The following is a 144,179-nucleotide window of genomic DNA, read 5'->3' as shown; positions in this document are numbered from 1 at the left end:
TACATTGTGGATAAGGGTGGATAGCCCCCATTGTTCTGTGTGTCAAGATGAAAGACAGCCCACACACCTATCAATCATCAAACCGTGGGGTCTTATTTCATTACGTGTTGATTGTAGATGTAGTACTACAGCAAAATTATTCTCCGTGGGGACTTCCTGCAACAACACCACGCCGTTATCTTGATTCTGAGTGGCCAGAAGACATTATCAAAGATGTTCTATTGAGAAGACGATCACTATGTGACAAAAGTTTTCAAACCCGTTTCTAGTCTTCGGTATTTTTGTTTTTGGCGTGAGAATAGTTTGTGCAGCGTGAGAGCGTGAGATTGAGAGTGAAAGCGTGTGTCACACGCCAGATGCGTGAGAGTTGGCAACCCTGTCGGCAGGCATGGTTGTCACAATATGCACCCCCTTGCTATTTTACAACATAAAAGAGTCGCATACATGACACTTGCTCCATTTATTGGTACTAGTCCTACAACTATACCTTCAAAAATGCTTGAGGGTGGGATTAGTAGAAACATATTTTTTGGAGGGGTGCTTTTTACGGCAGGCCTGGTTGTCACAATATGAACCCCCTTGCTATTTTACAAAATAAAAGGGTCACTACATGAAACTTGCTCCATTTATTGGTAGCCTACTAGTCCTACAACTATACCCTAAAAAATGCTTGAGTGGGATTAATAGAAACATCTTTTTGGGGGGGTGCTTTTTACGACAGGCCTGGTTGCCACGATATGCACCCCCTTGCTATCTCTGACAATAAACGTGTCACATACATGAAACGTGCTCCATTTATTGGTACTAGTCCTTACCATTAAAAAAAAAAAACCTGGACGTTTACTTTTCGTTTTAAGCATCGTTTTAAGAGACAAATACATTATAAACATTCTAAGAGACTCTGACAACAAAAGGTAGACTCAAAGGCTCTTGATGACATCAATGAGCAGTCCCAATAGATGCTGTTGTATACAAATAAATAGAATAGGTCCAGATTTCTTCTATTTTGTATTGGATGATTTGTTTTATTGATTGCTGATGGATGTTAAGATGTGTTTTACAATTATAACAAAAAGATGATTGTAATTGGAATCAAAAAGATTGCAAATCATAGTTAAAATAAATTCACTAGCAATATAGGGTTTATTCAACAGTGGTGAAGCATTGCTAAATCAACGTACACTGAACTGTAAAACAACTTACCACTATTTAGGAAAGGCTCTGATCAGAAGGGTTGACTAGTAGGACAGCAAAGAGGTGGAGGAGGTCTATGTCATGTACAACCATTGTTGTGATGTTACACCTGAAATTAATACCATAAATAACTGGGTACCAAAGTGCTTTACCTGATAGAACACGTTCCACAGAGCAGCAACCATCCGGCTGGGCCTTTTGCTGCATATCATCTCCTCTCGCTACACTGTTTCCAGTAGATCTTACTATCCAATAAAACTGAAATTCAACACCGAGGATGCACATGTGCATCCTCGAAATTTCCTTGGTAAGGCAAGGCAAGGCAAGTTTATTTATATAGCACTTTTCAACACAAGGCAATTCAAAGTGCTTTACAAAAAATGAAAGACATTAAGAAAATGGCATTTAAAATCAGTCATTAAAAAGAAAAGCTAATAAAATAAACATTAAAAGAAAAAATACATGGATAAAAGTTACAGTGCAGTCTAAGATATGAATAGTTCAATTAAACATTAAAAGAAAAAGTACATGGATAAAAGTTACAGTGCAGTCTAAGATATGAATAGTTCAATTAAAAGCAGCGACAAAAATAAAAGTCTTCAGCCTGGATTTAAAAGTAGTCAGAGTTGCAGCGGACCTGCAGGTTTCTGGGAGTTTGTTCCAGATATTTGGAGCATAATAACTGAACGCTGCTTTACCATGTTTAGTTCTGACTCTGGGGACAGAAAGCTGACCAGTCCCTGAAGACCTGAGAGATCTGTATGGTTCATAATTTAGCAGGAGGTCAGAAATGTATTTTGGGCCTAAACCATTCAGTGCTTTATAAACCAGCAGCAGTATTTTTGAAATCTATTCTTTGACACACAGGAAGCCAGTGTAAAGACTTCAGAACAGGAGTGATGTGATCCACTTTCTTAGAGTTAGTGAGGACTCGAGCAGCGGCGTTCTGAATCAGCTGCAGCTTCCTAATAGATTTTTTAGTGAGACCTGTGAAGACACCATTGCAGTAATCGAGTCTACTGAAGATAAAAGCATGGACAAGTTTTTCCAAATCCTGCTGTGACATTAGTCTTTTAATCCTAGATATATTCTTTAGGTGATAGTAGGCTGATTTAGTAACTGTTTTAATGTGACTGTTGAAACTCAGGTCAGAGTCCATGACTACACCTAGATTTCTGGCTTTATCTGTTGTTTTGAACAATGCAGACTGAAGCTCAGCGCTAACTTTTATCCGTTCTGACTTGGCTCCAAAAACCATTACCTCAGTTTTATCTTTGTTTAATTGGAGAAAGTTCTGACACATCCAGTCATTGATTTGTTCAATGCACTTACTCAGTGTTTGAATTGGAGCATAGTCTCCTGGTGAAATTGTTACGTAAATGTGTGTGTCATCTGCATAGCTATGGTAACTTATTTTGTTGTTTTTCATTATCTGAGCCAGTGGTAGCATGTATATGTTAAAGAGAAGAGGCCCCAAGATGGAGCCTTGAGGAACCCCACATGTCATATTTGTCAACTCAGATGTGTATTTACCTATAGAAACAAAGTTGTTTCTGTCCTTTAAGTAGGATTCAAACCAATTTAGAACTGTTTCCGAAAGTCCCACCCAGTTTTCCAGTCGGTCTAGTAATATGCTGTGGTCAACAGTGTCAAACGCAGCACTGAGATCTAATAATACTAACACTGAAGTTCTGCCACTGTCTGTGTTTAAGTGGATGTCATTAAAGACCTTTACAAGAGCAGTCTCAGTGCTGTGGTTTGGACGAAAGCCTGACTGGAACACATCCAAACAGCTATTTAAATGCAAGAAATTACTCAACTGTTGAAAACAACTTTTTCAATGATTTTACCTAGAAATGGGAGGTTTGATATGGGCCTGTAATTGTTCATTACTGAAGCATCTAGATTATTCTTTTTTAAGAGCGGTTTAATGACTGCAGTTTTCAGGGCCTGTGGAAAAATACCTGAGTGAAGAGATTTGTTTACTATATGAAGTAGATCTGAGGCCATGCAAGGCAAAACATCTTTAAAAAATCCTGTTGGAATAATATCAAGGCAGCAAGAGGAGGATTTCAGAAGTTGTATAATGTCCTCTAGGTTTTTATCATTAATCTGATGGAATTGTGTCATGGTGTTTGAATTGATATTAGGTGGACACAGAGACAACACATTTGCTGTTCCTGATGCAGAGGCACTGACTGCTTGTCTGATTTTCTGAATTTTGTCAGTGAAAAAGGAGGCAAAATCATTGCACGCCCTGGTGGATAGAAATTCAGAGGCTACTGACACTGGGGGGTTAGTTAGTCTGTCGACGGTAGCAAACAAGGCACGTGCGTTGTTTTTGTTTTTGGTAATGATGTCAGAGAAGGACGATTGTCGTGCGTTTTTCAATTCCAAATTATAAAGGCCAAGTCTCTCTTTATAGATTTCAAAGTGAACCTGGAGATTTGTTTTTCGCCACCTGGGTTCAGCTTTTCGACATTCTCTTTTTTCTGTTTTCACGGTCATGGCCTTTCTCCATGGAGATATTTTCTTGCCAGACACTTCCTTTACCTTAGTTGGAGCAATGGCATCTATAACATTTTAAATTTTTGAATTAAAATGATCTACTAGCTCATTTACTGAGATGTTAGGGGCAAGTGTGGAAGAAAGATTCTGAGTAAACATTTCCCTAGTATTTTCAGTTAAATATCGCTTTGTGGTTACCTCTTTTTGAACATTTTTGTGAACAGAAATAGAGCTCTCAAAGAAAACACAGGAATGGTCAGAGAGTGCAACATCATTCACCACAACCTTAGAGATATTCAGACCCTTTGAGATAATTAAGTCCGGAGTGTGCCCCTTATTGTGCGTGGGCTCCGTCACATGCTGAGTCAGTCTATAGCTATCAAGAACACAAGAACACAGGACATGTCCTTCCGAGTCAGGTCCTTTAGAGGCAGGCAAGAATCCTTCCTAGCATCGGAGAACGAATAATTGAACAGGCTAGCAAGTGTGCAAGTGTGCGTCATATGCAAGGCCCTGCCTTAAATTGAGCGTGATTTGTTTGAAGACTCATAACTGATTTGCGAAGATGTACTTGAGTAACTGTATTTTGTAAAATGATCATCTCTCCAGGACAGAACCACTAAACTAACATAAAACGTTCTCCTTCTGTTTGCAGCCTTGAAAAAGTCCTGGAGGATAAGCAGCCATAAGAAAATCATAAAATCACCATCACCAATCAATAATAAAATGTGTATTTCATTTCATTTTTCATTCCCATCTTTATTTTGAACAGATAACAAAAACAAATAACAAATGTTAAAAACAGAATACCGTATTGTTAGAATACAGTATTTATCAATATTCATAATAATATTTATATATTCAACAAAAATATTCATAATAATAATAAATCATATGTGTCCAAAAGGGAGCAGGAGGAAGCAAATGCGTATAACATTTCCCACCCCTTACTTACTGCTGATCAATGATTATCCTTTAAATCATTTCTGCAAGTTATTACATATTTACATTTATACATACATTTACATTAATTTCCCATCTTCAATCACCTTTCTTAATTCTCATAGTGTACATCCTTTCCATTCATATATCATACTTGATGTCTGCAAAACTCAAACGGACCATAAACTTTAAACACAAGTCATGTGCACATTTATTACGCCACTGAACTTACATTTAAATGTGTACTGCGTCGCTTCAGCCATTTTCCGCCAAAGATTTTGGAAATTGGTCCGTGCGCAAAGCATTGTGTGTATTTTAAGACCGCGGAGGATACACATGTGCATCCTCGAAATTTCCCGCAAAGAAGGACTCAGTCCTCGGCAGCGGGATTCGATGACGTAGCATCCTTAAAATAGTGGCTCTGAAGGATCCTTCCTCGACATTGAGAAACACCCCCACTGTCAGTGTGTGTGTGTGGGGGGGATGTGGGTGTGTTTGTGTGTGTGTGCTTCTGCTTTCGTGCGTGCGTGTATATAAACAACACCAGGTGCTATAAGCATCCTACATGAAAGTCACACCTCCCGTTGATTTGCACATTTTTTGTCGTTTAAATGCATCATGTTTTCTCAAAAAAACATTGTTTCTATGTTAGCAACTGTCATTGCTTAGTATGTCTTTGCAACTGTAGAATCCATTAAAACAATGTAATTATTGGTATTAAAAGTATTGAACTGTATACCAATTCATCTTTTAAAGGCAACTGTTGTACATATTATTTTATCAGTACAATTCAGTTTTAACAATGACTGCTGTTATATTACATTGTACTGTACCTGTTAAGCCTCACAGGGGCCCCCCCCCAACGTTTTTTTTCGAGACTGTGTCTCAGGGCTTCTAACATTTATGAAACTATTAATGTGTAGCACCAGATTAATGGGAATAATCTCAGCTAACTGAAGATATGAACCATTTTTACCAAAACAAAACACAAGTCTCATAAGAAGCGTCTAAATGATCCCTGAGCAAAAAAATGCAAACTGACTTTGGCACAGAATTCAAGATAAAGATACACTTATTACTTATCGTAACTGCACATACAATATATCCGATTAAAACTGAGATTCCACAGATTATATAGGTATAGTATCATCACTGAGCGATCCAAACTCGCGACAGGGGAAGCAAACACAGACATCACAACACGTACCTTTATGGAGCTTTTACGGGAGATCGTCTCACCGTAGCTGTCAATCTGATCAAAAGACGTGTTTAATGGCATTAAAACGAGAAAAAATACAGGGTACTTATTATATGTTGTACTTTGGATTCCTAAAGCTTTTAGTCTACTAACCCATCATCCAAGGGTAGTTTTCACTATAAGTAAAACAAAATTTTTGGATGGACACTATAATTTACAGTTTTTTTACTATGTTCAATCTGAATTTTCTTTAAAATAAAAAACATCTATATTGATTCTGACTTTTCTACATCCAACTCACTCAAAGATTATTAATTTAACCCTTTTAGAAGGGAAGATTTGGTCATTTGTTCTGGGAATGTCATTTTCGAGCCTGAGACCTGAAAAACAGGCTCAGGGTGGAACAGGTTAATGATAAACATAGGGATTGACTTCTAGTATTTCAAGTCTCACACATAGAAATGAAGAACAAAGACATGCTTTAAAAAATATCTTTATTTACATCATTTTGGTCACTTTCCTCTTTTCTGTCAACAACAACGTCCGTTCACAGAAGTCTTTGTCATTGGCCTTCTTAAGCAGGTGTTATTCTGTGTATGTGTGTGTAGGACTTCATGAGTGTCACACTGCCATGGTGCGACACTCCCATAGGTAAAACACACTCCTCTGTTAACACCCCTCGACCAACGTCCCAGCACATCACTGTGGAGATGACTTGGTTCTTGTTATCCCGTCCCCCGGTGATGAAGAGTTTGTTGTTGCAGGCAGCGATGGCGCAGCTCGCCCTCTCCCCCAGACGGGTCACAAGGGACCAGGAGTCGGACAGAGGTGAATAGCAGTACATGGCATGCATGGCTCCACCTGGAAGCAAATAAAGACACCATATTAAAGATATACATACGCGCACATTAATGTCTCACCAATAAACCTGACAAAAACCTAATTATTGAAAAACAATTAAACTGCTCTTCTATACTTTAATAATAACATACTATAAACATTACACACTAAACATAAACTTAAATAACATGATGAAACACACTAAATTTAAAGCCAGTGGTGGAGGAAATATTTCAATCTTTTAATCACGTAAAGATAGTGATATTTCAAAACAAAAATAGTCTGGTAGAAATAAACACCTGCTCTGAAAATGCCATTTAAGGAAAAGCATATACAATTTATTTTAAAATGTGTTGAGAATTTCAAAAACAAAAATCCCTAAAATGTTATACTAATAAATTTAATTGGATTATTATGAATGTTAAATGCATGTGTACTGTAATTAGCATTACATTGTTTTAGCTAAAGTTAATATTTACTTTTGGATGTATTGGTATTTCATGAATATATTTAAATGCATCATATTTAACATGCAAACAAAAATATTGGAGATAAAAGTAAAATATATTATCAAATCAGTTTAGAATAAGCTTGTTGTGAAAAGATCCATGTCAAGTACATGTATTTAGTTACTATCCACTTACCAACTATATAGATGCATTTTTTGAATGTGACTGCATTAGTGCATTTGGTTTCGATGGGGATGGGTGCCCGCAGCTCCCAGCTGTCTGTCCCTGGTTCCCAGCACTGAACCTTATCAGTTGCCAACTTTCCATTGGGCCCGCCACCAATCACATAGATCCATCTGTCAAAGCTCGAAGCCGCGAAGGAGCTCACACCTACAGCAAGAGGTGTCACCTGCAAGCAGAACCAAACAGACACATATAAATAAATGTGTGAGGAATAAATAGTGTAAAATATGTAAATCATTTAACACCTTATGCATATAATAATAATAATAATAATAATAATAACGGTTATCATTTAGATCTAATGTTTTCAATATTTATTTAATAAATAAATGAATTCATATTAATGATAAAGATAAAGACATGATCTAATTGTGGTAATAATATACAGAAACATTGATAATTAAAACATGTATTTAAAAAATGCTCTTTTTAGAGTGTGTTTTTGTTTTATTATATTATGTTCCAAATTATACTTTTTCTCAAATTCTATACTTGCAAGTTCAGGAGCTGCAACCAGACCTAGAGAATCAGCATCTGTTAGCTTGAACAGCCCAAAGTCATTCTGTATTCACTTTCCAGCTGCTGATTACAAAATGCGACTCTACATAAAGGCCATTTGAGATCTGCTTAAAGGAACAGTTGCTGTAATTTTACACAAAAACACCCCTTTTATAGAAGTCCTGTATGTTTACCTGTGTCCAGCGATTGTGAAAGGGATCATAAGCCTCTACACTATCAAGTCTCTGAACTCCTTCGAATCCCCCCAGTGCATAAACCTTCCCTCCATGAACGGCCATCTTGTGTCTCCAGCGCCCTGTGGTCAGGGGCTCGATCTGGATCCACTTGTCCAGGGCGCCATTATATTTCCAAACATCATTTTGTGTCTCTTTACCTCCTGCAATTGGAAACATTAGAGACAACTGTCATAAAACATTGATGTTTCGCTGAATTATGACTCTAAATGTGCCTTATTGGACCACACACCTTTCACACTGATCTAAAATGCCGTGACCTAGTCTGAACTCAGAATCACAGTGTACAAGTTTCTGAACGGTTAAAATTACCCCGGCTGGGGTGTCAGTTCCTGAGTTTGGAAACACCTCAACCTTCTACAACTGTAACGGCAGATTAAACCACATCCTCCAGTTTTTCTGTTCAGCTGTACTTTTCTCACTGACTTAGCCATCAGATTCTTTGAATAACAGAAGCCTAGCACCATTCACAACAAACTGTTAACACAATGAAGATGCAAAAGAGAATAACACTTTAGGTTTTAGTTATAACATTTTTAAAAGAAAACATAACTTGGCACATCAATTCTCAGTAGAGGGAGAACATTTTCACTTTCATCTGCACTGAAGGGAATTTCCTACACATGTCACAGTAACTAAGCCTTTCCATATAAATAACAATAAATGTAACATGCGACCTCTCTCACCAGATATGTACACTTCATTGCGAAAGGTGATGCATGCAAACTCCACCCATTTCTTGTTTTGTGATTCGTCCTCCATCTCTGTGATTGGCAACTTGGCTACCTCCAGCCTGCTGCGCCTGAGGGGGTCCAGACAGGTGACCGTCGAAATAAAGCGTTCATCTTTAGTGCAGCCTCCAATGATCAGGAACACCTCGGACAGATAGTGCTGCACACGAGGTTTGGTTCGTTCAGAGACCACCTAAGATGTCAAACATGTAAAAAGCACATTAAACTATAAAACAATGAAACAAAGCAGTAGTTATTTTATCACAAAATGATTGTTTCTCTCAGTGTTAGTATTTGACAGCTCCAGAATCTTGCACTAATGTACATTCCCAAAGATATTGAAGTGACTGTTATTTTGTATATTGATTTTTGTGTTTTTATCTTAATGTGTGCATATGTATAAATGTGTCTGTCGATTGTGTATAGGATATACATATTTTATACATATTTGTATATATATTTGTATTTTTGTAAAATACATTGTGGGAAACGGTATTTCGATCTCTGTCTGTAGTACACACAAACTGAAATATTGACAATACAGTTGACTTTGATTTTTTGACTTTGACTCTTCTCACTGGTGGACAAAGTGATGTTCCTAAAAAGGCCTAGCCCTACTAGCATTGTATTAAGAAATGATGACTCAACAACACATTTGTGGTCCTTCCTATGTACTGACCTCACTGCCAGAGAGGTGATAGATGCGGGCCTCTTGCAGCAAAGGAAAAGCCTCACTGCAGCGGCGAATCAGTTCATCTGACTCAACTTTTTCTACAAAGTAAGCAGGCTCCAACAGAGGCAGTCGCACATGTGAGAGCAACCTGACCAGTGAAGGATAGCGTTCATCCTGCCGGGCTCTCACCCAGTGCATGAGAGCTTCAAAAACACACTCCTCACACTTCACGTCAAGGTCATCCCTCTGCAGGACAGCCTCCAGCGAATCAGCTGGCAGCTCCAGGAAGTCCTGCTGCTGGACTACCTGGGAGAACTGAGTGGTGATGAAGTCCTGAGCACTCGTCTTCAAGGCCGGCAAGGCATGGCTATCAGCAAGATTCAGGATCCCAATGCAACTCTCCAGGTGCAGGGACTTGCTCAGAAAGCCAGCACAGGCCTCCACAACTCGTAGGAACTAAAAATGACAGCGTAGGCGTTAGTAGAACTTTTAAGATGGATCTTTTGAAATGACTGATGTACACGTTCAGTGTTTCTAAAAGATGTCAGCGATAAAAAGATTAAACCACATTTCAAAGAATTATGAGCCACACCAGAATTTCAAAAGAGTTGTGCAAAAGGAAACATGACAACAGGAACATGGTCTTAGAAACCTAAAAGTTGACGAGGGCCATAACATAACAACAACTAACTCAAGATTAAAAATGCTATGTGCGCCTCAATGTTGCAATATTTTATTTATTTTGAAATCTACTTTTTTGTTGTTGTAATCTAATAATTTTAACATTTTACTGTGTTGGATTTACCAATAATAACATTGTTACCCAATTTTTAAAAAGTGCTTCATAAAGTTATTATTATCACATGCATATCGCCAAATGTATCCTAAATGTTAATTTAATTCTAAACTAAATACATTGTAACCCTAAAATAAACAAAACATGCAAGTAACAACAAGATTGCTTTTTTAAAATTATTTCCAAAAATTCAAATTACTCGCCACAAAAATAGAAGTATAGAAACACAAACATGTGCCTCCCCCCTCTGAGTGGCACAGCTGTGTGGTTAATTTAAGCTTGTATGGAAAACTGATCCAAAGTGTAAACAACAGTGCAACTTTCACTTCCCTCTTTCTCTCAATTCTTACTTAGTCAGATGTTTGTTCCACTGAATGGGGGAAAGGGTGAGGTGATGAAAACCATTTGAGGAATATATATATGTCGTTCTGCTTGCGTTCTGCGTCTTTTTCTAGTCTCAGTCTTTCTGAATGTAAATAAATGTGCTTTCTGCATCACTTGTGTACCATTGTTTGACACAATAATAGTGGCATCTATATTGTGTTAAAAGTAAACTGTTGGGTTTGAACTTTGAATACTGGTAATTTTAGTTTTTGCTTCCAGTGAAGAAAAGCATTATCATGCGTGTGATCAATGTGACATAAATGAGAAAGTGTTACTCATCTGATAAAACTTCTTCACACCAAATTGGCCGTCAAAAATGTGTCAAGATTAAAAGGAAATGTTTTTCATAGCAGGTTTATTTATGTTGTGAGGATATGTTTATCATCTCATATCTTTATAGGTTAAGAAGATTTGGAAGTCAATGCATTTACGTAAAGGCATGTCATTATCTTATAAAGTAAGTAATTGTTTCACCTGAAATTGACTGGCAGCCTCTAGTATTCTCTGGACATTGGAGTGTGTGAGGAGGGCCCGGCTGGTGTAGGTATACTCCAGGAGAGAGTGCATCGTCCCACTGTCCAAACCCTTTATTTCCACACACTCCTCATGGCTCTCTTTTAGACCATTGCAAAACATAGCCCTACAGAAATAAAACATGAATTCAGTCACACTAGCAGTGCCGTCACAGTGGAGTTAGACAGTACTGGTTTTATTTTTACCTGAAGTAATGACTGGCAGCAGCAAGTATGGCTCTATGACTAGGGAAGTCATGTCCCTGAACACGCAGCACCACATCGGTCAGTTCTCTGTTCACTCGTAGGGTCTCCATCCCTCTCTGCAGCTCCACAGGTAGACCGCCATCTTCCCAACGTAATTCAGTTGAGCCCGTCTGACTGTTTTCCTCCTGGACTCGGCTGGACTCATCTCCAACAAGTGGCAAAGGACAGTCTGTAGTCCTTTCCAGTGTCTCATTCATCTTGTATACCAGAAGCCCCTCAGAAACTCAGAAGAACAGCTACTTTAGTATTTGCAAGACCTCTACGGTTTACAGTTGAAACAGTTGTGTCACTGTGGATCTGTTTTTTCCTGTACTCTTCATACTTCCTATTTCTGTTCTGTGAGAAACATACACAACGCATGTTTCTAGACACTTCCTCTTCTTGCGCTGAGCACATTTCCCCTAAGTTACACAATTTTGTACTCAGAAGGCACAGACGCCAGGTCTCTTCCAAAGGATTGCACCGAATATAGATTACTGCAAATAACACTCAGCGTCTTAACCGAAGGGAATAAACTGTCATTGCAGCATGACATAGTTTATAAAGTTTCTTAGTTTTGACTGAAGTTATAAACCAGTCAGAATATAGGTCTTGGAAAAAGGTTCAAATCTGTTGAATCAGGTAAAAAAAAAAAAAAAATGTGTTAATTGCATGCATATGTATTATATTAAAGAGGGCTATACAACAAATATACTCTAATGCAGTGGTTCTCAAATGGGGGTACGCGGACCCCTAGGGGTACGTTGGAGTACTGGTGGGGGTACGTGAGATTTATTTGTATGTTAATGGAAAAAAAAAACATAAGTAATGCATTTAAACAAACTACTAATAGTAGATTAACAACTTTATTCAAAGGTTTACAGTAATTCTGGATAATAAAATGGGAAAAATAAACGTGGTGCTCTCTTTTCCTCTCCCTCTCCTGACAGCCCGTCAGTCTCGTGCAGCTCGCTGAACCTGTAATAAGTGACCCGACAGTAAAGAATACATATATTTATAACTAGTTTAGCTAGTTCCAGAGTAGATAAACTAGCTAAGTGTGTTAGGTCTAACTCTTAGTGTATTTTTGCTCAGCTCAACGGTCCGTCACAGGGGCGGAGCTGTGATCATGCAGAGCTGCGTGTTCTCCGTCAGCAGCAGCTGATCTGATCTCTCTCTCGAGTCCGGTTATACTTCACTCGCGTTTATGTCCAAATCTATCAGATCTAGATAGTTCTAGTTAATTATTTGACTGCCTGCTAATCAAAGGACACCTAAACAATAAGCGTTGCTTGGCAACGGCGTGTGGCCGCAAAGTATAGCGCAGCATTATGCATGTTATATGAGGGGTCAAAATCCCATGCTCATATATTTTGTTCTCTTCGTTCCCCACGCCCCAAAATAAATAAATAAATATACCAATTTTAGGAAAAGTAACGAAGTTTGAGCAGTGTGGGTTTTATATTAACAGAGTTACACATATTTCAAAGTGCGAAGTGTAATAACTGCAGTTTGCCTCCCTGTCAGAATGACAAAGATCCTCAGTGAAGCACAAGCCCATGTTTCTCACTACATTTTAAGTACAACTTATTAAAAAGATCAGTTCAATGCAACTAATGTCGTCTTAGTGTTATTGCATGATGTTAAAATTGGTTTGCCATGAATTTAGTGATGGATTGTAAACATTTGAAATGTAGCATTTAAGTGTTTCTCAGTTACAATGTTGTTGTTTTAATAAATCAGACACTGATGGTGCAGCGATGTACTGTACCTCTTTATATAGGCTTTTTTTCCTTAACAAATTGTTTTTGCGCTGATCAGGGGGTACGTGGCTGAATTTTTTTTTTCAAAGGGGGTACATTATTGAAAAAAGTTTGAGAACCACTGCTCTAATGTATTGGCTACTGCACCGGCACTGCTGTATTTCTAATGCACACATAGTTCCACAGTTCTATGAAATGCAAGTTATACTAGCTGAGCACCCTTTATTATACATTGGGTTTTATACATTTTGTATGCCATAACTGTAACTTATAGCTTCTTCATCTGTTTTCCTTTCCTCTAAGCCTGTCTCTGTGCTGCTGACTCCTCTCAGATCAATAAAGGACTCTAGTATAATATCTTTACCTCCTATGAACCGATAGTCTACACAGCATTTGTAGACACTATCAAAGCAATAGCTCAGACTAGATGGTGAAATTAGAATATGGCTGACAGCTCTGCAGCAGAAATGCAGGATTTCATCTTCTCCACTAAGTGGCACTATTGCCTCGTTGGTCTGCAGTACCACTCAAACACAATCTGAAGTTATTTCATGTTTAAATGTTTGGCGAAATAGGCCAAACTTGGATCCAAGCTGTTTCCTAGCAACGCAAATTCAACAATTTACCCTTTATCTTCCACAATGTTTGATGATCGGATTATCATATTGTTAATCATGTAAATTCATAATTTGGAAACCGTATATTTTATTCTGAAATATGTATTTACATTTGTTTTGCTGTAGCTCGTTCTTAGCCCTAAAACTTGAGACATGGAGGGGTGTCGATGTCTGCAGACAGAGTGAATCACCTGCCGTCACATGTTTCACTTCCCATTATTTGCGGTAAGAATAAGGTCAAATTGGCGCTCACCGTGATTTCTCTCAGTCTGTTTGACGTATTTTTGTCCAATTGGTTTTGTAGCCAAGCAAATTTGATGCTGGTGTCAAACTGTGATGTAGCCTACATGAGCCCAAACGAGGACAATGTGCTTTTTCAAATGAGTGTGTAACCCACATTAAATCCTGAGTAGATCTAGGACGAAACAAAGCTAATTTGTGGGGGTGTGCTTTTTATTTGTTTGTTTTTAAACACTCCACCACTTATATTGTCACTAATAGATCTACAAGAACATCTGCAACGCAACTGTGTGCAGGAAATATGTCAGACTTCCTCTTAGTGTACCTTCAGTACAGGAAGCATCAACCACTTGTCTCAGTACAAACGCATGTATTCTCACACGAGAGACTGACTGACTCAGGGCTCATGGTGTGAACACTGTGTTACAACTGAGGCAGATTCAGGATGAAGTGTTCCCAGAAAACTTGTTTGAGGGCCAATGACTTGCTCTTGTGTCTGGGACTACTTCTGCACTGTGGTAAGTAGGCTAGTACATTGAATACCTGCAGTTGGATTTCATTCTGGACAGTGATCATGATGTGTGAAATGATGGTAGTCTAACAGTAATAAAACAGAAAATAAAATAAATAGTCATTTAAAGAAAGAAGCCTATGTCCATTTTGAGTAAAAATGTTGTGTGGCTGAACTCAATTACTCATAATTGTTAAATAACTTTTCTTATATCTGTCTATTCATATACATTTATTGAAGCAGGCAAATACATTACTATCAAATCACTTGAGTCTGGAAAAGCGGCAACAATTACTTCCTTTATTATAGTTACAAATAAATGTCCTTTAAGAGTAGGTGTCCACTATTTGCAGGCATTGCAAGTTCAATGATTATTATAACCTACTTTACACGAAAAGGTTTGACTTCCTGCAATGTGGAAAGCAACTTAAAGGCTACAATGTGTTTCTTCACATACCTATGCAATACGAAAAACAAAGGTTGGGAAGCTAATAAAGTTGGAGTTGAAAATAAAACATTGGTTTATGAGAGTATTGTAATGTTATGATATTATTTTTTATGATGATTATTATTAAATAGGGTCTGATAGTGCTCCGGTTGTTAATATCATCTTTATGTAGGACTGAGAATTATAGAATTATACCATAATTTGGCAGTACCTAAGTAATGTTGACATGATAGCCTTCCTGCACCTGTCTATTCATTTATGTATTTCTTTTTTCCTTGTTCTTTTTTGTTAGTATTGTTTTGATTCATTTTGATGGTGTTCTTTGTGCTCTTGCCTCTTTTGAAAAGCAATATAAAATGTCATTACAAATAATAAAAGGTTAGACCCTGTAACGTAGCACACTTATAAAACAGACTGACACTGTAAGTGGCAGTAACTAAAATCTGTATCTGTGTTTTGTCTGTGCATCAAACAGGGGAAGCACAAGTGAACACCGAAGTGCAGGCTGGGCCTCTGTATCGTGTGGTGGGCTCTGAACTCTCCATCTCTTGCAATGTGAGTGGCTTCAGAAGTGAGAACATTACTAAAGAAATTCAATTCCGTGTGAAGAAGCCTGCAAAAGCAACGGAAATCAACATCATCAGCACCGGAGACCCAGATTTCAGCTATTCGGTGTATAAATCACGTGTGAGGAGCGACGAAATTACTCTGAAACATGAAAATCCAAACTCAGTATTCTTTAAGATACAACGACTAGTGAAAGGTGATGAAGGGGAATATGACTGCTCTGTAGTCAACCATGAATCTAATTATGATGGAACATACAGTGTTAAGACAACAGTGAAAGGTAAGTGGACTTTTGAATGTAAGAATCTTACTACAGCGCAGTAAACTAAGATGGCAAAAGTATATGACTTTCCTTTCTTTCTCTCTGCTTCTGATGTGGTCCCATAGTGATTGACAACTCCCTTAGTGTTTCATCACCTGCCTCCCCCCCCACACTGAGCTATAATGAGGGTGATGCTCTCACTTTAACATGCCAGGCATCCAGCAACACCATCCAGCACACGCATCTGTCTTTTGCCTGGTATCTCCACAAAGACGGTGAGGATCGTAAGCCTATCATTTCTCTGGGTAGAGATTTCACACTGAGCCCAGGTTCGGGTTTTGAAGGGCGCTACCAAGCTGGACACATAAGGTTAGATAAATTGGGGGAGGCCACATACCAGCTAAACATGGCTCAGCTCGAGCTATCAGACCAAGGCAGGATCTACTGCCAAGCTCAGGAGTGGATTCAAGATCCTGACCAATCCTGGTATTCCATCACAGAGAAAGCTGCAAAGGAAACTACCCTGAATGTCAAAGCCAGAGGTAAGAGTCATGAAAATTAAATAGCCGATCTTGATTTGGGTTGACGTATTCACTATACTCTTCCTCTTTTCAGTCATTGTGGCATCATGGCAGGATGTTTTTTTGACTGTGGTTGTCTCACTCTGCTTAATATTCTTTGCTTCCGTTAGAAGTCCTGCCAGACACGTCGTCTCTGGCGGTGAGCATTTCTGCACAGGCGGTGACTCTGCAAAAGGGGGAAGAGCTGTCACTGTCCTGCAATGTTGACATGCAGAACCTCAAGGAAAGGTTCTTCTCTGTAGCCTGGCTCAGAGGAAATGTTGAGCTGGTCTGCATTGGCCCTACAGGCATTCAGTCTGTGGGGCCCCAGTACAGTGGGAGAATGAAAGAAGGAGAGCTCAGAGCATCTCGGATAGGGGACAGAGATTACCATCTCAAATTGCAGCCCGTCAGAACCGAGGACCAAGGCCAGTATATCTGCAGAGCATGGCTCCAGGACAGAGGTCCAGATGGTGCCTTTACACAGGGAGCTCCCCAGGACTCCAGCTCTCAGGAGATCAGCATCTTAACCACAGGTCAGTCAACTAAGACACACATACACATAGACTTTACTTGGGCGGGTCGCCCAGGTATATTAACGTCCGCCAAAGTATATTACGCGACCCATTTAGGTCCGCAAGCACGACGCCATCTGCGATCGATTAACTAGTGGACAATGATCCCTCGCTCTACCTCTCCTGTACCTGTTCGTTCTGCTATCGCGTGAAGGGCCTGCTTTATGTGCTCCTCAGTAACCCCGCTGTGAGGCTCTGACGAACAGTTCGTGAGCATGCTCCACTAGCACCCCCACAAACATTTATATACACAAACATTTATATACACAGAGTTTAATTTTATTCAGGATGTACCTTGGATTTTAAGTTATATAATCTTCATTTTATCTTGCAAGTTATTATTACTATTAATGAGATAACACATGATTATTTTAATAATAAAGTTGCTGTTTTCTTATTATCTTCTTCAACACACTCACTAACTATCTTTTGCTTTACCTTATCACAGAAAGTGGGCTCTCAGTTGAGATGGAAAACACCGTGGGTGTTAACGAAGGTTATGGGCTGATGCTCACCTGTAAAGTGCATGGGGTCAAAGGTCAACTCTCTGTCACCTGGCAGCGCAAATCGACATCCACATCAGCGGCCATTTTCACCAAAGTCATTAGTCTAAGTCAGGAGGGTGTTGTGGAAAAAGCGGAGTTCATGAGTCACAAAGTAAATGCAACGCGTACTGCGGCTGGCACCTTCATCCTTGAGCTTGATGAGGTCAGACCTTCTGATGCAGGAGTCTACGAGTGTGCTGTGTCTGAGTGGGAAAGCAACAGCAAGACCAACAGCCAATCACAGACGACCACTGTGACAGTGGTTCCTTCGGGTAAGATGTGGCTCTCTTTCTGTGGTGCAAATTATTCAAGAAAAATGTATGATGAAACCGTTATATTGACACTCCAGGTTCCTCTTATGACATAGATTGTCTGATTAGCTGTTTAAAAACATAATCAGTGATTTTCAACAAACCTGGATTACCTTCTAACCAACAGTTCAGTTATGAGTCCTATAATCTTTCTCATCTCTTTCAGAAGTATGTTCAGCCCAGCATCTTTCGCATGCAAGAAATATCAATGTCATTTGAAGAAATGTACTGAGCACAATCTTGCTCCACATAACACTATCCCTTTTGCAATGTCTTCCTATTGCGTCACCTCAGGAAACATTTTCACATACCTTGACATTTGCGAAGTCATGAGGAAAACTGTTTAAGGTTTTAAACAGAACACACTGTGCACTTTAACCCCACTACAAGTAGCTGCCTAAGAAAAGAAAACACGTGGATATTTTATGTTCTGCTTAACACATGTGTGCTCTAGGATGTAATAAATATAGCAGGTTTCACTTCCAGCGCTTTAACATGCATTTGCTGAGTATAGACTTTAAAGTACCTCACTGCATACCGTATTTGCATATAATATGCATTTTTGTTTTAGAACTGAAAATGATACCATATTGTTGTGCGAATTACAATAACTGAACGAGACAGACAGTATGTTGGAAATGTCATCTACACACACCTCTTGTTTACTTTAAACTCTCATGACAATTGTATGATCATCAACTTTTGCTTTTTTATTTTCCAACGTTACAGAATCTTTTGTGAAAGTGTCACTGATAAGTCGCAACAACAATGTGACTGTGGGAGAAAATGTGGAGTTGATGTGCCGGGTCAAAGGGCCACCTGTACCAATGACACTGGCTTGGAGCCTGCAGCGTGATGCCTCAACCCTAGATAACATCCTGACAATGTACTATGATGGTGCCATCAGCTGGTCTGGAGACCAGAGCCGCTACCAGCTGAAAGTTGAGAAACAAAAGAATGGAGTCTTTCACTATTTGCTCATCAACGGTGTGAGCCAAAGTGAGGTGGGAATCTACCAGTGTAGAGTTTCTGTTTTCCTGGATAATGTATATAAGAAGCTGCCTCTATCCAACCCGGTGGCTATTTCGGTGCTGAACCCAAGTAAGCTGACATTTTGTATGCTACATATTAAGGGCTATTTTTGGATTAAAGCTGCATTGTGCATTTCATTTATTTAAGTTTCTAACCATGTATGACTTATATTTCCCTCTTTGTCCTAGCGAGCAAACTTGATCTGACGCCAACCCCTGCCTTGACAAGAAACATCAACACTGACATCAAAATAAAATGCTCAGTTAACTCAAAACCCTCTGCTCCCACTCACTATGCGGTCACCTGGCTACTGCAGCAGCAGGCAGAAAGTACGATGATTATGAAATCAGACAGGGATGCTCTAGTTACATTCGGACCAAATGTACAACCGAGCCACAGTCAGCGAATCAGCATGAAGCGCACTCAAGGCCCCAGTTTTGAGTTAAATATTCGGCAAGCTCGAATTTCAGACAATGGTTCATATGTCTGTGAGGTGGTGGAGTGGCTTCAAGATCCTCATGGTGACTGGTATCAGCTCTCACCAGTTTCCAAAACCACAGAGCTCACAGTTATTGAGCCTGGTAAGTTTGTATTCACATACATGAAGTCCTTACAATTTGCACATCATAATGCGACTAGTAGTATCTTTAAGCAAATTCCATTGTTTGGAAATCATGGTAAGTCATGCATTACGTGGATGCAAGTAACGTTTTTTATTTTGTCCACTTCTTTGCAGAAGTCGTTAAAGCCATCTCCGAGCCAAAATGCAAGTCTGATATCTGGATGGGGATGCTCATAGTTACTGTCATCTGCTCAATGTTGGTCATAGTCCTACTGGTGCTGAAGATATGCCGGAGCAAGGTCTCAGGAGGAAATAAGTCTGGCGAAAATCTGTGGGCTGAGCAACACCCTCTTAACACCAAACCCATTGCAGACGATTGAAGCTCAAAGATCAGAGGAGAAAAAGAGAGAAAAAACAGCATGCACTGATATTCTTATGTAATGTAATACATGCAATGTTTTATAAGTCAAACATTTTCACCGTATTTACAGCATTTTTTATTATGTTTTATTCAATAATTAAATTAAATTAGTTAAATAATTATTTTTGATAATAGTCAATACACGTTTTTTGAAATGTTCTTACTGCCTTTATGAATTCATGATAATTAATAAGGCACTTTTCCTTTTGCAGCTAAAACATCTTTGCATAATCACCAGCTTCTGACTGCCTGCAATGGACACTTGAGCTTCTGTAGGCAGGAGATCAACTTTGTGGCTTTACACCTACAAAGCAACATACCGTGAATGACAGATTCCTTTTTATGTAACATCGTTCAGGCAGCTTGATACTATGTCTTTGATGGGGAGAAGTCAGAGCATAGCATGTCTAAGGGAGCAGCTAAGCAGACGAAATGTTTTTTTTCTGAAAGCATGACGGGCAATGACAGTGATCTGTGGTTCTGCAAAAGCACAGGATGCCTCTGTGGTCTGAGAAACTGCTGAGAGTCAAGTGTGACAGGATTTGGGCAGACAAGTCACAGTTTGAGGTTAATTTCATGCAATTGAAGTGCAAATCAGCCATACAACATTTACATGTGATTCTGAATGCACAATATAACTTATAGATGAGACGTGGAAGTTGTGTGTTTTGACTGTGTTTCAAGGAGTCTGCGCTTCCTGAATATGTGTTTGTGTGTAGAGTCTGTGCAAACAGCGCTTATTCATTTTTGTTTGTTTTGGCTGGCTCAATCACATTGGATTTGTAATTAAACATTTACTATGAGATGAAAAATCTGACTTTCAAGAATGTGTCAAGGTTTTTCACATCTGTAATGGTTGAGCAAAATATGAATTGTGCCTTTTCTCATGGTTCCACAATGTAGGACAACGCGGCAGATCAAACATTTTAAATATATAACCCGAGCATTTCACCTAAAAGGTCTAGTCTTGATTGGCCATGTAACTATAGTAACATCATCTTAGCATTTCTTAATTATAGAAGACCAGACTGAAGGTAAACGTCACCTAAACAGGCAAGGTGTAGTTAAGCATTTTTCCTACATAGTATGTATTATGGTAAGTACAATACATGCTAAAGAATACATTAAAGTCAGCACTACATAAAATCATGTCTCACTGTCTAACTACTCACAAGCTGGATTGTACTTTTTTATGTTTGCACATGAATGCCTGTCAGTTTTAGAATATCTGCAGTTGCTGCATTTGAACAGATGTCCCTACTCCACAAAATTGGATGCTGAAGAGTAATCAAATCAAAACTAACGGAGAGGAAAGTAGAGTCTCTCGGTTTTGCTCTGTCTCTCTTTCTCCCTGCATCAGCCCTATCAATGTTTAACACCCCATCTGTGTGAGAGACAAGAATAGGATACATTCCTTGCTATTACTTTTGTGGAAACAGGCAAAGATACCATATTTCCTAAGACATTTAGGGTTCAGTGATTCCCACAGCATGTTAATATTTTGGGGGGCCCCCAAAGTATAATGGCTCCCCCCAAAGTATAATTTGTGTGTTTTTTGACTCAGTGAGCACTCATTTGCATTTGCATTGGTGGCAATGAGTGCTCAGTGAGTAAAAAAAACTTTAAAAACCATAAATTATACTTTGGGGGGAGCCACCCATAAATTATACTTTGGGGGGAGCTATTATACTTTTTTTGACAAGCCGCGACGGATCCACTGCTCAAACAGGCTGTGCCGTCTGTGCAACCATTAAGTTTGTTGCTCATTTCATTCACCAGTTTGTATATAGTTAAAATAAAGTTATCCGGTGATTGACGATCAGATACCAGTGTGGAGTTTTCTGTCTTAAATTTGATATAGATCATGTTCTTTGTTGGTATGTGAGGATGTTCATACACACTTGGTAAGATGTGTGTGTGAAAGAAGACTACAAAAAACAGCAGTGACTGCTCTCAGCTGTTTAACACTTAAAGACCTAGACACCATCACCAGTTGTAGATTGTCTGAAGTGCAGTGTTACTATGAAAATTCACTAGAATGCAGGAATTGAGAAAAAAAATCTCAACATTTTTCACGCCCCGAGTCGTTCCCCCAAAGTATATTTCATTTCTGCGGGAATCACTGCGGTTGTTATGTAGGCCTACAATGTAAGGTTAAACTAACAGTGTTTTTCTAAAAGATGTGAAAGACAAAAAGTACAAGAGGACCTTCAAGAAAAGCTGTAGACGTCTCAGCCCTACAGAGATGATGTAGCTTTGACTTTAGTCTGAAATTATACCAGTCCTTCACAGTCTGGTGGACTGGCTCCTTCTTACATCCTCTCTCTTAACTTTACTGTAATTCCACTGCCTTGTGTTTCCATGGCAATGCCTGTCAGAGAAAACGAAGAAACATTGAATTTGAGAGGCAAATCAATGCTTGTATCTATGCAACACAGAGTATATTTAACAGGGACAAACTTCACTGCACAATGGCAGCCAGGCTAGAACTCCCTTGTCTTTATAAAGTGTTGTAGTGCCGTGAAAAGAGAGTCGGAGGCGGTGTATTAAGAATGGAGTTCCAATCTTTATTATCCATTACTTTCAGAGAGGTTAACACATGCACTGCTCTGCCTGATGAGCTAGCAGGAATGGCAGCTAAATCTAGGATAGGAATCCCCACTAAAGGGTCCGTGTGGCAACACAATAAGCAAGGTGAATTATGTCCAATAACGTGTCACCACACAAGCCCCCCCTGAATTCACACATAAACAAAATCAGCATGGCGGGGAGGAACGACACGCCGACCCCCACGACTCCTGAGCACGGGAGTCGGAAAAGTGACTCCCGCCTGTGCGGCCCCCGGAAGGGAAGGGACCGGAACAACAGGTCTTAAATCCGTGACAGGGGACGAGGCCGGGGGGCGGCCCCGTCGCGGAGGTCGAGCCAGCACCACAGGCTGGTCCAAGTCCAGGTGAGCAGCCTTCACCCGGTCCACCGAGACGTGCTCGGCCTTGCCACCCAGGTCGACCACCAGGTGCTTGTCCCCGTGCTCCAAGACCCGGAAAGGCCCATCATAAGGGGGCTGCAGGGGGCCTCTGTGCGCATCGTGCCGGATGAACACGTGCTCCGCCGAGCGGAGCTCTGCGGGAACCTGGGACACCTGAGTACCGTGCTGAGTAGTAGGGATCGGAACAAAGGCCTCAGCGGCGTCACGCAGGAAAACCCGCTGGGCCGACGCCGACCAGGGAGCCGATGCATTTGGGAGGAAATCCCCCGGAACTCTCAGCGGCTGACCGTAGACCATCTCCGCTGTAGAACACTGCAGATCTTCCTTAGGTGCGGTCCTCAGGCCCAGCATCACCCAGGGCAGCTTGTCGACCCAGTTACCGTCCGTAAGGCCGGCCTTGAGGGCCGCCTTCATGGAGCGATGAAAGCGCTCGCAGAGACCGTTAGCCTGAGGGTGGTAAGCGGTAGTCCTGCGCAGCTTAACCCCCAAACCGCCTGCCACAGCGTTCCAGAGCTCGGACGTGAACTGAGAGCCCCTGTCTGAGGAAATGTCTGACGGGGTGCCAAAACGACACACCCACGTTGCAATGAAGGCCCGGGCAACGTCTGCGGCTGATGTCGAAACGAGCGGAACCGCCTCCGGCCAACGGGTCGTCCTGTCCACCATGGTGAGGAGGTAGGAAAACCCCTGAGAGGAAGGCAACGGACCAACCAGGTCAATGTTGACGTGATCAAACCTCCTCTCAGGCACCAGGAAACGCTCCAACGGGGCCTTCGTGTGGCGGTGCACCTTAGCGCGTTGACAAGCCACGCACTCCCTGGCCCAAGTCCTCACGTCCCTTTTCAGTCCTTGCCAAACGAACTTCGCCGCTACCAAACGGACCGAAGGTTTAACGCCGGGGTGTGACAGGCCGTGCACAGCCTCGAACACAGGACGCCTCCAGCTGGCAGGGACGACAGGCCGCGCCAGGCCCGTAGAGACGTCACACAGGAGAGTAATGCCCGCGTCGCCGAACACCACGTCCTCCAAGCGCAGCCCCGCGCTCTCCACCTTCAGGGCCTGGACGCCGGGATCTGTGACCTGGTCTGCCGCCATGCGAGTATAGTCCAGGCCCAACTGGACGGCACCGATGACGACCCTGGAGAGGCAATCAGCAACCAGGTTCGACTTGCCAGCCACGTGCTTAATGTCCGTAGTGAACTCCGATATGTAGGACAGCTGCCGCTGCTGACGTGCCGACCAAGGCTCCGCCACTTTTGACATGGCAAAGGTGAGCGGCTTGTGGTCGACAAACGCCGTAAATTCACGGCCTTCCAGCATGAAACGGAAGTGCCGCACGGCCAAATAAAGTCCGAGGAGCTCCCGGTCAAAGGCGCTGTATTTGCGTTCTCTAGGCGTCAGCTGGCGGCTGAAAAAGGCGAGCGGCTGCCAAGCGCCCTCCACCCACTGCTCGTGCACTGTGCCGACCGCGTAGTCTGACGCGTCCGTGGTGATGGAGATGGGAGCCGTAGATGATGGGTGTGCCAGCAAAGCCGCCTGAGCCAACGCGGTCTTGACCTCAGCAAAAGCGCCGTCCGCCTCTGCTGTCCAGTCGATCTCCTGGACGGGGGTCTTGCCTTTCAACGCTTCATACAGCGGCCGCATGATGTGTGCGGCCCGAGCGATGAAACGGTGGTAGAAAGTCACCATCCCCAGAAACTCACGGAGCGACCGGGCTGTGAGCGGGCGAGGAAACGCCGCAACAGCCTCCACCTTCGCTGGCAGAGGTGTCGCACCGCCCTTGGTGACGCGGTGCCCCAGGAAATCGATGTCCGACACCCCGAACTGGCACTTTGCAGGATTGATGATTAATCCGTGTTCGTTGAGCCGTGTGAAAAGGGCTCGGAGGTGGGACAGGTGCTCCTGCACTGAAGCGCTGGCGACGAGTATGTCGTCGAGGTAAACAAACACAAACGGCAGGTCCCGCAGCACCGAATCCATCAGGCGCTGGAACGTCTGAGCGGCATTCTTGAGTCCAAAAGGCATCCGCAGGAACTCAAAAAGTCCAAAAGGCGTTATCACTGCTGTCTTGGGAATGTCCAGGGGGTGCATGGGCACCTGGTGGTATCCACGCACCAAGTCCACCTTGGAAAACACCCCCGTACCGGCCAGATGCGCCGAAAAGTCCTGAATGTGCGGCACCGGATAGCGGTCAGGCGTAGTGGCGTCGTTGAGTCGGCGGTAATCCCCGCACGGCGGAACCCGCCGTTCGATTTGGGAACGACGTGCAGGGGGGAAGCCCAAGGACTGTCGGAGCGGCGGACAATGCCCAGGCGCTCCATGGTTGCGAACTCCGCCCTCGCTACAGCCAGCTTAGAAGGGTTCAACCGCCGGGCCCTGGCATAGACAGGAGGCCCTCCGGTAGTGACGTGGTGTTCCACGCCATGCTTAGTGGTAAGCGCAGAGAAGGTGGGTAGCGACAGGTCTGGAAACTCGGCCAACAGTCTGAGAAACGTGTCTGCACCTGACAGCGAGCCTGACAGCCCGTCGTACGCTGCGCTGCCAAGTGTGCACACGAGGGAAGAAAACGTTAAGGCATCAACCAAACGCCTATTTTTAACGTCCACTAAGAGTCCATGAGCACACAAAAAATCCGCTCCGAGGAGGGGAAAAGAAATGTCCGCTGTCACAAAATCCCAGCTGAAACGCTGTCCTCCGATGCACAAACACATAGGCCTCACGCCGTACGTGCGAATGGGACTGCCGTTAGCCGTCGTCAATCGCGGTCCGTGCCCCCCACGGGCGACGTCTTCACTCGACGCTGGAACTACGCTCCGTTGAGCGCCCGTGTCACACAGAAACAGGCTCCCCGAAACGCTGTCGCTGACGAAGAGGAGCCTGCACGTGCTGTTGACGCTCAGAGCCACTACTGAGCGCCGGCCCCTCCGTTTCCCGGGGGTTTGTAGCTGCACGGAGCGATGCATCTCTTCGCCCTTGTCCCAAAACGTGCGTGGTAAACGCACTCTCCGGCGTCTCCACGCCGGCTAGCCACAGCCGTGTCCGGCCTCCGCCACGCTTTCTTGACTGCCGGTGGGCCGCTGAGCGTCGCGGCTAACGTCTCTGCCCCGGGCTGTTGCGTAGCCAGGAAAAAACGATCCGCTTCCTCAGCCAAAGCACGGGGCTCCGTGACAGGCGTGTTGGCCAGCGCCGTCTGTACCCGGGGAGGCAAGTGACGCAGGAAAATCTCCGTGAATAAAATACGGGGATCTTCCCCCCCTAGCAGATTTAGCATTTTCTCCATTAGCTGGGATGGCTTGCTGTCTCCTAGGCCTTGAATGTCAAGTATCTGGCGGGCCCTCTCCTTAGCAGATAAGCTAAATGTCTTAAGGAGAAGGGCCATATTTGCCATGATGTGGGGGGGCTGCGATGAATCCCACCAACCTGGACGACGTGGAGCTCCCCAGCGCTGCTACCACATGGTAGTATTTTAGGTCCCCGTCACGGACCTGTCGGCAGGCGAAATGTGCCTCCACGTGTGCGAACCATGCCTCCGCGGTGTGCTCCCAGAATTCCGGCAGCTTTATGAAAACATCGCGCTCAGCCATGTTCGTTAATTTTCCGGAAACTTTCTCGGAAAAGTCAGGGTCACCAGTGTAGTGCCGTGAAAAGAGAGTCGGAGGCGGTGTATTAAGAATGGAGTTCCAATCTTTATTATCCATTACTTTCAGAGAGGTTAACACATGCACTGCTCTGCCTGATGAGCTAGCAGGAATGGCAGCTAAAGCTACAGGTGTTCCCCACTAAAGGGTCCGTGTGGCAACACAATAAGCAAGGTGAATTATGTCCAATAACGTGTCACCACAGTGTGAACTTTAACGTATTCTACAGTGATTCTTGTTTTGACTTTAGATACAATGCATTAAGAGCAGTGTTGTGCTAGTTACTGAAAACCAGTAACTAGTTACCATTACTAGTTACTTCATTCACAAAGTAACGCAGTTACTTTACTGATTACTTAAAAAAATTGTGCGTTACTGTGGAAAAAGTTTTCCGTCCCATATGCCGTGTGCCGCCCGGACATGCTATCATGCTATCATGCTAACTAGCTCTCTGAAAGCGGGTGACTCCACTGTAGCAATAGCCTGCATGTGTTCTACAACATACCGTGCAATGGCTTTATCGACTTTTCCCTGGCTAGCAGTCCCTTGGTTACAATCCAGCCGCTGTTGCTTAGGTGGAGGTGGAGTGGCGTTGGATGAGTCTGGGTCTGTGCCGGTCTTAGTTACTAGCTACGTCCCAGCCATAGGGTCCCAACATGTTGTTTTTGCAGATGTTTTAAGAGATTTGAATGACTGGTTTGGGCAGTAGATAGGATATTTGACCCGCCAGGAAACAACTTACATTTAACAGAAACTCTCTCTTTGTGCTCGACAAAAGTGAAATAGTGAGAATATCTCCAGGTGGAGAAACTAGACTTGAGCTCCGCTGCCGCCATGATAGTCTTGTTAGTAAACAACACAAACACGCCCACAGCCCGTCTCAGCATGTGACACAGGAAGTATCTAAGTACATGTACTCAAGTACTCTGTTCGCCTGGATGTTGACTATATAAAAAAACTAACGCAGGAACGGAGTAACGCACCATGTAGTAACGGTAACTGAGTTACTGAATTTAAAAAGTAATGCGTTAGAGTACTAGTTACTGCCAAAATAACGGCGTTACAGTAACGCGTTATCCAACACTGATTGGGAGCAATTCAAAATGTATAATCCCTCTATTTCCCAATATCCCAAACTTATAGCTGCTAAAAGATTATGGTTCCCAGTTTGCCAGCATGGATATGTGAGCCGGATATCTCTTTTGCTATGATCTCATTCCAGATCTGATTTGGCATCAACTTTATGCTTTGTCCTTCATGTTCAATGAATGGACTAGATTTACAGAAATCATGTAGCAATTGTTCCATAACAAATTGAGCTACAGGGGCATTTCATTACAAGTGCATACACTTAAACAGTGGTGTACCTACTTCTCAAGGGAAAACTGTATCCCTGACTTTTAAATGTGTTAAAACTACTCCTATAGAAGGTATACCATCTTGAATGCAATATTACAGTTATCTGGAGTATGAAGGTCACTAATCCAAAAGCGAATTAAACTTCAATTGGTATTTGCGTTGACTCATTCCATTAGGGTTTTCAGTGCCAGGACCCAGGCATAAGCATAGTGTATCTATTTTATTGTGGCAAGGTGCCTTCCTTAAGGTCTTTAGTTTCAACTGTCGATTAGTGATCCTCAAACTTTTCTTTTTGTACCACCGGATAAAGACATTTAGCTTTGAATTAAAGCTTCTGGGCAACTTCTGGATGAATTGCCAAAATATTTGGTCATGAAATTCTTTAGGCACAGAGGATGAATAAACAATGACTATTACGATCCCCAGACTGGCACTACGAGCTGGTTAAATCCCTCTCTTATTGAGTGAAACATTTCAACATTTATTTTACTCACAACCTTACGTACATAAAATTAAGGTTCCCTGGATATAAATCCTAACAACTTTCATGAGCCCCTGGCTTTTCCTCTAGTGCCAACATGAGGATAATAATATTGGGATAACTACAGAATTGAATGGTTTGCTCTGAAATAAGGTACAGAAATGTTCCCTTCAAAAAACTTTTGTTAAATCCTATGACTGTTTATGTAGTACTATCTAGTCAACATTTTATTATCAACGAATTTCTTTGGCTTGATAACTCAAGGAAAAAATATGTTAGCATGCGGCTAACAAAAACCAAGATGATCAATATAGTTATGGATGCTAGCTTTGACTGCTGTCGGCTTTGTGCATGTATGTTCACAAACACACACAGACAGCTCAACTTTAGCCCTGTTCCCTCCTGAAAAAGAGGATAATGTGTCCTGGCAGGGTTTGGGTTGACATGAGGGGAGAGACACACTCCAACCACCATCTGCACAAATTACGCAACGTCTCTCTTGAATTCTAAAAGTCTTTTCTGAAGCACTTTTTGCCTCCACTCACCTCAGCTCACTGAATCTCTCTTCAACTCCTCTCTCTCGTGACCCTGTTTTGCCTTTGATATTCCCCTTTCTCACAAGCTGAGGATACTGGCCTGACAGAAGTGCCTTCTTTTATTTGCTTGAATCAAGAGCTACATGCTTTTATTCTCTCTCTTGTCTCTCCACATCAGTCTTATAAAATCCGCCACCACTAGAGGGAGCTATGGTCCCCCAAGAGGGCAGAGGCCTTTAGCAGTCAACAGGTTACCAAAAACGGTGAGTCAATGTGCTTGTCATGGCAGCACCCACTATGATAATCTGAGATTTGGAAATTGTATATGTCTTTCTCTGCCTTCATTTGCTCAGATCAAGTTTTTGAATGTAAATGTGAATATGACACACAGTTTGACATCCAGGTGGAGCGGCTGGAAGTCATCTTGATGTCTCAGAGGTCGTGAAGGTGAGAGGGTGACACCCAAGACTACACATTGTCAACCTGAATATAGCAGCATTTTGGAAAAGTCGAAGCCAACCGAGAACAAGTGACAGCCACTGCCTCTTGATGCAAACACAAAGAGAGAATTACCTCATTTATCCAAGCACCCGAACACACACATAGACACACAAACTGTATACAACTCTCTTAGCTGTCTGCCTTTTTTGTTGAAGGCTGATTGTTATCCCCTGAGACAGTGTTGGATGGTAGAAGGAGCTTGAGAGTCCAAAATAAAAACAGCTTAAATGGTGCAATATGAAGTAATAGCCTGTTCTGCGCCCTGTCAAGGGAGCTCTCAACAAACTCAGAGCTATTCTCTTTTTTCTTTCACTGCTGTTCTCTCACACCCTGGAACTGCACAGATGAAAACCCTGCTTTGTCTGTGTTATGATAATTGTACTTAAAGATACGTATGTATGTTTCTTTCATGTTTGTGTGATATGTGTGCGTTTTTTATGCTGTCGCTGCTACCTTTTAATCATATTTGTTTTGTTTCTGCACTGGCAGAAGATAGACACAAAACTGAAAGGATGATGTCAAGTTCATGTTTCAAAATGAAATCAATTCTGCTTTTTGTTGTTTTGTTTTGATAATATTGCGCGGTCAGGCACATGAATAAAACAATGAATCTTAACTATCACTTGATGGAGCGTATTTCTCCTTTGTCATTCCAGCTCTTAATTCTCTACAGACCACTTTAACAAGACAGCAAATACATTTCCATCCCACTGACAACCAATAAATAGATTCTTCGTTTGGGGATTAAATTCAACATACTTTCTATGCTGATAAAATAATAAACAAACAACATTGATGCTTCTTTACAAGACCGCAGGGGCTTTTACATTGAGACTGCTGCTTTCCTGTGGTGTAAGCCCTGCAGCTACTCCTGGCCATTATCATAACTGTCATCATTTCTCGCTAGAGTCATTCAAAAATCCTCTTTAATAAATCATCAGCCATTTGTATGGAGGAGACAGTGACAGCAACATGTGCCAAATATGAATAACTGATGACATATACAACTAACACAGTGGGAGTTGCCATGCATCTATCTGGCTTGCAGTTGTCATGCTGGCAAGGGCAATCTGATTCAAGCGTCACCAAGGAGACAGAAGTCACATGGCGTATGAGATGTCAGATTTTTTTTAATTAAGTACAACTGCGAGTTCTGACTGGAGCTGTTCATGTGAACTTTCCTGGGTGAGAAAAAGGGACAGCAACAAGCTGGTTCAATAGTGTGTGTGTGTGTGTGTGTGTGTGTGTGTGTGTGTGTGTGTGTGTGTGTGTGTGTGTGTTCGTGTGTGTGTGTGTGTGTGTGTGTGTGTGTGTGTGTGTGTGTGTGTGTGTGTGTGTCTGTGTGTGTGTTAGTTTGACTTTATCTGATTTTGATACAGACAAAGCTGCTGCAATGAAGAGGCATCTTGGCTGAGGAATGAGATCGGACGAAAATGTCAGCTGCTTCCAAAACATTCAATCACCAGTATTTTAGAGGTCAACAAACATAGCTCTGCAGCTATCAGAGAACTCTATCAGCAGAAACCACACAAACTTTTAATCAGACAAAATATCAGCCCCTGGCACTGAAGGCTTTCCTCATACCCAGTGCACATCAGGGTCATGCATCAAAAAATGTTTTCTTAAAGGTGAAGAGGGAAGAAATGTCACGGTCAGTTTAACTTGGGCCGCACTACAACTTGTTATTACATATTTTGTGAGAGATGTGCGACCAAGAAAGAGATTGCTGCCACAGTTTTGCTGTTAGCTACTTGGAAAATACATCTGTAGCGTCTGTAGCATCCTCCTCCACATTTAATTTGCAGCTTGTCATGACTTACATTCATCTAATTATCTTCTATACCACTTATTATATCTTCATATTACCTTCTTGTTTCAAGTTCTTGTTTTCTAGCGTAGAGAACTTTTCTAAACTCACATATGATCTTTTTTAATAATGTTCACATTTTCAATGGTGTCAACATAACCAAAGTAGGAGCAACCTGGAATAAAATCAAGTAAAATCTTTCAGCTGCCTTTAAGTCACTTTATTCCAGACTTTGTGGATTAGTGAATTTGTCTGTGTACTCGAAGAAGCTGGCACATACAGTAAGAAATCAGATGGATCAATCAAGCAAACACAGCCAATCTGATTGTATTTGCGTGTTTCTTTAGTTTAGTTCTGCATATTTGATATGCATTTCCACCATGGACACCAGCATCCCTACTGGAGTGAGATAATTGTGTGTTCACAGACTCAAATATTTGTTTTCTGTTCACTGGCAAGTGTACATCTGAAGATTCTTCTGCACTGTCTGAGCAATATCCTCACGCCATAATGCCAGTTTTGACAGCTGCCTAGTCTGTGACTAAGATATGGCTATACGAGTGAGCTGATGTCTTCATTAGCAGTGGTTTGGATGCCGTCACCCCCCCCCCCCCCCCCCTTCCTCAGTCACCAGTAACGACGCTCTGCTGCGCCCATCAGCTCCCATCAGCTTTTCTCTGCGTGTGAGACGCTCCCCAACTGCTGTCGCACTAACTCATGTTGCTAATTAGCTGACAAACACTGTACAGTCAACCAAGGGCCTGGCTCATTTACAGCACTACAATGTTTGTATACATCCATACATCCGCAACCACACACACACACACACACACACACACACAACACACACACACACACACACACACACACACACACACACACACACACACACACACACACACACACACACACACACACACACACATACACATACACACACACACACACACACACACACACACACACACACACACACACACACACACACACACATACAAACATTTTCTTCTACACAAATCAGTATTTGTATGGCCACAATAAAAGGTACACACATTGACAAATATTTCTCCTCAATGAGTCATGATTTACTTACTGAGCCCATGAGCAATACATTCGTTTACATTTTATAATCTCTCATAACAACTTTAAATACTGTCAAAATATTAAGTAAATGCCATGTATGTTTTGCAGGATACTCCTACATACATATTTATTTATATACATAGGACTTTATTGATGCTTCCAGTGTAACCAAAATAGAGATCTAATTACCATCCCCCTTTCAGATCCCTGCGGCTACCATGGTAACCAACACCTTGAGAGTATTCTGAGTCTTACTGTAAAATAAATAATCGTGAATGAACCAGTGATGACTGAAAATTATCTCTGTTATATCTTAATGCATGATCCGTATTAATGAATTTTTCCAGAATCAGTTCCATCATGACAGGTATATGAGGAAATATAAAGCTAAAGGAATTTGAGTCTGTATCTGTCAGAGTGTCTTTCACTCTCATGTGCAGCTTCTCTCTTTCCAGGCAGCTGGTTGATGTGACACTGAGGTAGGCAGGCCTGTCACACATTATCAGACTCTTACAGTGTGACACCAAAGACCTTCAGGGCACAGTAATGGTCTGCTCCATGTCTATGGGGATGTATATCAATTATTTCTACTCCAGAGCACAGGCAGATTCAAAGTCTTGATGGAGGTAATGAGAGGTCCCATGATGCTTTTATGCGACGTTTTCTTTTATTCATCATCTGGCAGTCTCGGCCTAATTACATAGAGTACAGATGCAGCCATCACAGAAGCTGCTCTTTTTATATCATTTATAGTTTGCAACCTTGAATGATCAAATGTACCTGCAGGCAAAAGCACAATATGCCTTTTTGGTGCTGTTTTGCAGCATTTTAATTGCATGCTTCAGACGGGTGTTGATGGGGTGACTTTATCCTGTAATACATTATTGTGAATGCTATTGTGTCATAGACTTTTTTCTTTTTATATTGCTTTCTAGTCCAAGATAAACATCCTCACTGATTCAATAGGGAAGAAAATGGCTGGTGCCATGAAAGTTACTTACCATCTCCATCCACACTGCAATCAGAAAAGTGAAAGCATGTGATTTGCTTTTTTGCATCTGATTCAAAACATTGCTGATTGTGGTGAAGGTGTTTGACAGCTTCACCCACATTTCTGAAGCAGTTTTCTGTGCTGATTTACCTTTTGATATTTATTCTTTTAGTACCAGATTGCCCCGGAAAATTGTCCTATACAATTTCCTACACTGATATAAATGATGTCATCTTTTAAATATTTTTCTCTCACTAATTAGAGTCTTAAAATGGAAAACATTCCACACTTACTGAATGTGCTGCTAGGTTATTTGTTATGCTCCTAATGACATACATATTTTCTTTGCATTTAATAAGCTGTTTACAGCAGAGATAGTCAAATGTGCTGCCGTCACAGATAACATGAAAAGCAAACCCCTTGTGAACCTCAAGCAGGAGATATGCGTGTAGCCCGCCAGCATGTTTGTCACGCTTGTTTTCTCTTTTCTGTGGGAAAAAGTAGTTGCTTGTGTAAGTTTAGATCATGGTTTACGGTCACTCAACATCAGATGCTCCCCTGTTAATAAACTATACAATATAGTGTTCACTGTATAAGAGCTAAACAAGGAAAGCTATTACATAATCTAACCATCTACTGTCAACACAACGTCGCAAACTCTATACTGGTATTGGCTGAGTGAAGATTTTTACTGTAACTGAACCAGTCTTTCATCCTGAGCGTCTCTCTGCCACAGCAGGCCCATTAGGCTTCATGATGCAGTATGCAGTGATTGGTATTTCTGTTGAGCAGCTTCTCCATCCCGGAGCTGAGCCTCCTGCTGTGCTGGAGACAGCCTGATATCAGAGTAGAAAACACATGAATGAACCTGTACAGTGAGCGAAGCATAACTCCGATAAACACCTCTGAGGATGAACAAAATCCAATACTTGGCGGACAAAATTTAATCATGCATTTTTAGGGGGAGATTTGGTTTGGTTTTTCCACCGCATCCTGCTATGATGTACTCCCCTTCAACCCCTTTGTATATGATTAGCATGAAATAGACTACAATCCCTCCCCCTAAGGATAATGGCTGTTGCATATCCCGAGCATACTCAATAAGATGACCTTAACACAGCTAAAGGGAAGTTCATAAATTAACTTTTTTTTTAAATGCTCCGTGTCATCAAAACTGGCGGCTGGGTTTGCACAAATGGCGAGAGGGTGGTTGCCCCTTTGATGTGGTAATAAGCTGTTTTGATTTCTGTGTGTCAAGCATGTTTTAACGGTGAGAGGCATTCCCAACAGCTACTACTTCAAAATCAATTAAAACTCCTTTGCCCTGCTTGGTTCGGAAGAACGTAAACTAATTCTCCCACCACCCCTCTCCCACTTATACACTCACACTCATTTGAAGAATGTGGTCCAAGGAGAGCAGATATGATGCCTGGGGATGTGAGAGTTAGTCCTGGATGGGGATAGCTTGGCTGCTTTCGAACATTGTCTTTACTGCATGTGTGCTCCTCACAACTGGCTTGCAGTACAGCCTATGCATGGGACATGGGCCAACTTGGCCAAAGTGGTTTTGCAGATGTATTCAATGTAGAAAATTGATTGCATGTAGAATGCAAATATGTTTCTCTGACAAAAAGCAAAAAGAGGAAAAGTGTTTTTTTATTATATAAGGGCTGTATTTGATTGTTTTGAATTCCGGTGCAGCTAATGCTCATCAGCCAAAGCCAAGCCAAATCTATCAACAACAATCTGATTAACTATTTCCCTGAACTTCCTGTCACCTGGAGCGAACATATAGCTCTGGGTACCTCTGTCTTTGAATGCCCAAGGACATGCAAAGCCCACATGAATGTTGGTGTAAAAAGCAAAGAAGGCTCAAAGGCATGTCAGGAAAAGTGTTTGGCATTGGACTGCAAGCATGAGATATAATTTGTTTCACTGGCTTAGTTTTCTATAGGAGGTTTATATGTGCTTTACTGCTGTGTGTGCGCTTGTGTCTCTTTGTGCGTGTCTACTCGGTGCAAATGATTATGCAAGTGTGTTTGTTTAAGAAAGTGAAGTGCATGACTCAGCCCGAGGTAGGCAGCTCATGTTTCTTCTGTTTGGCAGGTGGCAGAGATTAGATAAGGCTGACCTAATCATTTAATAAGCTCTCGGTTTTACCTCTCTTTAACTCTCATCTCCCATCTCAATGGTTTGATTAAGTATCTCTGCACATATTGCTTTGATCCACAACTAAATAATAGAATATCATCTTCCATTGTCAAATACATTTTTCATGTTAGAGGTCAGTTAAAACAAGCATTCAGATAGAACGATAGATAGATAAGAGGTCGTTATATGACTCATTTGATGCTCACCAAATGTATTGTGTGAATTATTGTGTGTCATGGCCATCAAAGTGTAACCTTAAACCGGCATACTCAGATGTCCCGTCTCAGATTTCACCCCCAGAGATGATGTCACCTAGTTTTTGTTCAGCACTGTTGCAGCGACACAAACAAACTAATTCATGACCGTGGCATTTTTGTTATGTGATCTTCAGAGGTTAAGGAGTTTGCTGAAGTACATCATGACAGACATTATTGCAGATTAAGTAACCACAATACTCCTTTCTGGCAACTTAGGTAACATATTGCATTACAGAGTTTAAATACATTGTTTTAATGAATGCAACAATGCAACAGCAGTTTCAGCTTTTGCAGTTAGAAGTTCAGGCCAGAACATCTCCAGTACCAGATTCTCTGTCCGCAGACCCTGATCCATCAGAGGTGGAAGTCTTACCATCCACCAGCAACCATCCTCAGATGCAAGCTGAGCCTTTTACCATGGCTGCCTATCCAAACCTTGCAGGTCAGTCTCGCACACACCATGAGCCCAGAATGGAAAGATTAATGGACAATGATGACATTGAACACTTTCTGATTACATTTGAACGGATTGTTATAGCATGCCGGTAGCAGAAAGCAGATTGGGTTTTTCACTTGTTACCATTGCTTACTGGCAAAGCTAGAGGTGCTTATGTGCATATGGACATTGATGATTCTCTTGACTATGACCAAGTAAAATCTGCTATTCTTTCTAAGTATGACATCAACCCTGAGACCTACAGGCAAATATTTAGTTCCTTGGAGTTTAACCCTGACGAGAGCCCCAAGGAGTTAAGACTAAGACTCAAGACTCAAGGTAAGACTCAAGGAACTTTATGGGAAATGGATCCAACCAAAAGGTAAAGCCATACATAAAATTGGTGAAATAATCCTACTAGAGCAATATTTGAGAATGTTGTCCCCTGAGCTTCAAGTCTGGATCCGAGAGCGAGACCCAGGATCGGCGATGGAGGCTGCTGGACTGGCTGATGTCTTTGTTGCTGCCCGTAATAAAGAACAACAATGGAGCTATAACTCATGGAGTTCAAAGGATCGACACAAACCAGCTCGACAGTACGATCAGGAGGCACCCTCTGGTGTGGGTAAGCCTCCCATGTGGGAAAAGCAATCAGCTAGCGGCCCATTTAAACCTCTTGGAAAAAAGCCAATTTGTTATCTCTGTGGAATAGAAGGCCATATAAAACCTATCTGCCCCCAAAATACAGCCAAAATGACACAAATGTGCTTTGTGCCTTGCCCTCATATTGAGCATGTGCGTAAGGATGACCAGTCTATTAAGATGACACTCATAGAAGTTAATGGACAGATTATCAAGGCCTTGCTGGATTCTGGGAGTAGTCAGACTCTTGTACACCGGAAGTTTGTACCACCCAACATTATTAGCACAAGAGACACAATCCCAATCTGTTGTATGCATAGAGATGAAAAAAAGCTATTCAACAGCTGACATGTACATAAAAGTAGAGGGTCAAACTTACCTCTTGAACATTGGGGTTGTTGATAACTTGCAAGCCAAACATGTAATGTTGTAGTTACTAGAGCACAGGCAAAATCACCAAATGAGCACTCTGAGACTCTTAGTGCTTTACCTTTTTTCAATCAGGAGCTTGACACAACATCCGGGAGACCTCAGAAAACTCGCAGACAGAGGAGGCAGGAAAAGTTCCAACACACAGTTGTGAACCCACCATCCAGCACTGAGCCAGATTTAACCTTACAGTTTCAAATGCCAGCCAATATCATGGAAATGCAGAAAGCTGATCTATCCCTAGTTTCTCTTTTTCAGACGGCAAAGGAAAAAGAGCCAGGGGCTGAGCTGGACTTCAACGAAGACGAGTATGTTCTGCAAAATGGCATTCTCTACCGTCAGCAGGGGTCATCAGACAACCGCCATCCAGTGGCCTACATCAGCCGGAAACTGTTCCCCAGGGAGGTCAGGTATTCAACCGTGGAAAAGGAGGCACTGGCTATCAAATGGGCCCTCGACTCTCTCCGGTATTACCTCCTGGGTAGAGAATTCACTCTGGAGACTGATCATAAAGCGCTTCAGTGGATGGGAAGGATGAAGGATACCAATGGAAGGATTACCCGGTAGTCCCTGGCACTGCAACCATTCCGCTTCAACATTCAGCACATCCTAGGCAAGGACAACGTCACAGCCAACTACCTCTTGAAATGTGGGGAGTGTGTGATGGCCACAGCCACACAGGGTAAACCAACTACACTGCATCCTCATCTTCAGTAGTTTTGCTTCAGTGCAGCTACAATAAAACATGCCAATTAACACCACACATTTGCTTTAAATGGTAAACTCTTTATTTGATTGTAATCTGACATTACTTCAAACATTTTAGCACAGCTAACGCAAGTTTTTGTTTGTATTAATTACTTTCTTTGTCTCTTGAGTTACCATGTCCATTGGGGGAGGTTACTTCCTGGTTCAGCAAAGGGCGTGGCTGAGGACTCATAAATACTACAAGGAGCCAATTGGGACAGATTGGGACAAACCACCTGCTTCCATGTCAAAGGGGAGATTTGGGTTTTGTCAGTGTCCTTTGTGTATGATGTGACTATTAATTATCCTTTGGGTTCAACTTGGATTGGCCAAGCCACTATAGGTTCCTTGGTTTATCATTGTGGGAGGTCAGTTTTGTTGAGTTAATAATACCTGTTATGTTTCTTTGAGGTATTTTCTGTTGACCTCTTTTATAGGCCTAGTTATTGTATGATGTTTTTTGTGGACTTTTGGGTAAATAAAAACCCTAGTTTATTTAAACCACTGTGTCCGGTTGCCTTACTGCTTGGTCCCTGACACTCCCCAATGTATGTTGCAAAGGATGAACCATCTTGTGACACTGATCAAGTGTTAGGCCAGTGGAGAAAACATAAACAAACTTCCTTTAAGATTCAGTCACAATTATTTTATATTAAATAACTGCCACTGAATGCCCATTTTCTCATATGAAATCTTTCTCACTATATATTTATTTCACACACAAACCCCATGTCTGTACAGGTTTGACCTTTTCACTAATTAGACTGCTACTCATGGGTTAACAGTCTAATGACCACCATTGTTCAATAAAGGCTGGACCTTCAGTTGGTTATTGTCACACTGTTACAAACAAGGCTCGCTTGATAGGATTTTTGTTGTTACTGTGTCTTATTCATTGAGATTCTTTGGTGAATTCTACTCATAATAAATGTTAAGCGAGCACGCTCATTATGGTGTGTAGAGCACAAGAATGTCCTAGAAAAAATACCCTTGAGGGTTAAAGCAAGTAAAAGCATATAGGGATTAATATAAGTACCGTTGAATGCCTTTCATACGATGTTAAGCAGTGTCAGACTTGTGTTTAGCATGTGTCAGCAGCATTGGGAACCCAGCTTGGATAATAACTGTTGTTTGAGTGTTAGTATAAAAGGGGAGTATCAAAAACCTCTGAAATCTCTTTAACTACTGCATTTAAACTACCCTATCATTTCTCTACACTTCGCTGCCACCTCAGTAAAATGAACCTGTACTGCAACCGACTAAAATAATGTCATCTTCTTCAGTTTATTAGTTCAATTAATCAAAATTTCTAGTGACACAATGTAAAAGTAACAGATGTAAGGGATTAATACTATCTATAGTAAGATGTATACAATTTGACAAGCAGTTCCCATATTTGTTTACATGTTGAGGAAATGCTAAGATTCAGAAATCCGGTGTTTTGTCTGTGCCTCCAAATGCTTATTTCTGCCTACATACTTCCTCTACATTTTTACAGGGGTGTGTGGTGAGAATTTTTTTCCTTGTTCTGCGTGAAAACACAAAGCAAAAGCTTCAGTAAGTGTGACCATGAAAAGCAAATGATGTTCCAGTCTGTAGTTGATAGATAGCATCTGCTTTGTAGTTGTTACCCAGCAGCAAAAAAGGACAAGCCTGTACCTGCGAGGGATGATGATGAAATGTGCATGTTGTGTAATGTAGTTTGTGTTTTTGGGCCTAAAGTTGAACAATGTTCACAGTGTCTCTAAGCTCACCTTGATACCCCTTGCCTGCGAATACAGTGTCCGCATGTGTGCTTCTGCATGCTTTTGCATTTCACTTTGTCCAGTACATGACAGATGAATAATGTATGACATTCAGCTGTGTTTGCAGGTTGGCAACACCCATATAATCACAATGAGAAAGAAAGACAAAGACAGACAGGGGAGATTTATGCAACACAATTGTGTGAACCTTGCTAAAATTGTTTTTAATGAAGATCCAAGATAATTAGTTCTGCCTCATGCAACGAAAGAACAAGTGCACACAGCTGTCGTTCTTCATGACACAGGAGGATTTTATCCACACCGCTGCCAAAAACAAGCTATAGTTGTATCTGACTTGTTTTGTTATTCAGTGTGGCCTGGTGGCTTTGCTGCTGACACTGTCTGTATATTAACAACTAAAGTAATACAGTGTTATAATAGTTAAGCCTACCCAGGCTGGGCAAAAGGATTTAATGTAGCTCAGATGTTCACACGCTTGTTCACTGCATTGAAAAGCCTTTAATTGTCACATTCATCCAAAGTACTCATTTACAAGAACTAAATATATAGGATATATCTTAAAACCACATGCCAGCTAATGATAACACACATTGCATGTGGTGCTTTGTGTGGTTGTTCCAATGTCAGCTTTGCTATAATTTGAGAACAAAGAGAGATTTAAATAAACATAATTCAGTGTTGGCACAACCACCTGCATAGGTAGAAGGAGAGAGGAGGACCATTTTGCTAAAGTGTAGTAATTACTGCAGAACTTGTTTGCTATTGGAATCTTCTGCCCCTGTTTACATGCATGTAAACTAGGGGTCTACTGCAAAGTTATTCTTAAACAATGAATAATAAAACATTACAATGCAAACACATGTGTGCACTTTCAAAAATGAACATCTATTCAGATTCAGACAAACACTTATGTACTGGTACATATAATTATAAAGCAATCATTGCAAACAGAGCTCTCATGTGGAGCGAAAAGAAGTCTGAGTGCAGGAAGCACAGAAATGACAAAGAGATAGAAAAGGGCTATCATAAGTGAAGGATGGAAAAGGACACTGACAGATAAAAGGTACAAAAAAAAGTCATTTCATATTAATACTCTGCATTAAGAGCCCATAGATGAATAATTAATCTGTTAAAAAATATAGCGATTTGTGCTGCTGGCAGGCTAATGCAATGTAAAAGCTCTGACTGCGGGTATGAATGTGTACACCATAAGTTTTGGTACGCAGGGCTGTACGTTTGAATAACTGATTTTTAGCTTTAAATACAATTGTAACACTTGTAACGTAAAGTCAAAATTACATCTCTGACTGCATCAGCCTCAGCTGTACTCAAAGGTTGTCTGACAATGCAGTGTGTAATCATCTGAGCCAATGTGAAGTGTGGTGTGAAAAATTGGAGAGTATTACTTTGACTGTGCAGTGACTCAGCTCACATTAAATCCTAGATAGAAGGGTTGCACTCTTAAATCTGGTTGGTCCCAGCTGGAGAGTTGCCTTCTGCCTGCTGTCTGCCAGTCTGCTGACTGTCAAAACCCACAGCATACAGTATAAGGTATGACAATATGTCAGGCTGGTACCTGTGACCATACCCATACACTCTGCATGCAGCCATGGCCCTCTAGCAGAAGCATACCTGCCACATGTGTTTGTATTAGGAGAAACGTTAGGATTGTGAATGTGTCCATACTTGTTGATGGATTGCAAGTAGTGGTTCTCCGCATAAGCAATGCCCACACCTTTCTACGTTCTACCTTACAACCTGTACCTATGTTTTATTCAGGTCAAGCACATATTGCAACATTATATTTGTTTTACGCTGTTATTTGCTTATCTTCACCCATCTAGATTATTTCCCAATCCCTCTCTGCCTTTTGTTGTCCCAATAGTTTGAGGGAAGCCTCTTAGGATAAATATTACCAGAAGGAATTTGAAAAAAAAAATGTTATACTGCTTTTTGACTCTATCAGAACAAAAAGCTTTTGTTTACTTATTTATAGTTTCTATTTTGTTTCAGAGACGATTTGTGTAACAGGGCACATTGTGTTCTCTGTGCAGCTAAACTCTGTTGTGATTCTTCAACAAAGCAGGTTCCACGTGATGTTTGCTTGGTACATATGTTTTCACTTGCACATTTCATGTCTAGTTTGATGTGACACTGCCATGTGGGCAGATTTGCATTAACGTATGCATTTGAATATGAATGTGTGTATGCTTGTCTATGAACTGCCTCCACATACTCCAGTGTAAACGGACATGTGAGAGTGGAGAGAAATGAACAGATATATCAAATCCATAATTCATATACATTGGGGACATACTATGAAAATGTGTGTATGATGAATTAAGTGAACAAATCTCTCTCTTTCTCCTTAACCTTTCTCTTTAACATTGCTGACATGAGCTCATCAGGACTTGTGCTGTTAGGGTACTGAAATATTAAGATTTATTAGATTTTTTATGAATAAGTGGCCCTTAAAAAGTGTCGTACAATGACGAAAGAATAAGAAAACGGCTTTCGCTATCAAAACCTTTGATGGACACTGTTATGGAGTCACACAGTGCAGACTTCTCTGTTTCCATGGAGACCTATTGTGATCCCCAGCACCCACTATACTTGCAAACATTCCTATAAAGCATTTTCTCCTCCAAGCAAACAACCTTATGAATAGTTGCCAAAACTGGCGTGAGGGGTCAAAGGTGATCTCCTCTTCAGTGATATCATGATGCTGCGCTCAAACAACATTACAGTTGTCTTTTAGCTGCCTGCCTGTGCAAACTGTGCCATCTCTCGTCCAGGTGATAAGGAATCTATGGAGGACTGAGCTACATTTAGGTGCAGCAATATGTAGACCAGGTGTAATGCACATGGCCTACCTAGCCTGCTCTGTATTAATTCAGCTGCGTTGGACCTGAATAGACCTTTAGAGAAGATTAAACAAAAGCCCACGTGCTTCATACAAGTGAATAATATCCTTCTGACTTACATTTGGTTGGCAGCAATGTCTGCTAGAGCCTTTTCTGTATACAAACATGCTAAAAGTGGCCTCTCTTATCTGTTAATATAATACAGAAAAAAACAAAGCAAGGGTTATAATAGATCTTTATTTCATTTAACAGTTTGTTCAACTGTTTTTCAGATGTGAGCTTACAGTTCAATAACATACCATATTGTGTAAATATCTTTCTAAGTGCTTTATGGCTCAGACACATTTCACCAAGTTTTATCCAAGCTAAAGTCCATCAGCACAATAGAGGGGGAAAGGTAATTTGACTGCTTCCAAAAAAGGTTTTTCATGCTGTATTCAGGCAGTGCTCGAAACGATTCACAGTTGATAAAGACAATGCCAGATGGGTCCATTGCAATTACTTTTTTGTATGCACATGCAAAAGCCTGCTAATTTATTTATATAATACAAAAAGGGAGCTTTGGGTTGTAGTCTATATTTCTGGCTTTACCAACACTCTTACATTCACTTCAACTTCCCACCAAACCAGTATTTTCTCAATGTGCTACTTTATTTTCCCCTTCAAACTTCCTACACCCTGTCTATTTTGAGATACTCCTAATATTGCAGCAGAGTCGTGCTAATCAATAAATAAACTGCATATTCCAAAGTAATGCTTGGTTTGGCTTATGATTTCAATCAAAGAGGGATTGATTTTCTAATTTGCATTCTCTGAAAGGTGAACTAGTGTTGAATGTGAAAAAAAAAGTTTGTGCGGATATTCCCTACAGTTACCAAGCAGCAGTGTGGCACCTTATTATGCTGATTGCCAGTTGTGTGTGTGTGTATATGTGTGTGTGTGTGTGTGTGTGTGTGTGTGTGAGATGGAAATTGTTTGTCCATAACACACTTCTGGGTTAATTATGCATGAGAAGGGGATATTGGTGATCAGCATAAAAAAAGTAAACACCATAAATGATTTATAAAATGGATGTGTTTATATTTAATTTGCAAGACCCAATCATTATGCCATTTTTATGTGGAGAATAGCGCCATTGTGCCATCAAGTCAAACGCTGGTTAAACTTTACCCGGCAGAATAAAACGATGAGAAAATTGGTATCTTTAGAGGCTAAATTACAATCCACTTCGCTTAACCTATTCAAACCACCAACGACCTGGCCTAGAATTTAAATTCAGAAATGCAAATGTGGCTTCTCCCCTATGCCTCTCTCCCACAGCGGACGGTGTCCCACACGGCCGGGGCGTGGTCTTTGAAAGGGGGTGGGGACAGACAGCACGCTGCTAAGTTTTCAAACTGCCCAGGCAAACAAAAATGATTTGCCAAGCCGGAAGCAGGGAAATAACCTTGGAAGAAGAAAACACAGTGGACTGTTTCTGCCTGGGACCAGATCACAGCATTTGTCAGACAGATTATAATTAGTGTTGGAACTCACGAGGAAAGCAGCTTTTTTATGGCTGTTAAGACATCTTGCAATTTTTTTGCGCATTTTCGTGCTTTGAATTAGGACACACTGGCTCAGGTGTATTGGTAGTACAATTAAGAACCCAGTGTTAGGGTTTAGAGTGCGCATTGATTAATCTCATGTATTGTGTCAGAGCACAAAGCCTTGTCTGATTCATCTAGAGCGCCCGCCCATTGGGCTTTCTGCGGAGCGATAGTGGGAGATTGATTATAGTCTCCGGGATTTGCCGTGGAGAAAGCCAGAGCCTGATAGGACTGAAATTTGCTCTCCCATCAACGAAGGGGAGGGAAATCATAGCAAGGACTTATTCCAGCTTGCCTCCACACCGGCAGCACTCTCTCAGATCCCCTGTACACGTTTTAGCCTCTTGTCTAGTCAGGTTGTGCAAATACGCACAAGTCACTCACGCTGGACTTTCGTCTTTTATTTCCGAGGGGGCTGCGCGTGTGAATCGCCTCCGCAGTCTCGGATGCGTAGTAAACCGGGAGTGGGTTGGGTCGCCCAGGCGCCTGCCATACGCACAAGTCGTCAGTGATAAAAAGGAAGATAGGTGAGGGGGAAGCTTCACCCTAGGTTTTTTTTCCCTTTAAATCAGGAGGACACCGGAGAGGTGAGTCGGACGCTGACAACCCGACGGACTAACTGGATGTGGATGTGACTCTCAGGACAAGCCCCAGCCGTGTTTGTCATCCGGGATTCGTAGATCTTATTTACGATTCAGGACCAGCGGTTAACCACATTGTCAAACCCGACCAGACACCCCCTTCCTCATCTGAAGGGAATATTACAAGTGGATCTGCGGGGCAACAAACAATGGCAACCGGTGCGCTCCTTTTTGCCTGTGCGCTGCTTGGTAAGTAATCTAAAGAAGCTTTCAGTCTTCATCTCTACTGTGAATTTCCACTCTCTGCTAGATAAAAGAGGCACACCTGTATGACACATGTAGGCTACTGTTCTATTCAGTTGGGGGGATCAACTAACCTACTAGTCATCATCGTGAGTCAGGTGGAAGTAGGCTACATCGATAATCACTGCAATAATGGCAGATGCCTGTGAACAGCTGTGTGTGTGTGTTGAACTAGGTTAATGTGATATTTGGACTTCCAGTCACACAGATTAACCTTATACAGTCTGACCTCCTGTGTTCATGATCTGTTCTTGTTGACAACCTGCTATTGCCTGTAGTGAAATAGCAGTCATCCACGCATAAAGTGTATTCACACACCTCCAATACTGATGATGTACTCGCATCATAGACACTCCTGGGTCACACATAACCAATACCCCAGGCTATGAAGTCATCCAGTGGGTGTGAAGACACTCAGTACTAGTTATTGTTCAGTAATCCCTCGGGGTAAATCCACTGTGTGTTCTGTTCTCACACATTTGTAACTCACCTGCAATTTATTGGCTTTCACAGACAAATGCGAGTTCAAGCATGTTGCCCACAGCCTATTACACACACATAAACACTCATACAGGCATGATTGCTGACACACTCATAAGCACAGTACATCCTGCCTGTGAACTGTCCCAAACAAACACCAGATGGCCTTTCTGTTCCTGGATGGGGAGGCCTGTCAGTGCTGACGGGGGACAGAGAAGGGGGGCGTGAGTGGGAGTGGAAGTCAGCCCACTGGAGGCCCCCACTTGGCCAAGAGGATTACCAGTCTGCGTCTTGCCTCACGTCCCCTTTCCCCACATCATTCACTCTCACTGGGACCGGGGGCTACAAATGTGTTTTCCCGAATAAAACGTGAGGTGCATTGTTCCATGTACAGTAGATAAGAGTGCACACACTAACAATTCAGACCTAATCTCCGTGTAGGCTGGAAAACTGAGGGTTTTCATATTACATAATAACCATGAGTCATGTGGTTAAACGGGATGCAGTTTGAGGTGGTGAAGGACATTTCATGTGTTAGAAAAGAGTGGATTTATGTGTGGATCACTGGCACAAACCACAAGAGGACTCAGGATACTTTCTAATGCTGTTATGACATAGCATTATTGGTGATACATTAGGCTAGTTGGCAATTCTCCTTTATGTGATATGCTGCAAAGGAATCCTCCAGAGCCGACAAATTAGTGGATTGACAGAAAATATATTGGCAATTTCTTTGATAATGAAGTCGTTATGGAAGGCAAGATGACAACATTTTCTGGCTCTGTGGCTTCCCAAATCAAGTCTCTCATGGTAGTTCACTGACTTTGCTTGGGGCTGGACTGTTGCTCAGACAGAACAAGACTTCTGAAGACATCACGTTGTGCTCGGGGACCATGTTATGGATGTTACGCATACAGCAGAATGTCCATTTGCCATCAACACACCAAAACCATTCAATCACAATGGCAAAAGGCTGATCTGACTAGATAGCATTTACAGATTTAAAGTGTCTTATGGAAGGACACATAATCCAATAATGCATATCAATTGTTTATCCCACTCTTAGTGTTTACGTACAAGCAGCTGTGTCAATGACATGTGCTTGGGTCTTTCATTTGTCAGATTCTGCCTCATGAATCGGCTGGCACATGCATTTGTTCAGAAGGAAGAATAAAATAAGGGTTGATGACTGCTGTATCAGTCATTGTTAAACCCAGAGGTGCTTTGTTTTTTGGCAGGCAAATCCTATATTGGGGTTATATCTGCTGCTGACTTTGCAACCAGGTGTTAGTGGGTGCGCGTGCATGCTTATTTGTGGCACCGGGGTATATGATATAAAGAATATAAAAGAGTTGCCTGAAGGAAGGAATGTTTATAGCCACCCCCACCCCCCGCAGAGTGAAAAATATGCTTGTGTGGTGCTTTTTGGGGGGATTGCTACTGTTTTTGTAATAGTGAGTTTGAAACGGGGTGCCAATCTAAAGTACCCAAGACGTCCCAGTTTATATAACTAAATTGAAATGTAATATGTGCAAGGATGGCTGGTTTAACTGTGAAATGCCTCAGTGGTTTCCATTTACTGGGCTGACAGGAGAGTAGCCTCCAGGTGCCTAGGTTCAGATGAGCTGCCACTGGTCCGGTTTATAAGCTGGTCTCAGAGCAGATTTGTACAGAGAAGATTTTAAAGCTTATGGCTAACAAGATGCACATTCTGCCACCCTCAGTTATTTTCGTATTTGTCATGATGTCATGTTTTATATACATCTCGATTTTATCTGCCTACTAAGTAAACCAGGTGCTGTTTTCACCCTGTTCCCACATATCTGAACTCGTTATGAATGCATTTGCGAAACCTTTGTCAGATGGTTGGTTGTGAGTATAGGAAAGATGTTATAAATAATTCATGCAGGGTGGCAAAACTGGGGTGTGTCCTTTGTATTCAAAGCAGTGAGCACATCTAATATATAACCATTAACCAATATACACAGAATCATGCTGACAGTTTCATCTTCATGTCATAATTCAGCTTAAAATCAAACCCCTCTGTAACCGTAAAAGACAAATACTTTTTTCTTCCATGCATTACTTTTCATTATTTTTTGTAGCGTATGAAAATATTTCGGCAGGTTTTAAACATGCATCTTGCCAGCATTCATTTTTGTGTTATTTATTATTGTGATCATCACAGCAGACTTTTCAAATCAATCTGCGTTTCCACACAATAATAATAATATAAATGTATTGGAATAAAAAGAATACACTGCTAGCTTGCACAGTTTGATGTTATACACAGTTCAAGACTCCATACAGAAATAGATGAAGACTAATGTTTTAATCACTTTTGAAAGCACCTTATTTCTCCCTCATGCTCCTTCATTATATGTCTGTCTCCCTATGCTTTCAGTCACCCTTATCTTATAGTGACATGATTGAAGATATTTTTGCTCAGTTGTTTCAAGTCAGAAGAGGCGCTGAAACAATAGCCTGTTATCCTGGCTCATTACAGTGCTATTGAGTGGAAAGTTTTAAGAAGCTGAAGTAACACCATCAAACTTCAAAACATCTGTCCCTCTATAATTCCCAATCAAACAACTTGAAGGTAAGAATTCATGTCCTTTATAGGCGTAACTATGGTGGATTCATCTTTCCAAACGTTTGTGCTGTAGAAAAAAGGGTAGCACTTATAGCCACTCAAGTATGAATTTGATTGTCCATGTAGTGCTGTGACAATTCACACACTTGAAAGTGGTTAGAGAGACCCATTTTATTTTTCCGAGTTTCTCATGGAAATGTGTGCATTTAGTATTGTGAAGTCTATAATCAACAGCGAAAGAAAACTGGGACATGGAAGAGCCAATGAAATGAACCTCACTTATTTCTGTCTAGTCTTTGGTTACCATGTTAAAGGAAGCTTCCTTGTTTGCATATAGATACAAGTAACTATCTACTTAAAGCTGAACAGGATAACATATTATCTTTATATGGTCATGGGAAAGCTGAGGTCATCTCACAGGGATTTTAAACTTTGCTGGGATTCAAAGTTTGCATTGCCACACCCCAGCCTCTCCACTGTCCAAAATAGGAATGACAGCTGGAGGCTCCCACCCAGAAATGACAGGGATTTTAGCTTGTGTGGTCGAGCTAATGCGTCTTCTTGCTCTGCATCTTCACTCAGCTGTTGCTACATTAGGAATGCTTTCCATGTGTTGTATCTCTCAGCTGACATAACAGCAAGTGCGGTCTAGACAGTGATGAAAAGTGCCATAACTCACTGCCTATCTGTTTGTATAGCTGATGGAGTGCTATTTATATATATATATATATATCCTACAGAAAAGTTTGGCGTGCGATTGTCCCAAGTTTTGTCACTCATTATTTTAGTCTGTTGTTACATCCTGAAACAGAGCACCTACTTCTCTCTGTCAGGGAAAACACAGGTTTATGCAGCTGTCTGATTGCAGTGCTGTTAGTGCTACATTTTTGTAGTTGCATGCAAGCTTGTTTGCATCAGAAGCACTTCTATAACCACGTACTTGTGTATACTCATGACAAGATGCCTTTTGTGCTATTGTTTTTTCATATCACAACATTGTTGACTCAACTGACAGAAAAAAAAGGATAGAGAATCAGAAACAAGACTGTCAGCGTGGCTATCATCCACCAACTGTGGTAGGTTTCAGTAAATATTTGTTTAGAGGATGGGTAATAAAAACGCAGGCCAGTGTAAGGACTGACATGTCCAATGGATCAATACAACTGAATGATGAGTATGCGCTTGCACTTGTGGACTTTGTAGCATCAGGTGCCCCCAAAGTAAAGTCAAATACTTGTAACTAGTGTCTACTATTCACAGGACAAGTAATTGCCTTGTCGTTCAGACTTCACAGTCTGCTACAGAAATTCACACCCAACTACCACTGCAGTTTTACTCCAACCCACTTGCTGTTATCAGGTTTCCTCCTTTTTCTGGGCTCGTAAATGTGAAAAGTTAGTTTAAAAAATAAAGTAACCTTTCCTCCAATGGAGCTTTCATAAGAGATCAAGGACACTTTAAGATTGTAATGACTTTATTGCTAGCAGAGCAATAAATCAGAATCTCAGAAAGTTAGTTTTGAATAATCACCGCTAGTCTTCTCATGCGGTGTCTTGGTTTTTTAATGATGATCCTCCCCCGTGACCCAGATCTCTCTCCGATCCACATGGGTTAGGGTTGGGTTAGAGTGACTGTAAAGTGCTACAAACTTCTCGGGGGAGACTTCCTGCCTGCCACAATGAATCAGGAAAGTTGGAGCAGAGGCAGCGTCTGATTTGGACTCTGCAGCAGCACTTCTGGTTTACTGCTGGACTGTCCCACATCACAACTACCTGGGATATAGTGGCTGTTTCTTCACACTTGGTCACGCCTGAGATCGTATCTCATGTTTTGTGATAACAACCAAACAACAACCCTTTAGCCATTCAGTTTGTAACCCGTTTGTGTTCTCTTGGGCTGATTTGCATGTAACTATGCCTCTCACTCAAACAGTGCTCCGGCTACCTCCTCCCTGAATAGTCCCTGACCCCCCTCCCCCACTATCTTCTAAACAATGCTATGCCCATCCCACCTCCTCTTCAAAGAGCTTTAATTAGAAACGGCCTAAAGCGTGATCCAAACCAGATATTTTCATCGTCATTACAGTGTCGGATGAAGAATCTCTGTTTAGCAGCCACATCTACCTTGGGCTGTTTACGAGCACCTTCTTTGCCCAGTTAAAAGACAAACCCACCCCCATTCCCCTTGGGATTTAGTCTGCTCCTCCCCCCCTCTGCTGTTCTGTGCAGAGAGTGATGATGACTGGCCGGCGAGAGAATTCCACTTTACTCCTCCAAACACACTCACGCACACACTCTCACACACACACACGCACATGAGCACCCTCAGCGCTCTGAGCTGCTATCCTGCGGTGAAGCCACAGACCCCTAGCCTCCACCAGAAGAGATCCTATGCTGCTGAGAAACACAGTGTAACTATGGTGACCGCTCCCACAACGCTGATCCATATTCAGTGGCACGCGCTCAGCTTGATGTGCACGTGCAAATGTGTCAGTGCACATAAATACATTTTATTTAATTTCTAAATGCATGTCCCCCCACTTAAAAAAGAAAAGAAAAAGAAAGTACATAATAAATCTCATTAAGAGCACTTCACTTACTTTGTCATTTTGTTCTGGTAATGTGCTTCTTTTCTACTTAACACCTAAGACCAAAGAGATGCATACGTGTGTTTGTGCTTGATTGCTTATGCATAAATGCATGAATTTACAAGCGCATGTTTTTTACTGCCTGAGAGGCACAATGAGTGACAATGGCAGAAAAAGTCTGTTTGAAGAAGACTAATTAATAGTTAATTAGTTTCCTTTCCAATCTGCAGCTTAATGTGCAAACGTGGGAACTGATGAAAGCTGCCAGTCATACAAAAAGTAACCACTGGATATAAAATAGATGCAGCTTTTATGCACTCACGTTCTTTTTATAACAATTAACACAAACAATCAGACTGTGCTGTAACAGTTGAAAGGATATGTGAGGGAACTTTCATTTTTTGTGTCGGGAGATTTGAAACACAAACGCTTTGTCATGCAGACAGGGTGGGGGATATGGGTGGGTGGGTGTGTGTGTGTGTGTGTGTGTGAGGGCCAGGTTTGGGATGGGCTGGGCAGATGAGGTTAATGGGGTAGCAGGTGTCCATACAGTTAATGGAGTTGGCAAAGGGAGTAGATTGAGCCACTCAAAGAGATGTGTGTGCGTGTGTGTGCGTGTCTGTCTGTGTGTGTGTGTGTGTGTGTGTGTGTGTGTGTGATAATATGAATGAACCACATTGACAACTTGCCTCTGTCCCCTGTCTTGACTCCATTGTCTCCCACACTGTTATAAACTGAAGGAAACAGTAGGTGGGATAATGGTGTTTTGCTTTATGAAAGAATGATTGGCACTTCTAACTACTAACCTCAACGCTTCTCTGTGTCTCACACAGACGGTCCTGCCACATCTTATAAGCATCACATCTACTAATTGTAACCATCTGTCACCCTAAATGTTTAGCAAGCTTCTAATGACCCACTGAATTGTAGCTTTAAAAATAAAGTATGCAAAATACATAGTTAAAAATGATAAATAATATATTCTTCCTTTTAATGAGATGATATGGAACGCAGGTTTGAGAAGTTGTCAATGCCTTCAATTCACTCATTATATTCAGGGATCTATTGACGTTGATGATTCGATGATGGAAAGTGTGATTACCTCCTACATGTTGTACTTTTTTCTTTTTGAGGAGCTGTTGATTGATTGCTCACTTTGTTACTGCTGTGTTGAGAGACATCATACTGTATAGTATAGCAAGCCTTATTTTTAGTATAACTAATAGTTTATTTGTGTTTGTGTGTCTGTTTCCGACCTGCTATTGCTCAGCCTTATGACTGTAAGTGCAAACATGAGTTGATCTAAAAAACAATATGTAATACTGTGTTTTTTTTGGACAGATGCAAAATAAAAGCAAGAGAGACTTTGCTAAATCGCTGCGGTTTATCATAGTCTTGCTAGCTGCTTCTGTGTTTTGAATTATTTATTAATAATAGCGTTGGTAAGAAGTGTCTTCAAGTAAACACATTTTTTACGCTTTCATTTTATTCATATGTCGCTGTCGTTATGTAGGGGTTATTTAGTTATTCTCCGCTCAGGCTGTTGCCTCTGCTGTTGACTCTTGCCGCACTGATGCAAAGTAGTCATGTAATCATTCTCTAATAACGTTTAAAGGTAATCATGTTAATGTTCCCTCACCTACACGTTGTGAGACAGAGATATAGCATTTTAATAAACAGTATATTTAATGGATGAAGTATGTAGTTGCGCGTCACTGATGAGTTATTTCATTGAAATTGCTTGAAAAGGTTATTTAAAAGGTTATGCTGATTATGTGTTTGAAATCATCAGAGATTAAACAATAAAACTTGAGAGCTGTTTTCCTGCGTGGTCAAACAGGAAGGCAAAGCCGCTGAGGGTGTAGGAGGGAGGATGAAGAGGCAGCTGTTCAACAGAAAGAATGGATCATTATCTGCTCCTTGTTGTTGACACTATCGACATGCACTACCGGCATAGAAAACGGATAGGAGAAAATATGAATCAGCCCACAATGAAAAATCCCATTTCTGCTAGACAAGCATCATCCCTCTTACTTACATTTCAAATGTGGTGGCCACAGACACCTGCGGTGTACGTTAACACATTAAAACAGATGTAGGATTTAGCATTAAAACCCCCTATTGCTTTTATCCTGGTTTCACCAGCTGTTATGAGCAAAAGCGCAGGTGGGGTCATGACTGTTGTAGCCCAGGGGGCCAATAAATTAAGACTAGTTAGCATAGTCGAGCAAAAGACAGCATGACCCAGGTGTGAAAGAGCAGGAATCGCTGTTAAGAGCTGTAGACATTGATATGAATCACCAAAATGACAAGTTGATAGACATATTAAATGGCACAGGACTGAAAGCAAAAAACGTCCATTTCTCATGTTTTCTCATCTCATTTGTCACTGTAAGGTTGCCAGGCAAACAGCACAGCAGAGACATCAGAAAGTTACTGCTCGAAGCCAAGAAAAAGTCCAGCAAATAAGCACACACACACACACACACACACACACAGTGGGATAAGTCTTCTCTTCTAACTCTCGGCAAGAAAGAGAATAAGTGGATTTCCCAAACTAGCGAACTATGTAAAAACACCTCTGTCCCAGTTCCCGAAAAAGAGGGAGAGAACAGAACTATGCAACATAAAGCATTTGCATGTAAACTCTTTGCAATCCAGTTGAGAGGTTTTCTCTGAGACAGAGCATAAATGTGTAGCACATTCCTGTACCATACATGAGTAGTTCTGTTTTTTATTCTCTCTTTGCCCTCTGGCTGCTTTCTAAAGCTATGAAATGTATGATGAGTAGTCCTCTCTCATACTGCTGGCTTATAAAAACTCTCGTAGCGATTTTTCCCTCCATGGAACGGTTCTTATCTGGTAAGCCCTGCATATACCCGTAACATCACCTGGCTCTCTGTACTTGAGCTATAAAAATATAAAATAGTGACAGTATATCTACTTCATCTTCCCACTCTCTGAACGCTCCTGCACTCTCTTGTTCTTAGAGCTGTGCGGATGTAATGGGCAGTTGTTGTAAATGTTTGTCAGCTGTTAGCTCGGCCTGGCTGCCGGCCTGTCTGTCTGGCTCTCTAATGGAAGTTAGAACACTCTCGTTCTCGCTGTGTTGCTCCATGTCAGACCCTCAAACACAGAGCATCACACCTGTTTCCCCGCTGACAGGCTTCCAGCAGCTAACATATTTTCCCCTGCCTTGAACAGTGAAATCATTTAGCTTTTTCTTCAGCACCAAAAAAAAAAAAAAAAAGCACACTCAATCATTTGTCTTTAAAACAGCTCACTTAATAACTCGACAGTGAATATGGAAGTTGTTGAAGTATTTGAAGCCGGCTAAAGGGTCAGAGTTTGTTAATGACCGCCCCTGCTACACTGATTTCTACATTCTGACGCAGACGATGATTATCCCCGCGGGAAGGAAAAGGAGGGGAAAAAGAAAAGAGAGAATGAGGCCTGAATTGTAATTTTTGGCCAGAGCCCATTTCTCAAAGTTCCAAGCATAAATAAAAAATGGTGAGAAGAAAGAGTAGGAATTCTCATCACTCCATTACATGGTTTAAGATGTACAATGAGTGAGTTGCCAAATATTCTGTTTATTGCTCAAGGATAAAGTGTGTTTATTCACAGCATCAGCACACATTCTCTGTTACATTTGAAATGAAAGAAAAGGCAATTATAATCTAGCAAGGTCCAATATAATGTAGCACAATACAGGTTTATTTTTTGCACGATTTCAGGCAACATTCCTATTGCACCCGGTTTCATCTTTCTCCCTCCAGTTTTCCTTCATCTTGGAATCTCCCCGTCTCCCTCATACTCGTGCTTTCTCTGGTAATGATGTTAACAGGGTCAAATGCTTTTGGGGGCCTAGAGGGAGAAAAAAAAAGAGTGATTTTGGAGAATGGTTAACCAGGGCCTAGATGTGCGGAGAGGGAAATACTCTTTTGTATTTCATCTTCCTCCAGCATTTAGCTTTCTCAGTCCAACATGTATGTACATCATATAAGTCAGTGGCTTCTATATTCACTTAGTTCTGTGCATTTTAGTAGTGTAGCCCCCTGGCGCCAGCTGTCGTTTTCTCTTAAGCTTCCTTCTTGTTCCTCTCTTTCCTCTCTTCTCACCATGCAATCCTTTCCTTTGCTCATCACCACCTCGCAGAATAGAAATCTTCACAAGATGTCTGATCTGTGGGATGGGCCTGAACTTCCTTTGGGGAGATAGGACATTGACTGAGTCCATTTTTTTTTTTAATGTCTAGCAAGCATGTTCATAATTAATTCATATTTCACTTGCTGGAGTTGCTTCAGCTGACCCGCTCTTAAACCTTCCCCTAAAAAGTTTTTGTATAAAGGTTTGAGGGAGAGGACTTGCTTTTAAACATTATGTTTTATTTTTAAGCCCCTAAAAATGTGGTTTCCAAATGGTTGACCTGCCAACCATTTGACATCACACCAACCAAAATCTTGATTGGAAGATGCATGGCGTTGCCTTTTTCAAAAAGTGTGCCCGGTTCAAACCAGTGAGAACAACCCAGAATAAATCACATAGGCTACATTAATGCGAAATAATCCAAACTATTTTCACTTAAGTAGTGACAGTTGTTTTATGCACACCAAAGCACTTGCAGTGAGAAGATGATTGCAAAACAATTCTTTATAGCTTTTTAAAGGAGACGTGTGTTTTAGCACAAGGCAGAGCAGTGCCATGATTTCTGAGGAGATGAGATCAGTAATTGGCCACTTCTGTAAATGTTGATTCTACCAAATAATTTGCCAAACATAAATCAATGCTTTTATTCTCTTTTAATGACTAGTCAATATGCATGTAAAATACGTCTAGGTAATGCTTTTCTTTCATTCAGTGCGATTGTGTTTGTGAACGAGCTGCAGACACAAACCAGCAGGAGTAATCTAAAGGATCACATTTTCTTCTTATCCTGTTTTTACCAATATCAGAATGCAAATACTTACTTTTAGTACTGATATTTGAGGACTTAAAACCTTATGAAGGTGCTCTTCGCTGGTAGGAAATCCTTGGTGTCTTCTGTACTTGCCTGGACATGTACAGTATGTGTGTGTAATTAGAAATCAGAGCAAAGTGAGAAGAGATGATTGACAGCCTCACTATTCACATTAACACATTTCCACACTGCTGTGAAGGTCTTCCTATACTTAAACCCAGAAGTGGTTTTATTACACACCTTTCTTGGTGTGTAATTATTATGTCTCACAGGAGAGTGATGTTGTGACTAGTAGTCCTGAAGACTAGTGGCCTTCCTGCTGTTTCCACGGAGAATAAGACACTGGCCACAAATGATTGGATTAGCATTTAACCCCCCTTCCACGTAGCATAATCCTCTTTCCAGCTTTTTGTGTGTGTGTCTGTATGAGCGTGTGTGTTTGGAGTCATCTACTCCCATAGCTCCGGATGCTCCAGCAGACAAACAGCAAGGTCAGTTATAGAGTTGTTCCGTAGTCATTCACCATTATGTGACATTGGACGTCTCCTGTGTCCAGTCAATGAGCTGTGTGGGAAGGGACTGGCAGCATGAGATGAGACACCTAAGAGGTAAGCCAGAGTAGGGGGGGGGGGGGGCGCGTGAGGAGGAGTGGGCTAGAAAGACATCCGTGGTATGCAGAGATGGAGATGAGGGTTAATAATAGAAAATCCAAGGCCTTGTTGAGCAAATATGGGCACTCTACGATTGAGGCAGCGCAGCCAGAGGTGAAGAAGTGGGGGAAGTTGCGGGCACAGGATTATTTTGGAAGGGTTGGTGGAATAGAGCGATCAGTTGAAGGTCTGCAGGGTTTGGTATGTCATTGTCAGCCTTTCTAAACAGCCTGCAGAGCGATGGGCACTTTGAAGTTTCACAGAGCTGCTTAAATCCTGCCTGAAAAGATGCAGAGAACTGTGAGGCAAAGAGAAGAGACAGGAATATACAGAGAGGATTGATGATCGGTGAAACATGCAGGAAGGCAGTGAGAGTAATCAGAAGCGAGGAGGCAGCTTGTTTCAGGAGGATGACAGCACACAGACATGGGGAGGAAAGCTTTTAATGCACCAACACAGTATGAGTATGGTATTTTTGAGATTGTATGAGTAATATTTTTTCCAGCAATTCCATATGAGTAGCTGCAACCTGAGAAGCACTGATGCAGCGGTACAGCTCCGAGCTGGATGTGGGTAGACCGGGCGCCGCCAGATTAGCACACTGACATCACAGTGAAGAAAGTCTGAGTCAGAATACAGATTTCGTCAGCACACTTTGCCACAGACTTTGTCAATTTCAGTTTTTAAGTCCAGATAATTTTGTTCCTTGCCCCCTGTAGAAGGATTTCCTATGTTAACTGACTTATAAATCTCTTAGACCATAGGTTTTGCAGGTAAAAAAACTAAACAAATTGATTTAAACAATACAAATGTCTAAAATAGTTGTGTAAAAGGCATCAGGATATGTTTTGTATAATTTAATGAAACTAGGAAATGGATTTAACAAGTACATAATTATTCAATACTAATTCAGATCATTCTTATCTTTGTCTATCATTTCAAACTTCATTTCGAGTTCCTATTAATTTTTTATATGCAAATTCCGTCGCAGTTTAGAGAAACATTACACTAAAACATTATCACAATATCTCTGCTGTAACTCAAATGAAGCCTTTTTACATTTTCTCTTAAAATCAACGTTGTATCTAAATGTTGACATTGCAGCATTTTTTAAATTTACAATTTTTTGTATCCTGGTTAATCCTGTGGGGGTCTATTAGGAGAAATCAAGCCATAGAGAATGATTACTTTAATGAGTTTCACTTTGGGATGGTACTGTGAATTTTATCGGCGTAAGAGCGGAATGTGTCTAAAAAAAGCAAGATATACACCAAGGACTTTAAATACAGGAAGGAAATAAAAGGCATGATCCACAGACACTCAGTTATGTCTGATTATGCATAGACTCACACATATAGGCTTATGTGGACGCATAGTGAAAAAAGTGAATAAAGGGGGGGTTTGTGTAAGAGAATGTAACTTATTAAAGGAGAGAGGCTGTTGAAGTTAAAAAGCTGTTCCGGTGAATTATTAATGCCAACTATTTTGCCCTCAGACACAGAATCACACAGACTTTCTCTCAAACACACACACAAACTCATGCACACACACAAAAACACAGCTGCAATCCCCAGTTGCCTCTGCAGACAGGAAACGCCGCGCTTGTCGCTCTGTCTGGTTTTGGGGGGGGTATGTGTAAGTGCTCTGTTGTCTCTGGCCCCAATGAGAGAGATGTTTGTAGTTGTTCTCTGAATGGAGAATAGTGTGTGGGTGTTTGGTGTGTGTTAATACAAGGGGTAGAAGCAAGATTCACATATGCTGTCAACCTAAATATAGGCTACAAAGCATCATAAAGCAGAGTAATCATCACCAGGGGTTTGCCTTTTGAGTTAGCTCTTAGTTTCATACAACCCTCACTACTTGTCTCATGTTTCACTCCAATAACTTAATGCTTTGTAGATGAGAACATGTGAGGACAACCAGATATTTAATTTGTATTCCTCTTAAGCATAACATCTGCAAAAACAAAATGTTGAATGTTATCCTTTTGTTATCCTAGATTCTTATGCTCTTAGTTTTTTATTGGCGAAATGCAAATAATACAAATAAATCCCTGTTGTTAAAAAGAGATCCTCATAAATCCCCATCCTCATAATCCTAAGAGTAACAAATGCTTCCAGGGAGCAAATGAAGGTATTTGGAAAGTGAGGTATTTTAATAATAAGCGTGTACATTTTTTTTGGGTAGCAGTTTTGACATCTGACAAAGCAGCATTCATTTATATAATTGAACTGCACTTGGCGATCGTTCTTGGTTAAAAAAAGAATGTCTAGATTTAATTGATGACATTTTTTATTACGATCTTTTATAGAATTGTGCTCGCTGCTGGATAGACCAATGAATGTAATGGAAATTATATAATTCACTGTTGGCATTTTTGTTAAGACATTTACACGGATACCTATATCGGTCACAGTGTTATTATTCATAATTATCCATGCATCAGACAAAACCGTAATTACTATCTACTTCAAAAAATGCATGTCCTTGGTGAAGCTAGACACACTCAACATGCCGTGCTGACTTGCGTTTCTGCCGCTCACACTGACCTCTCTTCTCGCTCCCAGATGGCCGCCTCTCACCTCGAGTGTAATGTAGCAGCAGTGTTGTCCGTGAGGTGAAGGGTTAACGTGTGAGTGCGTGTAATAGCATTGATTGTGATTGGATGACAGCTGTTTAAGAGCTGCTGTGAATATTTAAAGGCTACTTGTGTTCAAAAAACGTGTGCATTCATGTGATTGTGTATCTGTGCACACCTCCACCTCAGTGAGTGCTCTCCAGAATGCTCAGCTGCACCCGTCACGCTGTTTCTGTGTTTCCTGGGAGATGTAAGGTGCATAAAGTCGGCAAATGTTAAATATTTAAACTACAGTTTTGTAACCATTGTTCTCTCTCTTCTTTTTTCCCTCCTCTCACATCACCTCCATCTGCAGCTGGTGTTGCCGTGGCTCAGAGAGTTGTAACGGTGCAAAGTGGACCGCTGGTACGGACCGAGGGCTCTTACGTGACCATCTTGTGCAACGTGACGGGCTACAAAGAGGGAATGGAGCAGGACTTTGAGTGGTCCATGTACCTGCCATCAGTAGCAGACAGGGAGATCCGCATCGTAAGCACGGCTCAGCCAAACTATGCCTACGCCGTGTATGCCCAGAGGGTCAACAGTAAAGAGATCACTGTGGAGAGGCTGAGCGGTGACTCAGCTATGCTCCACATCACCAAAGTGCAGGCCAACGACCAGGGTCTGTTTGAGTGTTACACACCTAACACAGATGGGCGGTACCTGGGATCCTACAGCGCACGCACCAACCTCACTGGTGAGTCCCTAAGCACACACAAAAACACACACACACACACACACACACACACACACACACACACACACACACACACACACACACACACACACACACACACACACACACACACACACACACACACTATTCCAAAAATGGGCAAATAAGTGGAGTGTTGGGTCAGCTGAGGCGTAATCCAGTGACATAGCAGAGCTGACAGCGAGCAGGTGTTGACCTCTAAAAGCACCTACCTGTCACTCAAAGCCACCAAACTCGTCAACACACCAATTGTAAGCCTAAATATCACCCCCCATACATTACTCATGAACAGGGAAACTAACTTCTTGACACCCTTTTCTGCCATTAAAAAAGGAATGTAAACATGGGGGATTGACTTACATTTGGAGCCATTGGAAGAACTGCATTTTTTGTCACTTCCGTGTTGGCTTAATCTTCAGGACTGGAGGTTGCCACTTGGACCTTCCAAAAACAGAGAAAGTGTTTGAACAAAGTGTTAGTGCTAATGGTACTATGACCCACCTTTTATCAGAAAAATATATTATTTTGCAAGTGGTCTTTACATTATTTTCAAGGAAAAATAGACCTGAAAACGTTTCGTGGAAAGGTTGACCTGTAAGCTCCTGTTGACCCTTAACACTCTCTGTGAATCTTGCAAGTATCCTGCTGCTTTTGAGCACCCATAAGGTATTTAATGCACATAGTAGACTACCCATTCATTGGTGCTAGGGCTTTCAGTTGCAATACTCCCAGACTCTGGAAGTCCCCCTACACATCAGTCAGTCCGACACCATCACTAAATTAAAATCTCACCTCAAAGCTCACCTAAATGCCTACTCACAGTAGTGCTTACCATTCTCTAAGTTTCATTTGAATGTTATGTCCCAATCATTTGAGTCTACTTTGAATGTCTCTTCTATACTTGTCCTACTTAAATGTACTTACATCGTGTGTCTTTGTGAAAAGCGCATTCAAATACAATGTATTATTATTATTTTACACAATTTGTCATCGTATTGGAATACTATCCTGCCTTAAGTTTTCTTTGTGTGAGTTAGCTTGTAGGAATATACCATATACACATAATGTGTCAATGAAATTTATAAAACTGATTTTGACACAAAAAAAGTCAAGGATGTAGTTTCAGTTGACTCATGTCATACCTGATGGTCTGATGTGCTGTGAACTTGAATGTGTTATTGTTGTGTAAGTCCAAGTAAAACTAAGGCATAAGTTGCATAACTATAAGATCTGTGACAGTCACAAAAAAGAAATCAATAACCATGCAGGACCCATGCCAAAAGAATAGCTGCGATATAAACGAGTGTGATGAGAGGAAGTGTTGCTCTCCAGTTTCACACAAAGTCCCACCTGTCCGGGGGAAACCAAGCTATCTCCTCTATCTCCATCACTCCCCCACACACATACACACTCCTTCCCACACCTACTGAATTATTTCCTTGCCCAGAGCTGTTTCAATAACGCACCCGCTGTGTTGGTGTGGTGTGACTGTTTCAAACGGAAGCATTTGTTTCCGTCTACTCCTTCCTCATCGCTGTGGCTCATGTCCATGTTCAGATCTACCCAACAGGCCTGCAGTACTGAACCTCAGCTGTTATACGAAATTCCATTCCCTTCATAAATTCATGCCTTTATCCCTGACACGGCTGACCTCCCTCTCAGGGTCCAACACTTATTTTTACTAAAAATGTCAAGTTAATTGTGTCCTATAGTGAATTGAAGCCACTTTGTGAGTGTCACTGTGAATTGACAAACACCAATATTGTTTTGCTTTTTTCTCTACTGTGCGCTCAACAGATCAATAGGCTCAGCTTTTCATTGACTAAGTGTTATTTTCTAGGATGAGCAGTATGATCTGAATGTGGGGCAGGGCTCAGGCGCAGGCCACTGTCAAACAGCACTGCTGATAGCACTCTGTATTTATAGAAATGCATGTGAGAGGGCTGTGTGCGAGCGGAGGTATTGAGGGACCGTTATATGAGCCTTTCTGTGTCTCTAACCTCTTAACCCAGTTCCAGAGGTCAGGGGCACGCGGCAGGGTCTCTCCCCTCTTTCCTCTGCTCTGCTCTTGAGCTCCTCTGTGATCCCCCAGCAGCTGCACGCCCCCTCGGCCCTCATTGGCAAACAATACCTTGCCCTATCTCCCCTCCCCCTCATATCCCTTTCTCCTCCTCGTTCTAATGTCTTTTATTCTGTCATCTGTTTGTCTCCATATATCAGCCCTGGTCTCTTTCTCTTATTGTCTTCTGCTCTTTTTTATATATTTTCTACGAAACTTTGCTGATGCTGCCTTTGAGAATATGTGTTTCAAGGGTGATATCAAAGGACAACCACAAGCAGGGGAGTATTGTCGGGAAACTATGGGCAGGAAGGAAGGATATGAGATAGAAGGACCGAGTGTGTGCTTCTGAGGATTGGTGCTTGGGTTAATTGTAGGGATAGAAGGCCACACAGTAATCTGTGTCCTGAGTGCTGCATTAAGGCTTACTCAAAGGGATGTGTTTCATCCTTTGTCACCTATCTGTACAAAGAGCAGGGGAGGGTTTTATGGTAGAACTTAAGCTGCTGCCTGAGGAGGCGAACAGTTTCTGCACCTGGAAACTGTTCTCCCTGATACTATGACGCTGTGTTTTCATGTGTTGTATTGTCCGTCAAATAGAATCAGACACTGCTTCTGTGCGTATGGGTGATTGCCTGGAAAGACGATCCCTGCTTTGTATAGACGCTTTGATAAGAAAATGAGAAGACGGCAAGTGTGTGTGTCTTTTTTTACCCTCTGTGATACTAAACTTAGATTAATCAAATGAAAAATGTAGCGCTGCTCAGCACCCAAGTGCCAATACTGCCTTAGGCATTGCACTAATATTACACATGTGGGAAGAATAATTGTCCATCTGGGCACATATACTGGATTATGTCCACTAAATTAGAGAGTGACACAGAGATCCATACAAATAATAATTTTCTCATACAGAAAAGGTTCGATTTCACATTTGCATTGTTCTTTTCCTCCAATATTTTTGAATGGTTGGAAGGCAGTGGCTTTTAAGTATGCCTGTTAATGAAATGTTGGCCTACATACTTAAAGCATCTATAACTAATATATTTAGATTGGGAAATTATCTGCATGTAATGTTAATCTTGTTTTGACAAAAGCCACAGGGAATTATCACCCAATTCTGCATTTACCCTCAGCTCTAAAGAGATTAATCTCATATTTCAGTTCATGGTTTTTTAGCACACAACTGGACAGTTTGCGTTAATATCACCACTCTAATCAACTGTATTTCCAGCAGCTAAACGCAATTTGAACACTTTGAAATCCCACAGCACGCTACCTGCTAACACCAAACAGCACACATTAGACAATAGATGGGGAACAAAGCGTTTAGCAGCCAAAGAGAAAAATAATTGCCTCAGGTGCTTGTTGGAGTAAACGGAATAATGAATATTGGCCTTTAATTCATCACGCGGCTACCCCTAAAATCCCCTTGTCTCTGTAGCCCCACTCTGTTATTACATGTTTGATCTTTAGAGAACAGCCTCAGTTCACACAAATATAAACAAACATGTTTAAAGATACGAGATACTTTACTACTGTAGATTGACAAGAGAAGTAAGCCAAACTAGAAGTGTTCATCATGATGAAGGAATATGTCTCTCAAATGCCTCAGTGTGGCAATTTGCCTGTATCTGACATGTTTTTGAATGACAGTTCTGAGGCAGCTAGGAATGAGCTACAGTAAACTCTGGCTCCAGGAAACAGTCGGAACAATTCCACACTACTCTGATAATAGCGATACAAAAAGTACGCCTTTAACCTTTTACCAGTTGCAGTGGCACCACAGTATGTCCACTAAGTCCCACTTGGTGAAAGAACATGGTTAGATTGAAACAGTTCTAATTTTCTGAAATCCATTATTTTTCTTACGCTTAAATTGTGTGTCTTTTAACTGGAGCAATTGTTGTTGTTTGTGCACCATTGAGTGTTGTTAAGTGTTGCACTATGTATGTAACTTGGGTGCTGTGAAGCTGTTTGAAGCCAACGGTCACTTGTAGTTCCTCTGTGCACACCTCCATACTCAGATCTTTGAGATTGACTAGCTCAGTCTGTTGCATTTAAGTGAGTGTGTTTTCCTCCTACACATCAGATTGCAGAAGAAAAGGACAACAGCCTGACATGACCATCGTGGTTATCCTTATCCTACGCACCAGCCTGTGTGTGAGTGAGTCCAACAGCTAGCAGAACAACAAGCCCTCGTTGAAACAAGTATCACAGTGCTCTTACTTATGAAGCTCCCATATACCCTCACTGTCCTAGAAACCACCATAGGAGTCACCAGGCTGGCAGCGTTACAGTTTCCTAGCCTCCGCACTTGGCAGTAGTCATCTATTCCCAGTGCTGTAGTAATACAGTAATAGAGCTGGAGAACCAAAGCCTTGGTGAATTTTCAAACTGAAGCATTCTTGCATCTTTCTATTATTCACTGCCACCGTTCATCTTCAGATGTGTGACACTAGAAACAAATTAAGTTTGGCAGTGAGTGGTTTTGAAGAAAAGAAAGGGAGATGGATGGCACGAATAGGCTGAGATGAGGAAATTGAAAAAGAGAGGAATGGGGACAGAAGTGGCCGTATTGGAAATGGGTAGTGAGGTGATGCTGAATAGAATGTGTGACCAATACATGATGAGCTCTTCCTCTCGACTCCAATGTGATTGGTTACACCTCCCGAGGCGTTACCCACAATACAACTGGTGCTATTGGGGTGTGTTTTAAATAGTCTCTGCCTGATGTGACTCCTAAGGTTAATGCAGTTACAAACTGCCATACAAGTTCTAAATGCAATTAGCCAGGACAAATTGAAGAGACCGAGAAATAAACAGTAGCTGTAGGAAGAGGCTAGAGATGAGACCTAGGAATTTCAACTAAGGAAGGGGGAAACTGTTTGGGTGAATCATTTCCAGAACAAACCGTTGCAAAATACCACATTTCTCCAGTCACACTGCATTTTCATTATGTTTATGGCCTACATTTCATTTTCTCCCATTTTTAGTGAAAGGAATCCTTTCACCATTAACTGTGGCCCTACTGCATGCTGAACATCTTTGAAGCAATGCCTACCCCAAGGTCAAAATGTATTTTATTTTTTCTGTATGAGTGTTTGTGAAGGGGTAAAAGAACAGGCGTGTGGATTTTTCTTAGCCTAGCTGAGCCTGTGCACTGCTGAACATACATACAGAGTAAGAGTGGCTGAATCATGCTGCTGCTGAGCTCAGCATTGTGAGTGAGTGAGTGTGTGTGTGTGTGTCGTGTGTGTGTCTGCCAAGTTGCACTCCTGCACTTCACTTAATGCGATAGACCGAATGTGGGGATGTCATCTTGCATTCCATCTTGTACATTGGGTGATATCGGGACTCCGCCCCCCTTATCCCTCTTCTCTGTTCCCTCTCATCATCTGAATTCTGCTCGCGCCATCAATCCAAAGCTCCTGAGTCGATTCGGTCTGGTCCCCCTCCTCGGCCTCCCAGCTGGCGTTGGTCATTCTGGTATATGGGTTTGTCAATACAGCTGCTCTTTGAGATTCATCAAAGGAGAAAGGCATGAGGGTGATTGAAGCACACGTTTGTAGCATAGCATTGTGGACGCAACCGGTGATTGAATAAAAACAGTTGAGGGAGGATGTGGTAAAGGGATAGAATACTTTTTTTTTTTTTAGAGCAAGCAAACATATGGGTGAAGCCTCGTGTTGACAAGGAAAGATAAAATCAGATGTACTAAAGGAAAATAAAGGTGAGAGTGTAGATGAATAGACAAGAGAGGCTGTTTCTCTATGTCTTTCGGTATTGATTGTGAGCAGAGGCCTGTCTGTGACTGGAGCATTTTATCTCCCTCGTTTCTCCTTAAAGTGACACTTCAAGCTTTCTCTGCTCCCCCCCCCCTCTGGCCTTACCATCACCTCTCTGTTTCATTTACTATTGCATTCCCTCTTCTGCCTGTTGTGTATGTGTGCACATACTGGCTCTAAGCTGCAGACCAGACAGGACTCCAAATGGAAAGAGATTTTATCCCTATGTCTGGCTTGCCATTTCCTTGCACATCTCATCTACTTTTAGCAGACAGGGCTCTCTGCTAAATAACATTACTACCACTCGGACCCACCATACATCCACAGACAGTAACAGCAACAGAGTCGCAGTCACACAGTGTAGCGAGCTGTCAGTCAGGACAGATGTCACACCATAATTGAGTCTGTGCTGTAGTGCTCCCATCGGAAGAAATCCTTTCTACTGAACATCACTGAAGAGGACTTTAAAAACCCAGGGGATCACTGTGGTACACAATACTACTGTTGAACATGTTGCACTCTGAATAAAACAGCATTGTTGAACAGGGCCTACCAAACGCCTGCATGTGTGGGTGGAGAACAATAAACGTTTTTAAGTTCTCTTATCATTATAGGGCCTAACAAAGACTATACTCAAAGTTGGGGCAGTGAATACAAAAATAAATTGTAATTCAAGGGATGTATTTAGATGGGTCTGTTACATTTAATCACAAACAGACAAAAACACAGAGGAAAACACTACATGCAATCCTCAATTACACTTAATATAAATGGGACATGACCCAACTTAGGTCCCGAGTTAGGTCTTAGAGACTAGGAACACAGTGACTCCTGAATGAGCTGCAGTGTTTAAGCCAATTTCCTCTTCCTCAAAATATAGCTGCTATGGAATATGGCAGCCTAATTACAAAGCAGTTGCTATTAAAGATTACTCTAAATGCTCTCTTAGCCTACAAACTCATGTTCAAGCATATACACTTTCCTTCAAATGTAGGTGGTTACCCTTTTTTTAAAATAGAATTATGTCAAAGAGGCTCCACATTTAGCTCATTGCGCTACACGCTACTGAGCTAATCTTATGAGAAAATATTTAATGTGCTAACAAATACATATGTGTTGGTGTGTGTTTAGTGTATATATGTTTATAAATGTTTATATAATGGGCTAAAGATGCGCCAGTGTTCCTAGTTGATTTGATTAGCTTAGCTAAGCGCTAACCCTCAGGGGTCTTCTGCCTCTTCTCTGTGAGATTAACAGAACACAGCCACAGTTTGAATATGAATTCAGCATGAATATGGATGGGAATTAATGTGCTAACGAGTGTTTGTGTTCATGTTGTTAAAATGTGTGCTAGTAAAGAGTGGAGCTTGCAATAGAATAGCCTCCAGGACTAATGTGGTTGTGACTGGGGTCCAGGACGTTCATACTGCCTCATTGTTGGATGTTAGCGGCTGCTTTGAAGCCTTAAATGAGCAATAAGAGGACAAGAGGTTGTTCCTGGTGCAAGCTATAACCTACATCTGATGAGCCCTTTTGACACGGACATTACATAAGATGTACAAGAACATGCACAGATGTTGGCATTCATGCATTCACTCACGGCAGGTTATGTTAAAGATACTTGTAGGCAAATCATTGTTTTCTTGGCATAAACATAGCTGTTTGAGCAACTCAACTGCCTATATAATCACAAACACATAAGCTGCACTCCATTCTGCCATGCCAGCATGCTACTACATGTTGTATAGAGGAAAGGGTGGGGAAATTATATTAACAAAGAGCAGGCAGCATACAGAAGGCTCCAGCTTCTTTATGAGGCAGGGACATTTTAAAAACCTTTTTGATTTGGATTCAACCGCTACAAGCTATTATTAGATAAGTGCCTATACATTTGTATTGTTAACCTGCAGCACGAGTCTTGTGTGACAAATGGAAATTGAGTGGAAACCGAGACTATTCATGTTACACCAACATAAATCATCTGTTTAAAGCAACAATGTTTCTCCCTCATACAAAATCAAGTGTGGGGGTACCACAATCTCCTCGCCCTTATTTGTGTCATGGGCTTGTCAGTTTGGACTGCTGATACCAGTTTGAAGCTTAGCATTGCACCCATCTCATTAGCATGCTAATCACAGCCTCGTTATTTGCAATAGGAAACATAGGTTTAGTTAAAATGCCTGATATAATAGATTTGTACAGGGGCCGCAGAGCCAGCCGCAGGCTGTTTTTCGAGTGCTGGCGTTGAAGCGAAAAGTAAAAGTCGAGAAGCCTGGGAGGCTAAATTCATTTTGTTGATGCAACGACAAAGCAAGCAAGCTGATGATCCTCGAGCTCTGTCTCAGGGACACACTGCTATCTTAAATCTCAAGTACACAATCTAATGGTGCACACACACACACAAACAGCAACTCACAGATATCTAAAAGCTTTAGCAAGGACTTTTTACTTTGTGTAAAGACATATATGTGCACATGCAACACACAGAGGCATGAAGAGTCCCTCCCTCTCAGTTGGCTGCAGGGTAGACGGCAGACATATGTTGCCACCTGTGCCCCAGTGCCAGGGAGGCGATGCTCGGGATGTGGGTAGAATGGTGGGATAATGGGTGTGTGTGTGCCTGCCTGTGTGCAAAGGGTGGGGTTGGCATATGCCTAATTCTCCTCATTGTTGGCAGCTTAGACAGACAGTTGCTCCCGCATCTGCTGCCCTGCTGGATGGGTTCTTGGTGATTGAGTGCTTCCCACCTCCCTTACTCTATTTGTATTTGTCTCTCTTTCCCTCAAAGGCACCCTTTCTCATATACACACACCTGCTGATACTATGCACCTCTGGCCAGCTTCCACACTCTGCTCCACTCAACCTCAGCCGTGCAATGTTTTCACTCTTGTCATTGTGAGTTTTTGAAAAATAGAAAAGGCTTTAGATATATGACTGTATTCCTAGATTCGTGTTCCTATTTAGGGTAGCGGCCATTTGGAACTGACCTGAAGACGTCTTTGTACACAGATTAAAAAACAATGATATGTTTTGTAAGGTTTACAAAAAACACACACACACACACATCCACGCACAGAGAAATGGTCAGATGGTTTGGGCTATAACTGGTTCTATCCTCAGGGAAGTCTTTAATTGGTCACAGTGCTTTACCATCTGGGGCTGGGGCGACTGATGAAGGGAGATGGTGGGAGCTCCGGTTATAGAGAGAATAAAAGGGGGGAGGGACAGTAAGTGCACCACAGGGATGCAGTTTATTAGTTTTAATACTTGCACCTCTAGTAATATTAGAAATATAATATACTTGATAAATGCTGTTGTTAGCATACAAGGGGGAAGGTGTGTTTTGTTTGTAAATATGAATAATTTCACATGGTGCATTGTTGTGTCTGTGTGCATTCATGTGTGCCTGTAGGGTAGGTAGACAGGTAATTGTGTGCCAACATGTATGTGCTGATGTTTGCAAAACAGTAAAACCCTGCACATGTGCTAACAACCTCCAAGCCAGCACTGTTGGAGACATACACACAAACACAGGGGTGGCTTCAGTATGTCTTTCCCGAGTGTTTGCTGTAATTCATCTTATTCGGATGCACAAGCAGACGGATGCGCGTGACAGATGAAACGATGAAGAAAGTGGGTCTGAAGCTGGCGAAGATGAGAAGAGAAGTGTAGAAAAAGAAAAGGAGAGGAAGAAGGAACATTTCATGTATTTAGGCATGATGAGTACATCTTTGATGCTCTAAAGGATTTCAGTCAACGATAGCTTTGCACACAGCTCTTCTCAAATGCTCTTAGGAAGATTTGTCTTTCATACTCCCACCTCTCGTCAGACTACCCCTCCTCTTACGCCTTGCCTTATAATCTTCTGCTTACTCTCCATCTTCCCAACACACTCACTCAGGCTCATTTCCTGGCTGGGCCTCAGTGAGAGGTTGTGTCATATTGTGTGTACCAGCGTGCGCCCGCTTGTGTTTGCGAGAGTCTTAGTTAGTGTTAAATCCTCCTCTTCTGCCTTTGTGTAAACAGCGTCTCGTATTTGAAAGCTTCTTCTTCTCACTACGGATCCCTTCTCTTATCGCAAAATTCAGCCTTTTAACTCCACGTCACCATTCTCCTGCTACAATAACAAAGCCCACTTCTTCACTCGCTGCCCATCTTCCTTTTCTTTTCTTCTCCCACTTTCTCCTTTTGTTATACCTATCCCACTTTGCTTCTGCTGTTCTGTGAGAAAACCTGGACACATGCATAGAAGTCTTATAAAACAAACCGGGGAGATCCAACGGCTCATAAAAGTGCTTTAGATGTATTCTTATATATTTATTTTCATTTTCATTTCATATATTATACTGCTTATGCTTTTTGTTATTAGAAGAGGGGGTTTTATAAATTCATGCATTTTGCAGCTCAGCACAAATTAGTAAAAACACAACTTGTGCCAACGAGTTTTGTAATAAACTGCTGTACATTTGTCTCCAAAAGGAATGTCAATAAGCAGCACACCCCTTAGGACTGCATGTTTGATTCAGTGACCTAGGGCAGCGGAGTCACAGATCTGGAGGAAATGTTTGGGTGAGGAGAGGGGAGTACCTCTGTCACTCATACTGTGTGTGTGTCAGAGAGCAGCTGTCCCCTGGGCTTTATCTGTGTGAGTTTGGGTGCCTGGGTGACTGTGTAAAACGGAGACGGGGAGAGAGAGATTTTTGATGTGCCCTCTCCTATCTTTAGGTATAATGAGCTGTAATAGCCACAGGGGGCTTAGCTCTGTTTCTCTCTCTTACTCACACACAGAGCAGATGTTGCTCCCTTTACTAGTTTTATGGCCACCTCGGATACAACCAACTTGCAATAGGGTCATTGTCTGACCGACATGTAGACTACAGGCGGGTTGGAGTGTGATCAGAACTCAATACAACGTGGTAGCCTTTGATCTAACACAATCATGATGGAGACAAGCTGGAGGAGGAAGGAGGCCAAGGGAAACGGCACAAGTGATAATTGGGTGCTGACAAGCAACTTGTTGAATGCAAAAGAAACTGACCAGAGATCTGGGAGAGAGTGGGGGGGTCGGTAGAGGGAAGGTTTTGATGAAGGGAGCTCGAGTAAGAAGAACATTTTGAGTAGAAAAATGGGATAGAGCCTGAAGACGAATGTAAGGAGACATGAAATAATGCTTCAGAGACCCCATTATTAAATGAAGAGGCCCTTTCCTTTCAGTCATTGTGACCTCTGTGTTACAGCACAGGACACACACTCACACCCCCTCACACTGACGTTCCATTAGCAGGGGACCTCACAGCTCCTAACGGAAAATCTCATAACAGCATCTGTAAGATTTCTCATATCATCTAACCCCTTCGCAATACCCCAACCCCCCATTCCCATTGTATCTCTCCTCACAGTTATAAAAGATTGGATGTGGTGTGTTATAATAGGACTGTGTGGAAGCCTCTTTGATCAGTAGTGATAGTGAGACATTCATCTTATAGTGCCTCATTTACAAATAAATAATAGACAAATGTGTTTGCGTTCGTACCAGTTTGGTAAATAAAATATCAAAAGTAAAGCGGTTCAAGCTATGTGGTAATATGATAGATAATAAACCACAATCTCTGATCCAAATAATAAGCAATTGTTATCACATTCATAATGTATAAGGAAGCCATTTATTCTGCACTACTCAACTCAGAAAGAAAGACGTTGCATCTACTCTAGCTTTTTGGCCCACTCATATAAGCCTATGTTTACAGATTAGAGCAAATAGAGAAAATGTTTTCCCTATTTGCATGGTGATTTTCTCTACAATGATCCTCTGATCGGGATTAGGCTTTGGCATGACTCTCATATATGTTATAAATCAAAAGAGCTTCAGCCCTGTACACACAAGATCTTGACCTTTGGCTTGTTGATGAAAGTATGTACTTTCTGCAGAAACGGTAAATGTGATGTAGTGAAAAGTATTGGATTCTGTTGCTTTTGTTACACAGATAATGTGATGTTGTGTATTCTGCCAAAACAAAAAACATCTGTCTCTGAACAAGAACTTAGCCACGTCAAAGTTAATTATCTGACAGCTATGCAGACTGAAAGCTGTTAATAATAAATAATTGCAAGTGAGTCCACAGTGCCATCCAAATACAGACTAATTAATGTTTGGTTTCATATCTCATTCCGTTTGCTCATTAAATGGTTGTGTTCCAAGGCATTATCAACATTTCGCCCAATAGCAAAACGTTTACGTATGCACCACAATTAAAAAAAGTAAAGGAATAGCATTTGATTTATTCCATTCCATTGAACGGAATTGTATTAAAATGACCAATACATTATTATCAGTCTGCTTTACCACCCCTTGTCCAATCATAGCTTAGCAACCATCACCAGGCAGTGCCTTTCAACCTGAAGAATCCCTTCACATGCTGCAGCAGTGCGCATGGAGCTTTATTGAAAGCATTGCTCAACATTTAGAGAGTTCAAAGGGACTTTATTGTTTGTATTTGATTATTTTGAAAAAAGAAAAATAATTTCAGCAGTTTTCAGGATAGATATGAGAAATATGCTTTAGTCTTCCTAAAAAAAAACATTGTTTTGAGAGTAGTTGTTAAAAATCTGCATTCTAACTGTAAAATCCAAAAAGACTTGACATGGTACCAACAATTTTAAAACTATAGTAGTAGATAGTTTAGTACTTTTTCTATTGCTCAGTAAATGCTGTTGTCCTCACAGTACCTGGTTAATAATATACAACAGTGGCCAGAGCTTATTTCAGAAGGGAACACAGCAGTGTTTACTTAAAACCCCTGGGTGCTGTACAATGTGTATTTAACAAAAAAAGACACAAATAACAAAACGGCTTCATACACAAAGTCACAGGAGAACGACATTTTAACAAACACATCATTATGACATCAAATCTTAATAAACACGTCGCCTCCCTGGGTCCGTACAATGCACAACAGCCTTTATGCCTGTATTACATAAATATGCAAAAACAATGAAGGAGACGGATGAAAGGAGTGGTGTTCTGTATTTGAGATTCAATAAGGTGTCACGCTCATCTGATCGTGTGTGTGTTCTATTATGGATGTACCCCCTGCTGTGGACCCAGATCCAACGCCGCAGACTTCTGCTCCAGTCTTTCCGTCTCATTCTCTGTTAAAGAGGGCTCCCACGTGTCTCCTCTCTGGCTCCGAGGCACAATCTTTACTCTGCCCTTTTTTTCAAGTTAAACTCCGTATCCTGTCCTTAATATCAGTTTAGGCACTTGGGGTTGGCTCTTAGACCTCTGTTCATCAGATCTGGATTTGGTGTTTGCTTGTGGTGTTTTGTTTGAAGGCCTTCTTGATTTATTTTTGTCTCCTGAGTGCTCTGTGTTGTTTGGCAGATTTGTGTTTTTGTGTGTATACATGTAGGGTGTTGAAGTAAAAGGAACAGCTTCAGTCCAGAATCTATATACACGCTAAAAACAAAAACATACTAATGTTTTTGAAGAAGTTTTAGTTTATCCTGCACAGAAATTGTGTTGGGTTGTAGGATAGATTGCACGGTTGACGAGCATTGTTTTGTATCTTTGCTCTTTTCTTCCCTTTCCCTCTTTGTGTTCATCCTCATATGTGTCTGCTTCCTCGTACTTTGCCTTCCCCTCTCAACATTACCCAGTTGAACCACTTCCTCCCTCATTCAGACTCAACTGCTCTTACAGAGAGGAACACAGGCGTGGAGGTTGTGAATGGGCAGAGTAATGGACAATAAGGATGAGAAAGACAGATGTAGACACAGTTCCTGTATATATATATCCCTTTTTTATCACTTACTGACCCAACACGCCTGCATGTGTTCCAGGCAGTCAGTGACGTCTGCTAAGCGATGATGCTGGACTTACATGAAGAGGAGCTAAAGATCGCCCACTCGCTCTGTTTCCCTCTCAGCAGTACTCTCACTTTCACAGAGTAATTAACAATAATTACCCTACTGGCTTTGCCAAATGGGCATTTGCTTTGCAGCGCAACACACACACACTGACACTTATGGCCATGACATACAGAGAAGTGGTAACTATGTCAGCTGCTTGAACATCTGCTGTGCTAGTCAGTAGCATTGAGAATGTCATACCTTTTAGGACCAAAAGGGTGTATACTTTTGTATTAATTTGCATATAGGATGTTTTCCTTGCGTTGGTTTTGTCCCCATAAGTCCCAATGATATTTATGATAATAATATGCCTCGACAACCCTGTGTGGTTTTTCCAGAGATAAGTTGACGCCTCTGCACCCGGCAGTACAGCTGCTATTGGCGAGTCTGTTTGAATGCAGGCCTAAGGTTTCTGGATTTTGTGTGGAAGAGCATGATTTGCCTCCACAGAGCACTAACCTCAACCCCATGAAGGATTTTTAGTATGCAACACCAACTGCACCACTCTAAGCCAGGCCTTATGCCCCAACACTGGTGCCCAACCTCACTAATGCTTTTGTGGCTGAATCCCTGCAGCCTGTTTCAAATATCTTATAGAGCGCCTTCCTATCAGAGCTGAGAATATTATGGCAAGACATTAACGCCTGTGGAACAATATTTATGACCATCAAATACAGTATGGAAGTCCACGTACTTTTTGCCATTCTAAGTTGCTTGCCATTCTTGTTATTTGCAGTATTTGCCAGAAGGAATAAACAATTCTAAATATGTGTCAGATAAAAGCTCCATCATGGATATTGCCATTGTTAAACACCTTTGATATCTTCTCCCTCATTCTGATTGGCAAGCAGCCAGTGGCAAAAGTTTGACATTTCCAATTGAGGCTAAGTTACTAACGCACTGAAAACAGAACAGAGTCAGACACATGCTGCCTTTACACTTGCATTCAAGACCTGGGCTTATACAGTCGGAACCTAAATTCACAAGCACAATGAAATTAAATCTGTGTGGGCGCATGTGTTGTTTGTGTTATTGCTTATTTGAGCCAGAGCATTTGCACTAACATCCGGGGCAAGTTATCATCCTCATCTTCTCCCACAATGTGGTTACTGTAGATCCTCTCTATATGCTGTTTTTGTTTCATCTTTTAAAAAATCATGTTCCCACAAACACTCACATGTGTAACGTTGTACCTACACAAACAAGCGCTGCTGTTTGATTTCCTGTTGTTCCTTTCTTTTGGAAGGAATCGTTTCTGCTTCTGCTTCTTGAACAGCCTCAGCACAAGCTTCAGAGAGATGCTAAAGGTTTTGTTGCATGCAAAATGATCATCTTTTGCTCATGTCTTCTTTGCGAAATCTCTTTTTCCCGTTTTTTGTGTCCTCGTGTCCCCCACACTTCTATCCCGGTGTAACTGGACTTAAAAGGCCAGCTTGAGGGATGACTACCGTCGCTCATTTCAGAGGGCTGAGAGAGGGGAAGATCAGGAATGGAGAGAGATGAAAGCGAAACTCGCAGATGAGGTAGAGCAGGAAGGGAGTAGTTTTAAAGATTTATAAAGGATTGGCAGATTCTGAGTCAGTCAAAAAAACTGAATAACACATCCACACACAAGTTTCTCCATTTCAAAATGCAAAAGATTAACTGATTCATCAGTGAGAAATGTCTTAATCGCTGCTGCTTCTGATATTGAAGTCTCTACGAATGCGATACAAGTGAGGAAAATTACTTCTTAACTCCTGAAAGCCCTTGAATCAAATTCATTTATTTATTTAATGGTAAAAGAAATTGGCAGATGTATTGAAGACATGCACAATTTCCGCAATGGGGAAATGTGCTAAATGTCATAGTTTGAATATGTAATAAATGCAATGAGGAGGCATTCACATTTACAGACTTTCTCTGGCACTTCTGCTGAGTAAGGAAAGAAAAAAGGTAAGGAAAGTAAAAAAAAATCTGCTATTTACTCTCAGAAGATTATTTGAATAGCTTGGTTACCCAATCGTAGGCTTAGGTTACACTATGATAACACTTAGATGAGCTAGAAAGATGTTGCAGCTACACAGTTCTTGGCATAGCAAGGTAGCTACATTTTCTTTCAACACATAATTGACCTAAGTTGAGTGTGTGCATTTGTGTTAATCACATTAGGGTGCACAATCTGTTACCAATGTGGTGACTGACCCTCGATGAAGGCACACAAAGCTGGTCCTACCAATGTTTTATTTACTCATTACATCTAAATGAGTGTAATTTAGATCTAATGTTGACTTGTATCTTAATTAGATACAAGTTTAAGAATAAGACATACTAAACCATCTTTGTTATTGTCAACAAATCACCTAAAAGAATACATCGTAAAGAACAGGCCATGGATACGTTGTTTTTTTAAAAAGCCTACACACTTTCCAAATACATTTGGGCCCTGTAGTGTCTTGTGAATGTTACTACAACAGGAGAAAATATGTTTGTTTTGTACTATTTGTTAGCATGGATTGATAGACTTATGGTGCAAAGTGAGTATTAACAGCAGCAGGATGGTATATGTGAAATTGACTTACAATAAGCTACAGTGCCTATGTACATTATAATGAAGAGCCAATGTCATAGTAGGATCAATTCATTTTTTGTTTATACGAAAACATTTCTACAAGAATATATAGAATGTTCCCTAGATTTGTCTTTTAGGACTATTTGTAATTGTTGGAATTAGGCACACAGCAATTACGGTTAAGCAAGGTATAGGTCAATATGATGTCCTCACAAGACACAAAATGAGGGTGTGTTTGTGTGTGCCAACGAATGCCATCTCATCCTGTTCTTAATCCTTCCAAGATTGAGGTCAGAGTGGCTATTGGAGGATCTCGGTGTGTTTACAACCCCCGCCTGACCCTGGGAAATGATGAGGTTGGCTGTCGCTATCTCATCGGTTGTGTCTTTCAGGCGGGGGAGTTTCTTTTTGGGGGGGTGCGGTTGTAATATTTCATCCCAGTTGTTATCAGAGGCCCTCGGCATCTTGTGGGAGGGTTGCTATGGCAATGGCAGGTTGTAGCGTAGGTGTGTTGTTGTGGAAACAGTATGTCTACTTGAGGCTGCCGTTCACTCAGTGTTGACACAAGAGTCAGAGTAAGAGGACTTGGCAACACCAGGTCATTGAAGAGGACGCTTGCGTAATGAAATGTATTTACATTATGTCTATTTCAGCCAGAACACTGAATGGTAACAAAGGTCTTGGCAAAACAGTTTGAATCTTTTCACAATATTAATGTTATTTGGTTGTTTGCAAAATCATATTTCAATAAGATAAAACGTTTTAATAACCTTGATTCTACTGACACACAACATAATACAAAAATAACGTCTTCTTTCTTTAAAACCCCAATCTTGTTTATTTTAATTGCTCAGAAACATTTATTTAGACATCTGTAGAACAATAACTTGAAATTGTATCTTCACAATATGATTCCACTGAAAGGCAGTAAATGATAATATTGAGGAATTATCACCCAGCAGTAGCAACCATTAGTAGGAGATGATTGCTCAGCGTAGACCTGCAATAACATAGAAAAGTGCCCTCAGTAGAGTGCAGATATCTGCATCTAGGTGTGTCTCCCATCCCAAACAAAGAACAGATGAATTTTACTCAATTCTTCCCCGGCGTCCTTTCAGTCGCTTAAGAGGAGTCTGGAGTCAGCAGTCAATGACGGTATAAACGGAACAAAAAAAATGCAATTATTGCAAACATAAGAGGTCCTTGAGATAAGGTCAAATACTGTATGAGCACAAATAAACATAAGCCTGAAGGGTCCAGTAGTACCTGAGGTGATCTGTGGACAGAGAGATACACACACTATCACACACAACACATGCTCTCCCACAGGCTTTAAGCATATTTATACAAACACTAATAAAGGAATACTAAGACTCCCATGTTAGTCATTTTATCATGCAACCAACAAACAAATATATCAGCAGAATAGTTCTATTCCTGCCCTTGACTACCATTTGTATCCCTTGCTGCTTGAATGTTCATCAAGCACTCAAGGTAATGAAGAAGTGGTTTAGAGCCGTGGTTCCCAACATGGAGGTCCGGACCCCAGTGAGGGTAACAAAAACCTGTAAGGAATTCTTGATTTGAATGGTGGAAGAACCTTGTAACAGGGTATGGGCGAGGTAAAGACTTGAACATATTCAGAGCCTTTCCTCTCTGCTAAACAGCCTTGTTCACAGGTCTGCTCAATTAATCGTATTTTAATCACAATTACGATTATGGCTTGCAACGATTACGAAAACAACATAATCGAAATAAAACGATTATTTTTTTCAAATACATTTTTTTTAAATTGTTTTTTCAGTTGAATTATACTTAAAGTTCAGGGTAATCAACTGTTAAAAACATACGGTTCACATTTTCTTTCTCCAATAAATTGATGTCTTCAAAGTAAATGGATAATCGTTTTTAATAATCGTGATATCAATTATTGACCCAAATAATCGAGATTATGATTTCTGCCATAATCGAGCAGCCCTAGTTCACATTAGAAAATTCCACATTTAAAACAAACGCAGAGCTAACCGGGAGAAGAAAACAATGAATTTATTAAAAGTGTGTTTGACTTGTTAAAAGAAAACATAAGAGAGATGTTACACATTAAATACAATATAAACGATTTCTCCATATTCTGGGGTTATTAGCTTACTCAATTATAAAAAAGGGGTCCCTTAATAAGCATTTACATATACATACATTTTCAAGATTGCCTCTAACTATTGCAGGAAACTGTTTATTCTTGTCTGGACTTAATGTACCTCCACAAAGCAGCATCTCATTAGAGTGCCACTGTGTCTGACCCATCTGATTACTCACTTTCTTTTCCTGCCACTTCTGCTTTATCGTTGTTTCTTTCTTTGAGTGTCTTGTTAAACTCCAATAAGCAGATGTCATGCCTCCTCTCTGCATCCTTTATCTTTTTTCTCTGATCTCTATGCCTTTGTTCTCCCCCCGTTTGTTTCATTAGTGGTGTCTGTTTCTCTGTTCTCACAATCCCCATCTCTCAATTGAACTTGTGTTTTCCAACAGAAATATGAGCACACACACAGAGGATGTATGTAGTGTGTATTTGCTTACATTAAAAGATAGCAGTAATATAGCTTTTTTTCCTGAGTCTATGTTTAGTCATCGCAGGTGTCTTGAGTCGAAGCAAAGGCCTCGAACATGCTGATTTGTAGTCTTCACAATGACAATCCCTTAAGAGCCTGAATAGCCAAACATCTTGACAAAGCACTTCCATTTTCTGTCTTTTAAGAAGGGCTCACAGTCACCACATGGCAATGCAAGAAAGCTTCTCTGCATTATTCGCTCAATTCATTTGTATCTCATCCTCGCTTAATGGTTGACTGCTGTCAATTGTAAACACTGTGTGTCTTTGTATATTCTCCTTTTCTTAGGTATAGTGTATGTGCACATACTTGTGTGTTTATGTGTTGTGACATCATTCATATGCAAGCAATGCAGCTTCGTCACGCATTGAATAGGGAGCAAACAGGATAGTCTTAATGTACAACCACACATCAAGACACAGTTGAGAGAGCTATCACTCAACATCCTGGAACTTTTCATCCTTTTTTGTCGTCATTAATGCTATCATTTTGGAGCTTGAGATCAAGGGATATCTATCAGTCTCTTTTCCTCTCTTCCGCACACATTAATACACAGCGGCCCTGGTAAATATCCAAAAATACTCCCTTAGCGCCTTTTTAAAACCTATGCATGTTTATTTCTGTCAGTGTTTGCAGTCTGCTTACTGAAATTCACACATCTTGATGTCTCTGTTGCCTCCCTGTACTTGACTGTCCCCCTCTCTCATCTCCACTGGCTTGAAGTCTGTCCGCTGCACTCAGTTTTATTTAGATAGGACACATTTATAGCATCCATTTTTACCTGCCGCTTGCATATTTAGTACGCGTGATCAAAACATTTTTGAAAAGTGTAATGAAAGTGAGTGAAGCTGTAAGATGCCAGTGTGGAGCTGGTGTGTTTGCTATAGAAAAACCAAATGGGATATAATCAGCCTGTAAAAAGTGCTGGAGGCACCTGTCTGTGTGAGATAGAGAAAATGCCATCAACGCACGATGGCATGTGAAAGTCATGTATTGACGAGAAAATAGGGGGCAACAACCTCAGAACAAAAGCTTGGTTGCATTAACACTTTTACCTCTCATTGGGGAGTACATCAGATTTGGAACCACTTACAGCAAATGCCTGTTAGTTTGAACTTCCATAATAATCAAATAAAGTCAGCTTTGTTATATCTAAATAGAACAAAGCTGTCTATCTAATAACATGGTATTTCAGTTTTTTTTATAGACTGGTAGTGGGTTCATATGGTATGTAAAGAAAGGGATAACTCTGACCTGCCCTGACATAAAGGAACCTTTCCATATCCTCACTCTAGTGCTAATTTCTCTCTCTTCTTCTTTGCAGTTATCGCGGACTCGTTGACAGTAGTAGCTCCCGCCCAGACTCTGTCCAAGGTGGAAGGCGACACGCTGCAGCTAACCTGTGAGGTATCTCGGACCACCCTGCAGCACACTCACTTATCGGTGGGCTGGTACCTGCGCTCCCCAGAGGACGCGGCATCCCCTCCCCAGGAGCTGGTCACCCTGTCGAGGGACTTTGTCCTGCGCTCCGGGGGCCCGTACCGGCAGAGGATGGCGGCAGGGGACCTCAGGCTGGACAAAACCAGTGCCACTTCCTACAGGCTGACTATTCACAAGCTGCAGCCAGTGGACCAGGGCCTGCTTTACTGCCAGGCTGCTGAGTGGATTCAGGACACAGATGGCAGCTGGTTTGCCATGACCAGAAAGCAGAGCGAGAAGACTCAGCTCCGCATTCAGCCCACTGGTGAGTCAAGAAAAGAGAATCTGTAAAAAATAAAAGGGAGGCATAGACAGGGTAAAGATGCTGCTCTCCTCTTAGGTCCCCCTTGTCCTTTTGACAGACGCACAAGCACACATGTGGGCCGGCTTCCTCTGATTGCTGATCTGTATCTCCCACTAAGCTCATTAGCTCACTAAAAAGAGCTTAACTAAACCTCCACAGACTCTGCACTTTTGTATTTGTCTGTTTGATGGGCAACATTACAAGCACATCCAGGAATAACTTAACCAGCTTGGAAACTGCATGGCTGTTTGACAGGGGAAGACCTATGGCTTCCACATTTACAATTTCCCAGACAACCAGTGAACCAGGGATCGGAATGTAAAGATGCTTTTTTCATCACTCTCTGCCAACAATTACACCATTCTAGTTCGTGCCTGAGTGCACTAGTGGGAGAATCCGTGCTGGTTTGGTGCGGTTGCCAACTCTGAAGGAGGTTATTGTCTAATGGAAGGGAGGAAGGGAATTACTTACCGAGGAAGGAAGGAGCAGGGAGAGGGAGGGTTGGCGGGGGATGTGGGGAAGAGTAAGAAACAAGGGGAAAGTATGTGGAAGAAAGAAACAGTTTGTTGCCGTGGCTCATTGAGGAGTATGCCTCATATGATAATGATCTACTAAACTGTCAATCGCAGACTTGATAGACCAGAACCAAAGACGGCTTTACGACTCCCCACATGTACTTGTAACCTCCCACCGACCTGACCCCACCTCACCCTCTGCTGTGTATTGCGCATACATAAAGAATGTCTTTCTATGCTTCCAAGAAAGGGCCACGGAGATGGGTGATAAACCGCTTTGACATTAGCTCAATTACCAAAGCAGCACGCAGTGGCGAGTGTCTCATGCCAGTAAATCACTTCAAAGTGGAATCGTTTTGCCTTCCTCCATTAAGCATCAGATCCGCTCTGGACCAATACAACTTGATGGTGCCCCAGATAGTGCTGGGTGGATGAGAAGGAGAATGGAAACTCAGATGTAAAGCAGGTTTGTCAGATGAGTTCCTGCTACTTCAGGGTGGAGACAAAAGGCACTGATAGCTCCCCTCTCAGCACCCTCCGTCACTCTCCTTCTTCTCTGTAATCTATAATAGATGGAGGTGTGGTTACGTGACAAAGAGAATACAGCAGAGTTATGCTGCAGTGTGCGGCTTGGGTGTGAGTGCTCAAACTCGTATGTGGATACACTTAGATTTCTTATTTGTGTGCTCATCATTGCATAATGCAAGCACCACTTGCATACCTTTAGGCTGAACTTGTGTGTTTAATATTGCACCTGTGCAAATTCGACAGACGGAGAGAGACATTTAGAAAAAAGAAGCAGTAGCTCCTCCATTAGGTTCTTATTATAAAAGATGGAGTGGATCTCACGACAGCCCCACCGCTAACTAATCACCCACCGGCAGCATCAGAGAGAGTAGCAACGGACAGAATCCTAATGTACCTTTCGCTCTCGGTTTTTACCATCTTTCTCTTTTCTCTCACCTCCTCCCTTGTTCCCCACTCTCACATCACCTCTCATTTTCTGCACTCATGTCTCATCACTGCATTTCTCTCTTCTCCCTCTGACTTTCTCCATTACGCACTTTTTCCTTCGCCCTTCTGCTTCTCGCACTTAATTCTCTTCCTTTCTTAATTAGCTCTGAACACTAACACATGCTGGACCTGTGAGGCTGTTATTTACCCCTCGGCATCCTAAGCTGAACTGCTGTAAACATGGTTTAAAAAGAGCTCCATGTTCAACTTCCTTCACAATTCATCCCATTCAAATGCCACGATACAATGACTTGCTGTCCTTTTTAAAGATTCAGGAAGCAATCGGTTGGACTTTCCCTTGACCCTGATGTCATAATTTGCATCATATGTTCCCCACTGCAGCGAGTAATTATTATTTCCATCAAACATTTAACTAATCATACATTATTATTATTGGCAGTAGTGCTATTATTAGTACTATTAGTCGTTGTATTGTTATAATACAATTATTGACAACATGTATTTTAATGTTACCTGAATAATGATTGTTTTAGCTAAAATGACATATTCCTAACTACACTACTGTGATTTAAATGCTGTTCGTCTTTTAATGAAAGGCATCCAGCTCTCAGGCTCAAAAGTCTCTATTTTACTTGTGTGTATGCTTACTGTGTGGGTTTGTGTGCGTACCTTCATATGTTTGTTTATGTGTAAACAATATCCCTCTTCCTCCCACCTTAATGTTCCCCATAACAAGCTCAATACCAACGTCAAGCTTTGAACTTTTCCACATGAGTGTGTTTCTCAGGAAGTCTTTGTAATTACAGCTCGGGGCGACCACCTCACTGAGAGGCAAAGCAGCAGTCTCTGATACATACTGTGCTTATCATCTGGAAATGAATACAGCAAATTAAACTGAACTCCCAGCCATACACATGCACGTCTGCAAGCACAACCGCACACGTGCAGACAACAAGCTTAATGTGGAGGAGCTAGCATTAGCAGTTTACTTTGACTGCTCTGTTTTAGACTGTGCAGGGGCATGAGGAGAGAGCCTGACTCTGTTTCTGACTGCTGAAGAGAATTTTAATCAGATGTGTTTTTTTTATTGCAGAGGTGAAACCAAGCGGGCTCTGAAAGATCAGCGTTTTACTGGAGTTATGCACTGCGTGACCTTAAGCTTCTCCAGCTTTTATTCTCCCTCTAACTGATGTTATTTCTTTGCCCCCACCTATACCTGACCCTCAATCTCTGCACTCTCTTTAAGTAGGATGCAGGTTCAACATATAGTAGACTGTGGATATTAAGATGAAGGCAGTGTAGTGCATTTCAAGTGGAGCAGACATTAAGACAATCTTGTTTTAAACATCAGAGAAAAGTAGTTTGGGATCATAAGAGAGATCTCCCCCACACCTACGCTCTTCCATTTTGCTGCTTTGTTTTAAATCTAGTGCAAGGATTTTTTTACATTTACAGATATTGACTAAATATAGTCTTTCTAAATCACAGTGATAGTAAATGCTCCAAAGGGTATATTCTTTTTTGTTTTATACACCACAGTTATATCAAGCTTTCAGATTGTAATACTCAACATTCCTTTAACTTGTATTCCTTCTGTTCCCCCCCCCCCCCCCCCCCATCTTCTTTACACAGATCGGGACTTTAGCATCCAGGTGAGCACGGACCGTCGGTCCTTTACGGCCGGTGAGCCGCTGGAGCTTCGTTGCACCATTGAGGCCCAAAACGTCCCAGAGCGCTTCTTCTCGGTGTCGTGGGTCTTCAGCAGCTCACCGGTGGCCGTGGTGGGCCCCAGTGCTGTGCCTGTCCTGGGCCCCGATTACGTAGCCCGCGAGGCTGCTGGCCATATGACAGTGCGCAAAGAAAGCACCAACGTGCACTTGCTCAAACTGCAGCACCTACGCCCAGAAGATGCTGGGAAATATATCTGCCGGGTGACAGAGCGGGAGAAGACGCCCACGGGAGACTTCATCGACCGCAGCAAGAGGTCTCGCAATGTCCAGATCACAGTCCAGCCGCTCAGTGAGTAATAATCTGTTCACAAGGCCAATGGCTTAGTTGTCCTGTCCTTAGTTGTCAATTACACTAAGAATGATGAGCTTCTCATAATAACAGTTTTATCTTCATGTAGGCAGCATGAAATGTCACGCTGTGCTCCTCTCTAGCCTCCCTCTGTCTTCCTCTTTCCATCTCCCCCTCTGTCTTTCTCCAAGGTGGCCTATAACTAATAGCCGCACAACCTTTATTGTTAACTGAAAATAAGACGGCGAAAGGATGATGCTACTCTTATTCCTGATGTATTTTTCAGTTTGAGTGGATTGTTAAGGGGATGGTAATGCAGCATTATGGTCCTTTCCATTCCCTTGGCTTAGCTGAAAGGGAGAGGGGTGGGTAACACTATAGTCGGATAATGGAGAGCAGAGAGCCAAGACTCAAGAAGGCTAAGCTAACAGCCATGAAATGAAAGTGTGGAGAAAGAAAAGAAGCAGAGAAAGGTGCCTAGCTCTCCAGGGCCCGCTAAGTGGATCCCAAGGCTAAATGAATGTGTCCTGCTGGGGCAGGCTTCTTCAGATAGGTTAAGCAGGACTGGTCGGAGGGGGGTCATATCAGATTTTCTGCTGATTGATGCAACTGTACAAAGCCCTTTCCCAATAATATCAACAAGATTTTTCTCCATCTCCACCAGTTTGGGCCACTGCTTTATCCCCACTTCTCTCTTTACCTTCTTGTCTCTTAGGGATTAGACAGTGAGTGGAGCCAGCTGCTACCAGCCTAATAAAACATTATAATCACAGAGTAGTATCTCCTCCGAAGCAGCCAGTGCTACCTTACCCTGACTGCTCTGCACTCCCCCCCCCCCCCCCCGCCAAAACAATGGCCCCGAGCTTGCAGCAATCTCCAGGGAAGCTCTCTGTAGGGGAGGTTTTGTTTTCCCGACAAAAGACCGTAATGCCTCCATAAAAGATGTTTATAGGGTTTACACAGGATAATGGCCCTGGTTATTGGAGGAGAACTAATATGATATACAGCAGAAGTGGTCAGGCCAGCATGTATTTGATGCACATACAGTCCTCTCAGGCCTGTTTTCTCACACGCAAACAATCTTAAGATGTTTTTCATCACTCTAATTGGGGGAAATGGGAAAAAGTTGGTAATAGGGTGCAACAGGGGTTAAAGTTAATGAGTCAGAAGCAGTCAGGGGTGGAAGCGTAGGAAAAGCCGAGGTAAACACTTCTGACTAATCAGGTTTGATGGAGGAGTTTACCTTTGCAATGGGAGAGGGGGAGAGAGAGTCTTCATGCCACCCTGAATCTATTTCATACAACGAGACCGGACATGTGCAGGGTGGGGAAAAAAGAGAGGGGTTACACTGTTATAGAGACTAAATGCATTCTGCAGTTCAAAAAATAAAGAAGAAGTTGCTGGTGGGGGAAATGAGAGGAAAGTTAAAAGAAAAGGAAATGTTAGAGAAAGGCAACGCTGTCTAGGAACCTGACACTTGGAAAGTAGGAAGGATGTATGTATCTACAGCCTAACAAACCTCTCTGCTTGTCTCGGTGTAAAACATAATAGAATACAATATGATCTAAGCTATGGGAAAACAAATCTGGCTATTTTAACAAAAGAGAAAAAGGAGAGGAAAGGGTGAAGGTTTTCCCCTTTGCTCATTTGAGTGTGATAGAAGTAAGAAGACAGTTTATTCCATATTCACAGACACCTCATGCTTATTAGAAGGGCTGAGAGGGAAGCAGCAGAGCTTGGCCTGAGGGTAGATAAAAAAAAAAGTGAAGTAGGGAAACCTTTAGATTCATCCCCAAGAGACAGAAGCACTGGCCCTGCTTTTGGGTCAACCAGAGCTCCATAATGTTTGATGGACGTTGAAGTGATGAGAATCGAGATAAAGCAGAGAAACAGAGGAGCACCAGTAAAGACTTTTATCCTGCACATCTTCTGAAGTACTGCTGAGCCCTGTGATCTAAGCTTTCTTTTCTGTTCCCTTGCGTACTTGGTCAACAAGCCACACGGGGTTCAGAAAGAAAACCTCAACCCACACAAATCCACCAGGGCCTCCTCTCAGGCTGTCACTATAATGTGCCGGAGGCCAGTTACAAAAGTGCACTATAGTCCTCTCACATTTGGGCTTGCAGGCACACACAAACATCCAAACACACATGTACAGCATTCAAACAGGACTTTGTGGTGCTTTACTCCAGAGAACAGGCTCAGCTATTTGTTATATTGCCCCTGGTTTCCTGTGGTCTCTGAATTTTTTAACACAGAAAGCGTAACTCTGGGATTCAACGTGAGAAGTAGTTGACATTGAGGGGAGTTTGTGCTACTCCATTCATGGGTTCCCACCTTAACTCAAGCTAACCTGTGTCCCTCTCTCTCTTTTGTCTTCTTCTCAGAGAGCAACATCACAGTGTCTCTGTCCAGCAACTCTACTGAGGTCATAGAGGGCGATGTGATCCACTTTTCCTGCTCGGTCTACACCACTACAGGCCCTCTGTCTGTTGTCTGGCAGTGGACAGACAAGCAGGCAGCTGGACCGGGCCTGGAGGTGGCCACGATCGATCGGGAAGGCACTGTATGGCACAGTGCATCCTACAGAGAGCGCTCCAGCTATGGGGAGATACGGGTGGAGAAGGTGCGGGGCGACACATTCTCTCTGTCCCTGTATAATGCCTTACCTGGGGATGAGGGTCAGTACAGCTGCACAGCCACTGAGTGGCTCCAGGCCGGCACTGAACCAGAGCTCAGCTGGGAGAAGATAGGAGAGAGATCGGCCACCAAGACGGTCACAGTCAAGACTGTTGGTAAGTTACTGCGACCAAATCTAACCCTATTATTACCATTTCGCAAATTCAGCAGAAAAGTTGTGTAGAGCTGGAGGGCTGTGGGGGCTGCACCCCTCCTGCTGGCCGGAGCAAACAACTTATAAATATAATTGTTCCCTTTTAAATAAAATCTGATAAACATCTGGAAAATGTAATGAATACATGTTAAGTATTTGGACATAATTGTGTGCCTTTGCCCCAGCTAAAAGACATACTTAACACAAATGTGTATGTACAAGTATACTTATTCACTTAAAATAACAAAAACAAAAAAAGGCTATGTGGATAGAATGGACACAATACTCAGCAGTGATCAGGCTGCATCTGTACATAAGTGGATATCAGTCTGTACATGCTAAGCCTGTATGTTTAAGATGAGCAGCAGCTGAGTTTGTTACAGGTTTATATACCCTGGATCATATCGTTAATCCTTGTGATATTATATTATTACCTCACAAGGTTCAGAATTATCTACAAATCTACTCCATCTGTCAACCGATTATTGTGCTAGCAAGTCAAATGTCAAGTGAATTCACATATCCAGGGCAGCCTCCCTGTTAGAAATACATTCCTGCATGTGCAGTAAGCCATTGCACACATGCACTCCAAATGAAAGAGAGGCCTCTGGTTTGTGATTTGCTAAAGCAAAGACTGATGAACGGCGCAGGCAGAAAATGCAGTCACCAGAATACACCATGGTTTATTCATGCACAGCTCAAGGGAAGGAGCTATTATTACTATTACTCAGAATTACACACAAATTACACACACAGTCTCACACCACCTGCCACACGTCAAGAGCTGTGCTTCAGTGACACCCATCATAGATGCACACATGCTCACACACACACACACACACACATATATGGATTAACCAGAATTATTAGAATGGAAATGCAGCGGCAATGTGTTTCACAGTCTGTGGGTCTCCTCTGTCAGTGCTGAGTTAAGCTGAACATCCTCGATACAGGCTGAGGAATCCACTGGAGCAGAGCAATGAGGAGCTGGCAGACCAGGAGCACTGGGCTCAATACACACACACACACACACACACATACACACACAAAACCAACGGATTAGCTCCCTGCAGCAGCACACAGCAGTGCTGCAGAGAAGAGATGTCAGTTTTTAAGTGGTCATTTGTTAAGTTCGGGCAACAACACAAACATTAGTTAAAGGAACAAGGGACGCATTATGCAAATCAACGAATAGAAGTCCGAAGTTGTTCGTCTCTCTTGAGTTACATCTCCTCTCTCTCCCCTATATACTTGTCGATCAAAGGATTTATCTAAATGTGCGCTGTTGTGTGACGGTCATTGTTTCTAAGATATTGGTCCTCGTTTTTCTTACTTTAGCTTCCACTTTCATTTTTATTAGACCTATGCCAAAAGAAGGAGAACTTTTTCGCCCTATATTTCAACTTTCTTATCTTCGGATACTTTTGTATTGCTCCTTGCCCCTAATGAATAAAAAGGGTAACACTTGTGCTCTGGGTTCCTTCCAAGCTCAGGTTGTGCTGCACACTCTCTGACCTGTCCTCTGAGTGTACTGTTCTACTGGCTGAAGCTCAAGATAATATATATGGTCACTGTACCTTTTATTATAGATCCTTTATGGACCCTGGATGCTACTCTCTTCCTTTATAGACTCCCGGTGCTCACTGATAAGACCTGGAGGGGATGAGAGAGGGATGTCCTCTGGGAGACTCGTGTTTTTGTTGCCACGGTGACAAAGATGCTTGGTAGAGAGTCTTGTTTCCAGCTGATAGGCTTACGATGCCCTCAGGGTGTCTTGGGTGGCAAGTGTGTACAAGTGAGAAGCCTACATTCATGCATCCACAGGCCAAAAATGTATAGTAAACTCCCACTCAAGCACTTTGCACAGAGCAGGAAACAAACACATTCATTCACACAAACAAAGAGAGATAGTTGTATGGGGAAAATGGATTGGTGTGAAATCCTCTTTTCTGTCAGAGAGGCAGGCAGACAGTGGAGAGATGGATAGATGGAAGAGGGGCGCAGGGAGATAAGAGATTGAGATGGGTGAGTTATTGTCTATTAGAGAATTATGTCCCGAGGCAGCTGTCCCAGCAGTAGCCAAGTCTGAACAAAGAGCCATTGATTACACACCCTGAAGGGCATCGAGAGTGAAGCTGTCAAAGGGGGAGAGAGGGTGAGGGACAGGGGGAAAGTGATGTGGCCGATGACAAGAATATACTGGAGAAATTTGCAAGAAAAAAGGCACAGCAGGGCCAGGGTTGATAAAGGGCCATAGTGTATATATCTCTCGCTCTCTCTTGAGTCCTTTGCTGTCTAGTGTAAATGTATCTTGGCAATAACATATGGAGTTGGGTGAATGTTTTTAGTTTAATGAGGATAGTTTAGACTTGGCAAGGAGTGGGACATAGATATAACATTGGCGCTTAGAGGAAGTGTTCTTTGTGGCATTACCCATTTTGAGGAGCGCTCACCCAGTCGAGCACTCAAATTCATATTTAGACACAAGTTAACATGCAGTTGCATCAACTAAATGGCTGTCTTTAGGCGCTTAATGACAGTGGTAAATGCTTGTGGAGATGTATAACTAATTTACCAGTAAGTCAGTACGCTTTAAGTAAATACTATCTGTATTTGTTCCAGCTGCAGGCTTTGTTTCTCTTGCCATACTTATAAGGAAAGTTTCTTCCTGGGAACGATTATGAACCCCCCTCATCATTAACTGAGCATTAAGCTTTTAGAGAACAGACTCTTATCACACAACCAGCCTTTGTTGTGCTATTACTATGGAATCAGTGCAAATCAACCAATGTTTAAAAGGTTAATCACCAGACAAATACAAAGTTCCTAACACTCTTCTTTTCCCACCATTTAGAGTCTTCCTTCATGGTGTCAGCCTCATCACGGACGCCATCCGTTAACTTCGGAGACTCCTTTGACCTCCTGTGCCTGGTGAAGCCCCGTCACAACCCTCGTGTGCCCACATCTGTCACCTGGCGCTTCATGCCTGCTGGCTCCGAAGCTGGCGACGAGGGTGATGGAGAGTTCAAAGACCTGGTGACATTCACCCGCGAGGGCACTCTGCAGTGGGGGGAGCAGCTGCTGGGGCTTGGTACTCGCACCACAGTGGACCGATCCCACTCCAACACCAACTTCCGATTGTCAGTGACCCGGGCAGGGCGTCGCGAGGCGGGCAAGTACCAGTGCTCCGCCGTCCTCTGGAGGAAGAACTACGACAACAGCTGGAGCAAAGTAGCAAACCGCACTTCCAACCTGCTTGGCATCAGCGTCCTACAGCCAGGTAAAGCTGCATGGCTGCCTGCCAGACACATTTAATTGGAACGGACACAGACCAGCACACAAACAAGGATAAACACAGATCCAGACACAAACTCGCACACATACACATCCAGTGCTGAGAGGATGTCTCCCTGCTCTAATTGCTCTTAGTCTCTGGGTTATCTACTAATTGGATTGTGTGTGTATGGTGCGTGTGCATGCAGGGCAGGGTGGGGTCTCGTAATGGAGCGCAGTGAATGGATTGCTAAATATCCCACAGGAAGAGAAAGACTGATATGAAAACGATATGAAAGAGGTAAAAGTGCGAAGCGAAGCACGTAGACAGTGACAAAGTGTGATAAAGAGTGAGCGATCTGTCCTTGAACCCTTTTCCTCAGCGGAGACATTAAATTGTCTACACCGCTCTCATTGGCCCTCTGTGCTCCACACATACACAAGAAAAAACCCATTCAGACACAGCCCAATTAGTGGCCGAACACAAACAACAAGAACAGGACACACAATCCCACACTGGCCAAATGTAGCCCAGTCTGGTGTTCCTCAACAGCATGATATACTTCATTTATTCAGGTGAACGTGCCCGAGGCAAATACTTATGCTGCAGAAAAAAACCTAGTCTGGCTTGAAATGCAGTCCAGCAAAGCATTATGGCACCTCAAGTACCAATGGGGTCCAGATTTGTTGGATTTGGCAAGGAGAAATATGAGCAAGGTGCGTGGGTGGAATGAGAAATGGTTTTCAAACTTCTGAAATGACAAATGTTTTTCTGTAAAGTTATTTCTGTAACCATGAGAAATGCATGGCTAGATGTGTAGAAGTGTGTGTATTTGCCCTTCTATGTTTAGGTGATGATAAGTAAGATGCTGTATTGAGTTTAAAGGGAAACTGCAGTGATCAATAACACTTTCGAAATGAGACAGTGGAATGTAGTCACTTTGTCATTGCCGGCTGCTATTGATCCAGATAAGCACATGAATGCAAACCAATGTAAACACACACACACACACTGACATATGCAGAATCACCCTTGTAAACACACACACACACACACACACACACACACACACACACACACACACAGACGGCACCCTTGCTCAAAGACAGGGCTTTTACTTGCTTGACTGACTATGCTCCGACCTTAACCACTCAAGCAGAACACATAGTGTCCCCGGACACTTCAGGAGTTATTTGGAAGCCTAGTTATCATCCTTAATGCTCATATACCTTCCCCACCAATTTGCAGTTTACATCCTTTATCCTTAACCCTAAAAAGGACACACACATTTTGCAGGGGAATAAATAAGTCTTCCTCCCACTCCCTTTTCTCCATGACAAAGTGATCAGTTACCTTGGTAATGCCATCAGTCCCCGTGACGATGTGATCAGTTGCCGTCTGAAAGCCAATCAGTAACCATAACGGTGCCATCATTCTGTGTGTAAGGGCACTCTCTCACAGGGGAGGGCGAGTGAGTAATTCCTTAATCTCATTGGTTGCCAGACCCGGCTCAGTCTTGCTCATGTCGTGTTCATCTCCTCCACCTCCTGTGTTTTTTTTGGTTGTGCAGTCAGACCTTCATTTAGACTGATGATTCATTTGTCAGCATGTAGGACGTCTCTCTCTGCCTCACGCCTCTCCTCCCCATCTGCTTTTTCTTCTCTGTTTTCCTAAATGTTAACCACTCCTGGCTAAATAAGCTGCTGGCTTTTTTTAGTTCCCCTCTAAAAGAGGTGGGATAAAAGGGACTGTGAGTAATGAGGTGTGAGCAAACACAGCATCTCACCAGATTCATAATTGAGGGACTTTAAGTCATGCTTCCAGAGGTACCTGCTCAATATGTATGAGCTGCCTCACTAGCATTTATGTGAGCACGTTCATACTTGTGCAATGTCTATGTTTTTGCATGAATGCCCCTGCAACCATGTTTCTTGTGATGTTCCTCTGAGAGCTTCCATGTGCTTACTATGCATGTATACAGAAACCTTCCTCACCCCTGATACACAGCGACACAACAGTAGAACTCTATCTCTCAGCTCTCAGATGGTCCATCTTGTATTCAGAAGAAAGGCGAGCGTGTGCGCCTGACATAAGAAGGTTTGCAAATGGAATTACACTCCTTATTAAATTATTGGAGGACTTCAAAAGCAGAGAGGGGAAACTAGCATCAAAAATAAGCACCCCTTGATCCGCAGTCCATGCATCTTAGATTAGAAGGCGCAAAGTGGTTGGATGTGGGGTGAAAATAAAACAGGACTGAACCGGCAAAGAAAGCAGTTAGCCGGTCATCATGACTTCCTGTCAAACTAGTGAGGTGTCAAGCACAGGCCTATTTCCTGTCCCGGACTGCATTAGTGGTACACTGCCTGTGTCAAAGTCCCATGGGTCACATTAGTGGAGTTTCACAACATACAGTATCTCGCATGCACATACACACACACACACACACACACACACACACACACACACACACACACACACACAAAATAATATTTGTATGTTACAAGTAAGGGCACTGCTGTGCTTTGGCTATCCACCACAGACTTCATGCAGAGAATCACTGCACACACAGGAGCACAAACACCATCATGCTCATGTGCACACAACATGCAGTACATACACACTCAGGAGTTCCCTCCCAGAGCAAAAGGGTAATTATCTTATTCCAAAACATTATTCAATTGTAGCAGAGGATTCCCACCAACACACAAACAAAAACACACAACACGTCATATACAGCTGCACATATAGTGGCAGTGTTATTAGATTTCACCTGAGTTTTCTCTGTGTATCTGCCTGAAATACAATAATGGCAAACACATGTTCAGCATGGCAGACCACCAGGGAAGCCTCTACGTCTCTACAACACAATCTAATATCACCTACTCATAACTCAAGTACACACACACACACACACACACACACACACACACACACACACACACACACACACACACACACACACACACACACACACACACACACACACACACACACACACACACACACACACAAACTCACATAGAGAGAGAGGGACAGAAAACACTCCAAACTAATTATGCTGAATCTTCCCTAATGGAACCGAGTTTAGATTAATGATGGTTATGGGAGTTCAAGACATTTTTCTCATCATTTGAGTGTGTGCATGTGCACATTTGTGCGTGAGTGTGTCTGGTATGAAGAGTGGGATATTATTAAGACCGTCTGGTTATTGGCTGAGTTAGAATAATGATGATAGGGGGGGGGGGTGTTCCACTTAGAGCTTTCTCATTTCTCCTTGCACACCTATGCTTGCCTGGCTACCTTTTGCTCACATTATCAAACATCACGATGCAGGCATGGATGCCTTATTCTAACCCTCCCCTCTTGTTGACTTTTGTTGTGGTTTTGCTTTGATTTAGAGGATATATGTCCTTGTCCTGCCTCATATGCTCTCTTAAAGTTCTTAAGGGTATCCTTCAATTTAATAAGGGCTGGCACTATCAGATGCCGCATGTGCTTTTCTTTCATGTCAGTGAAGTACTTGCCACCCATCGTTATTGATAGCGCTGGCGTCACTGCGGTTATTGGAGTTTCCGGCTTATCTGGGATAAGAATAGGGATAGACACCTCCTATCCATGGATAGGAGGTGTCTATCTTCATTATGCCCGTCCTATCCCCCCCATGTCCTCATTTTTCGCTCCTGCTCCATCTCTGTCTTTCTACATTTAGTTCTCACTCTCCCCATAAGTCTCTTTTAATGTCTTCTTTCCCCTTCACTCTCACTTAGCTGCATGTTTCCCCTCCACGCATGCCCCCAGCTTCTTTCTCACTCTTGTGATTGTTCAATATTTTATAATTCCCTGCCTCCCTCTTCCTACTTATAATTCTCTCCATTATGTTTACATTTTTCTTCAAAAAGCTTCTTCACCATTGTCAGTATTTCATTAATAATGAGGATGTGGTAGCTGTGCTTGTTAGCACACAATAGGGGCTTTATCACAGTGTTAACGCTCGTGTCAGGGTTGTAAATCTTTTCATTTTTGGGATGGAGTAGACAGTTTGGGTTTGCTCACCTGCGGCAGCACTCTGTGTACCGGCTGTACCGTGTGACTGCAACACCTCCTCTCCTCCTCACAGTTTGTATATGCACATACAGATAATGAGTGCATTTGCTGCGCACAGACACACATAGACACACTAAGTCGTAATGGATGATAAATGAAGAGCCTTTGAGGGGTGCACTGATATAGAAAATAATTTCATAAAAGATTTTTGATTATTCATGCCTGTTTCAGACACTCGAGGTCAGGCTCATTCCCAGGGTCTTCTTCTTCACAAGGGCAAACCCTGATACCCTCTCTGTGATGCAAAGACACAGCTGCATATTTCTGTCAAATCCAATCTAGGCCTCGTTTCCTTGTTCAGCCCAATCTGAGGACACAATGAGATTCTCTGTTGTATCCCTCCATCTCTCTTAAAAAAGTGTGTGTGTGTGTGTGTGTGTGTGTGTGTGTGTGTGTGTGTGTGTGTGTGTGTGTGTGTGTGGTGTGTGTGTGTGTGTGTGGGTGTGTGTGTGTGTGTGTGTGTGTGTGTGGTGTGTGTGTGTGTGTTGTGTGTGTGTGTGTGTGTGTGTGGTGTGTGTGTGTGTGTGTGTGTGTGTGTGTGTGTGTGTGTGTGTGTGTGTGTGTGTGTGTGGTGTGTGTGTGTGTGTGTGTGTGTGTGTGTGTGTGTGTGTGTGTGTGTGTGGTGTGTGTGCTGTGTGTTGGTGTGTGTTGTGTGTGTGTGTGTGTGTGTGTGTGTGTGTGTGTGTGTGTGTGGTGTGTGTGTGTGTGTGTGTGTGTGTGTGGTGATGTGTGTGTGTGTGTGTGTGTGTGTGCACACATGCTCAAAGCTAGCTACAGTTCTGTTCTCCATGTATATCAGTGGCTAATGGTAGGAGCAGAGCCGGAGAGGCTCAGCAGTGCAGCCTCCTGAATACACACAAACACAAACACAGGAGCCTTCTAGGCTGCACTTACTGAATGACCACTGTTCTCTGTGGTTTAATGAGCATAATGTGTTTTATGCTTATTGGCAGACCCCCTTTCAAACATGCACACAGTCACAGTGCTCAATCTGATGTCTTTATGCTCTCCGCTCTGTGCCAGCTTCTTTTGGGCCATTAATCTCCCTGAGCTCCCCTACCCTGACCTCCTGTCTCACCCCTTTCTTGTGCATCCTTTTTCCTGTTGGGCCAGCCTCCGTCCAGCAATCACTCTCTCAGACAGACAGGCAGGAAGAGGGAAAGTGCAGTCAGTGCGTCAGTGTGTTCGGACTGATGGTAGAGAATAGGAATTATATCCAGGTTGCATGTTAACGTGCATGTGGTTGTGTCTGTTACGTGCACAGATCCCCATAATTAGCCCAGTCTTAATGATATCGTAGTGGGAGTTGGTAAGGGGGAGGAATGAGGAGTGGTAATAGTCCTCTGACACAATGGGATCATGGATACATGGCCGTCATTAGCATAGACATTAGACTCCTGGCGTCTGGAGAGGAGCTAGTGTTCAGTCAGGGGAATCCCATCCCACATTTCTATTGACTAGCAGCCTTCTATGATCTACGCCCCCCCATGACAGAGGTCCAGACGTGTGTGTGTGTGTGTGTGTGTGTGTGTGGTGTGTGTGTGTGTGTGTGTGTGTGTGTGTGTGGTGTGTGTGGTGTGTGTGTGTGTTGTGTGTGTGTGTGTGTGTGTGTGTTGTGTGTGTGTGTGTGTGTGTTGTGTGTGTGTGTGTGGTGTGTGTAGTTGTGGTGTGTGGTGTGTGTGTGTGTGGTGTGTGGTGTGTGGTGTTGTGTGTTGTCGTGTGTGTGTGTGGGTGTGTGTGTGTGTTGATGGTGTGTGTGTGTGTGTGGTTGTTGTGTGTGTGTGTGTGTGTGTGTGTGTGGGTGTGTGGTGGTGTGTGTGTGTGTGTGGTGGTTGGCCAGGAGCAGCAATCCAGAGTAAGCTGTTCTGCAGGGGATCAAGGCGTGTCTAAAGCCCTCAGTCCTGACATGCTTGGGGTCCTGGCCGTGGATTAGCCATGGCTGAGCTAATGCTAACGCTAAAGGCGGAGCAGCAGCCATTAAGACTATAAGTTCTTCTGGAGTGGAGCTGGAGAGACTGCCTGCTGCTTGCTGAAATCCCCTAGGGAGCATGTTCTCACTTTCTGTCTTTTACAAATCTCTCATCTTTTCCAGGCTCTTTTCCTCCCTCTGCAATCTCTCTCTCTCACTCTTTGGCTCTCTGTTTATAGGTGCATATGAATATCCATTCAGTTTGGTGATGTATCCCTTAACTCTTCTACTTTACTCTCCATCCTGTCTTCTTTAAAAAATCCCATCCCTCTCGCTATGTCTATCATTTTACTATTATTCATTCCTCTTTTCGCTCTGTAACTCTTTCTCTCTGTCTCTTGCCAACTCTGGCCCCCATTAACTTGGGTTTAAGCATTCAAATCTGTGGCCCAATAGATGGAATTTCAGCTCAGTGGTCATTAAGTTCATATAAGACCATATTTAAAAAGGTCCAAAAATGTTAGGCAGAGACCCCACCAGCACCTCTAGTATCCTCACTTCATTTAGGCCTCATTCATGTTCATGAACCCACAGGTGAGGCTGCTGAATATTCATATCAGTGTCAGGCTATTGGACAGAATGTGATCAGAAAATATGTACATATATCATCATAAGAGAGGTTATGATTGGTCGAAACAGGAATTTGATGAAGGGAAAAGAGAGGGGTGAAGTGGACCCTAGCGAGTTTTGTATCAAAATACTTCACCCGGAGCAGCAGCATGAAACATAGATGAAAAATGAATTGAATTTCCTCTATATACAAAGAATAAAGGATAACATTCTTTGATATACAATCTCGGGCTGTATTCTCCTCCTCTGAACTATCGGCCAAGCAGTTCTCCTAGCTCCTTTGAAGTCATCCTAACATTTTGTTGTGTATGTGTGTGTGTGTGGGTGGGTGTGTGTGGGTGGGTGTGTGTGGGTGGTAATGACACTACATGCCCAGCAAACTGCTGAACACCAATACTTCCAGTGGAGCTGAGATTGTAAAGGGGGGCAAAACCCTCTGGAGCTAATATCATCACATCTCCATTTCACCCAATATAATAATTTCATGCCAGGATCAACATTTCAATTGCATTTTATGTAATCATATAAACAAAGGGCTCTTGCCTTCTTTAATTGAGTCTGCTCTTTCTTACTGGAAAATAATATCTGTCAAGTCCAAAAACGTGATGAACATATGCCATGTTTTTCATAAAGGCAATGTTGCCCTGGAAACCACAGAAGTAGGTGACGAAGAGAGGCTGTCAACATTTATGCTCAAGGTTATTGTGCTGTAAACTGTTTGTGCTGGTTGTATGAGGGTCCAATTAATGGGGTTCAGTTTATGTGACTTTAAATCTGGGTGGAGATTTGCAGGGTTTATTGATATGTTATAAATAGAGGGGATAAATAAATGAACGTCATTGAGATTGAGGAATCAGGAGAGGCCACTAGTAAGTGTGATTATTATATTGAATGTGATTTAAGTTGTATGGGATATGTGTGATCCTAATTGTTGTATTGTTGTCCTTTTTCTTCTAAGGTTAACAACCTATTTGGATTTTTGATTAAATTATCAAAACTAGGAGTTGTTTCCGTTCATCTTGATTTCACCCATACTGTCAGGAGATAGACAGCAGTTATCTTTATCATAAATAAATAAAATGTGTTTGTCTTTTACTTGATTTTACAGAGCTGTTTCCCCTTTTTCCTGTGGAGAAAATGAACTGACCAAAACAAAATAGAGGAGACAGGCTTGTGCATAAGGCCATGCAATTCCATTCTCACCGAGGCCAGGTGTAACTGGCACATAAACTAATGCAAAGCAGTGAGATCCCCAATTATGGATTTGTTTTACTTTGTGAGTGCACCCTTGAGGCTTATTAAAAAAACACAGTGGCATAGAACATGTGATCACACTTAAAAGAAGTATTGACAGCCTTGCTGACGAGACAACACCTGCTCTTCTACAGAAAACCAAGTGAATCTTCTCTAATGAGTGCAAAAAATGACATACAACTATTGTCACAGCAATGCCTCCGACAGCAGAGGCATTGCTGTGACAATAGAGTGTTGCTATGCTGTAGCTGAAGGAAGAAATCTTGTCGTGTCGAGGATGTGGCAAGCTGTTCTGTTAGTCAGGCGTTTCACAGTGAGAGGATTCAGGAGGGAGGGCAGACTTTAAGGTTGTTTCGGGACATCAAATGTACTGTTCTTCACTTCCCTTTATTTCTCTTCCGTCATGCTGCTCATTGCTCTTCTAATTTATTTGTCCCCCTGTCTCTGCTTGAGTGAGAGCAAGTTACGATACATTGTAATAGCTCATGATGCTGCCTAATAGGGCTTGAATAATTCGACTATTTTAGCTTTGAAAAGGCATTTTTGTAAACACGGATACGACAACAGCCTTTCAGCCCCCAGTTCTCTCCTGGCTGAGGATTCAAACTTCAAATGGGAACGGCACAGAATTGCTTTGTCCTGTGCCAATCCAATCCTGCATGGTTCCACTTCAGGAGGTTTGGAGGTAATTCTACTGCAAAATAAAAGATTGCCAGGAATCCGCAGGGCTCGGCTGTGATTCCGGATGGCGAGATTGTCAGGCTTCCTAACAAGTCTCCAGTGGATAGCGAGGCAGTCATAAGGGCTTATTTCAGATGCTAGCTCAAAATGCCATTGCACGACAGGGTGGTCTGGAGATGCCTGCAGCAGTGCATCTTGTGAATACAGCTAAATGTGTTCATACTGTATGTATTGTGCAAATATGCAGAATCAGATATCATTTCAGAATGCACAGCAATCTGTTGGTTAGGGTGAGGTTTCCGAGGCAGATGGCTGTGACCCTAGGCATCATTTCAAAGCGTGAGCTGGGAAGGGACAGCATATTGGAGATGCTGAGGGTTGTTTGAGATTGCAGGAGAAACAGAGAGGAAAAAAAAGAGTTTTATATCGAGTCAGACTTGTGTCAGAAAACAATCTTTACAAATACATATTGCTGATCAAGGCTGGGTATCGTCTGATATTTGTTACACCAATACAAAACACAAAAAATGGCTTTTTTTGATATATTACACTGAGGATTTTTTTCCTACAAAACCCACTTTTCATTAGACAAAACAAAAGAAAAAGAAGTCAATTAATTAAAATAAACACAATTAAAACTCACTTACATCTTAAAATAAATCTGATCAGAAACAGTCTGATTTACAGAATAATGAGAATATGTATCAAAAGAGTAAGAATTCAGCCAAAGCTTTTCGTACTATACTGGACATTTCCGAAGTCAGTTTTGTACTAAAAGTATTGATTTTCCTCTTAAAATCTCCTAATACAAGTTACATGGATGGAACAATTGTCTTTTGTATTTATTTGTTGTTGCGTACATTACCAAACCACCCCATGTGCTTGTTTCTCGCAGACAGGGGCTCTGATGCGATTAAACGGTTTCTCTTTCATTTTGGTGGGAAGAGGGTTGCATGTCTGCTGCTGGGATCAATTAAGGGAATTTGTTACCCCAAATGTGGATCAGCCAACACTCAACTCTTGGCTCGCTGTCAGTGGGCCATGCCAACGATTCAAAATGAAATGGTTTGTTTTTACATCAAAGATAGTTAAAGTTGCTGATGTGGAATTTTTCTACATTTATTTAAGCTGTGTGATATAGGTGTGAATGCAGATGTATATCCTGAGAATATGTATGCTTGTCATGCACAATACTCATGCTTGAGTGTTGTTTGATGTTTGGATATCAAACTTTTCTTATCATATGTTTTTGATGCATCTCATGTTAGGGCTGGGTGTGTGCTTTCTACATCCTCTGTGGTGAAACTAATCCTCCACCTGAAGCATTTGACAGCGGGGCCCTGGCCGCGGTCACACCTGATGTACCTGTAGCTAATCCTATCCCACAACCAATGTCACTGTAACCAATCCTGTCATAGCACTCAGGGCAGCCTCAGCTTCTTCCTGACATCTCAGTCACACCTCTGTATCATCTCCTCCCTGTCCTGTCTGCTCTCCCCTCATCCTTGCCTGACTTTATCGAAATGTGTTCCTTCTTCCTTCCTCCTCTTTTTGGCAGACTGTCAGATCGCCTGCCCCACTTTTGTCTTGTCTCCTGCCTAATAATATCCATAGCTCAACTTTACAATACACCCCCTTGTCTTTCACCCTTGTCTCTTCTGCTGTTCTGCATCTTATCTTACATATCTACTTTGATACCAACAGACCTACTATCCCCTCAGCTTTTATTTGCATGACATGTCCCTTTCCTTTCTCTTTCCCTTGTATGTCTTTCTTTCTTTTTCTTTGTCACCTTCTTCACAAACCCACGCACCTCTGTCTCTTCCTACCCTGCTACCGCCAGAAATAAACCCTGCTACAGGTCGTTTGTCACAAAACAAAAATGGCATTGTGTACCTGTCTCCAGTGCTCACACTCTCAAAGGAACCCAAAGGAAAGATTGTATGCTCTTGTTTTTGCCTTCCCTGTCTAACTCCCTCTCTTTCCTAATTCTCTGCAGAGAGCAAGCTGCGAATGCTACAGACCAACCAGTCTCAGGCGTACCTGGAGGACAGTCGAGTCAGGATCAATTGCTCCATCAGCTCCCAGACCAGCCAGGAGTCCCAGCATGCTGTGTTCTGGTACGTGAGGCGCCCCACCGGGTCAGAAGTCGACGAGCTCCTGCTGAGAATTGAACGCTCGGGGGCCTTTGAGTACGGCGCCTACGCAGACGAGGAGAGGCTGCGACGCAGAGTGCAGGCCGAGAGGCTGTCCCCCCGTCTCTATGGGCTGACGCTGAACAGGGCAGAGAACAGCGACTCTGGGACGTACTACTGCCTGGTGGAAGAGTGGCTGAGTGACCCCGATGGAGCCTGGTACCGACTCTCCCGGGAGTCCTCTGGGTTCACACAGGTTCTGGTCAGACAGCCAGGTGAGCAAGCAAAACTACAACATGTGTATTTATTCTCATAGCAGGGAACAGCAGCTGTCACTTGCATAGGAGCAGTTGAACATTTTTAAAGTTTAATTCCCAATCCCACATGCTCTGCCTCAAGTCTGTCTCGCTCTGATGACACTACACCTGCCCTGGGCAGAGCTCAGGTGGCAAAAAATGGGTTAGAGTCATGCCAGCTGTCATATGCGTAGCCTGAGGGCAGAGCCTGGCTCAGACGGAGGACCTAAACCTCTGAAGTACCTACTGCCTCCCAGACCCTGCTATCTTACCTCATGAAAGTAATCTTAAGTACACACCTCATATATTTTTCTGTCCTTGAGAGAATTTCCACTTAAGACTGTATTCGTTCCCCACAGACTCGCTTCCCCTCCTTAACAATCAAACACCATCACGTACCCTTATTTGTATGAATCTATTCCACACACCAGCTGAAGGTGACTTTCCCCCACACGTCTCTGAGAGCACTGTTCATCTGCCAGGTGTTGTGTTTATATTGCAGAGTGAAATCACCAATATGGCATCCGTCCAACTAAAATGTGAGGGCTGGTCTCAAGCCAGCAGGGCAAGGAAAAGGCTTTTGTTTAATGTATATAGTGAAGCTAAGATTGCTAAGCTCTGGGAATGTGAGCACCTTATTTAAGGTTTATCTTTGTGCAGGGGTCTTATTTCTTTCATGCTTTTGTTTAGTCTCTCCTCAAAAGTTAACATTTAGTAATTTGTGAAATCCCACCAGAGACCGGGTTTAGTCTTTAAGTCATCCTGAGGAAAGTGAACTATATTGTACGTATACGTTTTTTACTTTTAATGGTACATAAAGAGCGACATGCATAACCAGCATATTCTGTAAAAACATCATGGTTATTTATTAAGGTGCTTAAAAATGCATTCACAGAGAAAGCCTTCCAGAAAACTGCCTGTCGGGAGGAGAGATGAGAGGAGACTTGTGCCAGAACTCGCCTTTTTTTCTGCTCTCCTGCTGTCCTTTCTGCTTCTCGTTTTGCTTTAACAAGAAGACCATAACAAACTGTGTGTGAGAGGAGCCCAAGCAAGCCTGGTCTTCACTGCCATCTTTTTTTTTTAACTGCAGTGAAACTGGGTCATTATAGCGCCCCTGAAGGGTTCAGTCATACCAATACAGACAGACAAACACGCTAGCCTTGGGGTAGGATCTAACCTTGCTGGAAAGCTGAAAGACCGGTGATAACTGTGGGCAGCACTGTGGGATTTATTTATTTGTGTCTTTTGTTGGCACATCTTGAAAGTTTGATGCCCCTGTTTGCAGAACCATGTGCCGTTTAGTGGTGTTTATTTGAAGTTCAAAGTCTTAAGTGCCTACCACATTTTCCGAAAGGCCAAGTTGACATCTTTAAATTGCTTGTTTTGTCTAACTCATAGCAGAAACGCTGATATGTGAAGATGTTTTTCATACAAGTTTAAAACAAATCAGGAAATCCTTGCAAATCTGCAGACTCATTTCTTACCCTTCCACGTGTCCATAAATCAACTTTGCATCTCAGCTCTCGTACAAATGGATGATCTAAAAGGCGCAGTTGATGTAGTTTCACTAAACTTTGAGATTCGGTGCTCTACCCCAAGAATTATTGTAGATTTTTTTACATTTCCACTCTTTTTAACCTCTTGGTTTCTCTTTCTTACCTCCACAGAGATTCGACTGCAGGTGGAGGAACTGGAGTCAAACGTGACTGTGGAGGAGTCGGCCTCTATCCGACTGGGCTGTAGCATTCCCTCACAGTCGTCCCGAGAATCCCGCTTCTCAGTGTCCTGGTATATTGAGCGCTCCGATGACGAGGACAATGAACCAGGCGACGAAGAGAGAGAATGTGTGTTCTCCATCGGCCATGATGCCGTTTTTGGAAATGGAAACTGCAGCCCCAGAGAGGAGCCAGGTCCAAATTCCCGACTGCAGTTTGAGAGGACGACTTCTGACCAGTACAGCCTCACCATTCAGGGAGCCCGGCCGACAGACGCAGGCCAATACTACTGCCATGTGGAGGAGTGGCTGCTCAACCCCCGCAAAGCGTGGTACCGCCTGGCCACCAACAACTCTGGGCTCACTATCGTCAATGTAATACAACAAGGTAAGTCCTTAATTAACTAAATCCTTTAAGCCTTCTGAATGTCAGCGAAAATAAACACTGTGACAAACTATACTTGTATCAATGGCTGTCTTCAAATTATAATACTTGCAATTTAGTACCGGGAAGCTTCTTCTCAGATAGCACGAGGTGTAATTAACCGCTGCTTCTTTGAATGTTTCTTCTTATAGCATAAATTGTCATATTGCCAAATCGTAATAGGCCCTCTGTGTTACAGTATATGTAACTAGAGAATATTATGGTCCAATTAGGGAGCTCTCAGGTACACTTTATGTCATCCTTGGATGATCTGGCTTCTCTACCTGCAGCATTTATTTTAAAGAGAGCAGAGGCAGAGATGGCTACCTACTACTAGGCATTAAAGCTGATGAGTGGTGTAAAAATCCCCATCAATAAAACATCATGTTAAAATGTAAGAGGCATATTTTTCATTCTAAAAGAGTCAATGAGCCAGAATACACATTATTTTTATGGTTTTCTGTTTTTTCTGTGAGAAATGTTGATTGGTCTATTGTTTGTCAACAGTGTCCACCCTCCAGTCAGTGGTTTGCTCCAACGACTCGCTCTTCTACTTCGTCTTCTTTTACCCCTTCCCAATCTTCGGCATCCTCCTCATCGCTGTGCTGCTCGTGCGCTTCAAGAGCCGCGGCCACAGCAAAAGCCAAGAGGGCAAGAACGGCGCCCCCCTCCTGTGGATTAAAGAACCTCACCTCAGTTACTCTCCCACCTGTCTTGACCCACCTGCGCTCAGCCTGCACCCTGGCTCTGTTGATTAAGGACACCCCCCCCCCCCCCCCCCCCCCCCTGCCTCGCGAACATCGCGGATCCAGCCAACACAATGCCAGGGAGCAGATCTGGACTCCACCTTCAGACCTTACTGTCGTTCACTGCTGTCTTGAATTAGTCAATCAGTTGATCACTTTAAAAATCCTTACCCTGGTGGCTGCCTGTTTTACGTTAACAATTGTGTGTTTCTGTTTGTTTGTTTTGTTTGTTTTATTCTATGTGTGTGTATGTTTGTGTGTGTGTGTGTGTGTGAGAGAGAAAGTGAACTAGAATGGGTGTTAACACAATTAATTGTGCAAGTTCGAGTTGAAGGACAAGAGAGTTTCATGAGCCTCTCACCTTTTTGTTTTCTGTGAAACTCATAGCTGCATTTTGATTTGTATTACTCTGAATATTTGTTTATTTTTTAAGAGAGAGAAAAAAACTGCACACAGGAGATTGGTCAATCCGGTAAGAACGTTTTAAGAGAAGGAACTCTATAATCGACTCCGGCAATGAGTTGATGCCAAAAAAGTCTCCACACTGATCCAAGAGCAGCCACAGCCTGGCCCACTATGTTGGTTGCCATAGTGATTCACTGCGCCCACTGACTCCATAGCTGATGACTTGGTTGCCAGCCTGCATAGAGACAAAGGCAAGGACACACAAGTCAGTGTCCTAACTGAGGATGTGTGTATGTGTGTTGGCCCACCTGCCTCCACAATGAATTTGCCTTGGCAGACAGAAACAGGTCCTCTTGCTCCACTTAAACACTGCCAGACACTCTGGCCTTAGCGAGAGACGCTCTCCTCCTTTCTCCTCTTCCTCTCCGAGAAGAGTCAACAAGAGAAGGAGAGGTAGGAACGTCAGAAATGATGAGGACTAAACTAATGGCACTCTACTGATGAGGATTTACTGTATGTACTTGGACATGAGGGATCTTTTTTAATTTAATTTTTTAGTGCAAGACCTCCTTATTTCCACACTGTTCTCTGCAGCTAATGTTTGAAGTTTTAGTCAGACTGGGAAGCCGATTGCTTTTTCAAGCAGATTGTACATAATGTCTGCTTACCTCCTGCTGTGGGTTTATGGGCCTAGAGGGCAAAAGGGCAATTCTTAAACTCGTGTTAAATCATTTCAATTGTCCTGCTTACGTCACACAGTGGGGACTGACTTTAAATTATTGCACATTTTCTTTAAGTTGCCCAGTATGACCACTCCGTCCAGTCTTTTAAAGATATCAAAAGATGCGTATTAGTTTTAAGAAGAATCACTTTTTATTTGTTAAGAGCCACACTGAAGATTCATTAAGTGTAGTAAAACACTTCAAATGTTATCTGCACATTGTAAGAAAACAAGTTGATGGGCAATTGTTTGATTGTTTATTTTAAATTTTCTATTTATTGTTTTTTACTACTTTGCATAGCTTTGTAAGATTTTCTTTTTTGCTTTGAAATTCTCTAAGAACTGTGCTGCTTGTGTTGCCAGGCAACTGCACCAAGCAGATTATGTCAATAGGCTGTGTGTTGGCAATGTGGTAGATGTAGAAATGCTAGATTTGTCCTGCTCATTGCAGTCTGTAGCATTTCATACCAGATTGTCATGTTTGGTCAGTGTCAAAACACTGTATATCTATATCTATACTGAAAATTACTGTGGCTTGACATGAACAATAGTTGAAGAGACAAGTCACACAAATGAATTCACTTATTGCTTTTTGCTTGAGCCGCATTTATTTAGTGAAATGTAATGTAACACCTAGGTAGGATGTTTGATCAAAGACAGCTGAGGATGAACAGCGTCTTCTACTCTTGGATTCTAGCTGAAGGCGTTATCCTCAGCTTCCCTGATGCAAGGCAGAAGGCTTGAACATCTGAACCTTGGAACGCAACAGGAGGGAAATCCTCCACCGACCTGGGCCTAACCCTTTCACTGCCAGACTGGACATGAAAACTCTTGAAAAACTTGACATTGTTGTCTCAATCGTGTCAACATGTATATTGCATGACAATACTGCAGGAGGAATTTTGATGTTTTGTAAACTTTGAACTCTTCGAGCATTGTGTTTGTGTGACAGAGCAGTGCCCCCAATCCTCGTCCTATCCCTCACCTTCACCAACTTCCTGAGCCAAGAGTCGACACAAAGTCCAGTTCCCTCGTCATCTACAACATGTGACTGCCAATTCCAGATGCCCTTTGAAACCTGTGAAGTAATCTATTTCAAGAATGGGTGTTGTGCAGATTGTGTTTGATATTATTGCTCATAACTGTCTTTTTAATGCTTTGCTTTTATGCAGCACTTCATTAAACTGATTTATGTCAAAAAAAGCCAAAAGTATGCAGCCGATACTGACACAAGCCACAGAGTTGTGTGAGTTCAATTTTCTTCACTTTTATTCAAGGTAACCAGTCCATTCAAAGTAGACGCACTATACCACATGGAGTAAGAAAAGTAATGCACATTCAGTGAATTCAGCTACAGCTAGATTGGTCAGGGCTCATTGATTAGTAGTGTGTTTATAAGGGGTACAAAGTGTTGGACTAAATCAGCACACACTGAGGAAAAAAGGAAACGCATATTGAATATTAAAAATGCTCAAGTAGTTATTGAGGCAGTATTTTAACCATCGGAGTCTCTGTCAGGCAACCGTCCGGAAAAAAACTAAATGACAATTCCATATAAGGAATTTCCATAGCCCAAAATAATATCCACTTTATACATAAACTAACTTGACAACTATGTTGAAGCTGGGAAATATACTATATAGGGTAAATATTTATACACACTTTTGACATGTACAATGACAGAAATATGTACAATATTGTGATTTTGCATGAAAAATTATAATTTTGATAGTATTTTGTGATCTATTCATTAGAGGTGGAGCGGTTATTTCCTCCGTATATATATCGCCTGTTTTCCTCACAAATGGCTCTTTGCCTAACAAAGACCTTGGTGACCAAAATATTGCCTCATTAAATTGCAATATTCAGTGTGCGGATGACTTCTCTTTTTCCATTACCAACAGTCTTTAGCCTCCTGTTTGATATAATGGTAGTGTGATTTAAAGTACATACTGTATATCAAAACTGCAGGAAAGCCATTCTGTGCATTTTCCAGCCTGAGTATCATCAGGAATAATTGATGGGGCCGTTGGAAAGGTCTTGTGTGATTTGACAGTAATGGTTGCATATCTTATTGACCTGCATTTGCATTGGCGGTAAAAGTAATAGAGAGCTGATTTCAGTTTTTCATAAGCAGAAAATAATCTACTGAGCGTATTTGTTTGCTGAATGATTGCCTTTTATAAATCTTGAACATTCCCAGAGATGCAGGTTGTGTAAATGGTGCCACTGAACAGCTGCTTCAGCTTCAGTGAATTAATCCTTCACTTGAATCATGCAAAATTCATTTAATCTTTCTAGACTTGATTAAGGAAGTCCAGGGCATGGGGTGTTATGTCACAGTGCTGCTGCCATCACTGGAGCTGTACAGTCCAACTGAATGGTGTTTTTTGTAGTAATAATATAAATGCCACCCATAGCTGCCTCCCAAGATTCCTCCGAACGTTCTGACAGTGTTGTAGCTACGTTTTGAGGGCTGCATGTATTGGCTGTGTGCTGGCTCCAGATTTAGGTGTAAGATAGTTTGTGGTGATGTTTTCAATTCAGCCAGTAATGCTTTATTTACAGTGATGTATTTTTATATGACCATGTTTTTTTCATTTGTTATTATATCCAATAGTTGCCATTGTGACCATTAAAAAGCCACTTTGCTATTGTCAGTTTATTGCAATAAAATACATTCAGTGCATCTTCCTGTTTCCCCTCAAACTATACATGTGTTTTGCAGCATTTGGAAATATTATATGAAGCTTATTAAACAACATTTTGATACAGATTTATCACCACAACCATGATGTACTAGAAACTACCTGCAACCGTTCCAAATATAGTTCTGCTTTAACTGAAAACTTGAGGTTAATGTCCTTCAGGCAGCTGCATGGTCATGTTGAGTCGGCGTTTGATTTTGACCTCTGAGCCCCTCTACAACGTTAGTTTATTATTTACTCCACATGTTCACTTTGGTCTGTGTGTGTATGTGTGTTTTTTTCAGATGGAGTGAGAGAGATAGAACTATTGGGTCAGCATGTCGGAGGATAAATGAGGCGTAGGTCCTCCTGCAAGTTAACCGGGCACCTTTTTGACAGCCTCAGCAAATCACATAACTCACCCAATGCAGATGGACTTATTCTGTCTCCCGTTTTCTTGAACACACACACGCTCACACACATAACTACCCAGCAGTAAACAGCAGTCTCCCTCTCGTCCATAGCATTCATAAAGTTCTCTCTGTCTCCCTCTCCCATGAATTCATATTAACTCATATTGATGAATGCATACCCAATGAAGCCAAGAACAAATGCTCCCACCTGTCCATAAATCATGGTGACAGAAAGGAAAAACAACATTTGCTAGAATAAAACTCATAGTTTAAGCTTTACTTAGAGTTGCTGAAATGTTTTCTGGGTTGTGATGCATGCAGGTTTCCCTGAAAGAGCTTTAGTCAACTCTTGAGCAAACAATCCAACTGAAAAAGCCCCCACATTTCAACTTCTATCGATGCTTCTAGCACTGATACCAGCCACACTGATACTGCTGATGTTATTGTGAGCGAGGTCCATCACAACTTCACAGGATGAAGAGAACACTGAGCCATATCTTCTTGTTCCACTTTCCACCCAAAGTTTTGCTTTCCTTCTACATTTTTCTCAAGCGCACACCCTATACTGTAGAAGAGAGTTCTGTTTTGCATAAAAGTAAGCAACACTCACACATCCATAGTCCTCGCTGACGCAGATAGACGCACTAGAGGGCACACATGGGCAGACAGTAGGATCCAGAGCAGCAGTCATGGCAAATATATCATGATTTATTACAAGTTAGAGGGAAACACTGAAGAAAATGCAAGGACAGTCTCCTGTGGCCATTGTGGTGGGCTCAGATGCATCAAAGCAAGGACAGAGAGAACAATTCATGCAGATTGGTACAAAATACAAAGCCCACACAGATGATATAATGCTTATGTACAAAAACATGTTGACTTACCAACACATAATGTTCAGATCGAGGAAAAGCAGAGTATGTTCTGTTCTTGGTGTTGAATATATAAGGAAGGCAGAGCTACGACATTAACAGCTTGTAGAGTGTGACTAGTCTTTTGAGGCCTGTGCACAGCCTGTTGCATTCACCTTCTTTTGATTCCCGGTGCTTTGTGTGGTAGAAATACTGTGATGTAAGAGTGAGTCAATAAGAACAGCGAGAAATCTTGTACATGAACTGTAGCATTCACATCTTGAGTAGTGCCTGGATTTGTCTCTTAATGGTTGAAGTAAAGAGAAAATGTAAGTGAGTAATACAAGTAGGAGAACAGCACCACCTGAACTGCTAAAAATGGCAATGCAAGTGGCTCTTGATGAATAGCAGTAGTCGGTAATATCGAGGGCAGTTTGATTTGTGTAAATTATGCAGGAAATCAATAGTTGTATTATGAGCCTGTTTGTTAGGGCTGTTCATTGGAAAATATGTTTAGAGTTTGCCTTTAATTATGGAAACTGAATCACATTGTTCACTTGAAGCACAATATACACAAGACACCTACTGACACAAGAACAACAAAAACACTGATGGTCCCATATAATTCATTATAGATTAAAAACATGCAAGGGCATAAAAACACACAAACTGTCACGCACACTGAAATATTCTCACTTCATCTAAAATTGATAAAGTAAAATTATGTGTTTACTTCCACTGGCTCTGCCTGCGATGGAGGAAACTGATGCTGAGTCTGCTAAGGCACCGTCCCCTGGGCTCTCTGCATTTAGTCGTGATTTTCTCTGAGGCCCTATATGTGTCTGGAGATTCAGATGTAAAGCTAATTAACTGTTCCAGGCATTCATTGTTTTATTTGTTTTTAGTGAGAATTTAAATGAACATTTAAATACCTGATAGTTGGGATAACCTTGCTCAAATGTATAATTTATGAGGGAAATTATGCCAAGGCTGTCTTGTCCTGACTGTACGCTGTTTTCGAATTTGGTTAATGCATGTAGCCTGCTACGGACTGTGTGATGCTATAAACAGCAGCACTTTTAGCTAAATGCTAACAATATGCTCAATTTATGCAGGGATCACTATGTTAATCAAATGAGTTAAAGGTCCCATGTCATGCTTTTCCGGTTATTATCCGTCACCTTGTGTGTTATGTAGCTTTTTCTGCATGTAAACGGTCTGCTAAGTCACAAACCCTCAAAGTACCCTGTAGCGTGTAAAACTCTAACACAGAAAAGACGTGTCTATGGAACGCCTCGTTGGAGATTTTTCTTTTTCCATTTTTTTCTTCCTGAGTATGGTGACGTAACCATGCCCAGCCAAATGGACCAATCCGTGGAGCTCCTCACACACACACACACTCACTCACTCAGCCTTATCTTTTCTCAGCTGCGGCTCCGCGGATTTCTCAGCTTGAACTCAGCCTGAGACAGACCCCACACAGCAACCAGGAAACGACCCCAGTAACCCAGCTCACACTGTCCGCTACCAGCAGTGAGCCCTGCAACGTCCCGCAAACACGGCACCCAGACCTAGGGTTGCCAACCGTCCCGTATTAGCCGGGACGCCGCCAAAAGGGGCGTGTCCCGTACGGGACTTTGTTTGTCCCGGACTCCCGTGTAAAGGGAAAAATAAAAAATATGTCTCTGTTTGCGCGCAATTCAGTGTGTCTGGCTGCGTGCCTGTGTGTTTGTGTGCTGTATGTGAAGGGCGCTAGGACCAGGGGCGGCGCCAGGGGGGAGCTAGGGGGTGCTGAAGCACCCCCCAGGATTGCCAAAGCACCCCCAAAGCACCCCCAATAAATGTTTTTTTTTCTTTTTCGAAAATAATAATAATAATTTTTATTAAATTAAATTAGAAATATTATTGATTACATCAATGCAAATGTGAAACAAACACATTTTTGACCAAAAACATAAAGCCAACACAGGTGATATGATTAGGCCAATGGCCAGCACCGATTCGATTTTTGACCTACCCATAGGCTAAATGACTTCCTGTTAGCTAGAGCGCCAACTTATTTGCTAACAGCAAAGTGAAAAATTGATCGTTTTTTAGTCCTTAAACGTCCACGTGTGGACACTCAATCAAAACCACCTGAAAGCGAGAGGGATTCTGCACATAATAGCATAGCCTCGTGAGTACAAGTAGCTTACTTCTGGGTCTCTGTGTTTCATTCAAGCTCTGCTCTGTGTGTGTGGCACGAGCCATTTTGTGTGCGTGCGCGAGCGAGCGAGAGAGCTCACGCACCGGTGGGTAGGCCTATCTACTGGAGATCTTTGTGGTTCGCATCTGGTGCTAGCTAGCCAAGCTAACGGATATAGGGAGCTTTTTCAACAACAAGGTGGAGGGAGAACTCTCTCCTGTCAGACTGACACCCTAATCGCACCAGGAGCGTCTGCGCTGCGGCTGCGCCACGCTGCGACCTCCTCCTGCGTCCTAACCCACCAGGCGCGTTTCAAAACGTTGCGGAAGCGGAGCGTCTTGTGTGCAGTCTCGCAGTTGTTGGATGAACATTCCACTTCCTGCCTGCGCCGCGCTGCGCCGCGTCAAAAATAGGATTCATCCTATATTTTAGAAATTCCTTGCAGCGAGGAGCTTCTGGGACGCTTCGAGCCGCGGCGCAGCGCGGCGCAGCGTGTCTGGTGGAATAGCACCCATTGACTAGAGTGGCCGCGATCGCTAAAAACGCAGCAGCCGCAGCGCAACGCAGCGCAGACGCTCCTGGTGGGATTAGGGGGTGAGAGTCTCAGATAACCTCAGCTCAGGTGAAGTAAAGGACTCTCAGTGTTTAGATAGTTATCTTTAGTCTAGTTATCTCAGTGGGTCTCAAACGGTTTGTTTTAAAAGGGGAGTTGTAAAATATCTATAAAGAAATAGAAAATCTGTTTACAGTTCTGTTTCATCTGGGTGTTGAGAGATGTATCCATAGATCTCTTCACGTTGCTCTCAAAGTGCACCAGATTGATGCTTTTAACTTCAATATTTAAAAAAAACCTTCCCGGGGAAGCATGCCCCCGGACCTCATTAGAGGAGGTGAGGTCCCTCCTAGAGGACGTGAGGTCCACTCCCCACTTGTAAAAATAGCACTTTAGCCCTGCTTACACCTATATGCCGTGAGCTGATTATCGAGCCTTCATTGTAACAGTCGCGGGTGCACTGTGTGTGTGTGTGTGTGGGGAGTGTTGCAGTATAAAATTCAACTGTAGCGCTGGTAATGTTTGAGCACCCTCTATGAAACGTCAAGCTACCCCACAGCACCCCCTAGAGTTCATCTCTGGCGCCGCCACTGGCTAGGACCGCTCAGTTGACAGGGCAGGCACAATGCTCGCGTGTGTGTGTGTGTGTGTGTGTGTGTGTGTGTGTGTGTGTGTGTGTGTGTGTGTGTGTGTGTGTGTGTGTGTGTGTGTGTGTGTGTGTGTGTGTGTTGTGTGTGTGTGTGTGTGTGTGTGTGTGTGTGTGTGTGTGTGTGTGTGTGTGTGTGTGTGTGTGTGTGTGTGTGTGTGTGTGTGTGTGTGTGATTTTCTCCGGTGGGCCGCGGGCGGCGGGCGCGGCATCATTGTTTGTGTGGCATGTCAGCCTGTTCAGTCGTGTGGGAAAATGAGCGCTGCCGGTGGAGGAGGTGATGATGAAAGAGGAGAAGAGAGAGAGGATGTGGTTCTGGGCCCTGGCCCTTCTAAAAAGAAAAGACTTGTGTCTTACAACAAACAGTGGGAAGAAAAACACAGTTGGGTAAAGCCCGTGAGTGGAGATCTGTCTCGGGTTTTCTGCACCTTGTGTCGGAGGGAGTTTTCAATAGGTCACGGTGGAGAAAACGACCTGAAACAGCATGCTGGCACAGAAATGCACAAGCGAGCAACACAAAATAAAGGTGCATCAAATATAACTAAATTCTTCGGCAGTTCAACTGCAGAACAAGACAAAGTTGCTGCATGTGAGGTAACATCAGTGTATCACACAGTTAAGCATGGTTTGAGTTACAACAGCATGGACTGCAGTAATAAGCTGGCAAGTGCCATGTTTAGTGATTCGAACACTGCAAAGAAAATGCAATGTGGAAGAACAAAGGCTGAGATGATAACAGCCAATGTGCTTGGCCCCAAAACTGTTCGGGATATTCTAAAAGAGCTGTGTCCTCCTCCCACCGAGGTCGCAGCAGGTGAGGAGGTGGAGTAACTAAAAAAGTAACTAAATCCGCCAGAAACCCGAAAATCTTTGCGCGCACGCGCGCGGGGGACACGTGCATGTGTTCCGTTTCTCAATTTCTGGAAGTTGGCAACCCTACCCAGACCCCACGCAGCATTCTCATCTGTTTGTCCTTACTGGTGTCATTTTATAGTTGCTAACGCCATTGTAACACATATTCTATAACACATAGGTGTGAGCAAGCTCTCTGATTGGTCAATAGGCGTGTTTGATTCCACAATCAAAGAACGGTCAAATAGAACGTGCCTTTTCACAACAAGTCAGTATCCCTCCGCGTCTGAGAAAAACGGTATACCCTTGGCCCGAAAAGCAAACTGCTTGCAGTTTACTCCAGTACAGGCGTACGGACCTCGGCGCAAGCGCCTCGGTCCTGCCGCAGTACTGTCGTACCAATAATGACGTTAAAGAACGGCCTCTCGTGTATGATTGCTTAAATCACTGATGTTCCGCTGTACCGGTGGTGGACTAATCAGAACAGAGTGGGCGAGCTGACCAATCAAAGCACAGTGGGCTCGGAGCAGGAGCTCCAACAAGCTGTTTAGGATAGAGAGTGAATACACATACTATACAGAGATGCTGTATGAGAAACCAATGTGATTTTGGAACATTGAACAATGTACATATATTCTAGTAGACCTCAACAATGGAATTATGATCAGTAGAAATGGCCATGTCATGGGAACTTTAATTATGTAAGCGTGCTAACATTTTCAACACCAAACACAAGTACAGCTGATGTTGATGGGAAATTGATTAGTTTAGCAAGTATTTCCTCATAAAATATTTCAGTAATTAAATAATTACCTTTTAACCTGATAGTTTCAGTACATTAAAGGTTTGGGGGTGTATCAAACGAGGATAGATAGGGAACTGGCTTTCATTTCCTTGAATCCATCATAAACCTGCTAAGTTTTGTGTGTGGCTCTGTAAGAGATCTACACAAGCAAATGAATATTTACCATCTCTGAGAGAAAGTAAGCTCAACATATCAGCACCACAGTGTTTGCCTTTAGGCATTTTTGTCACGATCTGTCTTTATGGTGTTTTGTCTTGTCTTGTTTCATGTTTTATTTTGAAAGGTCTTCACCTCCTGTCTTGCCTGTTTCTGTCTGCGTTGTGTCTTGTTTGGATTTGTCTGTGGTTCCCTGTCGTTAGTTTCCCTGGTGTGTCTGATTACCCGATTGTGTTCACCTGTGGCCCCTGTGTTTTCTCCTCCCTCCTCACCTGTGTCTTGTTTGTGTGATTAGTCTTGTGTGTATTTAAGTTCTGGTTTTTCTGTCTGTCTTTGTCGGTTCGTCTTTTGTCAAGACTAGTTCGTCGGTGAGTGTTCTGTTTTGTCTTTGTTGTTCACATAGCCTTGAAATAAAGGAATTTGCACTTTAATCTGCATTTGGGTCCTACTAGGCCGCAAGGTGAACCTCGAAAAGTCCTTTAGAAAAGAAATCCCGCTCCACAGAAGTGAAACTACACAATCTTTAGTTCATAAAAAAGAACGATTCATGCTTATCCACCAAAAAAAATGTCGTCGCTAAAATTCCTGCCAATTCTTCTAGGCACGTAATTATTGGCTGAACTATTCCCTTCGAAGCGTAATAATATCTTGGTCCAAAGTCGTGCCACGGTTCATCACGTGATCGTGCTACACCAATTGGGTAGCTGCATATTGTTAACAGAAGTGAAAGATGGCGGCCGCCATGGTTTCATCGAGTAGCGGAGACGAGGAAAACGCACCAGAAAGTCTCAAAAAGTCAAAATTGTCAACACACAAACATTGTTACATGCATATTACGTCTGTGAAGCACGAAAAGGTTGATTGTTTTACCAATACAAGATGGAATACGTACAGGACAAGCTTACAACGGTCGCTCGGCTTGAAGGGAGACTCTCGGAACGTGGTGGCTGAAAACCACAAGCACTGTCTTGATTTCGAGTTCGAAGATATTCCTGAGGACGCTGGCTTCCACCACACATGCTACATAAGGTTTACCGACACAAAGGCCATGACGAAGGTGGAAAGACGGCTCGCACGTGAGGGAGATCAAGACGTTAGGGAGGACCTTGAGGTCGAGCCCATCCCATCGACGTCTCGCAGCACGTACCGAAGCCAAACAGAGAAGCTACGATCAAGGTCAGGCCTGCCAATCGCAGGCTCTGGCCCCGTCCTTCCTGCCCTGTGCATTATATGCAAGATGAAGGAGAAAATGATCATCAAAGCAGGCAAGCGACAAAGGGATCAACTGTGTAAGGCTGAAACATTAAAAGCAGGTAAGCAAACCCCCTCCCCCACCCACACACCACACACACACTACACACACACCACACACACACACACACACACACATTCTCTGTGGTTGAATAACTGAAAGGTACAATTATGTGTGAGAGATACGTCAACAAACTCATTGAGTTGTCCTTTTTTTCCGTTTAGGCAAATTGCAGAAAGCTGCTGAGAAGAAAGATGACCAAAGTGTTCTTTTACATATAAAAGACAAAGACTGTGTGGCTCTGGAGGTGCGGTACCACAAAAGCTGTTACAGTCAGTACACCATGTTTTTGCTGAGACCTGACAAACCAGAGACAGAACAGTAAGTTATTTCTCCTTGGATTGCTTTACCTATTTGCACTACCACCAGACTGAAGTCCAGGTGTGTGTCGGCGATGGCTATATATATATACACATACACATACTTAACATTATAAGTAAACATCCAATTTCCTTCTGTTATATGTGCACACAATCACAACACTTATTCATTTATCCATTTATTTACTTCTCATTCATGTGTTGTAGGGATGAGGCAATGTTTGATGCCAGTTACAAGCTGTTCTGTGAGAGGATCATCCGCCAGAGGCTGCTTGTCAACAATGAGGTGCTTAGAATGGGCCAGCTGAGGCAGGCCTTCATTGACATGGTGAAAGCAAACAAAGGTGTTGATGCTTCAAACTACAGGTAACTGCAATGTAATACAAGTCTTATTATTTATCATGTGCAAGGCCAGCTTTAAACAAAATGTGTATGACAGGCCTGTTTGGAGAAACCCCCATGATGTGTAGTGTGTAGTGTTGTTTGTGATGATGTGGGCCTTTATTTGGCTTCTTTGGTGTTAAATGTGCTGTATGGCAGATAGGTTCTAGTCTGTAATGTCTTGTATCACCTCCACCACTCTGCTTTTGATGGTACTCCTGTGACTCGTAATTGTCACTGTTTTGTTGTGTTACAGACAGGATCTGTTGAAGAAGAGGCTGGCTCAAGATTTCCCTCAGCTAGCGTTTCACATGCCCACCAAGCGCAACGTCTGCGAACTGGTTTTTGCTGAGACTCTGTCAAAGGATGCACTCGTGGACATGCTACCAGATCCATCCGGTACGGAAACAACACAGTCCAGTGAATTGAGCCAGACAGACAGCGACAATGAAACAGGGAGAACAAAGTGCCAAACAACACATGAGGACACAAGGACACTGTATACAGCAGCGTTGTTTTTGAAAAGACTGCTTAGTGACACTCCTGGCATGTCATGCCCATGGCCTCCCACTTCTGAAAATGTAAATGTCACTGAATCTCAAACTGTTGTCCCCATTGGACTATACAATCTGCTCAGCTGGATTATAGGTTCCACTGAGGAGCCAACACTGGATCATTATGTCAACATTGATGATGACGTACATTTGAAAGTGTTGTCTGTTTGTCAAGACATTGTGTACCTTGCTTCCAAGGGCCGCAAGCAGACACCCAAGTCCTTGGCTTTAGGTTTAACTGTTCGACATTTAACTGGATCATCACGCATTGTATCACTGCTTAACAGACTGGGACATTGTGCATCATGGGACACAGTTTTGAGTCTAGACACTAGCCTTGCCCAACTGACACTAGTAGAAGGCAGAGACAAAATACCGAAGGGATTCTCAAAGCGGACACCCACAACACTTGTGTGGGATAACATTGACTTTGGTGAGGAGACACTATCGGGTCGTGGAACTACTCACCATACAAATGGAATTATGCTCCAGAGTGTGCCCGGCGAGCCTATGTCCACAGCAATCAGACAGCCACTGAGAAAGGGAGTTACCTCATTCATAGCCCCCCCCCAATGCCTATACAACCTTACCATCAGTCCAAAAGGCAAGGGCCACAGAACTTGTGTCAACCAGTGCAGTCAGCGACATGCAGAATGGACACCCACTTTGCTGTACAAGCTGAAATGGCATATGCTTTTGTGAAGTCCACATGTACGGATAGTTGTACAATCCCAAGCTGGACAGGGTTCCATACACTGCTTCAGGATGAAAACACTCTGCAGAAGTCCGCATTGTATTATCTTCCAGTCATTGAAGCCTCACCAACAGAGATGTCAACAGTCAACACTATCCTGAAGCGAAGTGTCCAGATTGCTGACCAGCTAGAACTGGATCATATAGTTTTAGTGTTTGACCAGGCTATATATGCCAAAGCACAGCAAATACGCTGGAAGGATGTTGAGTTTACAAAGCGTCTAGTGATTAGACTAGGTGAATTCCATACATGCATGTCCTACCTGAGTATTCTAGGCAAAAGGTTCGGAGATGCAGGACTGCAAGATATCCTCATTGAATCTGAAGTTGTTGCCCCAGGATCCATCAATGGGGTACTCAATGGCCATCACTACAATCGCAGCATGAGGGCTCATAAACTTCTATATGAGAGTCTGCAGCGCATCCGGTTTATCACCTTCATGGACTCCTTGCCACCCCAAGAGAGAGCTGCGTGCATGGATGTCATCACTGAGATGGAATGTGCCTTTCCAGACAGATTGATGGATGTTTTGAGTGCAGATCAGAGGTTTGATAATATGTGCTCGAAATATGCAGACTTTGTGCAGAGGAGGAGTACAGAGAATGCAACATTTGCTTTCTGGAGCTCATACATTGACATGATGCAGCTACTCCTCCTGTTTGTGAGAGCAACGCGAGAATCAAACTGGCAGCTTCACCTGTCAACCGTCCGGTTAATGATGCCATGGTTTTTTGCCTACGATAGAGTAAATTACGCTCGATATTTACCTGCATACTGGCTGGAAATGATGAATCTGCCTGTCACACATCCCTCTTGCCACAGTGACATGAATGTGAAAGGCCAGTGGACTGTCCAGCGACAAAGTGTTCATGGATTTGCCTCCATTGCTTGCGACCAGGCTATTGAGCAAACGCTTAACAGAGATGCCAAGACCAAAGGTGGCTGGACAGGGATCACACAAAATCGGTCTGCAGTGTATCGCTGGATACTGTCACAGCATGAAAGAGCCGCGATAGCAAGACAGTGTGGATCAATGGCAGGGATATCTCCTGAGCTACGGACAAGAAAAGACCTGGACAAGACACGCATCTCTGCTGATGCAAAGGCTGTGAGTAGAATCTTGGACACTATTGATTCCATGCTCAACCCTTTTGATGTACACCAAGACGGCATTGTGTGTCTTAGCTCTGGAAGAGTAGCAACAGGAGAAATCACAAAGGATTTGCTTGTTGCCTCAGAAAAGGGTGAAAATGCTGTAAAGGAGTTTATGGAGCAGAGACTGTTATCCAAAACAGTTGACATATTTGCCCCCATAATATCACAAAAACTCAAGACTCTCAGTGATCAGAAAAAGCCCCCCAAAAAATCTGCAGCAGGCAAGGAAGTGATTTTGCGTGCTGACAAGAAGTTATTTTCCAGGCTCCTCATCCTTGGCCAGAGCAGGAAAATTGAAATGAGGGAAATTCTGTCATATTCCTTGGGAACTGTGTCATATCCATTAGCAAGTGCTGATGGTTCACTTGCCAAAACAAACAAATCAGCTCTCATGGATCTATTGCAGAGCAAAGGTGGAGAGTGCTTGGTTGACAAAGTTCCAATAGGTGGTGCCATTCTTTTTGATGGCATGGCAGTCATGCAGGCCATGCCATCCAGACCAGCAACATTTGGAGAGCTTGCAGAGACCATACTGCAGAGCATACTCCAACTTGCTTTGCATCACAAGTGTACACGCATTGATTTTGTCACTGACCGGTATCCACCCATCAGCATCAAAAGCCTAGAACGGTCCCGTAGAGCTGATGCAGGGTCACAACTAATAACAATCTTCAGCCCAGATCAGAGAACTCCAACCCAGTGGAAGAAGTTTCTCTCTGACGGAAAAAATAAGGAAGCACTGGCCGAATTCCTTTATGTGGCATGGACACATGCAGACCTCACAACAGTGGGTAAAAACCTCAGCGTGTACATTGCCCATCAAAATCAATGCCACTGTGTAACTGTCATGGAGGGTGTACAGTCTGTTGATGTTGTTGAAGACCTGCAGTGTGATCATGAGGAATGTGACACACGGGTGTTTTTACATGCCCAACATGCTGCACAGGAGCACAAAGCTGTCATCATCAAGAGCTCGGACACTGATGTGGCAGTCATTGCTGTAAGTCTGCAGGCAGATTTGCCATGCAGCTTATATGTGTTCACAGGGACTGGCAACAGGACACGGATCATTGACATTGCCATGGTGTCATCAGCTCTCGGAACCAGTGTGTGTTCAGCCTTGATTGGAATTCACACGTTCTCTGGGTGTGACTCCACAAGCGCTTTCTATGGCAAAGGCAAAAGAAAGTCATTTGCTGTTGCATGTGAGAAAGATGACTACCTTAAGGCTTTCAGAAGTTTAGGTACTAACTTTGACTTGGAGCAATCAACATTTGCACTTCTTTGCCGGTATGTATGTCACCTGTATGATCAGCCAGCAGCCGAACATGTAAATGATGCTAGGTACAAGGCTTTCTGTATGGCATCATCGGCCTTGCCAGAATTAAGCATTCCCCCTACTCATGATGCCCTCCATCAGCACTGCAAAAGGGCAAATTACCAGGCAGCAATAATGAGGTCCTGTCTCAAAAGAGAAATGAATGCTCCATCACCTGCTGGATATGGTTGGGAAATAGAGGATGGGAACTTACACGTCACCTGGATGACAAGAAATCCTGCCCCTGACAGTGTGTTGCATGTGATGCACTGCAGCTGCAAAGAGTCTGCCTGTGAGAAAGGCAGATGTTCATGCTTCTCTGCAGGACTCTGTTGCACAGACTTATGTCGTTGCTCAAATTGTGCAAATAAAAAAGAAACAGAGGAAGAGAACGATGACTGCCCTGACACTGACAGTGAGGAATAGGAATAAAAGAGCCTTCTTTCCATCTTTCTTAAGCTCTTTTCTGTTCTTTTGGTTTTAGTGCCTGGCCGACGCGCTCACACATCACTCATAGATACGTTTGTTTTTGGTACTAGAACAGAGTATAATCAGCAGGACTCTTTTAACCAGCTGAGGCAATCACAGCACCAATCAGCCGCTCCGCCCAGCCTGACACCAATCAATTATACTACATTACATGTCCTTCTACTGTTTTCTATGTCATACCTTTTATATTTGTAATAAATCTCGTTTTTATGGTTCATCAGTGTTGTTTTCATTTGTGGAGGGATGAATGAGTAAATAAATGAATCAATGGACATTGGTATAAGTAAGGCAAGGCAAGTTTATTTATATAGCACTTTTCAACACAAGGCAATTCAAAGTGTTTTACAAAAAATTAAAGACATTAAGAAAATGGCATTTAAAATCAGTCATTCAAAAGAAAAGCTAATAAAAGAAACATTAAAAGAAAAAATACATGGATAAAAGTTACAGTGCAGTCTAAGATATGAATAGTTCAATTAAAAGCAGCAACAAAAAGAAAAGTCTTCAGCCTGGAAGTACTGCATTTTATTGATCTAAATTACTTAACGTAACAAGTTAACCTTCTTCTTGGACGCAGAAATCAAGTCATGTTTATTTTAAGAGTGCATTTAACGTGTACAGGGTAACAACAGACAGACAAAAAGTCCTCAGTCTAATGGAATAATCCCAATGAACCTAGCGATGTGAACATGGCAGTCCAGGAATGATAGTTTGATAAATATGAGTTTGATATACTTTATTAATCCCCGTGGGGAAATTGTTTGTAGCTGGAGTTGGCTGATAAACGCTGCTAGTCAATGTTGATTCGATGGTCAACTCTGTTCCCAGATAGTAAAACCTCTCACAAATACCGCGTATATAACGCAAATACCTCGGACTTAGTGATGTATTAAGACATATGACAAAACATGACATAAAACAAGCATACAGCACTGTTTAGAATCCATTTGGTCTGGTTTAGCGTAACCATGGCGGCCGCCATCTTTCACTTCTGTTGACAATATGCAGCTACCCAATTGGTGTAGCACGATCACGTGACGAACCGTGGCACGACTTTGGACCAAGATATTATTACGCTTCGAAGGGACTAGTTCAGCCAATAATTACGTGCCTAGAAGAATTGGCAGGAATTTTAGCGACGATATTTTTTTTGGTGGATAAGCATGACTCGTTCTTTTTTATGAACTAAAGATTGTGTAGTTTCACTTCTGTGGAGCGGGTTGAAACGATAACAGGGTTCACCTTATGGCCTATACCTGCTTCACACACCGTGACAATTTTACAGCGCAGTGCTGAAAGGCAGCAGGGTAGATATCTGCCCTTTCACATTGTACCTCTTAGAACTTAGTTATCCATCATAGGTAGAGCACATACTGAACAGTAGCCTATACCTTGCTGCAGGGCAAAGGGATTTTTTGTAATGTTGTTCTAAGCAAGTTGTTTTTTAATTGTTAATAGGACTATGCACATTCAATCAGATGACGCCTATGCATAAGTAAAAGTGGTAACAACAGCGAACTAATCAGCAGTGTGCATCTTGTTCTCCTGTGAGAAGCCGAGTAATTATGAATGAGCAGAAGAAGGCCAGGCGAGTTCACTAATGTGCCTTTAGTGCTGAAGATGTGGAGAGAAGTGGGAAAGATGTTGTTTTACTATATAATGATCGCAGAAAGGGGGAAGGGTGAGTCATGAAGGCAAGGACAAATGCAGAAGGGAATAGATGGTACAAAATGAATGGCAGCAGAAAAGTGCAGGTGTGGAAAAAGAAGCGAGGAAATGTTTAAACCATGTTCCCATGAGACAAACAACTATTTCAAACAGTGTCTTTGGATAAGGCCGTTGAATATTTGACAGCATATATATACAAAGGTTTCAGTAATTTCTCTCATGAATGTGGTTAAAGAGGCTTGTATCATGCTTGAGACCTCGGTGTAAAATCTCCAGATGTGGATTCTACACCCACTCGGGATTAGCTGTTTCCTATAGTGGTTTGTGTTCCTGTGGGTGAGGAGTAGCCCCTGCGGTCCATAAAGGCAGCTTTTGGAGGGACCCGCTGTTTGGTGATCTGACCACATTCACTGTGTGGATGTTCAACCTCTGGTACTCTGTTGAGGTCTGCACACAGGGGCCCCGTCTCAGGTCGGTTAAATGAAATCCTTGCTTCCCTCACTTGCGTCGTTTCCCTGCGTCTCTCCCACCAGGGAAGCATGGAGGGACGCAAGGAAACCACGAGAAGCAGGGAAATGAGTTTTAAGAGCAATGGGACGTCCTTTCCTCCGGAGCGTCACGTGAAGCGACGTCTGTTTGTGATGACGCCGTTTTCACAAACACCCCCGCCACACATTTACTGACACAAACATTTGTATCATCTGTTGTAGACCCCAATAAATAAAATAAGAACTCATTCTCAAAAAAGATAAACGCCATTCTTAAAATGTATAAACGAACATTAGTTGGATTAATATTGATTAGAGTGCACAATAGAAATAAAATAATTGAGAGAAGAAAAAGAGATATGTTATCTATCAAAACCCAGTTAGATTAACATTCATTGGATTGCACACTTTGTTTGTTTGTGTGGATATGTAGCACATTAACGTTGTAATAGCACTTAATGACTGACTGAATGGAAATGACAATAAATGAAAAACGAAAAAAGCGATCATGAAAATGTTTCCAATAAATGAATAAAATGATTTTTTGACCACTTGTTGTTCAGATCACATATTTGTAACTAAATGATACATGAATTGAAACAAAACACAGTATAAACTGAGGAGTGACTCTCGTGAGTTTCATGTATTTTCTTCACTCCGCTGGGAAACGGCTCTCATGTCAAGAAGCATCAGATCAGTGCATGCACTGCATCGTCCAATCAATGAGTGATACACAGTAAGGGGGCGGGGCGAGTATCTGAGGATGGTCTGGTGGTTCAGTGGCGGTTCTAGACCAATTTGACTGGGGGGCCACCAGTTATTTTCTGAGGGGGGCACAATAAATGCAGGACGAAAAAGAGAACTAGACAGTATGAAGTAATTGCGTATAAGAAAACAATGCAATACAGTTATTGGTATTTGTTTCAGTACACTTATTTATTTCAGATAGATCTTATAGTTATTACTGTTAGCTTCAGCTTAAGTTATAGTACAATTTTTGCACTAAAACCATATCATATTTATATAAAAATAAAGGCAATGAACAGTTACATCTCTACTTTACATAAGGGTGTCTGCATCCCAGGCTGTTGTTTCCTTCCCAAAATCTCACATTACAGCAACAAAATCTTGCGGTTTTTGGCAAACCGATCAACAAGTTTACGCAACAAGAGTACCAGAAAATATACATTTTTAAATCCACAGAAAAGGATTTAATGTAAAAGTCTACAAATCTTAAATGTTGACTTTAAATGAAATAAAATACATGGATATAGATAGAAAACATAGATTTCAGATGTATTATTTCCCATAAGCACAGACACGTAGGCTATTTAACAAACATGAAGACTAAATACAGAATGCACACCTGTTCTGCATGCGCACTAATCAGTTTCGTCTATTCCGTCACATTTCTAATAAACGTGATATCTGGAAAACACACAGATTTACATATAAAAATAAAGGCAATGAACAGTTACATCTCTACTTTACATAAGGGTGTCTGCATCCCAGGCTGTAGTTTCCTTCCCAAAATGTCACATTACACTGCGGTTTTTGTGATTTTTGGCAAACCGATCAACAAATAAGTCCAGATTCAAAGCCTTTGACCTCCTTGACTCAATACTAAGCAGACCCAGATTGCTCAGTCTCTCATCAGTTATGGTGGATCTGAGAAAAGTTTTGACCAGCTTCAATGTAGAAAAACTACGCTCACAGGAAACAGAACTGACTGGGATTGCGACTGCTATTTTGCAGAGTCTGAAGAGTTCAAAAAACACTTCTTTATAAGGCTCAATGAACTGAACAAGCTCCACTGTACTATAAGGTCTCATCCCAGTCTTTATTTTCCTATCTAAAATTCTGCTGAACTGATGTAGCTCATGCCCCAAGTCCTCAATATTTGCATCATACAACTGAGCAAATGAAAACAGAGTTGTCTCCTTCAGAAATGCATTACTTTTGGGGTTAAGAGCTTGGATGCTATTCATCATGTCACAGTTTGTGTTTGAAAACTGTCTATTAAGCTCATTGAGCATCTGATCAATGACAGGGTAGAAAAAGGCTGTACGAAACCCGTGTTTATCTTGTTCTGTCTCTCTCTGTCCAACAGTAGTCAGTACGAAGCTTTCAGCAAGTTTAGAGCTCAGTCATTTTTGTCGTTTTGCTGCTGGCTGTATTGCAGTATCACATTGCTCAGAAATGTTCAACACTTCATCCCATAAGTTATCAAAAAATGACTGCTGCCTGAAGTCATTCAATGTCTGAACTAAAGATCCAACTAAATCCACAGCCTTTGAAAGGTCAAGGGATGAAGACTGTAACATGTCAGAGAGAAATGTTGTTTCTGCAAACACTTTACGGAGTGTTACAAGATGCACAATGAATTCTAGATCGAACTGTGCCAGCAGACCACGTGCCTCAATAGATCTCTCACCATTGCGTTCTTGGGCTATGTCTTGCAGTACTCGCTTGAGGGCCGGTAATCTATCCATAATGTCAATGTTTCCATTATGCTACAATGATGGGGAGTTGTCTTTTCTCTTACTGTGCCACAGAACAACACAAACACTTGTATTTTTATTGTTATTATTTTTAAAGTAAAGTAACTTGTTACTAGTTACTTTTATAATGTAGTAACTAATAAAGTAACTTGTTACTTTTTTGAGAGCAGTAACTATAACTATTACTAGTTACTTTTTAAAAGTAACTTGCCCAACACTGGTAATAAATCATCATTTTTTCCACTTTTCATTTTTAGGGGGGCCACAGGGGGGTCAGAGGCCAGTGTTAGGGGGCACTGGCCCCCCCTGCCCCCCCCCTAGAACCGCCCCTGTGGTGGTTCCTCGGTTATCGCTCCTCGATCCTCGGTCCTCCGGCAGAAATAAGAGCCATGGGACGGTACTCAAGATGGCGCAGACAAATCAACTTCCGGTGAGACCGAGGACCGAGGAGCGAGGAAATGAAAATAGTCGACCAGAGACGGGGCCAGAGTCTCTCAGACATTCCCCCACGGCAGTGCTCTGGAGATCAAAAGCTCCACATGATGGCCGCCTGACTCCTTTTTGGTGTGAAATCTGTGTGTATTCTCAGATGTCTTCTGTACATGAAAAATGGAGGTGATTCTCACATGTGATTAGTAGGAAAGGCCAAGTGATCCTCTCCGTCCCAACCACCCCCCCACCCATCTATTACTGCAAATTACAGTAGGCTACCTGTGGATATGGTTGTCATGGCACCAGAGCGGGAAGTCTCTCATGAGGGACTTTAATGTATAAGTTAGGGCATGTGAGATATGTCTGTCTTCCATACACTCGATCTTTTATTTTCACCACTGCTGCTGCGCATATTTCTCTTTCTGCATTTTAAGTTTCCACAATAAATCAACTAATTGTGTGTAGACACTGCATGGTAATCTGGAGAGAGAAACTGTCAATTAACTGAAAATAATACAACGACATGGCTTAAGGAGTGTGGAGCATGTGTAGGTGCTGACTGCTCCCTCACATTGAATCATGTCCCTGTTTTTGCTAGGCTACAGTGACACTGGCATACAAAACGCCTGTCATCATCCATTAGAATAAAAATCGTTCACAGAAGATTCCCTCATGATGTACAAACGCATGTATTACAGTATACACAATGTCTCTCGTCACATGCACACGCTCCATAGAAACCTCTCTAACACGTACACAATGGAGGGGAGAGCAAAATGATGGCATGGTCTCCCATTACATGTGACATTGAAATGAAAATACAGATTTCAGGCATCAATATTTCAACTGGTCTGTGATATGCCTCCAAGACATTTGCTGCATTATTAAGAGCGAGCTGCTTGCAGTTTGAAGTATGTCATGGGTGATTCTCAATGACAGGAAATATTTCGGCACCCAAAGAGATGAGAGCTGCGGCAGATATGTCTCCAGTCTTCATGGTTGTCCTTAAAAAAAAAGGGTTCTATATCCCAGTCTGGCACATACAATATTACATATTGATTCCTGAAAATCACATCCTGTTCACAAACTTGATTTTCTTTCTACTGCCATTAAATGGTCAGTGGCGCCACTATCAAACTCAACCTGATTGATTTCAATAGACAAGTAGAGTTTCTGAGAAGAAAGAGCAAAAGTTGAAACAGTATTCAGAATGCACAAACTGTAGACAGAAACTATGCTTAAGCTTTAAGTAATTGTGCCACAAATGTCTTCAGTAGCATTCTGTAGCCAAATCTCTTCAGTGCTGTGAGGAAGGCTGTTCACACTATGGAATTGAATGCATTATAGATAACAGAACTGCATTTCTAATCCGGCACTGTTTAAAATATCTGTTCATGCTATCAAATTAATAATGCCCACAATTTAATTATGTGATTTCTTACAGTGACATGTAATACCCCTAAGTATAAGGGATTTCTGTCCAGACTCGCCATCTAGTGTATGACGAAGGAGTAAAAGTCAGAAACACAGCTTGATTTATGTAATTTTAAATAAAACCCAAAATAAACCACTGAATAATTAAGATTAAGTAACATTTTATTTTTTCAAAATTGAGCTTATTTTAATGCATTATTTACTGCAAAGAGATTACCTTTTCTAAAAACTGAATCTGCTGTCATCTGTCAAATAAATGGAGTCGAGTAAAGATAGTTCCCTCTGAAATGTAATAGGAAATAGAAAAGATGATCCACATGCGTAATTCAGTACTTTGAATGGGTCTACCAATAACAATTTATTCTTCAATTTGGTAATATGAAGCAGATTAAAGGCAAACTGCAGAGAAATCCACAAATCACTTGGACTCTTTTTAAAAATAATTCTCATTGAATTAAGAAGTGTACATTATTTATGCCTAGTAGTGGGGCAAGAGCAAATAGTTAAATTCACGTCGTAAAGTAATTGACAGAACAGAAGAGATATTAAACACAGGGCTCCTTGGACCATTTTATTGACTAAATTACATTTTAAAACAATGTCAAACAATATTCAGGAATGTTTACAGATGTGAATTAGCATAACATCAGCTCCTTTCTTGAAATGATCATTCCCATGCTAAGGTGGGACTCACTGTGTTAACTGTTTAGAGGAGATTGTGGCAGGACAGGATGAAGATCAAGAAGTGTTGTCGAGGCACGGTGAAGCTTTATTCACACTGAAGTGATTTGGATTTGGTCATCAGGCCCCTCCTCCGACCGTGACCCTTGACCTCAACTCCATTAATGTCCACTGGCTGCTGAGTTGATTTGCTAGATTGAGTCGGTAAAGTGTCACAGAGAGAACATCTCAGCGGTCCAACGAACGTTTCTGGATTGCTTCGGCCACCACGGTGCGCAGGAGAGAGATGACAGATCGAGGGTCGTCGCTGCCTATCACAGCGCTGCCTGACACGATCATGTTGGCTCCTGCCTGGAGGGAACATGATCATATAATTAGAGTAAAAAGAGAGGTGTGTTTTTATGTGTTTATTTTATTAGAGTGATATGTATGCTCATATTCCTTACCTCTGCACACTTGTGAATGGTGTCCGGGCCAACCCCTCCATCTACTTCTATGTCTAATGAAGGAAACTGACTCCGCAACCAGCTCACCTGGACACAAATAGAACAATGAGCTAAAAACATAAAGCTCAACACTAACTCTACAACACAAGTTTCAGATGTAATAAGGACAGCAATAAGGTTAATGACTTTGCAAAAAGTTAAAATCAGCAACATCTTCTGGACTAAATTTGAACACAAGTGAGACAAGACTACGACACTTTGGTGAATAAGTGCTTTTATCTGGGCTGAGAACTGTTAGAGGCATGTAAAAGCCTAACAGAGTTCCCCACTTGTGCTAAAAAGAGAAGGAGAGTGGAAGAGAGCACTTGAACTAACACTCATCTTTATTTAGAACTTATGTAATATAATGTTGTGTACTTCTGTGGTTAAGCAGACACTTGTATGGAACTTGTGCCTCACTCTTAGGCCCCGGCCACACGAGGACGAAAACGGCTAAACGCATAGGATTAACGCAAACGCAATGGCAAAAAAGCTTCCGTCCACACGCAATATTCACCGGATAGTGTCTGTCCACACGAGACAGCTCCGTATAGCTCCAACCGCTAGAGAAGCTGCAGTACATATGCAGGAGCCTGTACGTGGCGCTGTAACTTCCTCCACAAAAGCAGCGAAGAAGCATGGTTGCCCTTCTGTTTATTCTCCACGGTGGGGGCCGAGGGAACCGGGCAGAGTTTTTCGCCAGTCAACGTGTATTAAAGTTTAAATTTTCCGGACAAAATTATAAAAGTGCCGGTCAAAGGTCTTCTTTGTTATTTATTGAGCTTTAAAACAAATGAATAATGAATCTATATATTATAATAATAAAATACACGGAGCCTCTCTTTTTCCTCCCTCTCTTCGGACAGCATCAGTGTCTGTTTCATGCAGCAGCTGATCCAGTAATGAGTGACCCGGCCGACAGTAAAAATAAACATATTTATAACTAGTTTAGGTAGTTTGAGAGGTGTCTCCGTCCTGTCAGATTAGACTTCACTCGCGTTTATGTCCATATCGAGAAAAAGATAAATAATCTGAATTCAGTGTGCCGTTTACTTTGACGCGGGGGTGAGCAGCAGAGGTGGGGAGAGGCGGGGCTATTGCGCAATCATTATCAGAAAATGATCGTATAGGGCGTACACACGGAGCCGTTGGAGCCCCAGAGCGTTGCGTATGCCGTTCTATCCACCTTGGGACCCGTTATCGTTTCCGCAGTCGTTTAGTGCCGTATTCGGTCGTCCTCGTGTGGCCGAACGGTCTATATGACACTAAACAGTAACGCAAACGAACGTTTTCGTCTTCTTGTGGCCGGGGCCTTAAAGTGAAACTTTACTTACTACTGATCTATCTCCCTTAAGAACAACTGTTTAAGATGCAATGGAGGGAGGTCCGTGAAGAGAATTGGACAGTAGTTTATTTATATTTCACAAAAATGTCAACTTGTTTTATGTTTTCTTCCTAATGTGATACCATGCCTCTCATAACTAACTCAAGAATGCAATTCCTGAAGAAATTGCTAGTGGGAATGCTTTATGCTGAAAAGCTGACGCTGAATTGCTATGCTGAAATGTAATGTGTAAGAAGAAAGTGAAGAATTTAGATTGAAATGAGACATGAACACTGGGGGCTTAAATGTGCGATGAGAGAAGAAAAGAAAGTAAAAAGGTTTGGAAAAGCAGCAGAATATTTGAACTGCAAACTTTTGAACTAACTTGATGGCGAATGACCTGTCGCCATGGCAACGACATTTGATCACACCACATAATACGCTTAGATGCGTTGATGGCTGCATCGTTACCAATCCTGTGAAGTTTTTGGCCATTTCGAGCATTTGAACTGAAGTTGTGAGAAAACCGTGTTTCATAGTGAGCATTGTGTTGCCAAGGCAACAACATTTGAAGAAATCTTAAAACTGTCAAATAGATGTCTTCACAGCTGGACTGTTAGCAAATGTGAAGTTTGAGCACTTTTTGACCATTTTCATAGGAGTTATAGCAATATCGTGTTTTACGGCGAGGGATGGCAACAGCTTTTGAGGAAAACTCACTAATGGCACATAGACATGTTGAAGGCTGGACCATTAACCATTATCTGAAGTCTGCTGCTCTGAGCATGTCAGTTGGAGTGATGACATCATCGTGTTCCATGACACAGGTGTTTATATTTGAGCTAACGACGTGTCCAGAGATCAAAGGTTTCCATGGTGATGTGCAGTAATCTGTGAGGGGAGAGCATTTGCATTGTTCTGAATGAGAGATAAACCTCTTACATGTGAACGTTTTGTTGAAGAAACGTAACAGATATCGGTGAAATTTCAACGTGTGAAGCATGTCAAGGAACTTGAGCATCTGAAGTGTACTTTGTGTACTTTCGGGTTAATAATGTGGCCTTTTTGGCAGATTAACTAAAGGTGTGCGGCTAATGCTGTGAGTAAAGATCAACTTTGTGCGTAGTATAACAGATAGTTGGAATGCTGTGTCAGCATTCCCACTAAATTAACACAGGGCACCAATGTTTGGCGCAGCCCAATCTGTCGTATTCTTGCCCATGTGCTTTACCTTTGGTATATGCGATCTTCTCTTTCCAAGTTTGGTAATAATGTGAATATAAGTTAAAAGTAAAATAATTGTAGGGATAGTAGGGATTTCTTTATCTCTGCTTTCAATGTCAAATCAGTACTAATGGCCCTTTTGTAACTTATAATGTCTCAAAATCACAATATAAAAGTGAAGCTAATTTACTGTATGCACTTTTCAAAGCCTATTTGGTTTTGCGGTGGTGTGTAAGGCTCCTGTTCTTTCTACCTATGGTATTTCCTTACCTTGGGCATCATGTCTTCCATGAACTTCTGTCCTCCAAAGCCAGGTTCAACAGTCATGACCAGAGCCATGTCAATCTGGTTAGCCCAGGGTGCTAGCTCTTCAACAGTAGTACCAGGCTTTATGGCCAAACCCACCTACAAAAATCCAAACGTTTCAGTATAGTTCACTTATGTTTGTAAAAATGTGCATGCTAAAGCAGAAATGTTTTTCTGCATCATGCTTTGCAGCTTTATTTTCTCACCTTCATGCCACTCTCTCGTATCTCCTTGATGAGGTTTCCAGGGTTAGTGGTGGACTCTATGTGGAATGTGTACTGGTTGGCTCCTGCTGCAGCCATGGGCTTCACCCATTGCTCCGGCCGGGACACCATCATGTGCATGTCTGAAACAATACAACTTTAACAGTACTGCACAGAGCAAAGGCATGGATAACTCAGTTTGATTGGATAATTAGGTTATGGTAAGTCTAGCATATGATAAGGAATGGGTCTTCTCTCACCAAAGAAAGGGTCTGGGCCTACTGACTTCCTTAGGCTCTCTACCATGGGATGTCCAAATGTGAGGTTGGGTACAAAGTGCCTTAAAAAAGGAACAAACACAGATAATGAACCTCTAGCTGGGATGACATTCTCTATTGTTGCATTATCAGTTGCAAACAAACGCATTGCACAAGAGGAAGGTAAACAATTACTACACTAGCAGGTAAAAGGAGGAAGTCTGCTGTTAAGACTTATAATGTTTGACACCCAGAGGCTTTAAAACCTTCTTCATTTACACACTTAAGCAAGATAAACCCAGTTACATAAATATGGGCTTCCCCAGCTTTAATTCTGGTGAACTAGGTTAGCTTGTTGATGTTAGCCAACTTTAGCTCTCGCGCACTGAACTTCCTATCGGCTTGCTAGTCGTTAGCATGCTAGCTTGTCTTTAGTTATTAACACATTTAACTGACCCGTCCATAACGTCTAGGTGCAGGTAGTCTGCCCCGCAGCCCATCATCCGCACGCACTCCAGGCCCAGGCAGGCCAGGTCGCTGCTCAGGATGGACGGCCCGATCTTTGCACTGTAAGCCATGCTGGTACTGTCTGAATGCAGCCTGGCAGCTAACACCAGTCAACACAACACACACTACAACTTCCGCTCATACCTTTCAAAATAAAAACCATGAGCAGCTACAGTTTCTGTCATATTGAGCAGCGCCATATATTGAGTGTTGGAAGAAGTTCTCTTAATTTGTAGGTTACTTAAGTTAAAGTAGCAATTCTCCATTTAAAAGGTCATTTCTAACCAATTAAAGTCCTGTATTCAAAATATTGCATGCAGGAATATCAGTGTCACAATATAAAAGTAATTTAATCGGATTACTTTACGTTACTTTTAGATTTCCTTAACTTTAAATGCAATGCAAATGAATACAACAGAACTCATCATGTACTTTATTCAAACATTTTCTAAAGTTAAGGTTTGTCTGAAATGCCTCATCATTTCAACCTTTAAATATAATTCCCCGTGCAGCCTGAAATATAGATTTTAGACATTTTAAACATATATTTCCGTTCTCAATTTAGTTGTTTGTTAAATTGCTATTAAATCTAATTACTGTACTCAAACTTCCTCCTTCAAAATAAGACATTCCCTACTTCTCGACACTAGATGGCGCAAAGCTCATAATGAGTGATGTACTGACGTCTCGGCCTTTTCGTTGGATTTAATTTGAAAGGCTGATTGTTGGTTAAGGGGAAGAATACAGTAATAAAACTGCCAGTAGCCTCTTCATTGTGCATACACGGTGCCAATACTTTGTATTGGATTATAAAGCCACTTTGGCAGAGAATTATTTAAAAAAACAGTAGCCTGTGAACAAAACCTACAATTTGGTTCATAGGAAACTTTGTTGGGTAAAAGGGGACACTGTTTTGTAATCAGGGTGTTACTTTTGACCCCGATTACTAAATGGTGCAAAAGATAAAGCATTGGGAAACTCTTTGAATCCTTTTTTCAATTTAATTTATCCGGCATTCTCTCTGCTCCAGTTATTCTGTAGCTTTTTGGTATCTGGTTTTGTTTTTTAATGTCACTGAGATTTCTGCTTGTCAGCCATCCATCTGTCTCTGTCATTCAGCTGTGCCTTCACTGAAAATATAAGTAACGTGTCGGCATGACCAGATATACCCAGATAGTTTAATGGCATCATAGAAGAAAATAGAAAATAGTTTTCCACACTTGGTACTACAAGGACACAGGCACGTATCCACATAAAGTTGTCTGGGAAAATAGGTTTTATTGATTCAAGCAGTTGGCTGGATGAAGAGAAAGCTAGCCTGCAGGGTAAATTGTCTGCAACAGAACTGTGATGAATCTATTCCTCACAAGATAGAAAACTCCTTGAAGAAATATAAAAAAGAAATCAGTTGGACTGTTACCCTTAGAAAAAAGTCTTTAATCTCCTGTTACCCAACACCAGCTTGAACAATGACATACAAATGAGACCAGAGAAACAAAATATTTAGTGTATATCTTTAAAATGCTGATATATAGTTACAAAAACAACAACAATTCAATTAAATGACATGCCACATACATTTATTATCACTTATACTAATATTCTTTCATTTTCAATGTATTGCTTTTTGTGGACAGTATTCAGTTAAGTAAATATGCATTTTTTTAAGTCAAATCCATCACAACACCTGCATAAATCTACGTGTTATGGCATTTTATTTCCTATAGTTGGGTGTCATTTGAACTCTTCAGAAATAAAGTTTGCAGTAAAATGTGCTGATATGTTTGTTACCTTCATCATCTTGAACACAGTCCACAAATGGTAGAATATCTTTTCAGATGAGTGTGTAAGATCATGATGGTGTGATTTATATGAAGCAGATGGTTTCGGTTTTAATAAGCCTCTGCAGCACTTTGCTGAGGCCCGGCCCACAAAGAGCCACACTCATATACCCAGATTGGTTTAACAGAATCTGACATTTACAAGTTTTACCCACGTTTCACATTCACTGCAGCAGTTACTGAAACACTGGTGGCACAGTATAATGTGGCAGACAGGAATATGATGTATGTGATATTCGAGTATCGTTAAGGCTGTGTAAGTTTGCTTCATAAAGAACCGGGGCCTCCAGAGTTTTTGAAGTAGGTAGTAAAAAGGCTTCGGGCATTGACAGTTATTTTGTAGACCAGTGGCATAGGGGCTGAGTTTTATCAGTCTGTCCATATAAAAGGTCTTCATGGTGTCTCTCGAAATCTTGTGAGCATCTTGTGAGGGGTTTTCCAACGAAGATTTTTAAATAAGCTTCTTAACTAAGCGGTTACAAATTATATTTCTTGAGGGTTCGCACACTGATGCATCTGTGGGGGTTCGTTCTTTCTTATGCAGCTGACACAAAGACACATTCCTTCACCAAGAACACCATTACAGTCCACCAAAGGCCCCCGGAGGTAACTGCAGGTTCCCATTAAAGACACCTTTTTTGGTTTAGTGGAGCTCAGGAATGTGACTTGCAAACAATTTTAGAATACAGTGAAGGGGCTCTGTATAGCTTATTGTTGAAATGTTGTTATTTTAAAACACTCCAACTACAGTTGCTAGATGAGCATATACACAATATCTGGAAACATTTTCAAATGCACTGAGTAATCTGCATGAATCATTTGATATATACTGCACAGTCAGTATAGAGTAAAATGTCATCCTGGTGTAATGCTGTTTAACAAGCCTTACATTTTTGAATTGAGCCTTAAATTGTGGCTCTCTGTAAAACCACATCGTCTTATAGGCTGGGTGCCTCCAGATTTACAGTAATGGCTGAAGTCATTCAGAAATGTGAATGATCAAAATCTGAACTGCGGTCTTAAGGATCTTGTAGATGAAGGTTTCTCGTTACATGCATTTCTGCATCTCAGTCATCCGTGAAGACAATAAAAAAATGTATTTTGTTGAAAAGACAGAAAATTGGAGTTAGTGTTCATTTTCATTTGTATTAGCCACTACCATTTTTGTGATTTTATGTTTGTTAAGCTGCTTATAAATGAGTAAAAGAGTCGTTTTTTAACAAACAATATACGGCTCAATCAGCACTTTCAATCGTGTCCCTGAAGGTTTAGATTTAGACGTGTCAGGTGGCTAATTAACAGTGTGTATCAAACATGTTTAAACCTGTTAATAGTCTTTTGAAGTGCATCATTTGCCGACTATGAATACATTATCTGGTAAATCAATGGCAAGCTCAGTTCAAATGAAGAACCTACTGAAAACAACATATTAAAAAAACGCCTCTTTCATTACAATTGCTAATCTGCAAGGGAAATGATGGAATTCCTGTGTGTGCTTTAAGCGCTCTTCAAGACGTGGACATTGGCATTAAGCAGTATTTGACCTGTAACCTTGGATACGTGGAGTTTATGTGACCTTTAACCTCTGCTATAGAAAGCAGGAACAGAGGCCATGCTGCTCTGTTTTTTTCGTTTCCTCTGCACTGGTTGATCATTAAGTTCTTGGTACCACTCCAAACTATTCATGTATTATCTTGATTGAAACCCTCCTCCTGCTTCCCGCCAGAAGTTGACTCTTGCCTCCTGAGCAAACAGAAAACGATAACCTAGTTTCTTGTGATGGTCGGAAGGAGAGTGTGCAGCATGTGTCCTTGCAGCCTCTCCCTTCCTGGGCTTTATGTCTTCGTGGTCGGGGTCTATTAGTGGAGAGGGAAGGGTGGGGAGAGTGATACCTCCCTCCTCTAGGTTAAAGCTCCCCATTAAATGTGTTTTCCTGGGGTTGGTCGCAGCCCTTTATTATGGATGCTCAACACGCAAACATTCAGTATTTTATGTCAGGATGTCCATAAAGTTGGATTAGTAGGGAAAGCACTGCAGGAGCGTCTGTTTATCCTGCTTCCTAAAGGTTGAAGAGCTGCTAATCCAATCAGCAGGTATGTGAAGGAAGCAAAACAAAAAGGAAATCTATTTGAATCTATTTGAAATCATTACATTTTGTAAGGCACATTTTTTGTGTTACGCCTTGGCCATAAAACTTGTCAATGTTCTTGGGCGTTGCACAAAGACTTATTACGATGCAATCAGAGGAAATTAAGAAGCACTGGTGATTTGTTTTGTCTCCAAGGTTTTTAATCATTTACCATTTAAATTGAGACTTTGAACTAGGAATACCAAACTGTTGGTCTTTATTTGTGCTGTTATTTGATCATTAATGATTTGTCACATCATAACAAGTACATAAAGTATACAAAAGACATTTTTAGAATCATTGAATTGGTCCTTTAATATTAATATATTTTTGTTGTTCGATGTTTTTTCTTGCCACATGTCTAAATGCGTTTTTCAGAGGATAATTAGCATTATGTCAATAAATTAAACAGCATTAGATCAATTTGTCTCATGGTTTGTATTCTTTGACATGACCTCAGCTGTATGTACCCTGACCACAGCACACTTCACTAGTGGCCAGCATATAACTGTAATTGCCTGTAAAAAAGATACCCTAGGGGAAAGAGGACCCACCATTCATAATTTAGTGCTTTATAGAGGACAAAGTGTCCCTTCAAAGGGCCGAAATGTGACCACAGGGGCACCTGGGGACATTTCAAAATGACAGTATGAGGTCATAAAAGAATAAAACCCATAATTATTGAGAATATTATTTGTGATTTAATATCATAGCCAATCAAGTTTGTTTATATGAGCAAAGCTTACTTCCAGACTTCATAACAAACTAATCTACTCAAATTAATCTTCAATGTTTGAGGAATGTGAACTCAAGGGGGTGCTGATAAAAACACTGCAGGGTTTTCTTATTTTCTCACAACATGTGCTCTTTGGCAGGGGTTTGGTTTATGAAAATGGAAAATAGAGCTGAGATCAGACCGAGAGATGTTTATTGATTTTATGTTTTATATATGTATTCCTTGTTATCTGATATCTATATACAGTATGTGGTAGCTTTTGCTCCAAGATATGTTTCTACTTTAAATAGCGAGTATCAAACAACCTAAATCAATTGTATTTGATGATCAAATATTCAAACACCCATATTTAACACACTAATGATAAGCTTAAGGTCTTACAGAGCTAAAGCAAATCAGGCAACAAAGGAGAGTATTATGTCCACACTCTTCAGAGAGCAGCCAGATCGATATCCATGTGCATGCTGAAGTGTGAATCATGAGGATTGTGTCATCTGCTGGAGAGTTTAACACGCTGGTAGTGCTATAATACAACACAAATATCAGCTGCAGAGCATTACTCACTGTGGAAAAAAACCATTTAGGAAACTCTTTGGCTATGACCATCCTTCGCCTTTGGAGAAAACAACTTTATTTTAAATATCACTACAAGATGATTCAAGTGGGAGTGTGAGTCCTGACCTCACATCTGGTGTTTCCAGCAGCTGTTGGACCGACTGCGGAGAGTGTTGAGCTGCATCCAAATATTCTCCAAAATCATGTCCTCTGTGAATTGTTGAGGGATTTACTGCAGGACCCGGGTATCTGGGATGCACACAGATGCAGTTATGGTCATACAAATGTTAACACGCACATTAACTCGATGGGACATTGCCTCTTCTTGTCTGTGAGGTAAAACATTCCCCTGAAAGGATTCGACCAGTATGGAGAACAGCAGTCAGTGAACCCAATGACTGACTGACAAGGAAGATTAACATTTAGACTTTGAGGAGTTATTTATCCATGTGTTCGATGGACTGGATTGGATTAGCAGCTGCATCTGTAAATGAGTAAGTGGTAGTGCAACTAAAAGGCAAGTATATGAGAAAAACTAGTCCTAAGAATTGGATTTCGAAGTAGCTGATGATGTACCTTACTGTTTCTTGTTAGATGTTTGGTGGTGTATTTTTTATTAAATGTCTTATAATGAATGCTGATAATGTCAGGCAATTCAGTCATCAACACGAAATTTGCATAATAAAGGGAAGTAGCTATCATTTAGATTCACCTCTGCTCATTATAAACTTTTATATCATCTCATTCTCATCAATATCTCTTTCGCAATAGGGACCGTTGAAGTCATCTTCACATGCTGTAATTCAGCAAAGAAGAGTAACAATGTTTAAAAAATATCCAAGCCTCAATATTTCATACTGCAATGAACTAATGAATGTGACATGACGCATGAAGGTATTGTGCTCTCCCTGCTGCTTATGAAGTAGAAAATGGCCAATCTACAGTATACCGCCTACCACTTTCTGTCTATGCAGCACACAGAAGGGCAGTATTTATAAATGTCAGAAAATGCACACAACCACAAATCAATGCTGTCAAGAGTATAAAATCTTAAAATTATGTTGACTTTTTTACTCCAACTGAGTCCTCAGTCCTGTCAGTGAAACATGTGGGCGCCGTTATCAGAGGAAATTGCCCGTTCCATTAAAAACAAAGATAAAATGCCTGACTTGTGCACACATCCTTACAAAATGTTGCCCCACTCTCCAATTAACCTCACACAGAGAAAGGACGGAAGTGAGAGCAGCAGTGTGATGGGTTACAGCCCCCCGGAGACTCACAGACCACTTCACTAAACTCCAGGTTTTATTGTGGCCGCGTTCCTACCATCTGAGTGTTTTCTTACTGCCTTTAGATATCCTTTGAGGTATTTTTGCTTCTGGTATTCTGCTTTTCCCGCTGCTGGTTGGCTGCATACAAGGCTAATATTGACTTAAGTGATGTGTTTTTGTTTGGCATGGGAATGCTTCAAGCTTTTGCTGGCACTGGCCTCTTTGAGTGGCTTTGCAGAGGGGCCTGGCAGATAGCCAACATGTATAGAAGCTAATAATGGGCTCTGCTATATGGTACTGCTTTGCTCATTAGATGCGAGGAGAAGGTGTGGAAGAAGCAGCTATTTTAGTACTAGCCGTGGTTTGATTAAGTGTATGTGCATAGCACTGCATTAAACTGAAGTTATGGTGTTATCCATAGAGATATCCCTGAAAGCCAAATTAAAGGGGGTTATAATATTTCAGAGCTGCATAGAGGAAGATACTTATCATTAGATGCGAGGAGAAGGTGTGGAAGAAGCATTTTATCTGCCAAGAAACATCCCATGGCATTGAGAGAGAAGAACAGAATAAAGAAATGATGGATCATATTTGAGGAGCTAGGATCAATGGGCCCTCAGGTTTCACGAGCTATACTCCATCAACAGGAATGGAGGCACGGTAGGGAGCTGCGCAGCATAAAGTAAACACAAATCCACGCGTGCCTTAACAAATCTTTCCCTCAATAATGCTGAAACTATCCAAAAGACAAACAGAGATGCTGACAGCTTTGGAGGAGATCCACCCAGCAACGAGGTTCAGCAACGTAACTAATCAATGTTGTTTTTCAGGCCCTGACAGGGTGTTCCCTCTCTGGGTTATGTAAGGTCTACAGCACCGGAGAAAATAGACTGTTTGTGGTTAATCAGGGTGGATTTCCTGTTGAGTAAAATAACCAGTCCTGTGGGTCGTATAACTTTAGTCTTAACAGTTACCATGTTACTCTAAGATAAAGTGTAATGTTAGCAATGACAGCCTGTTTTCATACACTTGCCTTTCGACCCAAAATGTTGTTTTGTGAGCTGCAAAGAAAATGTTATGGTAATGAGGGCGGTAGATTAGCTGAGCATGTAATAAAGAGGCCTCTCTCTCTGATTGAAACAACTTTAGCACATTAGTACTGCCAAAAAGGTTGTGTTTTGTGGCCTGAATCTTTCTGGTGAAACTTGGGCCAAGGGAGAAGGGGTCGGATACACAAACCATTTTTCACTTTAGCAAACATTGCGAGATACAGCGTTTGGCTAAGATGATGTTCTGTGCTCTCTGAGTCCCCTGTCAGTGTTTGTTTCTCTCTAACTCTCGGAAAGAAACCCTTCAGCTGAAAACGTCAAGAGGTTCTTTTCATTGAATACATAAGGGTAGGCGTTCCACGGGCGTCGCAGCCATTATATCAGGGTGGGACAAGTCCCCCCCACTTTTTCAAATGATTAGTTTAGACCCCCCCACTTTTACCATGTGGAAAGTCCGTGAATCGGTCTCTCCACTCGCCGCACTTTGTTGAGCGCTGAGTCAGTGCTTCACTATCAAATCCATTCCACTTGCTTATTGAGAGAATGCCCAAATCAATGAAACTCCGTACCATGTTTTCACTGAGTTGTACCAAGGCAGATTCTCACATAGCGCGCGTATGTTCAAGGAGTGTTGTCATAGTTGGACAGCTCAGATCTGTTATATGAAGCGATGCCGGTAGCGGAGGTAAGGCACACACACCAAGTGTTCAGGAAATGGTTAATACAGCGAAAATCAAAGCTGACGATCTCTTGGTTTGATATGTTTTCTCCCCCAGAGAACATGGATATAAGAACATTGTTTTCGAAGAAGAGGAAAGTAAGTAATGAGCTGGTAGCAGTTAATCAGTTAACAGTGATGGCGGCAAAAGCGTCTCACTTCTGGAGAGGAGTTTCGTCTTTATGTCATGATAGAGAGATACAAATACTGAATAGTTTAGTTGAGAAAAGGCATCGAAATGCCAGGTTACTAGTATTTATCATGTAAACAGGGAACATGAATAACCCGATCTCTCTGTGCTCATGTAAACACCATGATGTACTGTAGAGGCGCAGTCAGTGTGTTTTACTGGAGCCTCAGTTAGATGAGAGATTATTTTCCGAGTTCTTTAAGGTACTCTCTCTCAAAATGGTAATGTGCATTATGTTTTAATTATACTTCTTATCATTCAGAAGCTTTTTGTGTGTGTTTATGTTTTACTGAGTGCTTATAGGCCATTTCCATCCCAGTATTCAGTTAACTATTTATTTTCTGTGCACATTACATAGACAGCTAATATTCTACTGCTTGGGACTTTGAGTCTTCAAAATGTCCAATGTCACAGACTGGGACTTACTTTAGAGTCAGTTGTATTTACATTCAGTATGACTTGTTATGATTCAATGTAAAAGAGTATACTGCTCAATAAATAATGATCACTTCACCACCTCAGAGTCATAACACAGGGACAGTGGAGAGAGGTTCGTTGCTGAGGTGAGTGATGAAAGGGAAATTACAGTTTAGAGTAAATTGTGATGTGGACTCTCATCCCAGAATGTTAAGGAAATCAGTGGGGATATTGAACAGGAAACATTTCAGTCAAGGGGCATCATATGACCAATATAGACAGAAGAGCAACATTTATTTGAACATTTAAGTCAATGATACCATTCCTAGGTGAACTTAACATCTGTATGGAGTCAGATCAGTCTCAATATTAATAAATGCTCACAGAAGGATTCACAAATGTATTTTGCGATTTCTATATAAATGACTCTCCACAACAATATCTCTCAATGCACTCACAAATATGTATTGTATATAAATGTACAAAAAATGGGCATTTAAACTGCTTTTTATTAATTCAAAGACGGCTCTGAATTAATAATCAAATATGTTTCCTTTCTTTACTACTGGATGAAATTACAAAATGTACCCATAATTTTCCTCATGCTAGTATAGCCACATAAAAGTATCAAACCACCTGTTAAAATGCACCAGAATACAGGAAATCTATTTCTTTTTTTTTCGTGGGGGGGAACCCCAAACCCCCCCGTTAAAAATGTCCCCCCCACATTCAAGATGCTTCCTACGCCCATGCGTTCAACATTTCTAAATGCAATAAACAGTGCAGTACTGATATTACATTTGATCCTTGTTTAGATTTAAACAACTGGAATATTCCATATATGAAGTTTGTTTAATAAAGAAATATTCAATTGTTTTTGGGAAATGATTGCTGGCTGCCTTAAGAGTAACTAAATTATAAGATTGATAATAGTTTGAATAAATGTTTGATGTTTACACGACATGTCAACATAATTACGTATTATTATTTGTATGCCTTGGGACCACACACAGTCTGTGATGTTTCCTTAAAGCTAAGAAACAAACAATAAAAAAACTACTTTGAAAATACTTCCATAATGTATTTGAGCACGAAACGTAATTTTTCACTAACAAATAAGGACAAACAGTGATAGCAGCAATAACAAACACCATGTTGTTTGGGATTTTATCTAGCTGTGTATCTGTAGTTCCTGACATTCATGTACATATCTGTTGTTCATTCCTGCGGTATTAAGACACTCATGTATCCCTGGCAGGAATTTCCCCTGGCTCGCTCTCTGTTTTTTCTGCTGTGTCCCTGCCCTGCCTCTAGAGGTGAGGGAAAGTTCAGCTCCACCAAATCTGGAATCTGAAAGACTATCTCAATCTTTATTTTTAGTGTATTTCTGGACTGTTTTGGGAAAATATTCCGCCTCCATGAGATTCAAATATGTTCACCTTTGAGTATTTTACATACTTTAAGCGTGTTCTTGAATATATAATTAATGAAAACTGATATGTGTGTGTGTTGATTGTGTATGCCTGCTTGTGTGGGTTTATTACACAGTGTGCTCAGATCCATATCCAATCCTTTGTGTAAAACAAAGGCAGTATATAATGTTCAACTAACCGATGAATACATAAAGGAATAGGATAACTGTTGCAATGATTATGGTAGTGACCGATGGGAGAATCAAATTACTTGCAGACAATGGGAAAGAGAAACCTGTGAATAGCATCTTCTGATAAAACCAGTAAAACAAGAAGTGATTCACGTCAGTGCCTTGGCAGCTTCTCAATGTTCTGAGCTGGATTTTGTTTTTCAGCAGCAGCTTGATGCCATCAGGGGCCAATTTTCATCATTATGTCCAGAGCTGTCTCCAAGCTGTGTTCCCCAAGTGCTTTATGGATAAGCGTAGAATACAATCAATATCACCTTCACTATATAAGGTTGTGTAAAATTATCCATAAGGGATTGACATATTCAACGATGGCAAAGATCAGGAGAATGGAGACATGGGTTGCAAGTGTTGGACTCTTGGCTTTCCTTCTGCGTCATTCCCGAGCAGCGGCAGCAGATATCATGTCCAGATGTTGTTGCAGAGTATAGTGGACACTGTGATATTTCCCCTATTTGCCCTACAGATCCCTGCTATCTTTAGCACTTTAACACTATATGTACCCTTCAATACTGCTGTTATGAATATATTTAGAAAACAATTGATCAAATTACTACACAATAGGTGAGAAGAGCCGCTTGTAGTGACAAATCCGCTAAGGTTTAAAAAACGCTTCAGTTAAGCTCAGATCTACAGTGTTTTAGTGCCCTTCTAGTCTGCCACTTTGGTTGTCCAACAATTTTAAGGACTGTGGTTAAATCCCTGGTCTCTGCAGTCAACATGTCAAAGTGTCCTTGGAAAAGATACTGGAAGATATACTTGAACCCCAAATGGCTTTGGTGTGTGAGCAGATGGCACCTTGCATGGAACTCCTCTGCCTCTGTATGAATGTTTGTAAACTAAATGATCACCTGACTTACCATTTATTATTTACTTTCTAGGTTTATTCTGTGTGCAAAAAATGGGACTTTCATTCATCCCAAAACATGGCTCCAATTATTGTTTCTCCCTGTGTTCTGTTTGTGAGAATGCATGCAGCTGTTTGGGCTGTAAAGTACTCAAATACCAATGATGCGTTTACAACTTGTTTGCACTGCCACCACTGACCATAACAATATGGACAGTTTTCAAGATGTCAAGGCAGCTGTCCAGGTACTGTCAGATGACAAAAGTCAACAAAGACACATTCCACATGTGAACTCATCTGTAAGTCCTGCCTGCATGTAAGCAATGTTATGACTCTCCTTGGACTGTAGTGGTGTCCTTTTACTTCTAAAGGTTCAACTTTATCCTGCTCCAGAGTCCGATTTGGGATCTTTCCAGTCTTGTGTTTCTATTTAACAAGTCAGTACTGTGACCAAGCAGAACCACCACCATAGTAATTCTTTCTCTATCAACATTTCCATCACTACAGCATTCAAGATAAGACATTTATAGCTGCAACTGTCACTTCCTCATTCGACTCTGACTCATGCTGGAAAACTAGTAACTAAATCACAAACCAACCATGTAACCAGGCAAAAGTGTACACACAACAAATGGTGATATGTATGTCATTACTTCTTATAAAATCAAGATACTCAGAGGAGTTAGTTTTCTTCAGGCAGAAAATGTCAGGACCCTGCAGACTCCTGAAGTTGAATGAAAATTGTTGATGCTGAAAACCACTGTTACCGCAGTGGTGACTTATTCCTGAACCCAAACTGTCAACCCCTTTATCTTCCCTCCACCATGTTGACACCGCAACACACTTAGATACAAGA

General features: G+C 42.0%; 5 protein-coding genes across 6 annotated transcripts; 3 read left to right on the top strand and 2 right to left on the bottom strand.

Annotated features, from left to right (window-relative positions):
* Positions 1–6,319: 6,319 nt before the first annotated feature.
* Positions 6,320–12,032, bottom strand: klhl6 (kelch-like family member 6). The gene is made up of 7 exons (XM_034213479.1): positions 11,430–12,032; positions 11,185–11,350; positions 9,537–9,986; positions 8,813–9,050; positions 8,067–8,269; positions 7,327–7,540; positions 6,320–6,703 (listed from the first exon to the last, which is right to left on the bottom strand). Exons 1-7 carry the CDS (start codon positions 11,684–11,686, stop codon positions 6,417–6,419), a joined length of 1,815 nt encoding a protein of 604 aa, XP_034069370.1. The 5' UTR covers positions 11,687–12,032; the 3' UTR covers positions 6,320–6,416.
* Positions 12,033–14,428: 2,396 nt separating this feature from the next.
* igsf3l (immunoglobulin superfamily, member 3-like) lies at positions 14,429–20,706 on the top strand. The gene is made up of 8 exons (XM_034213478.1): positions 14,429–14,606; positions 15,523–15,894; positions 16,002–16,418; positions 16,568–16,972; positions 17,460–17,828; positions 18,597–18,968; positions 19,088–19,480; positions 19,636–20,706. The coding sequence occupies exons 1-8, from the start codon at positions 14,534–14,536 to the stop codon at positions 19,839–19,841; spliced, it is 2,607 nt and encodes an 868-aa protein (XP_034069369.1). The 5' UTR covers positions 14,429–14,533; the 3' UTR covers positions 19,842–20,706.
* Positions 20,707–43,951: 23,245 nt separating this feature from the next.
* Positions 43,952–107,659, top strand: LOC117544453 (immunoglobulin superfamily member 3-like). Its single transcript, XM_034213477.1, has 9 exons — positions 43,952–44,978; positions 59,236–59,616; positions 79,874–80,293; positions 83,455–83,841; positions 86,229–86,636; positions 89,529–89,954; positions 100,529–100,939; positions 102,628–103,062; positions 103,606–107,659. Exons 1-9 carry the CDS (start codon positions 44,939–44,941, stop codon positions 103,854–103,856), a joined length of 3,159 nt encoding a protein of 1,052 aa, XP_034069368.1. The 5' UTR covers positions 43,952–44,938; the 3' UTR covers positions 103,857–107,659.
* An 8,038-nt stretch (positions 107,660–115,697) lies between these two features.
* On the top strand, positions 115,698–120,515 carry LOC117544439. Of its 2 annotated transcripts, XM_034213453.1 has the most exons (3): positions 115,698–115,751; positions 115,958–116,116; positions 116,388–120,515. In XM_034213453.1, the coding sequence occupies exons 1-3, from the start codon at positions 115,714–115,716 to the stop codon at positions 117,385–117,387; spliced, it is 1,197 nt and encodes a 398-aa protein (XP_034069344.1). In that variant the 5' UTR covers positions 115,698–115,713; the 3' UTR covers positions 117,388–120,515. The 2 variants fall into 2 exon arrangements, with proteins under 2 accessions (XP_034069344.1, XP_034069343.1); XM_034213452.1 differs by lacking the exon at positions 115,698–115,751 and having other exon boundaries at positions 115,881–116,116.
* Positions 120,516–127,465: 6,950 nt separating this feature from the next.
* rpe (ribulose-5-phosphate-3-epimerase) lies at positions 127,466–132,090 on the bottom strand. The gene is made up of 6 exons (XM_034213224.1): positions 131,861–132,090; positions 131,408–131,487; positions 131,151–131,290; positions 130,909–131,043; positions 128,052–128,138; positions 127,466–127,956 (listed from the first exon to the last, which is right to left on the bottom strand). The coding sequence occupies exons 1-6, from the start codon at positions 131,980–131,982 to the stop codon at positions 127,834–127,836; spliced, it is 687 nt and encodes a 228-aa protein (XP_034069115.1). The 5' UTR covers positions 131,983–132,090; the 3' UTR covers positions 127,466–127,833.
* Positions 132,091–144,179: the final 12,089 nt, after the last annotated feature.

Source organism: Gymnodraco acuticeps, unplaced genomic scaffold (assembly GCF_902827175.1).
Source record: "Gymnodraco acuticeps unplaced genomic scaffold, fGymAcu1.1, whole genome shotgun sequence".
NCBI classification, from domain to species: Eukaryota; Metazoa; Chordata; class Actinopteri; order Perciformes; family Bathydraconidae; genus Gymnodraco; species Gymnodraco acuticeps.
Note: the sequence above shows the minus strand (reverse complement) of the source record. Positions and strands in the feature narration are given on the sequence as shown.

What these genes read in the sequence shown, in the direction of transcription:
- klhl6 (XM_034213479.1), bottom strand. Translation starts at nt 11,686, where the DNA reads ATGAATGAGACACTGGAAAGGACTACAGACTGTCCTTTGCCACTTGTT. An exon ending in ATCACCTCTCTGGCAGTGAG is followed by an intron (nt 9,051 to 9,536) that starts GTCAGTACATAG and finishes TTGACATCTTAG; the next exon opens with GTGGTCTCTGAACGAACCAA. An exon ending in AAAATGCATCTATATAGTTG is followed by an intron (nt 6,704 to 7,326) that starts GTAAGTGGATAG and finishes ATTTGCTTCCAG; the next exon opens with GTGGAGCCATGCATGCCATG.
- LOC117544453 (XM_034213477.1), top strand. Translation starts at nt 44,939, where the DNA reads ATGGCAACCGGTGCGCTCCTTTTTGCCTGTGCGCTGCTTG. An exon ending in TTTTGCCTGTGCGCTGCTTG is followed by an intron (nt 44,979 to 59,235) that starts GTAAGTAATCTA and finishes CTCCATCTGCAG; the next exon opens with CTGGTGTTGCCGTGGCTCAG. An exon ending in CGTCAATGTAATACAACAAG is followed by an intron (nt 103,063 to 103,605) that starts GTAAGTCCTTAA and finishes GTTTGTCAACAG; the next exon opens with TGTCCACCCTCCAGTCAGTG.
- igsf3l (XM_034213478.1), top strand. Translation starts at nt 14,534, where the DNA reads ATGAAGTGTTCCCAGAAAACTTGTTTGAGGGCCAATGACTTGCTCTTG. An exon ending in CCTGAATGTCAAAGCCAGAG is followed by an intron (nt 16,419 to 16,567) that starts GTAAGAGTCATG and finishes TGCTTCCGTTAG; the next exon opens with AAGTCCTGCCAGACACGTCG. An exon ending in TGTGACAGTGGTTCCTTCGG is followed by an intron (nt 17,829 to 18,596) that starts GTAAGATGTGGC and finishes CCAACGTTACAG; the next exon opens with AATCTTTTGTGAAAGTGTCA.
- rpe (XM_034213224.1), bottom strand. Translation starts at nt 131,982, where the DNA reads ATGGCTTACAGTGCAAAGATCGGGCCGTCCATCCTGAGCAGCGACCTG. An exon ending in CACCTAGACGTTATGGACGG is followed by an intron (nt 131,488 to 131,860) that starts GTCAGTTAAATG and finishes TCCTTTTTTAAG; the next exon opens with GCACTTTGTACCCAACCTCA. An exon ending in AGGCCCAGACCCTTTCTTTG is followed by an intron (nt 131,291 to 131,407) that starts GTGAGAGAAGAC and finishes GTATTGTTTCAG; the next exon opens with ACATGCACATGATGGTGTCC.
- LOC117544439 (XM_034213452.1), top strand. Translation starts at nt 115,893, where the DNA reads ATGTGCACACAATCACAACACTTATTCATTTATCCATTTATTTACTTC. An exon ending in GTTGATGCTTCAAACTACAG is followed by an intron (nt 116,117 to 116,387) that starts GTAACTGCAATG and finishes GTTGTGTTACAG; the next exon opens with ACAGGATCTGTTGAAGAAGA.